The 144,179-nt window shown below is 39.9% G+C and overlaps 2 protein-coding genes and 1 long non-coding RNA gene across 4 annotated transcripts in view; 2 read left to right on the top strand and 1 right to left on the bottom strand.

The window, feature by feature from the left end:
* C6 (complement C6) overlaps positions 1–35,954 on the top strand; it is a 79,813-nt gene extending 43,859 nt beyond the window's left edge. Inside the window, exons 11-16 of the mRNA XM_082379623.1 lie at positions 1–92; positions 3,259–3,391; positions 4,299–4,487; positions 9,529–9,619; positions 18,562–18,803; positions 35,522–35,954. The exon at positions 1–92 is cut by the window's left edge and continues 20 nt beyond it. Of these exons, the coding sequence (XP_082235749.1) occupies positions 1–92; positions 3,259–3,391; positions 4,299–4,487; positions 9,529–9,619; positions 18,562–18,803; positions 35,522–35,697 (923 nt within the window). The 3' untranslated portion in view covers positions 35,698–35,954. The remainder of the gene's footprint in view (positions 93–3,258; positions 3,392–4,298; positions 4,488–9,528; positions 9,620–18,561; positions 18,804–35,521) is intronic.
* A 43,210-nt stretch (positions 35,955–79,164) lies between these two features.
* MROH2B (maestro heat like repeat family member 2B) lies at positions 79,165–143,541 on the top strand. The gene is made up of 41 exons (XM_082382582.1): positions 79,165–81,629; positions 83,186–83,296; positions 84,628–84,787; positions 85,428–85,526; positions 88,200–88,354; positions 91,329–91,469; positions 91,848–91,940; positions 92,030–92,099; positions 93,762–93,875; positions 94,860–94,933; positions 96,543–96,665; positions 97,396–97,509; positions 99,569–99,725; positions 99,872–99,912; positions 100,532–100,673; positions 101,238–101,281; positions 104,076–104,183; positions 107,372–107,488; positions 110,434–110,541; positions 111,092–111,244; positions 113,550–113,576; positions 114,301–114,420; positions 114,631–114,710; positions 119,606–119,741; positions 119,837–119,932; positions 120,192–120,281; positions 120,604–120,724; positions 123,104–123,201; positions 126,011–126,163; positions 128,316–128,473; positions 129,024–129,150; positions 129,624–129,811; positions 130,868–131,008; positions 131,410–131,524; positions 132,155–132,301; positions 132,553–132,735; positions 136,699–136,854; positions 137,192–137,326; positions 138,003–138,105; positions 139,140–139,205; positions 139,678–143,541. Exons 1-41 carry the CDS (start codon positions 81,534–81,536, stop codon positions 139,782–139,784), a joined length of 4,767 nt encoding a protein of 1,588 aa, XP_082238708.1. The 5' UTR covers positions 79,165–81,533; the 3' UTR covers positions 139,785–143,541.
* Positions 120,757–138,173, bottom strand: LOC309624432. Of its 2 annotated transcripts, none has more exons than XR_014241916.1 (3): positions 138,053–138,173; positions 136,674–136,752; positions 120,757–121,491 (listed from the first exon to the last, which is right to left on the bottom strand). It is a non-coding gene; the product is annotated as an uncharacterized lncRNA (long non-coding RNA). The 2 variants fall into 2 exon arrangements; XR_014241917.1 differs by lacking the exon at positions 120,757–121,491 and adding an exon at positions 130,919–131,049.
* Positions 143,542–144,179: the final 638 nt, after the last annotated feature.

Below are 144,179 nucleotides of genomic sequence, written 5' to 3'. Positions count from 1 at the left end.
ATGATGAGGAAGTGAAAGAAATAGACCTCCCTGAATTAGAATCAGATTCAGGGTGTCCTCAACCAGTCCCTCCAGAAAATGCATTTATCCGGGTAAGCATCCTGACCTTTACTTTAGGTTTGGAATCCAAAAAAATAGAACTTAAGAAACATGCACTTTCTTTTATTTAGAGTTTTTTTTTTCTTAGTTTAGTAACCTGTTGACTTAAAAAGTAAAAAAGGAATATTTAGAAAGGCTCCATCGCTTTTCCCTGTGAATTCCCTGGAGGTGTCCTCATAGCTGGTTGTTAGACCAAACTAACACACACACTATTGTGTGCCTTGGCACTACGAACTCATGTGGCGGTACATTTATGTGAGCGGAGAATGGTTTGGATGACTTCTGTAGGAATCTGCAACTAAGATCTGACTGTTTATTTCTGAATCTGAGCCAACTAACCCCCTATCTAAGGCACGTTATCAGAGAAACAAACTAGTCTTGACTGTAACATAGGAGGTGTTGAGTCTGTAATGGCTTTTTAGGTTAAAACCTATAGAATTCTTAAGCAGTCAGTACAGTTTTAATACCTTTTAATTTTATCTTTTTTCATTAAATCACTATATGTTTCTATGATTAAAAACAACTAAATACTTTTTGTTTGACAGTTCTGTGGCTTTAGATATAAACTTTCAGGAGATAAATAATATTTAAAATTGATCACAGGAGGCATGTGTCCTAATCAATTTTACCTTTTTTAAAAAAAGTTTACCTTTCTTAAACCCAGTAAAGCCTTTAATTTGTTTCCAACTGTATCATATTTATGATCAAAAATCAATAACCCTCGATTCTCCAGGGCCAGCGAATAAATATCCATGGAGCATAGTCTGGGCTAGTGTATCTTCCCTGTTCATTCACCTTCTGTTCATGTATAAGGTACCAGGCCTAAAGGTGTGAGGGGGAGGAAATAATTTGGAGGGGGAGTAATGTCGATTAGTCTTTACTCTAGAACCAGAGATTCTCATACTCCAGATGCACTAGAGGCTAGTCTTGAGCAGGGCCCAGAAACTTCCATAACTAACAAGATCCCTGGTAATACTGATGCTGCTAGGTCAGAAGTCACACTTTGGGAACAAATCCTTTAGAATAAGAGTTAGCAAACTATGGCCCACAGACCAAATCTGGCCTGCCCTCTGTATTCTTTTCTTTTCTTTTTTTAATGAAATTTATTGGAACACAACCACATTCCTTTGTTTACATAATGACCATAGCTGTTTTGTGCAACTGTGACACAAGGTGACAGACACTGCCTGACCTGCAATTGATGATCAAGGCCCTTTATAGAAAAAGTTTTCCAGTTCCTGCCCTACAACAGTATCCTCAGAATTACATTTTGTCAGATCCAGATACCTAAATAATTTTTAATCCGTTTGTGCCAGCTGCTTAAATAAAGTATTAAAATGATTGACATTCTAATTTTAAAAACACACAAAGGGTTTAAACAGTGATTCATTCTTCTAATGACTCTTTACAAAATTAGATTGTATGTTTCCATTTCCATGAATAAGTTCACTCCTTGTTTTAATTTGCTCTTTATTAAAGGCCTAATTCCTACCTGACGATAGTTTTTGCTCAAAAGTAATACAATTTTAACTTTTCCTAATAAGTACCTTCTAGATTCCTAGTAGCAAAATGCCCCTATATGGAGTCAAACAGAGGCAGGTATGCCTCATTCCAGGCTAGAGCAATCATGTCATTGCACGTGAAGATATCTTTTTAGTGACCAAGACACATGTCCTCATTGGCAAGTGACAGTGACTTTGGGTAAGGGTCCTTGTTTAGTCAGTCTAGCAGATATGTCAGACAAAGCTTGATGGTTGCAACATACACTTATACGTTATAGCTTCATAAAAGAAATGGAAGCAGAAGTTTATGACAATAATTTATTTCAGGGTGAATGTGCAGGAAAAATGTGCAGCCTTTGAATAAAACATCTAAATCATTAATACTAGTCACCATGCCATTTCCCTTGGAAACACAGCCATACCCATAATAACCAAAGATGGAATGCTCTTTTTTGTATTCAGGAAATTAATCATCTTCTAGGAGAAAAGTTGAATCACGTGGCCAAGTAATAACAGATGTTGACGATTGAGCCTTCACCTCCCTCAAAATTCCCAACTTCGATTCTCAGAGAACAATTTCCTAGTCAATTCTTTGTACTTGTCTCCCACTCAGTAAGGAAAGAGTTACATTGCTTTTACATTACTGTCTTCCTAAGAAGGAGAGTGTTTTGCATTTTTTCCAGCAAAAGAGTTATTAAGCCCCGTATAAAGGTTTGTGAGGGGAGACCTGGTAATAGAAGTGCCACTCAAGTGTAGGGGCGGGGATGATAAATGTGATAAACATAAATTAGAGCTTTGTACAAGTTTCCCCCCAAAACTGAAAGGATGGTACACCCGATGAAGCTGGGGAAATGAAAGAGATTTTCCACAGAGGAAGTTCTATTTGAGTTGGGTCTTGAGAGAATGGAAGAGAGAAGATGTTGAGGATAGAGGGAACAGCCAGGTAAAGACAGGGAGGCATGAAAGAGAGTATTATGTGCAAAGAATAGTAGATGGCTTTGTTTTGCTAGAGCATAGGTTCTATGGGAGGAAATGGCAAGAGGTGAGGATGGGAAAGTGGGTTAAATCTCATATTCCAAGCTAAGAATATAAAACCCATCTTAACTTTAAAATCGTTCAGTCAACCCCAAATGCCAGGAGTTGTACTTTAATTACACATTAACTGGGAAAGCATATGATGACCAATAGGTTATTAGTAACACTTTCAAATGATTTGTAGTCAATGTGTTACCATAGCATCTGCATATATTTTCTGCGTATGCAGGATACATTTTTTATTCCATTTATAGCCACTACAGGATACATATATAGTTTTCTTTTTCTTGCAATAGTAAGCCATCTCATCTACAGAGGGGAGCAAGTTATTAATTAAAATAAATATATATATTCTAATCAATTTAAGCAGCAATATGGAAGACGGATTAGAAGAGGGACCAATTAGATAGTTGTCTTGGTAAGAGACAATACATGCTGTGAGCAAAGACAATGATGATGGCAAAGGAAAGGAGAGAATTTTGAGAGATATTTAGAAGTAGAAATTGAGTAGACTCTGAGTAGATACAGGATTGAAGGAACAGAAAGAATCCAGGAGGACCCCAAGGTGTTTGAAGGTATTATTCATAACTTAGTAATGTGCTGATTTCTGTTTTAATTCTAGAATGAAAAGAAACTGTACTCTGTTGGGGAAGAAGTGGAAATCATATGCCTTACTGGTTTCAAACCTGTTGGATACCAGTACTTCAGCTGCTTACCAGACAGAACCTGGAGGCGAGGAGATGTGGAATGCCGACGTGAGAACTGGGCAGGCCTTCCACATGACTCCTCTAGAGAATGGATGTGCCCCAAATAAATAGAGCAAAGTCACACCCTTAGATTAGTACACTTTAATATTTTTTAGTAACTCTGGTGAAAAGGTTTAGTAAGGCAGAAAGTAGGATTCATCTGCTCAAATTAGATTTCAAACTATCTTCATAGTTTAGTTTTCCTGCCCCTGCGTATTAGCAGGACCATGAGGCATGTGTTTGAGAAGAAATCTGGGAAGTCTGCTAACTGCATCTAACCACAGGCATCTGCCTCGCCCGATGTACAAAGAGATGCGAAATAATGAGTCCCAGGAAGCTGATATTTACACTCTTTTTGTATCAGAGATGGGATTTTTTGTGAAATGCAATTTTCTCCTTGGAGCACACCCAAATCCTTTGCCCAAAGAGAGAGGAGGAGTTTGCAGGCTCCCCACATACCCGTGCTTCAGGAAAGTCAAAATGTGATTCACACAAGGCTCAGATGGGGACTCCAAAGAGTTATTCTGGAACATCATGACACAGAGTTGAGACCAGTGTCAATTAGAACATCCTGTTTCTGTGTCACACACAATATGGTGACTTGCTTTTGGGAAAACTCACTGGGGAGGAGAGTGGAAAAGATTATTTCTTGAAAAGGTCCCAATGATGTAATGAAAGTTAGGAGTATCTGAAGCCAGTTCCTTAGCAAGTTCTTCAGTTAATGGAACTAAAGACAGTTTCCCAGTTTCTCAACTGGGATCCTCAACCCCCAGTTTTTCTCATCAAAAGGCAGCATTAAAGCTGAACCAATGCGGTAAATCACATTAAAATCACTTCTTGGATTGCACAAAATCTGCCTGTATCCATTGAGTATTCTGCTCCACCAAATACATCTGAAATATTTCTCTCTCTGCAGGGACAGAGTGCCTCAAGCCAGTGGTGCAGGAAGTACTGACACTGTCACCATTTCAGACATTATATAAAATTGGTGAATCCATTGAGCTAACCTGCCCCAGAGGCTTTGTTGTTGCTGGGCCATCAAGGTACACATGCAGTGGGGATTCCTGGACACCTCCCATTTCAAGCTCACTCGCCTGTGAAAAAGGTGAGTAGCTGCTCAGGATACTGGGGTCTGCTAAGGTGGTGTCCTTTGTGGTTGGTCGTGTAGCATCTACAGAGGAGCTATTTCTTAAGAAGATTCCACTGACGGGCTGGGTTGTATTTCACCCCATGTCGATGATGAGGTCAGGCAGCACATAAGCAACTATTGGTCAAGTAGATATCTTCCAATCTTAGACAGTGAGGTCAGTTTTCTTTTCCAATTTAATACTTCACTATTTTGAGGGAGTGCAAGTGCTCTCATATGAAAAAATCAGAATTGATGTTTAACTGAAAATTTAGTTCAAGTGGAGAGCCATAGAAAAGTAGTCCACACTAGTTTTTAATTAAACATTTTATTTTAACTTAGAACATAGAAATACACAAATATTCACGAATTTTCTGACATAGGACCAACCTCTTAGTTCCTAAAGGGTCTCCTGATTTGAGTTCCAAGATTTCCTTCTCAAATAAAACAAATACATAATTCATCATCTATGTTATCTCATATCAGTTTCTCTAAGACAGTGGGTTTTTTAACTCCAAGTGGGGCACTTCTTTAAGAAACACCTCTGCTTAAGTCCCATCCCCTGGTTCTGATGCCATTGAGCTGGGAGGACCCAATATTTCGTGTTTGTATAAAATCTCTCCGAGTTAATCCAGATACAGACAAAGTTGAGAATCATCTCTCTTTTGAAGAGAGATGAAAGCTTAAAGGCAACTTTTGCAGCAAATTTGACTACAAAATGCTTTTATTTTTCCTTAATCTTTTATAGTAGTCTCATCCACATTAATTCAAAGCAAAATTTTTGCAAACCACTTTCAATTATTCAGCATTTTCACCTTAGTTTTTATAAAAACAACTCTTTTTCCTCCTTTATCAGTTGATATGTTTAATCAACTTACACAATTACAATAGTAAATGGCATAAATAGACTTGGAAACAAACCAAACTGACTCTTGGTAAGTGTATAGCTGGACTGCCGAGGGCAGAAGTGTGAAGCTGTGGCAGAGAGGAGCCTGTAAAGCTTGCAGTTCAGTGTTAGACAGGCAGCTGGCATGGAGCAGCTGAACACCCTGGTTAGTCTGGCCTGTTGGTTACTTGGAGGACAGTTAAGGGAGCTTCTACTAATTCATATCTTCCAAAGTTCTCAACATGCTTTTTCAAGTAATGTCTCATTTTTAATCAGAGAATCCTTGATGATCTTTCTGAGCTCAGATATGATTGAGCCTATTTTGTCAATGAAAAACCAGGGCTTCCCTGGTGGCGCACTGGTTGAGATCCTGCCTGCCAATGCAGAGGACACGGGTTCGAGCCCTGGTCTGGGAAGATCCCACATGCCGCGGAGCAACTAGGCCCGTGACCCACAACTACTGAGCCTGCGTGTCTGGAGCCTGTGCTCCGCAACAAGAGAGGTCGCGAGAGTGAGAGGCCAGCGCACCGCGATGAAGAGTGGTCCCCGCTTGCCGCAACTCGAGAAGGCCCTCACACAGAAACGAAGACTCAACACAGCCATAAATAAATAAAATTAAAAAAAAAAAAAAACCAAAGGCACAGAGAGGCTAAATTAGACCCAAAGTCAGACAGTTTGGGTCAAACAAGAACTGTGCAGCAGCTCTGATAATTCCTCAAGCTCTCTGCCATCTTACCTTCTTTATCCTCTTCTGGGCTTTTACCATGTGTGAAGGAAAAGGGGAAACTTAACCGATTATATAACCTTAAAACTATTGATAGAGAGACCACATGGAAATTTGTGAGAACTTCAGGTTAGTATTGTGGCTTGGTTTCACTTGACTCCTGATCATATATCTCAGAGGTATGAATGCATTTGGGGACCACAGAGTTTAGAGAGTTAAGATCCTCTGGGCATCTTAGGTAGCATCCTCCTCTTTATAAAAAATAACAGCATATGTACACACACACACACACACACACACACACACATACACAAATGCACGCATGTCTCCGTGTTTGGAAAAGAAATTAAAATTATAATCCAAACTGGGAGTTAATGAAATGTTCTACATCGAGATAAAGGAAAGTAATATCCCATCTCATATACTTTCTCTCAACAACGTTGGCAGGAAGATCAATGAAGGGAGTCACAGAAAAAGAAAGAAAATCATCAATAAAACTGAACAGTCTTTCCTGTCAATGTGGAAGGAGCTGTGTGATAAACAGACTTCAGGTCATTGGTTGGCCAGGAAGACTTTTAATTCTTTCAACGTGAAAAAGAATTTTGCTTCCTGAAGAAATGAGATGCTGCACACCTCCACTGTTAGTTTTTTCCCTTCCTCTAAGAAATCAACACCTCCGGAAGATCCCCTTGCCCTCAGCACTTAAAAATCACAATGTTCTCATTTCTGTGTTACTCACAAACTGTGCAGGCCAGGCAGCATGGGCAGCTGAGGGCCAGTTTGGGCTTCCACCTGACCCTTAGTGAGGGAGCAAAGAGTCCTTGCAGGTGATCATTGATAATGTCAAATTGGTAGGGAGGGAACAATGCTCTGTGTGCTTGAAAGTTGACGCTCTTTGGAAACAATGTATAGCTTAGGGTCCTTCCTTGACCTAAGCGTGGATTTATTTACAAAAGCCAAAGAGGCGTAGCCACATAGAAACCAAAGAAAAACAAGCCCATGTCAATAGAAATCTTAGTATCTGAGACCTTACCAGCAGCTATAGGTCTCCATGTTCATGAAAGTTCTGAGCCAAATTTCACCAGATGGAATGAGGGTCCTAACAGAGGGTAATAATAGGGAATGGAAATGCATAGCAGTAAAGAAGAAAACCTACCAATTTTCTAAATCTTTATTTTTGCCTCTAACATAAACCTCCTTCCCTACCAAACCTCCTGCCTGATATACCTGCCTACAGCCCTCCTTTGACGATTACTTGCTTCCAGAGGCCACTGTGGTTCTGCGGATGCCTGGTTAGTCAGATCCAGTCCAGGGACTAGACTCTGTTTCATCCAGGAGGCTCAGGATGTCAGCTCCAGGTTTAATTCAACCAGTCTAAAGCTTCTCTGGATGAGCCTGAACATAAGCAAAGATAACCAAGATTTCCCCTTCCGTATAATATATTCAAGTGTTCTTCCTTCTACTTTAATCTCCCTTCCTCTCATACACACTATTCAATTGCTCATCTTAGGTCAAGCATCATTTCCTTATAGATCTTACTTATATTTCTCAGTTGGATTTTTTTGGTGATATGATCTCCTGTAACTGTATTTCTTTAAAATACCTATCTCTGTCTTTAATTATAAACCCATCACTATGATTGTTTGATTAATGTCTGTTTTCCCACTATTAGGGGACTACTGCTGTTTTCATTCTTTTTTTTTTTTTTCCACATAACATCCTAATGTCTAGAATATCATGCAGGGATAAATAGCTACATTTGGGAGCTGCATTTCTTCATTGATTATTCTTATAAGAAAAATCTGACTTTCAAGCCATTATCCCCCCAAATCCATTCACACAATTGTTGTCACTGACATCCATATTGCTAAACAGAATAGGTAATATTTTAGTTCTCATCTGCCTTGCCCTCTCAGCAGCATTCAACAGTGTTGACCTTCTTCTGCACATTTGTTCTTTCCCTGGCTTCCAAGACACAACGCTGTCTGGTTTAGATTCTACCTCTCTGGCTGCTGCCCTCTATTTTTGGCAGGCTCCTGCCTTTGCATGGACTTTAAATGTTGGAGTTCCTCAAGGCTCAGATCTGTCCCCTCACCTCATGCTACACTCTCCTGCTGGGGAATCTCACCCATACCCATAGCATCAATGATTCCCCCATAGGCTAATAACAAATTTAAATCTTTATCACAGACTTCTCCACTGAGTTTTAGACTTGAATATTCAAATTCCTATGTGTCTATTTTGTTTGGCTGTCTTAAAGAGACTATAAATTCAACATATGCAGAGAGGAATTCTTGAGTCATCACCATAGCTTCCCTACAACTAACATCTTCTAGTATTTTCTATTTCAGTTAAGGCACCAATATCTATTCTCTTATGCAAACTATAAACCTAAGAATTATACTTGACAGTTCTCATAACGTACCCACAATATGCAATATCATCCATTTTATGTGCTTAAAATGTCTCAAGTTCATCCACTTCTCTCCATTTCTACCTCTAGCACTTTGGTCCAAATTACCATTCTCTTTCACCCAAACTACTATAATAACCTCATAAATTGTCTACGCCCTTGACCACCATGCCTCTCCAAATTCATTCTCCACAGATAAGCCAAAATTAATTTCTTTTCCAAATCCAGACCTGATTTTGTCACACCACCCCCTGCTAAAACCTATCAAAGACTTGCCACTGCTTATAAAATAAGACAAAAATCCTTTGAAAGCCCTTTATGACCCTACACAGTCTGTCACACAGCCATCTCTCTGGCTGTACATTTTCCATGCCCTTGTTTCCCTGGCTTTCTTACAGTTCCAAGAAAGTCACACATTATCTCTCTTTTGAGGACGTTTATGCCTGCTATTGCCTTTGCTTTAAACACACTCCCTTTTCTCTTCCCATTGTACCGTTCATAACCTTCCTGGCTACATCAATTTTCTTGATTATATGCTTTCTCTTTAATAGCACTAATAACAGCAGCAATTCTATGTGTACAGTGTGGTTTTTTGATTAATGTCTGTCTGCTCCACAAGACTAGAAGCTCTGAGAGCATGGGATCTGGGTCAAATTTTTCTCAACCCACTATCCCCAGAACCTATGGCACTGCTGGGAAATCATAGTCGCTCAATAAATGTTTGAAAAACAAATGAGCAAAAATTTCACCAATTCCATTTTCTTTAGTTCTCTGAACTTAGTAGCAGTTCTAGGTTGGAAAACGACAGCTCCTAGAGCTAGAAAGGACCTTTCCGATGGACTATTTCATGACAACATATTTGGACAAGCCAAAATGAATGCTCTAACTCCAAAAGATAAATGAGAACATTTCACCACTGCCTTTTCTCCTAAATTCAAACTTATCACTTGAAATCCATGCTGTGCATTGTTCTTATCTTCATTTTCTTTTGTTTCAGATACCTTGGCACGCTTAAAAGGTCACTGTCAACCAGGACAAAAACAGTTGGGATCTGAATGCGTTTGCATGTCTCCAGAAGAAGACTGTGGGTAAGAGATACCCTATGGACTCTGTTTAGAAACGGAAAACCAGTCTAGTGTAACCAACTTAATGGAGGAGCTGGGCTTCTTGAACGATGAACACAAAGCATATTAATTCTTCATATAACCGATACCCCCTGTGCTCTGTTGAATTCCTCATTCCCCACTTGGTAGAAAGCTTTCTTAATTGTCTCTCACCCTTGTCCACTAAGTTTGCATGGCTTTTGTTACTAAAACAGTCTCATTCTGTGGGCGCGAGATGCAGCTATCAGCGCAGACTCCAGAGACGGGCATAAAGCGCTAAGGCTGCTACTGCAGCCACCAAGAATCCTATGTGCAAGCACAGGTCACCATCCACACTTCCCGCCCTGGGAGCCTGTGCAGCCCACCACTGCCAGGGGCCCATGATCGAGGGACAACTTTCCCAGGAGAACACAAGGTGCACCTTGTGCTAGTGCAACATCATGCCAGCCTCTGCCACCACAGGCTCACCCCTCATTCTGTACCCCTCCGTTGCCCCAGCCTGAGTGAGCCAGAGCCCCATAATCAGCCACTCTTTAACCCCCTCCTGTCTGGGTGAAGAACAGATGCCAGAAGGCAACCTACATGAAGAGGCGGGGCCAAATCCAAAGCTGAACCCCAGGAGCTGTGCAAACAAACAAGAGAAAGGGAAATTTCTTCCAGCAGCCTCAGGAGCAGCGGATTAAATCTCCACAATCAACTTGATGTACCCTGCATCTATGGAATACCTGAATAGACAAGGAATCATCCCAAAATTGAGGAGGTGGACTTTGGGACCAACTGTAGACATGGGGATTGCTGTATGTGACTGACTAGTTTCTGATTTTTATGTTTATCTTAGTATAATTTTTAGTACTTTTTATCATTGGTGGATTTGTTTATCGGTTTGGTTGCTCCCTGCTTTTTTTTTATTACTTTTTTAATTTTAATAATATTTTTTAATTTAAAAACCTTTTTTATATTATTTTATTTTATTTTTTCTTTATTTCCTTTTTTTCTTGCTTTTCTTCTGAGCCATGTGGCTGACAGGGTCTTGCTGCTCCAGCTGGGGGTCAGGCCTGAGCCTCGGAGGTGGGAGAGTCGAGTTCAGGACATTGAACCACCAGACACCTCCCAGCACCATGTAATATCAATAGGCGAGAGCTCTCCCAGAGACCTCCATCTCAATCCTAAGACCCAGCTCCACCCAACGGCCAGCAAGCTCCAGTGCTGGACACCTCATGCCAAACAACTAGCAAGACAGGAACACAACCCCACCCATTAGCAGAGAGGCTGCCTAAAATCATACTAAGTTCACAGACACAGTAAAACACACTGCCGGAAGCAGCCCTGCCCACCAGAAAAACAAGATCCAGCCTCATCCACCAGAACACAGGCACCAGTCCCCTCCACCAGGAAGCCTACACAACCCACTGAACCAACCTCACCCACTGGTGGCAGACACCAAAAAGAACAGGAACTACAAACCTGCAGCCTGGGAAAAGGAGACCCCAACCACAGTAAGTTAAACAAAATAAGAAGACACAGAAATATGCAGCAGATGAAGGAGCAAGGTAAAAACCCACCAGACCAAACAAATGAAGAGGACATAGACAGTCTACCTGAAAAAGAATTCAGAGTAATAATAGTAAAGATGATCCAAAATCTAGGAAATATAATGGAGAAAATACAAAACATTTAACAAAGACCTAGAAAAATTAAAGAGCAAACAAACAATGATGAACAACACAATAAATGAAATTAAAAATACTCTAGAAGGGATCAATAGCAGAATAACTGAGATTAACAAACGGATAAGTGACCTGGAAGATAAAATAGTGGAAATAACTACCACAGAGCAGAATAAAGAAAAAAGAATGAAAAGAACTGAGGACAGTCTCAGAGACCTCTGGGAAAACAATAAATGCACCAACATTTGAATTATAGGTGTCCCAGAAGAAGAAGAGAAAAAGAAAGAGCCTAAGAAAGTATTTGAAGAGATTATAGTTGAAAACTTCCCTAACATGGGAAAGGAAATAAAGTCCAGGAAGTGCAGAGAGTCCCATACAGGATAAATCCAAGGAGAAACAGACCAAGACACATATTAACAAACTATCGAAAATTAAATACAAAGAAAAAATAATAAAAGCAGCAAAGGAAAAACAACAAATAACATACAAGGGTATCCCCATAAGATTAAGAGCTGATCTTTCAGCAGAAACTCTGCAAGCCAGAAGTGGCAGGACATATTTAAAGTGATGAAAGGGAAAAACCTACAACCAAGATTACTCTACCACGCAAGGATCTCATTCAGATTCGATGGAGAAATTAAAACCTTTATAGACAAGCAAAAGTTAAGAGAATTCAACACCACCAAACCAGCTTTACAACAAGTGCTAAAGGAACTTCTCTGGGCAGTAAACACAAGAGAAGGAAAAGACCTACAATAACAAACCCAAAACAATTAAGAAAATGGTAATAGGAACATACATATCAATAATTACCTTAAATGTAAATGGATTAAATGCTCCAACCAAAAGACATAGATTGGCTGAATGGATACAAAAACAAGATCCATATATATGCTGTCTACGAGAGACCCACTTCAGACCTCTGGACACATACAGACAAAGTGAGGGGATGGAAAAAGATATTCCATGCAAATGGAAATCAAAAGAAAGCTGGAGTACCAATTCTCATACCACACAAAATACACTTTAAAATAAAGACTATTACAAGAGACAAAGAAGGACACTACATAATGATCAAGGGATCACTCCAAGAAGAAGATATAACAATTGTAAAGATTTATGCACCCAACAGAGGAACACCTCAATACATAAAGCAAATGCTAATAGCCATAAAAGGGGAAATCAACAGTAGCACAATCATAGTAGGGGACTTTAACACCCCACTTTGACCAATGGACAGATGATCCAAAATGAAAATAAATAAGGAAACACAAGCTTTAAATGACACATTAAACAAAATGCACTTAATTGATATTTATAGGGTATTCCTTCCAAAAACAATAGAATACACTTTCTTCTCAAGTGCTTATGGAACATTCTCCAGGATAGACCACACCTTGGGTCACAAATCATGCCTTGGTAAATTTAAGAAAATTAAAATCATATCAAGTATCTTTTCAAACCACAATGCTATGAGACTAGATATCAATTACAGGAAAAAAACTGCAAAAAATACAAACACATGGAGGCTAAACAATACACTACTAAATAACCAAGAGATCACTGAAGAAATCAAAGAGGAAATCAAAAAATACTTAGAAACAAATGACGTTGAAAACATGACGACCCAAAACCTATGGGATGCAGCGAAAGCAGTTCTAAGCGGGAAGTTTACAGCAGTACAGTCCTACCTCAAGAAACAAGAAACAACTCAATTAAACAACATAACCTTACACCTAAAGCAATTAGAGAAAGAAGAACAAAAAAACCCAAAGTTAGCAGAAGGAAAGAAATCATAAAGATGACATCAGAAATAAATGAAAGAGAAATGAAGGAAACAATAGCAAAGATCAATAAAACTAAAAGCTGGTTATTTGAGAAGATAAACAAAAGTGATAAACCATTAGTCAGATTTATCAAGAAAAAAAGGGAGGAGACTCAAGTCAAAAGAATTAGAAATGAAAAAGGAGAGGTAACAACTGACACTGCAGAAATACAAAGGATCATGAGAGATTACAACAAGCAGCTCTATGTCTATAAAATGGGCAACCTGGAAGAAATGGACAAATTCTTAGAAAAGCACAACGTTCCAAAACTGAACAAGGAAGAAATAGAAAATATAAACAGACCAATCACAAGTGCTGAAACTGAAACTATGATTAAAAATCTTTCAACAAACAAAAGCCCAGGACCAGATGGCTTCACAGGTTAATTCTATCAAACATTTACAGAAGAGCTAACACTTATCCTTCTCAAACTCGTCCAAAATATAGCAGAGGGAGGAATATTCCCAAATTCATTCTACAAGGCCACCATCACCCTGATACCAAAACCAGACAAAGATGTCACAAAAAAAGAAAACTACAGGGCAATATCACTGATGAACATAGATGCAAAAGTCCTCAACAAAATACTAGCAAACAGAATCCAACAGCACATTAAAAGGATCATACCCCATGATCAAGTGGGGTTTATCCCAGGAATGCAAGGATTCTTCAATATATGCATATTAGTCAATGTGATACACCATATTAACAAATTGAAAGATAAAAACCACACGATAATCTTAATAAATGCAGAAAAGCTTTCAACAAAATTCAACACCCATTTATGATAAAAAAAACCCTACAGAAAGTAGGCATAGAAGGAACTTACCTCAACATAAAAAAGGTCATATATGACAAATCCATAGCCAATATCGTTCTCAATCATGAAAAACTGAAACTATTTCCTCTAAGATCAGGAACAAGTCAAGGCTGCTCACTCTCACTGCTATTATTCAACATAGTTTTGGACGTTTTAGCCACAGCAATCAGAGAAGAAAAAGAAATAAAAGGAATCCAAATCAGAAAAGAAGAAGCAAAGCTGTCACTGTTTGCAGATGAAATGATACTATACATAGAGAATCCTAAAGATGCTACCAGAAAACTACTAGAGCTAATCAATGAATTTGGTAAAGTAGCAGGATACAAAATTAATGCACAGAAATCTCTTGCATTCTTATACACTAATGATGAAAAATCTGAAAGAGAAATTATGGAAACACTCTCATTTACCATTGCAACAAAAAGAATAAAATACCTAGGAATAAACCTACCTAAGGAGACAAAACACCTGTATGCAGAAAACTATAAGACACTGATGAAAGAAATTAAAGATGATACAAACATATGGAGAGATATACCGTGTTCTTGGCTTGGAAGAATCAACATTGTGAAAATGACTATACTACCCAAAGCAATCTACAGATTCAATGCAATCCCTATCAAACTACCAATGGCATTTTTCACAGAACTAGAACAAAAAATTTCACAATTTGTATGAAAACACAAAAGACCTCGAATAGACAAAGCAACCTTGAGAAAGAAAAACGGAGCTGGAGGAATCAGACTCCCTGACTTCAGACTATACTACAAAGTTACAGTAATCAAGAGAGTATAGTACTGGCACAAAAACAGAAATATAGATCAATGGAACAGAATAGAAAGCCCAGAGATAAACCCACACACATATGGTCACCTTATCTTTGGTAAAGGAGGCAAGAATATACAGTGGAGAAAAGACAGCCTCTTCAATAAGTGGTGCTGGGAAAACTGGACAGCTACATGTAAAAGAATGAAATTAGAACACTCCCTAACACCATACACAAAAATAAACTCAAAATGGATTAAAGACCTAAATGTAAGGCCATACACTATTAAACTCTTAGAGGAAAACATAGGCAGAACACTCTATGACATAAATCACGGCAAGATCCTTTTTGACCCACCTCCTAGAGAAATGGAAATAAAAACAAAAATAAACAAACGGGACCTAATGAAACTTCAAAGCTTTTTCACAGCAAAGGAAACCATAAACAAGATGAAAAGACAACCATCAGAACTGGAGAAAATATTTGCAAATGAAGCAACTGACAAAGGATTAATCTCCAGAATTTACAAGCATCTCATGCAGCTCAATATCAAAAAAACAAACAAACCAATCCAAAAATGGGCAGAAGACCTAAATAGACATTTCTCCAAAGAAGATATACAGATTGCCAACAAGCACATGAAGGATGCTCAACATCACTGATCATCAGAGAAATGCAAATCAAAACTGCAATGAGGCATTACCTCACACGGGTCAGAATGGTCATCATCAAGAAATCTACAAACAATAAATGCTGGAGAGGGTGTGGAGAAAAGGGAACCATCCTGCACTCTTGGTGGGAATGTAAATTGATACAGCCACTATGGAGAACAGTATAGAGGGTCCTAGAAAATCTAAAAATAGAACTACCATATGACCCAGCAATACCACTGCTGAGCATATACCCTGAGAAAACCACAGTTCAAAAAGAGCCATGTACCACAATGTTCATTGCAGCTCTATTTACAATAGCCAGGACAAGGAAGCAACCTAAGTGTCCATCAACAGATGAATGGATAAAGAAGATGTGGCACATATATACAATGGAATGTTGCTCAGCCATAAAAAGAAATGAAATTGAGTTATTTATAGTGAGGTGGATGGACCTAGAGTCTGTCATACAGAATGAAGTAAGTCAGAAAGAGAAAAATTCCTCATACTAACACATATATATGGAATCTAAAAAAAAGAAAAAAAAAAGGTTCTGAAGAACCTAGGGACAGAACAGGAATAAAGACACAGACGTAGAGAATGTACTTGAGGACATGGGGAAGGGGAAGGGGAAGCTGGGACGAAGTGAGAGAGTGGTATGGACATATATACACTACCAAATGTAAAGTAGGTGGTTAGTGGGAAGCAGCTGCATAGCCCAGGGAGATCAGCTTGGTGCTTTGTGACCATCTAGAAGGGTGGGATAGGGAGGGTGAGAGGGAGACGCAAGAGGGAGGGGATATGGGGATATACGTATACGTATAGCTGATTCACTCTGTTATACGGCGGAAACTAACACAACATTGTAACGCAATTATACTCCAATAAGGATGTTTTAAAAAAGAATAGTCTCATTCTGATGATAAAGACTCATTCCTGTCCAGTTTAAAATCAGACTCATGTATATCAAAGGCTTTCTCTTCTCCCTAAATATAGGGCTAGTTTGTGCCTCCAAAAGCTTGGAGTAGAGAAAGAGGTGTGCACATGGACTTCACACACACACACACACACACACACACACACATCCCTTTGTGAGATTATTCTTTCATGTGGTGGCAGAGAGCTTGAAGAAAAATGATATATCCTTATATGGCTGCCACGACTCTCTTCTGTTATAACTGCCTTTTTTTACACGAACTAACCCTGGCATGTCGAGGGTGCTTATTAATTTAAGAGCTACTTTCAGGGGAATTTAATCCGAAATAACATTAGCTTAAGGTAAAGTTTTGTTTCTCTATCTCACAAAATAAATGCAGGGGAAGGCAGTCTAGGGATGGTCTGGTGATTCTCTCATTTCAGATAGGACTGGTGCTCCTTCCTGCTTTCTGTTCTGCCATTCATTTTTTTTAATCTAATATTCATAATTTATTTTTTATTGAAGTATAACTGATACTTTACTTATTTATTTATTTTTATCAAAGTAAAGTTTTCTCTTCTGACATTCTTAAATTTATTTCATGATCCAAGACTTCCCTGCTGGAGTACAAAGGAAGGAAGACCAGAAATGGAAACAGTCTCTCTTTTTAATGAGAGTTCCTGGGAAACTTATCATGGCGTCCATCTCATTACCCTTCTCTTATTCACATGGCCCCGTGGACCTGCAAGAGAGGCTATGAAATGCAGCTCTTTGGCTAGAAGCAAAAGTGTTTTTGAATAAAATTAGAGTTAAATGTCTGAGGGAGAGAATGAATGATGGAGTAGGAAGCCAACAGACTGTGCTTTTTTTTACTTTGAAATATATATTTTAAACAATGCAGACTGTTCTAAGGCAATTTTCATTTTTAAAACCGTGTGTCCATAATTGTTACTTTAAAATTTTTCTTCTATTTCTTTGCACCAACTTTTTTTTTTTTCACTTTTAACACTGATTCGCTCTCACATTCCTCTGAGCTACAAGTGAACAAACACTTGTAGGGACACATTAATTTGTTTGTTTATTTATTTATGAGAACACTACAGGGTCTTTTTCTGTAACATTCCACTGATAGAATTCAACCCAAAGATGGCTCTATCTACCCTCCTCAGTATTAACCACAAGTAGTCCACTTTGTATGAGCTTCTTGCAGCTGGGGTCCCCTCACCCAGCAGATGGCCTTCTAGGGAGTACTTAAAATGTTCCCATTGTCCATTTAACCCAGAGGAAACTTCTATCTTTATCTTTGCAATACCCAACCATGAGAATACAGACTGTCCTCTGGAACTGTCTGAATTTCAGCTCAGTCCTACCTCTCTAGCCCCTTTCTATACTCCTCAGTCCTCTTTTATATGGCATTGAAAATGTTTGTGAGAGTAGCTGGCCCTACAGCTTAAGTTTTCAGAAAGTGGCCTTTTGTTCTCAGCTATGGGCTTCAGTTCCTGGAAACAATTTTACACACTGGTGCACTGATTGTTAACTCTAAAGTTGACATTAGAGAAGAAACTTATATTTGGAATAATCAAGGGGTTCTTGTCCTCTCAGCAAGAGAAGGACTATGGCTAACCTTTTGTTAGCAGGAGCCATCCATTTACTTAGATTTAGCAAGTTACCCAGGGATTAATTGACTTAAAAGCTCATGCTCTTAACCACAATACAAATACACTTACAAAGCTATATAATTATATACGACTCTTGTATTACAATTAATAACTGTTAAAAACGTGTTCAGAGGACGTACAGGCTACCATCAGCTAGGTCGATCAGGATTAGCTTCAAAATATAGCCAGGAATTGATCTGGATGCAGATAGGCAGAGAGGAGAGACAATGCAACATTGATTGAGTAGGGCTTGGCATGGTAGCAAAGGAACAATAATCTTATTAGTTTAGAAAATTGTCAATTTTTCAGATGATAAAGAGGGATTAAGGAGGATGGAAAAATGATTCTAGAAAGAAAAGTTGATTGGATCAAAATATGGAAGATTTTGATCATCAGAATTTAATAATTCAGACTTTAATTTGAAGGCAATTGGGAGTAGTACCATGCTTAAAATGAAATTTTAGAAAGAGGAATCCCAGAGCATGCCAGACAAAATGAGAGTCTAAAAGGAGAGAAATTGGGGGAAAGAATAACTGGGTGGTAAGTTAACATATGAGTTGGCTACATGCCATCTCTTCTTTTCTATTCTTCATATATAAATGCTTGCTTTCCTCTCTTGGACAGCTTTTATTCAGAAGATATCTGTGTGCTTGATACAAGCTCCAGTCATCACTTTACTTCAACCGCTTGTAAGTTTTTGGCCGAGAAATGTTTGAACAATCAGCAATTCCATTTTCTACATGTTGGTTCATGCCAAGAAGGTCCACAACTAGAATGGGGTCTTGAAAGGACAAAACTTTCATCCAGTAGCACAAAGAAAGAATCCTGTGGCTATGACACCTGCTACGACTGGGAAAAATGTTCAGGTAAGCTCCAACAGTGACCCATACTAGAAAAGCTCTCACTTAACCTTCATCTCAGCTAATATATCTTACTTGCATTTATACATTCTTTCTTTAAAATAACCTTTCCTTAATCAAAAATAATTCTTTTCATTGTAAAAAAAAACTTATGAATTGATTGAAATAGAAGGGAAAAGTAGAACCCAACCCACCCACACTTTTGGTGTAAATCTCTCCAATCTTTTTCTGCACATACATAATCAGTCCCACCCTTAGACCCCAGTAAGAAGAACACCCATCCTGATCTATGCTTTAGGTACCCTTCTTCCCCATCCCCAGCTTTGGAGGGTCTTTATCAAAATTGTCTAAGTTTCCTGTGGCAGTTGGAACCAGCTGAGGCCAGCATAGGTAGAGTGCCCTGAGCCTGGACGTGGATACCAATTACCAGAAGCATTTGCCTCAAATGTTTTGAAGTCCTCTTGCAGTGCCTGGAATCAGCCCAGGCTGGCAGGGTTATATAGGCAGGATGTCTTGAGCCCACACATAGTCCCTCATGGGCCCAGGCCCTGTTTCTTCCTTGTGGGACATTCTCCTACCCTCTACTGCTTCTCTCCCCCACCAGGCATGGGGTCAACCAGATGCTCCAAGGAGCTCTGGGACTCCACCTATAGAGTCATCCCTCGCTCACAGCTAGACCTCATTCCCAGAGAGCAGCCTGGTGAGCCACTGGCCAGCAAGGTAGTCTTTCTCCAAATTGCTTGAGATCAGACAGCTAGTATGTTGCTGACACTAATTTGGAGTGACTTTAATCATTTATATAAAGAGGCACCCCATTAAAAAAATGTCCCTGGGGCCTCACACACCTCAGGGGTGGCATTGATTATGTTACAAGATTTTTAAAAAATAGGATCATATACTACATCTTATTTTATATATTGTTCTTTTTTACTAAATATATCATGAAACTATTTCCATGTCATCATATGTTATTCTGCCACATAATTTTCTTTTTCTTAATTTAATTTTAATTATTTTTTTATACAGCAGGTTCTTATTAGTGATCCATTTCATACATATTAGTGTATATAAGTCAATCCCAATCTCCCAATTCATCACATCACCACCACCACCACCCCCACCGCTTTCCCCCCTTGGTGTCCATAAGTTTGGTCACTACATCTGTGTCTCAATTTCTGCCCTGCAAACCGGTTCATCTGTACCATTTTTCTAGGTTCCACATATATGCGTTAACATACGACATTTGTTTTTCTTTTTCTGACTTACTTCACTCTGTATGACAGTCTCTAGATTCATCCACGTCTCTACAAATAACCCAATTTCATTCCTTTTTATGGCTCAGTAATATTCCATTGCATATATGTACCACTTGTCTTTATCCATTCGTCTGTCGATGGACATTTAGGTTGCTTCCATGACCTGGCTATTGTAAACAGTGCTGCAATGAACATTGGGGTGCATGTGTCTTTTTGAATTATGGTTTTCTCTAGGTATATGCCCAGTAGTGGGATTGCTGGGTCATATGGTAATTCTGTTTTTAGTTTTTTAAGGAACCTCCATACTGTTCTCCATAATGGCTGTAATTTACATTCCCACCAACAATGCAAGAGGGTTCCCTTTTCTCCACACCCTCTCCAGCATTTATTGTTTGTAGATTTTCTGATGGTGCCCATTCTAACTGGTGCGAGGTGATACCTCATTGTAGTTTTGATTTGCATTTCTCTAATAATTAGTGATGCTGAGCAGCTTTTCATGTGCTTCTTGGCCATCTGCAGGTCTTCTTCGCAGAAATGTCTATTTAGCTCTTTTGCCCATTTTTGGATTGTGTTGTTTGTTTTTTTAATATTGAGCTGCATGAGCTGTTGATATATTTTGGAGATTAATCCTTTGTCCGTTGATTCATTTGCAAATATTTTCTCCCATTCTGAGGGTTGTCGTTTCATCTTGTTTGTAGTTTGCTTTGCAAAACTTTTAAGTTTCATTAGGTCCCATTTATTTTTCTTTTTATGCCATTACTCTAGGAGGTGGATCAAAAAAGATCTTGCGGTGATTTATGTCAAAGAGTGTTCTGCTTATGTTTTCATCTAAGAGTTTTATAGTGTCTGGCCTTACACTTAGGTTTTAATCCATTTTGAGTTTATTTTTGTGTATGGTGTTAGGGAGTGTTCTAATTTTATTCTTTTACATGTAGCTGTCCAGTTTTCACAGCACCATTTATTGAAGAGGCTTTCCTTACTCCATTGTATATCCTTGCCTCCTTTTTCATAGATTAGTTGACCATAGGTGTGTGGGTTTATTTCTGGACTTTCTATCCTGCTCCATTGATCTATATTTCTGTTTTTGTGACAGCACCATATTGTCTTGATTACTGTAGCTTTGTAGTATAGTCTGAAGTCAGGGAGTCTGATTCCTCCAGATTTTCCCTCAAGATTGCTTTGGTTATTCAGGGGCTTTTGTGTCTCCATACAAATTTTAAGATATTTTTTTCTAGTTCTGTAAAAAATGCCATTGGTAATTTGATAGGGATTGCATTGAATCTGTAGATTGCTTTGGGTAGTATAGTCATTTTCACAAAATTGATTCTTCCAATACAAGAACATGGTATATCTCTCCATCTGTTTGTATCATCTTTAATTTCTTTCATCAGCGTCTTATAGTTTTCTGTATACAGGTGTTTTGTCTTGCTAGGTAGATTTATTCCTAGGTATTTTATTCTTTTTGTTGCAATGGTAAATGGAAGTGTTTCCTTAATTTCTCTTTTACATTTTTCATCATTAGTGTATAGGAATGTAAGAGACTTCTGTGCATTAATTTTGTATCCTGCGACTTTACCAGACTCATTGATTAGCTCTAGAAGTTTTCTGGTGGCATCTTTAGGATTCTCTATGTATACTATCATGTCATATGCAAACAGTGACAGTGTTACTTCTTTTTTTACAATTTGGATTCATTGTATTTCTTTTTCTTCTCTGATTGCCGTGCCTAAGACTTCCAAAACTATTTTGAATAATAGTGGCAACACTGGACATCCTTGTCTTGTTCCTGACCTTAGAGGAAATGCTTTCAGTTTTTCACCATTGAGAATGACATTTCCTGTGGGTTTGTCATATATAGCCTTTATTATGTTCAGGTAGGTTCCCTCTATGCCCACTTTCTGGAGAGTTTTTATCATAAATTGATGTTGAATTTTGTCATTAGCTTTTTCTGCATCTATTAAGATGATCATATGGTTTTTATTCTTCAGTTTTTTACTATGGTGTATCACAGTGGTTGATTTCTGTATATTGAAGAATCCTTGCATCCCTTGGATAAATCCCACTTGAATGGTGTTTGATCCTTTTAATGTGTTGTCGGATCCTGTGTGCTAGTATTTTGTTGAGGATTTTTGCATCTATATTCATCAGTGATATTGGTCTGTAATTTTCTTTTTTTCTACTACCTGTGTCTGGTTTTGGTATCAGGGTGATGGTGGCCTCATAGAATGAGTTTGGGAGTGTTCCTTCTTCCAAAATTTTTTGGAAGAGTTTGAGAAGGATGGGTGTTAGCTCTTCTCTAAATGTTTGATAGAATTCACCTGTGAAGCCATCTGGTCCTGGACTTTTGTTTGTTGGAATATTTTTAATCAGAGTTTCAATTTCATTACTTGTGATTGTCTGTTCATATTTCCTATTTCTTCCTGGTTAAGTCTTCAAAGGCTATACTTTCTAAGAATTTGTCCATTTCTTCCAGGTTGTCCACTTTATTGGCATAGAGTTGCTTGTAATAGTCTCTTCGGATGCTTTGTATTTCTGCTGTGTCTGTTGTAACTTCTCTTTTGTCATTTCTAATTTTACTGATTTGAGTCCTCTCCCTCTTCTTCTTAATGAGTCTGGCTAATGGTTTATCAATTTTGTTTATCTTCTCAAAGAACCAGCTTTTAGTTTTTTGATCTTTGCTATTGTTTCCTTTGTTTCTATTTCATTTATTTCTGCTCTGATCTTTATGATTTCTTTCCTTCTGCTAACTTTGGGTTATGTTTGTTCTTCTTTCTCTAGTTCCTTTAGGTGTAACGTTAGATTATTTATTTGAGATTTCTCTTGTTTCTTGAGGTAGGCTTGTATTGCTATAAACTTCCCTCTTAGAAGTGCTTTTGCTGCATCCCATAGGTTTTGGATCATTGTGTTCTCATTGTCATTTGTCTCTAGGTATTTTCTGATTTCCTCTTTGATTTCTTCAGTGATCTCTTGGTTATTTAGTAACGTATTGTTCAGCCTCCGTGTGTTTGTGTTTTTTACGTTTTTTTCCCTGTAATTGATTTCTAATCTCATAGCATTGTGGTCAGAAAAGATGCTTGATATTATTTCAATTTTCTTAAATTTACTGAGGCTTGATTTGTGACCCAAGATGTGATCTATCCTGGAGAATGTTCCATGCACACTTGAGAAGAAGGTGTAATCAACTTTTTTTGGGTGGAATGTCCTATAAATATCAATTAAATCTATCTGGTCTATTGTGTCATTTAAAGCTTGTGTTTTCTTATTAATTTTCTGTTTGGATGATCTGTCCATTGGTGTAAGTGAGGTGTTAAAGTCCCCCACAATTATTGTGTTACTGTTGATTTCCTCTTTTATAGCTGTTAGCAATTGCCTTATGTGTTGAGGTGTTCCTATGTTGGGTGCATATATATTTAAAATTGTTATATCTTCTTGAATTGATCCCTTGATCATTATGTAGTGTCCTTCCTTGTCTCTTGTAACATTCTTTATTTTAAAGTCTATTTTATCTGATAGGAGTATTGCTACTCCAGCTTTCTTTTGATTTCCATTTTCATGGAATATCTTTTTCCATCCCCTCACTTTCACCCTGTATGTGTCCCTAGGTCTGAAGTGGGTCTCTTGTAGACAGCATATATATGGGTCTTGTGTTTGTATCCATTCAGCGAGCCTGTGTCTTTTGGTTGGAGCATTTAATCCATTCACGTTTAAGGTAAATATCGATATGTACATTCCTATGACCATTTTCTTAATTGTTTTGGGTTTGTGTTTGTAGGTCTTTTCTTCTCTTGTGTTTCCCACTTAGACAAGTTCCTTTAGCATTTGTTGTAGAGCTGGTTTGGTGGTGCTGAATTCTCTTAGCTTTTGCTTGTCTGTAAAGCTTTTGATTTCTCAATCAAATCTGAATGAGATCCTTGCCGGGTAGAGTAATGTTGGTTGTAGGTTCTTCCCTTTCATCACTTTAAGTATATCATTCCAGTCCCTTCTGGCTTGTAGAGTTTCTGCTGAGAAATCAGCTGTTAACCTTATGGGAGTTTCCTTGTATGTTATTTGTCGTTTTTCCCTTGCTGCTTTCAATAATTTTTCTTTGTCTTTAATTTTTGTCAATTTGATTACTATGTGTCTCGGCATGTTACTCCTTGGGTTTATGCTGTATGGACTCTCTGCACTTCGTGGACTTGGGTGGCTAGTTCCTTTCCCAAGTTAGGGAAGTTTTCAACTATTATCTCTTCAAATATTTTCTCGGTTCCTTTCTCTCTCTCTTCTCCATCTGGGACCCTATAATGTGAATATTGTTGCGTTTAATGTTGCCCCAGAAGTCTCTTAGGCTGTCTTCATTTCTTTTCATTATTTTTTTTATTCTGTTCCGCAGCTGTGAATCCCACCATTCTGTCTTCCAGGTCACTTACCCATTCTTCTGCTTCAGTTATTCTGCTATTGATTCCTTCTAGTGTAGTTTTCATTTCAGTTATTGTATTGTTCATCTCTGTTTGTTTGTTCTTTAATTCTTCTAGGTCATTGTTAAACATTTCTTGCATCTTCCCAGTCTTTGCCTCCATTCTTTTTTGGAGGTCATGGATCATGTTCACTATCATTATTCTGAATTCTTTTTCTGGAAGGTTGCCTATCTCCACTTCATTTAGTTGTTTTTCTGGGGTTTTATCTTATTCTTTCATCTGGTACATAGCCCTCTGCCTTTTCATATTGTCTATCTTTCTGTGAATGTGGTTTTTGTTCCACAAGCCTCAGGATTGTAGTTCTTCTTGCTTCTGCTGTCTGCCCTCTGGTGGATGAGGCTATCTAAGAGGCTTGTGGAAGAATCCTGATGGGAGGGACTGTAGATGGGTAGAGCTCGCTGTTGCTCTGTTTGGCAGAGCTCAGTAAAACTTTAATCCGCTTGTATGCTGATGGGTTGGGCTGGGTTCCCTCCCTGTTAGTTGTTTGGCCTAAGGTAACCCAACACTGCAGCCTACCCGGGCTCTTTGTTGGTGCTAATGGTGGACTCTGGGAGGGCTCATGCCAAGGAGTACTTCCCAGAATTCCTGCTGCCAGTGTCCTTGTCCTTACGGTGAGACACAGCCACCCTCCGCCTCTGCAGGAGACCCTCCAACACTAGCAGGTAGGTCTGCTTCAGTTTCCTATGGAGTCACTGCTCCTTCTTCTGGGTCCCAATGTGCACATTACTTTGTGTGTGTCCTCCAAAAGTGGAGTCTCTGTTTCCCCCAGTCCTGTCAAAGTCCTGAAATCAAATCCTGCTAGCCTTCAAAGTCTGATTCTCTAGGAGTTCCTCCTCTTTTCCTAGGTTGGAAAGACTGACGTGGGGCTCAGAACCTTCAATCCAGTGGGTGGATTTCTGTGGTATAAGTATTCTCCAGTTTGTGAGTCACCCACCAGCAGTTATGGGATTTGATTTTATTGTGATTGTGCCCCTCCTACCATCTCATTGTGGCTTCTCCTTTTGTCTTTGGATATGGGGTATCTTTTTTGGTGAGTTCCAGTGTCTTCCTGTCGAAGACTGTTCAGCAGTTAGTTGTGATTCCAGTGCTCTCACAAGAGGGAGTGAGAGCACGTCCTTCTACTTAACCATCTTGAACAAATCTGTGACTGGTGTCTTTCCACATAATGTTCAATGTCTGCAAAAGCCTATATGGACATTCTGTGATTTATTTAATCAATCTTCTGTTAGTCCTTCAGATTTTTCCCAAGGTTTTGCTATTATAAGCAATGCTATAATAGACAAGTCTATCACAGATAGATCTATACTCTAAGACCATTTCCTTAGACTATACCTTAGAAAATGGAATTTCTAGATAAATATTATTTTAAAATATAAAGTCTTTCTTGGTACAATGTATCAACTTGCTTTCCAGAAACGTTTTTATCATATTATATTCATATTGACAATGAGTGATAAAGACTGCTTTCCACACCCTCACCAAAACTTGGAGCTGTTATCCCTTTATAGCTCTGCCTATTTGATACTTAAGAGGTAACATTACCTTTCCACTTTCTGTAAGTGTATTGCCTATTGGCATTTCAGTTGTGAATTGCTTAGAAGCAGAAACTTCACAGCAGTACATTTGCTCTAAGATGAAATTGGAACCCGAAATGGTTCAACTAAGCTTCATATAATACATAAATACGGGTTGAAGATTAGTATTTAACAGAACTCAAATAGGCAGCTAGATTTCCCTTATGGCACATCTTCAAAAAATCATCTGAAATCGTGGCATAAAGTAAGCAATGGAAACTTATTGAATTGCTAACATCCAACTTTTGCCAAAACCACGTTACTTCTCAAAAACAAAGACAAAAACCTTATTATTACCCTTAGCTTCTCTTTAACTTTTCAACCCAATATTCTTCAACTCAGTCCTTGAAAAGGGGAGAGACCTTATAACCCACATCCAGGTTCTTCCTGATCCACTTAAAACTGATTATCAAGACCCAGCTCCCTTGACAGGTGGTGGGATTGAATCCATGATAGAGGGTCACCATGGGTGGCACAGTCAGCAGGCCATCTGATGGTGGCAACTCAGCAGGTCAGTGTCTGGGGCTTCTGACCTTCATGCCGTATCGAAACAATGCAATTTCACATAAGAGACTGCAAACTAGGGCTGGATACGTACAGTGCCCAACTCTAATCATTTTTAAATCACCATGTAGGTAAACATTACTATTCATTTTTTTGCTGCCTGACCAACACCATTACCCAACTGACATCTCTCTCAGAGAAAATAATTTGCGGTAGACAAGAGTTGAAAATACTATGCAACTACGTATTTATTTAAATAATGTAATTAAAATATAACTTCTCTAAAAATTATAATGTACAAACATTATTGTCAAAAATATATACAGAAAATAAAAGGGATTTGGACAGCAGGGAGGATAAATGGTTCCTGTCTGTACCACAATAGGTAGCGCAGGTATTTGGGGATGTGTTTAGTGTTAGCATCTGTTTTCCTTACTTATCATGGAGAAAGAACTTCATGGAACTCTTCTATTGCAAAGAGTATTTTTTTTTTCCTTTCCTTTTCCCACAAATTATTCTTTCCAAACCTGTCTAACAATATGTGGCTTATGATTTAGTCAAAATCTATCTTTACTATTAGCCCTTTGCTGTACGTATATCTAAATACCACAATTCCTAGAAATCTGTTTGCCTTTAAAAAAGAACATAAAGACGGCTTCCCTGGTGGCACAGTGGTTGAGAGTCTGCCTGCCAATGCAGGGGACACGGTTCGAGCCCTGGTCTGGGAAGATCCCACATGCTGCGGAGCGACTAGGCCCGTGAGCCACAACTACTGAGCCTGTGCGTCTGGAGCCAGTGCTCCACAACAAGAGAGGCCACAATAGTGAGAGGCCCACGCACCACAATGAGGAGTGGACCCCGCTCGCCACAACTGGAGAAAGCCCTCACACAGAAATGAAGACCCAACACAGCCAAAAATAAATAAATAAATTTATTAAAAAAAAAAAAAAAGAACATAAAGAGAGCAACACTCAGCTCTACCCACCACCAGTCCCTCCCATCAGGAAACCTGCACAAGCCTCTTAGATAGCCTCATCCACCAAGAGGGCAGACAGCAGAAGCAAGAAGAACAAGAATCCTGCAGCCTGTGGAACAAAAACCACATTCGCAGAAAGATAGACAAGTTGAAAAGGCAGAGGGCTATGTACCAGAAGAAGGAACAAGATAAAACCCTAGAAAAACAACTAAATGAAGTGGAGGTAGGCAACCTTCCAGAAAAAGAATTCAGAATAATGATAGTGAAGATGATCCAGGACCTCGGAAAAAGAATGGAGGCAAAGATCGAGAAGATGCAAGAAATGTTTAACAAAGACCTAGAAGAATTAAAGAACAAACATCTAGAAGAATTAAAGAAGAAACAAACAGAGATGAACAATACAATAACTGAAATGAAAACTACACTAGAAGGAATCAATAGCAGAATAACTGAGGCAGAAGAACGGATAAATGACCTGGAAGACAGAATGGTGGAATTCACTGTTGCAGAACAAAATAAAGAAAAAAGAATGAAAAGAAATGAAGACAGCCTAAGAGACTTCTGGGACAACATTAAACACAACAACATTCGCATTATATGGGTCCCAGAAGGAGAAGAGAAAGAGAAAGGACCAGAGAAAATATTTGAAGAGATTATAATCGAAAACTTCCCTAACATGGGAAAGGAAATAGCCACCCAAGTCCAGGAAGCACAGAGAGTCCCATACAGGATAAACCCAAGGAGAAACACACTGAGACACATACTAATCAAATTGGCAAAAATTAAAGACAAAGAAAAATTATTGAAAGCAGCAAGGGAAAAATGACAAATAACATACAAGGAAACTCCCATAAGGTTAACAGCTGATTTCTCAGCAGAAACTCTACAAGCCAGAAGGGACTGGCATGATATACTGAAAGTGATGAAAGGGAAGAACCTACAACCAACATTACTCTACCTGGCAAGGATCTCATTCAGATTTGATTGAGAAATCAAAAGCTTTACAGACAAGCAAAAGCTAACAGAATTCAGCACCACCAAACCAGTTCTACAACAAACGCTAAAGGAACTTCTCTAAGTGGGAAACACAAGAGAAGAACAGACCTACAAACACAAACCCAAAACAATTAAGAAAATGGTCATAGGAACATACGTATCGATATTCACCTTAAATGTGAATGGATTAAATGCTCCAACCAAAAGACACAGGCTCGCTGAATGGATACAAACACAAGACCCATATATATGCTCTCTACAAGAGACCCACTTCAGACCTAAGGACACATACAGACTGAAAGTGAGGGGATGGAAAAAGATATTCCATGAAAATGGAAATCAAAAGAAAGCTGGAGTAGCAATACTCCTATCAGATAAAATAGACTTTAAAATAAAGAATGTTACAAGAGACAAGAAAGGACACTACATAATGATCAAGGGGTCAATTCAAGAAGAAGATATAACAATTATAAATATATATGCACCCAACATAGGAGCACCTCAATACATAAGGCAACTGCTAACAGCTGTAAAATAGGAAATCGACAGTAACACAATAATTGTGGGGCACTTTAACACCTCACTTACACCAATGGACAGATCATCCTAAATGAAAATAAATAAGGAAACACAAGCTTTAAATGACACAATAGACCAGATAGATTTAATTGATATTTATAGGACATTCCATCCAAAAACAGCAGATTACACTTTCTTCTCAAGTGTGCATGGAACATTCTCCAGGATAGATCACATCTTCGGTCACAAATCAAGCCTCAGTAAATTTAAGAAAATTAAAATCATATCAAGCATCTTTTCTGACCACAACGCTATGATATTAGAAATCAATTACAGGGAAAAAAACGTAAAAAACACAAACACACGGAGGCTGAACAATACGTTACTAAATAACCAAGAGATCACTGAAGAAATCAAAGAGGAAATCAAAAAATACCTAGAGACAAATGACAATGAAAACACGATGATCCAAAACCTATGGGATGCAGCAAAAACAGTTCTAAGAGGGAAGTTTATAGCTATACAAGCCTGCCTCAAGAAACTAGAGAAATCTCAAATACGCAATCTAACCTTACACCTAAAGGAACTAGAGAAAGAAGAACAAACATAACCCAAAGTTAGCAGAAGGAAAGAAATCATAAAGATCAGAGCAGAAATAAACGAAATAGAAACAAAAGAAACAATAGCAAAGATCAATAAAACTAAAAGCTGGTTCTTTGAGAAGATAAACAAAATTGATAAACCATTAGCCAGACTCATTAAGAAGAAGAGGGAGAGGACTCAAATCACTAAAATTAGAAACGAAAAAGGAGAAGTTACAACAGACACAGCAGAAATACAAAGCATCCTAAGAGACTACTACAAGCAACTCTATGCCAATAAAATGGACAACCTGGAAGAAATGGACAAATTCTTAGAAAGGTATAACCTTCCAAGCTTGAACCAGGAAGAAATAGAAAATAGGAACAGACCAATCACAAGTAATGAAATTGAAACTGTGGTTAAAAATCTTCCAACAAACAAAAGTCCAGGACCAGATGGCTTCACAGGTGGATTCTATCAAACATTAAGAGAAGAGCTAACACCCATCTTTCTCAAACTCTTCCAAAAAATTGCAGAAGAAGGAACACTCCCAAACTCATTCTATGAGCCACCATCACCCTGATACCAAAACCAGACAAAGATACTACAAAAAAAGAAAATTACAGACCAATATCACTGATGAATATAGATGCAAAAATCCTCAACAAAATACTAGCAAACAGAATCCAACAACACATTAAAAGTATCATACACCATGATCAAGTGGGACTTATCTGAGAGATGCAAGGATTCTTCAATATATGCAAATCAATCAATGTGATACACCATAGTAACAAATTGAAGAATAAAAACCACATGATCATCTCAATAGATGTAGAAAAAGCTAACGACAAAATTCAACACCAATTTATGATAAAAACTCTCCAGAAAGTGGGCATAGAGGAAACCTACCTCAACATAATAAAGGCCATATACGACAAACCCTCAGCAAACATCATTCTCAATGGTGAAAAACTGAAAACATTTCCTCTAAGATCAGGAACAAGACAAGGTTGTCCACTCTCACCACTATTATTCAACATAGGTTTGGAAGTCCTAGCCTTGGCAGTCAGAGAAGAAAAAGATATAAAAGGAATACAAATTGGAAAAGAACAAGTAAAACTGTCACTGTTTGCAGATGACATGATACTATACATAGAGAATGCTAAGGATGCCACCAGAAAACTACTAGAGCTAATCAATGAATTTGGTAATGTTGAAGGATACAAAATTATTGCACAGAAATCTCTTGCATTCCTATACACTAATGATGAAAAATCTGAAAGAGAATTTAAGGAAACAGTCCCATTTACCATTGCAACAAAAAGAATAAAACACCTAGGAATAAACCTACCTAAGGAGACAAAACACCTGTATGCAGAAAACTATAAGACACTGATGAAAGAAATTAAGGATGATACAAACAGATGGAGAGATATACCATGTTCTTGGATTGGAAGAATCAATATTGTGAAAATGCCTATACTATCCAAAGCAATCTACAGATTCAATGCAATCCCTATCAAATTACCAATGGCATTTTTTACAGAACTAGAAAAAAAAATCTTAACGTTTGTATGGAGACACAAAAGAGCCCGAATAGCCAAGGCAGTCTTGAGGGAAAAAGACGGAGCTGGGGTAATCAGACTCCCTGACTTCAGACTATACTACAAAGCTACAGTAATCAAGACAATATGGTACTGGCACAAAAACAGAAACATAGATCAATGGAAAAAGATAGAAAGCCCAGAGGTAAACCCACGAACCTATGGTCAACTAATCTATGACAAAGGAGGCAAGGATATACAATGGAGAAAAGACATTCTCTTCAATAAGTGGTTCTGGGAAAACTGGACTGCTGCATGTAAAAGAATGAAATTAGAACACTCCCTAACACCATACACAAAAATAAACTCAAAATGGATTAGAGATCTAAATGTAAGACCAGACAGTATAAAACTCTTAGAGGAAAACACAGGAAGAACACTCTTTGACATAAATCACAGCAAGATCTTTTTTGATCCACCTCCTAGAGTAATGGAAAGAAAAACAAAAATAAACAAATGGGACCTAATGAAACTTCAAAGCTTTTGCACAGCGAAGGAAACCATAAACAAGAAAAAGACAACCCTCAGAATAGGAGAAAATATTTGTAGACGAATCAATGGACAAAGGATTAATCTCCAAAATATATAAATAGCTCATGCAGCTCAATATTAAAAAAACAGACAACCCAATCCAAAAATGGGCAGAAGATCTAAATAGACATTTCTCCAAAGAAGACATACAGATGGCCAAGAAGCACATGAAAAGCTGCTCAACATCAATAATTATTAGAGAAATGCAAATCAAAACTACAGTGAGGTATCACCTCACACCAGTTAGAATGGGCTTCATCAGAAAATCTACAAACAACAAATCCTGGAAAGGGTGTGGAGAAAAGGGAACCCTCTTGCACTGTTGGTGGGAATGTAAATTGATACAGCTATTATGGAGAACAGTATGGAGGTTCCTTGAAAAACTAAAAATAGAATTACCATATGATTCAGCAATCCCACTACTGGGCATATACCCAGAGAAAACCACAATTCAAAAAGACACATGCACCCCAATATTCATTGCGGCACTATTTACAATAGCCAGGTCATGGAAGCAACCTAAATGCCCATCGATAGACAAATGGATAAAGAAGAAGTGGTACATATATACAGTGGAATATTACTCAGCCATAAAAAGGAACGAAATTGGGTCATTTGTTGAGACGTGGATGGATCTAGAGACTGTCATACAGAGTGAAGTAAGTCAGAAAGAGAAAAACAAATATCATATAATAACGCATATATGTGGAACCTAGAAATATGGTACAGATGAACTGGTTTGCAGGGTGGAAATTGAGACATAGATGTAGAGAACAAACGTATGGACACCAAGGGGGGAAAGCGGTGGGGGGGGAGGGGGTGGTGTGATGAACTGGGCTATTGGGGTTGACGTGTATACACTGATATGTATAAAATTGATGACTAATTAGAACCTCCTGTATAAAAAAAAATAGAAAAACCTATTTATTAGGTTTATAGACATGTGTGCAATTTTTAAAAAAACAAAAAACACTACTGTTACCTTGAAAAAAAAAAAGAACATAAAAAGTTTGAATACTTACCAATACTGGTCAAGTTAGCAGAATGTCTTAGGGTAGTCCTACTAAAACATGAACGTTTCTTAATAAGAGATTTAAGTCATTTAAAATATCCTTTGATCCTACACACAGTTAGAAAACTGAAAGCCTTTTTCCCCCTAAAGATATGGTCTGCCTGTGCCAGCCTTCTTAGTTGGTGAGCAAAAGTCAGTGTCACAGAGATTTCTGTTCCTGTAGCACTACAGAACAGCGTCAATGTACAAACCACAGCATTTATAAAGAGAGGAACCTGAAAATGTATTTTATACCCAACCCACTCATGGCAAGTTGGGATATTACTAACCTTGAGTTGAATTGAATGTTACCTTGATTAAATTGTGTTCTTGATTACATTGTGTACTTTGTTGCTCTTTTCCTTCTCCATCAAAAATGAAATGAGAAAAAGTTTAAAATGGAACTTCAAAGTAACATGAAGTTCACTTTGCAAAACTTAGAACACAGAAGCCTTCCCAAGGAGCCTATTTTTATAGCTATGAAATGTTTTATCTAAATTTCAAAAATATCCAGCATAACCAACAGGAGGGGAAAATGTATTCAATAAACATCCATTTAGTATCCAATATGCCAAAGTCACTGTACACCATAAGGTGAGAGGTGTGATGATAAAGGAGCTTTGTACCCTCAAATTGTTCAGTTTGGGGAGTTAATTTTCACAGTTTTCCCAAATAATTACATGAATAACTTTAATACAAGACAGTATGTGACAAGAGCGGTAAGAGAGATAAATACCTTCTGGCCAGGAAGGGTTTCATAAGGATGGAAACATGAATTAGTGGAGGTGGCAGGAAGGGCCTTTTCATGCTAATAATCTGAAAATCATCTTGCTAAGAGTATTTAAGCTATAACCATACTACAAGAGTGGTGACCATGGCCTTTCCACAAGCCTGGGGAACTGACCTCCTCTCTAGAGGTAGAAGTCTCCTGTCCTTCACCAAACCCTATAGTTTCCAACAACAAACAAGACTCTCCCCAACTAGAATTTCTCTAGCTGGTTGGCAAAGGCATAAAAGGGAAATTCACGCCTTTTCATGAACTATTTCCTACTGAGGACAGGAAGCTTATACGCTTAATGATCATCTCCCCATTCCCTTTCCCTATTTTCTCCCATCAGTTGAGACACATGGGAAAGAACTGATACCTGCCTCAAAGAGACTACAGCCTGATTCTCAGGCTGACTCAGATATTTTGGCAACATAAATTATCACAGATCCACCAAATACATTTCTTTTTGAATACTTATACCTGCACCCTCAAATTCAGAATTGAAATCAATTGATGAAGCAGAATTAATTGAGCACCTTGTTAACAACTGAATGGGATAAACAGATGGAGGAACCATAGTTACTGCTCTCTAACAAAGCACTTATAACTGTCTTGGGAGAAAGACATATGGAAAGCTAACTAACAAGAAAGTATAAAAACATCAGAGGTAGTGCTGACAAATTTACACCATTAAAGTTTATTTAAAGGAAACATCAGTGGGGGTACGTGGCTATAAAATGCTTCGTGAAAGAGGTGAGGCTTGTAGACATCGGACATGTGGGGAACTGGAAAAAGCACATCAGTCCGGCAAAAGAAGGGGCTAGTGTGGGCAAAAGACAAAACCTGGAACACCTTCGGGGTCTTGCTTGGGAAAGAGAGAGGGAGTCACTCTACCTGGGATGGAGAAAGCAGAAAAGATAATGTTGCGAAGGGATGTTGAGACCATCTGTGGAGGATCTTGAACTTTGACTAAAACATGAGTGTATATAAATGAGCCTATATCCATTTACTTAAAACTGATTTAATATGCTTGGCTTTGGTAAGTTTACCCCTAAATGATCATTTTAAAACTCTTTCATGAACACAAGATTTATATGAATTATGAAGTGTTAGGGTGGTTTTGAAACCAGGCCTTATAAAAGTATCACCCAATTTAACTGCTTATTAAAAATCCAGATTCCTTGGTTAAGACTACACCCTCCCAATGCAGCGGGCACAGGTTTGATCCCTAGTCAGGGAACTAAGATCCCGCATGCTGCAAGACGTGGCCAAAAAAAAAAAAAAAATCCAGATTCCTAGTCATAACCCAGGAATATTCTAGAAATAAATTAAAAATGTGACACAGAGTTATGTTAAAAGAGTTCAGGCTTGCGAGTCATTCATGATTTAAAATATGCCTCTACCACTTACTAATTGTGGGATCATGGGCAAATCACTTAACCTCTCTGAGCCGAGTTTCTTCATCTGTAGAATTAGTATAATGCCATATAGTTCTTATGTTTATTGTGAGAATTAAATGAAATAAAGCACACAAAGCCCTTGGCATAGTGTGTGGTTTCATGGTGCAGGCTCAATAAATGATACCTTATATAAGTGTTCCCAGGTGGTGCCAATGAGAAAAGAACATGAAGGACAGACTGAAGACATTGTGGAAATGGATTGATTGGATGTGGGCAGTGAGTGAAAGGGAGGTGTCAGAGGTAGCCCAGCTCTTGCATCTTACTGACTTACCAGTGCCCTCTCCTCTCTTATTCCCAGATCACTCCATTCAGCCACAGTTGGGTCATTGCCTTTGTTCCAGCATTCTCACTCATTGCCACCAAAGTGCTCACTGCTCTGGGGACAAGTTAGGTAAAATCAAACCCTAAAGCACTATGGTGAGTCACACTGTCTCTCTCATTGCAGCTGCCACCTCCAAGTGTGTCTGCCTATTGCCCTCCCAGTGCTTCAGGAGTGGAAACCAGCTCTTCTGCGTCAAAATGGGATCATCAATGAGCGGGAGAACAGTGAACATCTGTGAAGTAGGAGCTGTCAGGTGTGCCAACAGGAAAGTGGAAATACTGCATCCTGGGAGGTGTTAGACCTAACACAGTTACTGACAAAAAGATTTACTGCCCCAAAATAATCCCTACAAAAGGACACTCTTGAACCAACAGCAGACTGTCATATCCAGGAGTTACCAACATAAATCCTTTTGTGTTCGTTTCACATTATTGTTCTCCCTGCCTCCCGTGTCTTCTCCCCTGTCCAGTTCCCATCCATGATGCTCTGTAGAATACCCCTAGGTAATAACTTCCACATCAATCTAATAAATTCTTCTGTTCATGTTGCACTAAAATGATGGGACTTCTGAGGACCTTATGAAGCCTGTGGTATTAAGCATCCTGACAAGTAGAAATCAGAACAAAAACTGTAATTTTCTTCAATGAATCAATAAGCATAGAAATCTACAACAACTTGCATAACACATTCTTGAAACCCAACCTTCATGCATTCACTCAACAAATAATTGTGAATGTCTACAATGTTCCCAGTACTGCTTAAGGTGCTGGGGAATCAGCAGTGACTAAAACATACAAAAGCCCTTGCCTTCAGAAAGCTCACATTCATGTGGAGGAAGACATACAGAACATAAAATAAGCATATAAAATATATAGTACGTTTGATGGTGATAATTGCTATGGAGAAGATAATGCAGCGAAAGGTGAGTCCCATCCTTAATCCTCGTCTTACACAAGGAGATATTCTATAGTTAATAAGCATCACAGTAAGGATGATTGGACTCAAGTGGAAGTTGCCTTGTTTAAAGTAGTTAATAAACTTCTGGGGTTTTCTCCTTAGGAGACTCTCTTTGCCTCAGCTAAAGTGCATTAGAAAGCTTTTAAGCTAAAGTGTGTGATGGATGGAAAATCATAAGAGAATTTCAAAGGAATAATTTTTAAGGTAAGGCATATCTTTCGTATTAGGCCATACCATGTAGACACCCACTTCTTAGAGTATCATTTTGAATTGGGGAAGAGAAACATCTTTGGAACAGCAGTTCTCAAACATGAGTGCGCATTGGAATCACTTGGAGTACTTGTTAATACAGATGCCTGCGACCTACCCCCAGTTTCTGGTTCAATAGTTCTGGGGTGGGGCCTGAGAATCTGTATTTCTAACAACTTTCCATGTGGGACTGCTCATGATGATCAGGGGTGTCGCATTTTGAGAACACTTAGCCTAGAAATGGAGTCATCAAACGGCTAATACAACTACTAAAATAATGATCTCAAAACTTTAGCCAGCCAATCTCCAAGCAGGTGAGTGGAAGCAGATTCCCTTCCTCTAAAACTCACTGGGATGCCCACCTAATGGAAGGGGTCTATGAGTCACAGCCATCTGGCAGCACCGTCTTTAGGCCTTATACATTAAATCTCACTCCTCCATCTCATTAATCATAAGATCTTGGCAAAAATATAAAACATCTTGGAATATCAAAGGCTAAGTATGAGGAAGGGAAAAACCAAGAAAGAGAGAACACATTTTCCTGGTATAACGGCAATTGAGTGGGAATTGATCTTTGCCCAGGAGTCAGTGATGCATCTTTTCCCCAGTCATGCTACCCTACACCCTTCTCACTACAAATATGGTGCAGGCCACTCTTGTAAGCTTCGCGCCCTCAGCACTCCCAAGACGCCAAAGTGAGGGCAAAGTTTAGGCATTAAATATTCCCACATTCAAAGGAGAACCACCACCAACTGAGTCAAGACACTTTGCTCAGGACTGACGACTCTCACACCAGCTCCACACCTTTCCAGGCTGTACAGCAGGACTAGGGGTGGGAGGGGAGCCATAGGGATCTGCAGGCACAGGGAGGCAGTGTTCATAGTAAGAGTCCTGTTATCTCCCTCAAGTCCTTTTCTTCTCCTTGGTGAGGAGGAGGAGGATGCTGTAAGTATCCACTGAAGCCAGGCAACCAAAGCCTTGAAAGAATCATTTGTTAGGGCACCTACATCCAGGATATACAGTGCTGCCCTCGATGGCTGGAGGCTGTGGAATCTTAGAGCTGCCACTGGTGAGCAGGTTGCTGGAGGAGTTTCTGGGAGGCATGGATTCACACCGGGAGAGTTCTCTCTTACAGGAGCACAAGACCACTTCCTGCCTAGGGCGTGCTGAAGGCAGGATGCTGACAGAGTGGTCTGCACCATTTCCATAGTGACAAGGGAGTGCTGTGGCATGACTGGGAAAAAGATGGGTGCAGCCCTTTCTCCATCTCAGTCCCAGGGTGTAAGGAAAGAATGGAGAAATTTGGTGGTTCCCATGGCTCCATAGGAAGGAGCAGAGAGAAGAGGAAAAGCAGGTGTTCTGAGGCCACCTTGCATCTTGGACACGAACCTATGGAAAGCACCAAATGGAGACTTAGCTGCCTCTCTCACAGGAAGTTCTGGGGGACGGTGTTGGTAGGAGAAAAGCAAACACCACCCCAGGGAAACACAGGGGCCACCAATAACATAGAACCAGATTTACTGAGAACAAGACCAAAGGGGACACCCCATCACTGACTCCTGCCATCTCTCTGAGTCCACTTCCTTCCAACACCAGACCCAGCAGATGCAGGGGACAAGGTGTCCTAGAATGAGACATGCCTCTCCATCACTTCTATGAGGGGTAGGAAATTTGCGAGAACAATCCGCATCCCTCCCCTACCCCAAGTCCTCTGACCCAGAAGCCTGGCTGACACTGGAGGTGGGGAAAGAGATGAGATGTAAACTGGATATAAGATTAGAGACTTAAACTGGACTGACTTTTGAAAATAGTGACTGACCAGAAATCCATGTGATCTGTCTCAGACTTAACTGAGGCAAGAGAAGACAGGGATTTGGCAGAACCTAGAGAAAACCATGACTATTATTAGCTTGCTGGGGCTACCATAACAAAGTACCACAACCTGGGTGGCTTAAAATAACAGAAACATATTGTCTCACAGTTCTGGAGGCCAGAAATCTGAAATCAATCTGTCCACCAGGCCACGTTCCTTCTGAAGATTCTAGGAGAGGATTCTTCCCCGCCTCCTCTGGCTTTTGGTGTTTGCCAGAAATCCTTGCCATTCCTTGGTTTGTAGATGCATCACTCCAGTCTTTGCCTCCATCACCTCATGGCCACCTTCATTGCCTTCCTTCTGTGCATGTCTGTCTGCCCAAATGTGCATTATCTTATGAGGAGAGCAGCCTTGTTGGATTAGGGTCCACTCTAATGACCTCATCATAACTGGATTACATCTGCAAAGACCCTATTTCTAAATAGGTTTACAATCGCAGGTACCAGGGGTTTGGACTTCTAACTTATCTTTTACTGCAGACACAATTCAACCCACAGCACTGTGATTGGGAAAAAAATGTTTCCTGTTTACACCCCATAATATAATCAAAGGTTTATACCAGCTATTGCATTCATATTGTTTGATTAAAATCAGTCAAGCTTGCTTGTTTGCTTTAAAGTATTTTATTCTTTAACTTGTAGCAATCTTCCCTTTTAATGGTCATTGGTTGGTCTTTTTTACCACTTTAGTTACCTTTGTTTCAAAGGATTTTTTGAGCGCAGGAATCCATTTAAGTTTGCATTAGGCTAATTTGCATACCATTTACCAGTTGAATTTTTCACACTTTGACATTAATATTTTTTTAACATCTTTATTGGAGTATAATTGCTTTACAACCTTGTGTTAGTTTTTGCTGTATAACAAAGTGAATCAGCTATATGACATTAATATTAATATAGCAATTTAGTACAATAAGTGTTAAGAGCTAGTTGATAAAATTGTCATCATGAAGCAGAGATCAAAACTGAAACAAATTAAATACCTGGAATTTGGACCTAGAATCTCCTGCACTGTCCTAGAAGATTAAACAAATTCTAGATCAAAGGTAAAACCTTCATCCTCTTAGGCTATTAGAGATGAATGCTAAGCTTTGGTGCCTGTAGCTTAAATAACTGGAAACCAATTCAGGTCCTTCTTTTTAATATGGATTTTAATTTTTGTTGATTCTGCAAGATATTGACAAAATAAATGAGACCCCAGTTTAAAGAACTTTATAAATAGACGCGCTATATATCTCAGATGTCCTAGAAGCACAGAGTTCTAAGACTGTGCTTTTTTCCAGTCCTCTGGTGAGGTGACATTCAAGTTTAAATGAAGATTTCCTCTTTTTGGTGGTCTTCAGTAGAGCTCACTAAATTTTAGACTCTTTCTACAAAAGCCTGCCACTCCCACAACCAACATTCCTTAGAGTTAAAGACTGAGATCTTCTGTTGTTTCCAGAAGAGCACCCACAAGCTAAACCGAACCTACATCCCTTCCTAAATTCTGAGTAACAAGAATCTGACAGATCATGATGGCTGTGGTTGGTGTTGGGAACCAAATATCCTGAGGCTTGATTAATTGGATTCTGAATGGCTGGCTGTCTCCAAGGTCACCTTCATTCTTTTGGGATATGTTGTGTGTGGAATCAATGAGGCATCCAGTTTTTAACCAAATAAATGGCCTGCAAAATTATAGTTGTATCCATTTTATTTTATGAGCATGAGACAGGCCACTGCTACACTATTTGTCTTCTTAACAAGTTCTAGCGACACAGCTTCAGCCCCATGTGTCAAATATCAGTTAGCAGAGGTACGTGTCACCAATCAAGGGACTCCAAAGGACGGACGGTACATTGAAAATCATGCTCACAAAGATTTATATAGAAAGATGTTCATCACAACATTATTTATAATAGCAAAAAATGACAGAGCCTAAACGTCCAATAATAAATTATGCCCCCTTTATATGATGGAACAGTATGAGACCACTGACAAGCATCTTTTAAAAAAGATTTTAAAGGACATAATAAAGTGAAAAACTAGGCTGCAATACTATGTATGCTGAGAGTTGTGTAAATTGTGTGTATACCCATGCCTTTAAAAACAATGATTGGGAGAACAAATCTCTGGAATTTGGAGTTATTTTTATTTTCTTATTTATGTTTTTCTGCATTTGCTAGATTTTCTACAATCAGCATGCATTTTTTAAAAAATCTTTTTTGTTTTTATTCCAGTCATGAAGGTAACACAAGCTTATTGCAAAAACTTTAGAAAATACAGTACAGAATTTATACTTTAATAAGTTATTTTCATTTTGATTTGTTCTCACGCTCACACATTTGTTATTATTTGTTGATGTTTGTTGTTAAATATATTATTCAGCATGCATTTTTTAATATAATCAGTCATGAAAATCATTCTTAAATCTTCTCTTCTACTTAGGTAGAAAAAGCACATAGCTAATTCTGTTTGTTTAGAAAACTGATAGCAAATAGGCCTTGGAGTTCAAGCCAGCTCAACTGGTCTGGATTTGTGTGCGTAAAGCAGGTAGTAGATTTCAGCCAGACATGTGAACCTCACACGGATGCATTCATTCATTCAAAGCATTGTCTGAATACCTGCTAAGTTACAGAGTTAGACCTATAATTGTGCAAAGATTTTGGATGTACTTACAGTACACTGGGAAGATTTTAAAGATATAATTAAATCAGTATTATACAAAATAGAAAGCTATTTAAAAATTACAGGTACAAATAACATCTTTAGGGAATTAAAAGAAAACTGGACAGTTAATAAAATAAAATCATGCCTAAATTCTCAAAGTTTTATTACAGTTGGAGACACTGAGTAGCTGTTTGAACTTGGACAAACATCTGAGACTGTTTCCTCATACGAAAACCGGACGATACCAGCCAACTCACTCTATTTGTGCTGACGATTGGCTAGAGTGTACTATATATTTGTATATATATATATATATATACGCACACACATACATACACACAGCAACTACTAAAGAGCCTAGAATGAAATGTTCATTCAACTATTCAAGTACTATTATAATTATTACTATTATTATTTAACACCAATGGAGAAGAGTGGCTGGACTTCTCCCTTTATTTCCTGTCACATGAGACACTTCCTCTATTGCCATTCTTGCCATTGAAGCATGATTTATTAAAGAGTCCATGGACTGACTTAGATTGTTCAGGGGCGAGAAATGGCTGGAGTAGTCAGACTAAATATTCAGACAAAGTTTTCAGACTAAGTTGATTAAATGGACTTGTTCACTGTGCTTGCACAGGCATGACCACAATGATCAAAATCAGCAATAAAGGTTTTAAGTTCTCTTTAGAATGAATCACCCTTTATACCAAATAAATGGAGATGGCCCAACATTTACAATCAAAAACCTAACAATCTATGATATCAAGCAATGTGGACAGAAGACCCATGATTAGAAAGTGAAGAGGAAATTAGACTGGGCAGCTGGAAATACACTCCAAGGATTACTCGCTTGATACCACCCTGCCAGTATGCAGTGACACAATAGATTTGAAAAAGGCTACATTTTTACCTAAAATATGACCCTTAACATGAGGGAAAAGCCATACCACAGTTCAAGTCATGAGATGAGATTTTTTTGTCCTTGCTGAAGCTGTGTTTGTAGTCACACCAGGGTATAGAGCCCCACCCTAACTGAAGCATTTCCATTTTGGTTATAACCACTGAGGACTAATTGCTCCTTAGGGCATGTCTCCCCTTCCCTTGAAAGACAGTGATACACACTGGTACATTGTTGCAGTTGTCAAAAATACTGCCCACCCGTGTTGCTGGCTCTCCGTCTCCCAGGGACTTGGCAGGAACATACTTCTTGGCCCCCATGGGTTAGGGTGTCATGTAATTGGTTCTGACCAATAAAATGACTAGAAGTACATGTGTAGCTTCTGGACAAAACGTGTAATTGCTGGCGTGAAGGTTCCCCCAAACCCCCTTTTCTCTGTGGCACATTTGAAATGCTGGCTCCCCCATCAACCTGAGTCCCTGAGTCAGTAACATGAGCAGAGTTCTCTATACTCCATTGAACTTCTATGGGTATATGGCATGAGCAAAATATAAACGTTTCTGATATTGGGGGGGGGGTGTATATTTGTTACATTGTTACCTAGCCTATTTGTCTGATATTAACTGTAACAGATGACATGATGACCTTGGAAGCTGATCTTTTTCACTTGCACAAATTGTATCCCAGGACACTCGGTTTCCTATGGGCACTACTGAGTAAATAGGAATTGTACTGCTGTGAACATGACCTGTAATCACTAGTATGCTTGGGACAAAAATAGAGAACAAATTAAAATTAGGAAAAGGGAGTGATTATACTTAGTTCTTAAATACATTCTTAATTGCATCCATCATTTTATAGAGAAATTGATTTGTGGAAAATTAAAGTTAAAAGAAAATAAATCCTTACATAGAGAGTTTACCTGCTAGGACTATAAAGAAACATAAATGCAAAAATGGTGAACACACTTTTAACAAACTCCTTATTATACTTGAGAGATTTTTTAGACTCTTAGAAACACTTATTATTTTAAAAAGCCTTTCAAAGTTAATTAAATCTACTTCATATTTCTTGATTACCAAATCATTACTATTATGTTTCATGCCAATTGCTTATCAAAACTACATTCTAAAGAACTTCAGGCATTTGCTAATGATGCAGATATACAAAAATGGATTTTTCATTCTAATTTCTAATGCTTGGATATAACAAAATCTAACTAGTATACTGTAGCACAGGGGTCCCCAACCAGTCCGCAGCCTGCTAGGAACCGGGCCACACAGCAGGAGGTGAGCAATGGGCAACGGAGCGAAGCTTCACCTGCCGCTCCCCATGGCTCCCCAGTGCTCGCATTACTGCCTGAACCATCACTCACGTTACCACCTGAACCATTCCCCGCCCCCCAACCCCGTGGAAAAATTGCCTTCCATGAAACCAGTCCCTGGTGTCAAAAAGGTTGGGGACCGCTGCTGTAGCAGGTAGTATTTATTGCCCCTCCTCCCACATTTTTTCAGCTCCCGGCCAATGGCCAGTATTTCAGGAGAGGCTGGTACCAGTCCCAACACCAGACCCAAGAAGTTAACCACAATTGGTTTAAGTCAGTTAATGGGGTTCCATTTCCCTTCCACAGGTGGTTTGGACATGGGCAAGTAATGCAAATCTGACGAATGAGAGGTGAGGAGCATCTTCTGGAGGGCTTCTTAGAAGGAGTTTCTCACTCTCCAAGAGTTCACAGGAAGAGATGGTCTCTTCTGAATGTTGCCATGTCTGAATGTGATGCTTGAAACTACTGCAGCCATCTTGCCACCATGAGGAGGTTTCCATCTGTGGTCTAGGCCAACATATGGAAGAGGCTCCAATAGAGACCTTTGTGGTCTCTTAGACCAAAACCTTTGTGGACCCTTGTGAGATCACTGAGCCACTGAATTACCCAACTCCAGAGCATCCATCCTTCTGGTCTTCCTGTTATAAAATAATACAATTTCTCTATAGCTTAAGCTATTTTTGACTTGGGTGTTCTGCTACTTGTAGCCAAAGGTATCCTGATTCAGAAATTAGGTTTGTACCTTCATGATGTTGGTAGATTGATAATACATTTTTCTTTTAAATGACTATAACTTGTTTTTAAAAAATGGAGAATGCTCTCTCTCGGTTGATGACACTTAACCTGCATCTAACAAAAAGAAGATGAACCTTCAGAAATGGGAACTCATAAGGCAACAATTTAAGTGTATAATAAATTTCTTCATTATTTCTTAGAAAACCAAAGTGGCCTCTAAAGCTTCCCAACCAACCAGTAATTAATTGTAGGCCTATTGAGCACTCAGTGACATGTTTAATTCTCTGAGGTGAAAAGGAGACCTAAAGCTTACTAAGCCACTACTGGGTGCCAGAACCATCACGTAAGTATTTTATTAGGCCTCACAGCCACCCTAAGACATAGGTATTATTGGCCTCATTTAGAGATGAGGAGACTAAAGATCAGAGGACAGAGCTACTTGCCAAAAGTCTATACCTCATAAAAAGCAGAGACAGACTCCAAACCTGGCCAGTCTAACTCAAGAACTCAGGGGCCAATGGTACTGTATCAGTGCTAAATGTATTGATTTTATAATTATGCTGTGGTTATTGTAGTGGTTATAGAGATTGCTGCAAATCTTTGACACTCTTCCAATAAGATATGGATTCTACAATTGTCCATCAGCAGATGAGTGGATGAACAAACTATAGTATATACTACATACAATGGAATATTATTCAGCTTTTAAAAGGAAAGAAATTTTGATTCTATGCTACAACATGAATTAACCTTGAAGACATTATGCTAAGTGAAATAAAACAAACATTGTATGATTCTGCTTATATGAGTTTCTTCAAATAGTCAAATTCATTGAGACAGAAAGTAAAATAGTGGATGCCAAGGGCTGGGAAGAGGAAGGAATAAGGAGTTATTTGTTTTACAGGTACATAGTTTGAGTTGGGAAGATGGAAAATTTCTGGAGATGGATGGTGGTGATGGTTGCACAAAAATGTAAATGTATTTAATGCCACTAAACCATACACTTAAAAATAGTTAAAATGGTAAATTGTATGTTTTGCATATCTTACCCAAAAAATTAATAAATAAACATAAATAAAGAGGATGTGGGTTCTAATCTCCCTACCCTTGAATTTTCGCAGACTTCTGACTACTTTCATTAAGGAAGTAGAGCAAAAGTGACGTTATGTGACTCTGAGGCTGTCCAAAAAAGGCCTTGACGCTTTCACATTGTTCACAGAAACACTCATTCTTAGTGCCCTGACCTGCCATAGCAGACGCCCAACAGCATTGAGGCAACCCAAGTAAGGAAACCCAGTGAGGAAACCAAGACACAAAGAGGCCACATGTAGGGGTCCTGGTCAGCAGTCACAACTTAACCCAGATGTTGAGATAACCAGTCCAGACACCAGACATGTGAATGAAGAAAGTTCTAGGTAGTTCCAGATTCCAGTGTTTAAGACATCTCCAGAGGTTTGAGTCTTCCCACTTGAGGCTCCAGACAGCATAAAGCAGAGGCAAGCCATCTCCACTGTTCTCACTCCAAATTCCTGACCCACAGAATCCATAAGCAATACAAAATAGCTGTTGTTTTACACCATGAAGTTGGAACTGGTTTGTTATATAGCAGTAGATAACCAGAATAATTATGTAAGAGAATGTCTCTGTCTCAGGAAATATACATTGAAGTACATAAGAATAAAGGATATAATGTCCACATCTTACTTTCAAATGGTTCGGGGGTGCGAAATATGTAAATGAATATAGAATATATGTATTCTCTCATATATATATTAAAGAATTATAAAAGTGGCAAAATGTTAACAATTGGTGAATCTGGTTGGTGAAATGTGTATCGAGTTCTTAGTGCTATTCCTGAGATTTTCTGTAAGTTTGAAACTGTTTAAAAATAAATTTAAAAAGAGAGAAGCCATGGGCTTCCCACCATTACATGTATGAGACATCATACCTTATAAACTCATAGTAAAAACCCAAAGCAATATCTAATTTTTTGTTGTCACATGATACACACCACTTCATTCCATTTCTGCACATCAATCTCAGTCTGGAAGGGAGATATTCAGAAGTAAAACAGAGCTTCTTTTTCACCTCAGAGTAAGAGACAACCACGTAAGCAGAACACAGTATTGTGGTCTGATCTGGAACATAGGACATATTTTAACATGTACCCATTTTCTATCCAAAATATGGCTTTGTAAAACTGCAACATGCAATTATGGTGTGCTCTCCAAAATGTTTGTTTGAATAAGTGTTTAAAAGATAATAGGCACCTAAGAAACTGAGTAGGGTCTCCCACTCTCCAAAGGAGAGTTGGATGCTCTTATAAAACCAAAAACCTAGGTGAGAGCAGATTTAAAAAACAAACAACAAAAAAAGCTGGATTCTATTTAACTATAAACAAGAATCAGTTAGTACTCTTTGCCTGGCTGCACTTAAGGGCTGATGGCAGCTGATTATTCCACACTGAGCATTAGCGATCACAGCCCTGATTGCTCACAAGACTCTCATTATGGGGCCTGAGTAGACAGAGGGAAACAGCAGAGCTCTGGGGTTGAATTTCTCTTTGTGGGCGGCTGTCTCCTTCACCCGATCAATATGCCCATTTTACTCAAGACCAGAGATCTCATTTTTCAGATTGTTGTGACTTTCTGCTCTTCCGTCGAAACGATGGCTTTAGTCTTTGGAGGACTTTACTGCTTGCCTCCCTTCCCAAAGAGAGTGGCTGGGCAGGAACAAAGAAGGAGGACCGGGTCCAAGCCCAGTATCTTCTGTCTGTTAATGCAAGGGCACCAGAATCAATGACCATAAGACATGTTTTCGTGGAGCTATGGGCAACTGAACTGAGAGTAACTCAGGAGTGTGGCTTCTGGGTCCTCAGTCACTGGAAACTATCCCCTTAGCACCACAGGATTGGCCAATAACACTAAGAAAGTCTCAATTGTGCCTTTGTTTTCACCGGGTGCTGCCTCTATAACAAATTAGCATAAACTTGGTGGCTTAAAATAACATACATTTATTATTTTATGGTCATGTGGCTACATTCATCACGTGAGCATATTCCACATGGATCAAGTTTCCCCTCCTTTGCTAGAAGTACTCCTCTGTTCTTGCCTTCTTCTGATAGTAGAACAAAGCAGCACCCTCACTGGCTGCCCCTCTTGGGCAGATGGTCTTAATGAATGGAGTGTCCTCTGGGTCCACCTATGCAATGCAATCTTCTGGTGGATCTCCTGACCTCACATAATACATCTCCTCCAGCATGCATAACTCCCTCAGCCTTTTTGCTTCCTCTGCAATCTGCCTCAGCAACTCAAGCATTTCAGTTTCACTCAGCGTGAGCTACTACTTTCTCCAGGCTTCTAATAACCAATCCAGCAATTAACTTGCCCCATTTTCTGGGGTCCTTAGCAGGGTGTTAAATCCCACGTTTGAGAAAGTGTTCCTAAAACATTGAATTCTTGCTTGTGTTGTCTTACATTCCAAAAACTAGATCAAAAACCCTAAGGGATAACACTTTAAAACCTTTAAAAAGATATCAGATACAAAATAAAGTACTTACAACTGAAATGGTTTGACACCTGTGAATTTTTTTTAAACACTCAATAGAAAAGTAAATGAAATAAAATGCGTGTGTGGAAAGTGATAGATGAAATTAGAATACCAAAATGTTGATAAGTACTGAAGCTGGTTGATAGACTTATGAAGGCTTATGTGTGGTCCTTATTACATGTTTTCTTTTTTTGTGAGTATGTTTGAAATTTTCAATCATAAAAAGATAAACAGCAAAAAGGAATTTGAGAGCTTCAGATTTTTTATTTTCCTATGGAGTTTCAAGGTGAAAACATTTTTGGATTTTTTTATAGAAGGCAGGAAGAAAGGCTTAAATATAATGGAAGTGGGCAACATAAGAGAGAAGGAGAAAGCCAAGGATGAGAAGAGGAGAAGGAAGAGACAGAGAGGGAGGAGAGAGGGAGGAAGGGAAACCTGACATATAATAGGGGATGGAGATCCAAAACTTAAATATAACTTAAACACTGCCCATTGGACATTCCTTTTCCACAAAGCTGCAGCCTCTGGGAATTATATGCCTTGAGAAGATGCTGGTGTGTGAGGGCTCTTCTCAACCTCTTAGGTGACCACATGGCCTTTGGAAGATGAGAGACAGGTGTTCTGAAATCTCCAAGAGCCTCAGGCATGCTACCTTGAGGTACTATGCCTGTGTTTAACGTGCGAAATAGCTTGCTTTGCATAAGGGATTCTAATATGGAGTCAGGGTTGAGAACCACTGGATTAAGGGATAAAGGTGTAGGCACTGCCCTTCACAGGGAGGCTATGTTGAATAATGATTAGGAGCATTATTTTGGAGTCAGACAGGCTTGTGTTTGGATGTAATCCTGCTGTTCTTAGGCATGTAACTTCTCTGGGCCTCACTTTTCTTGGCTGTCAGGTATAAATAGCGATACCTACTTCATAAAGTTGTGAGCAGTATTTATAATACGATGTGCTATTGTTTGAAAAACATCTAACTCTCTACTTCCTAGATAAGTGTCCAATAAAGGGTAGCATTGTTACTTTACAAAAGGTTTGTGAAGCCAGAAAAGCCTTCAGATTTCCAGAGGAAAAAGTCTCTAATTATGAGATAGCATTACAGATGAGTAGGGGAGATTTTGGGTTGTTTTTTTTTTTTAAATAAATCTATTTGTTTATTTATTTTTGGCTGAGTTGGGTCTTCATTGCTGCACGCGGGCTTTCTCTAGTTGTGGCGAGCAGGGGCTACTCCTCGTTGCTGTGCGAGGGCTTCTCATTGTAGTGGCTTCTCTTGTTGCGGAGAATGGGCTCTAGGTGCGTGGGCTTCAGTGTTTGTGGCTCACGGGCTCTAGAGCGCAGGTTCAGTAGTTGTGGTGCACGGGTTTAGTTGCTCCGCAGCATCTGGTATCTTCCCAGACCAGGGCTCGAATCCATGTCCCCTGCATTGGCAGGCGGATTCTTAACCACTGCGCCAGCAGGGAAGTCCTTTGGGGGTTTTCATAGGAACCCTCAAATTACACAGGAGGCAGCATTAATCCCCATGGTTCTAAGTCTGACATCCTCCTCTTTCCACAGTTGCCTATATAAGGTTACAGAAAGGGGCATTTCAAAAATGTATGAGAGGGACTTCCCTGGTGGTGCAGTAGTTAAGAATCCGCCTGCCAATGCAGGGGACACGGGTTCAAGCCCTGGTCCGGGAAGATCCCACATGCCGTGGGGCAACTAAGCCCGTGCGCCACAACTACTGAGCCTGCGTGCCACAGCTACTGAAGTCTGTGTGCCTAGAGCCCGTGCTCTGCAACAAGAGAAGCCACTGCAATGAGAAGCCCGCGCACCACAGCGAAGAGTAGCCCCCGCTCGCCACAACTAGAGAAAGCCTGCATGCAGCAACAAAGACCCAACACAGCCAAAAATAAATAAAATTTTAAAAAAATGTATGAGAAAATGCAAATCAAGAGCAAAATGAAAAACAAGTGTACCTCATATTGTTAGGAAAAATTAATCTGACAATACTGAATGTGAGAGAATAGCTATATCATTGGGATTGTTTATCTACTGCTGATGGGGTATAATTGTGACACTTGGGAAAGTACATTGGTATTATATTGGATAGCTGAGCAGCCATACACCTTACTATCTAGCAATTCCACTCCTAGGGTTGTAACCAGGAGAAATTCCTGCACATTTTACCTAAAGACATGAAAAAAGTTCATATCATTTCTAGGTTGTAATTTAAAAAAAAAAAACAAAAACTGGAAATAGCCAGAGTGCTAAAAAAAAAAAAACTCATTGTAAAAAATTTAGAAAATATGGGCAAAAATAAAGAAAAAACATAATTACATTGTCTTCAGTATTTTTCCTATGTATAAATACAATTTAATGGGATAATACTACACATAGTTTTACATCCTGTCCTTTTGAGTTCACATATGAGTTGATATTAAGCTGGAACGCACAGTACAACCATTTCAGTTACTAAAATATTGAAATATTTCCATAGTGGTTGGAAATAGTTGCTACCCCAAGGCTTCCATATGCCCCTCTTGAATTTGGTGTGGCTCCACCCCAGAACCTACTCAGACTCCCTCACATTTCAGAAACTAGAGGAATGTGTCTGACACTGTCAGAGAGTTCCAGAACTCTACTGCAGCACCAATACATTAGTACTTGTGCCATACCAGTAGCATTTGTGCCATACTATGCTTCTACCATGCCATGTAGAATTTTTAAATTTAAAAAATGTTTATAATGTCCATGCTGTGGCCATGCCATAATTTATTCAATTTTTCCCTTATTTTTTAACAATTTTTTAATATTTTTATTTTGTAAATATTACCGCGATAAGCATCTTTGTTTCATTGCTTCTTTGGGAGATTGTGACTAGGTCACACAAGGATGAACAATGCTGAAGCCCTTGGTATATGCTTTCTAACCTTGGTGATGTTATTTAAATATGGCACTGGGTTGACTTGAAAAGAAACCTATATAACAAAGGAACCTCAAAGGCTAAAAGATCCTGAAAATGTGAGACTCCCGAATGAGGGTTTTCATGACATAGATACAGCACTTTAACTTTTAAAAAGAACTTTCTCATTATATATTGTTTCATTTCATACTCAAAACAATTCTGTAGAAGATATTACCATTGGTAACATGTTCCAAACCTATCAGTTAATAATCTATATAGCTGAGATTAAAACAGGCCTTGTGAATGCGTGTGCACTCTCCTTATTCCACAGCTTTCAACTTGATATAATATTGTATATATATGTGGATCAATACTAACCCTTTTTAAATGAATGTTGCCAAAGTTTTACTCTCACACTTGTGCTTAAGTTTGATATTACCCAAAAAAAAGCCACTAAGAACAAGTTCTGACTTTAACCAGATAATGGCCTTACCATCCTTAAAGTCAGATGACTTTTCTTCCATACACATAAATAATTTCCAAGTGCTGATGAGTTTAGACAAAATGTCATGGATAATTTTCACCTCTAATATAATAAAAGTGATTGTATTACTCCTACTCAGCACTGGAATAAAAATTGCAGTGCTCCAGGAAAGGAAAATATGATAACAGATCTAATGATTCTAGTAGAGAGGATGTATGTCCCCAGAGTTATTTTTTCACTTTGAGCAGAACTTTCATTTGGGCTCATCCTTCCATTCTGCCTCAACTCTACAAACTGGCATCCTTTCATAGCCAAAGCCCATTTTCCTAGCACTGAAAATATTCCTTCTGGAAACTAATATATTTTTTTGTTTGTTTGTTTCTTTGATGGGAATTTGATATGGCCCGTGACAATTCTGCCATGACAACAAATTTGATTCCATCCAGTTCTGTAATGTCAGTTTGGTTGCAAGCATACCACCTCATGCACTCCCAGCATGCAGCATCTCTCTGTTATTTCAGTCTGCTGCAGGATCAGAGAACACTGTGGTGTGTCTGTAATTCATGTTTATTTTTAGAGTTATATGGCTTTCATTAGAAATCACAAATCTATCTTAACCCAGTTGAGACTTGAGTTCTGACAAAAAAATGTTCGTGTCAGGAGAGTTTTCAGTGAGCAGGCTTTGAAAAATAATTGAAGGAATTATTCCTGGGGAGATATGATGATGGTAGAATATGTTCATCTGCATCCCTCTTGTAAGATTAAAAGAGTCCTTCTAGGTAGTTAATTCATGCCACCAAACAATATCAGGTGAGGGTTTCATTAAAGATAGAGATTATAAAATGACTCTGATAAATAAACCACAGCTCCATAAAGCAAGATGAAGAGATATTTGAAAGAAAGCATGTTTGAAGAGGGAGGAACTGGCACTTATTAAGTGCCTACCAGGTTCCAAGCACTTTCTGCAGCATGAGTAGATACTGTTACATCCCCATTTTAAAGTTAACAAAACTGAGCATATAAAGGGCAGAGCCAAGGTGTGAATCCAAGTCTGTTTAAATTCCAAAACCATTTATTTTTTCAGCCTTGAGTACTGTAGTGCACCTGTTGAATGAGAATGTGATCTATCTCTTAGTGATAGATTGCCTTAATGCTCCCAAATTTTCACCGCTTCCTGTACAATCACCTTTTGCCATGTAGCTCCCAGTTTTTTACTACTTCCTGCATATACACCCTCTGCCAGGTAACTTTATAAGGCCCTCTCACTATAGATGGAGAGTAAACTCCACATCTCAAGTCTGGTCTCAGCCATGTGACTTGCTTTGGCCCATGGGATATTACTAGACATAATGCAAGCAGGCGCTTTAAAGCATTTGCAAGATTGGGTTTGCCTTCTTGTACCTCTGCTAGAACCATGAGAAAGACTCACTGGTCCAGAAGGAGGATGAGAAAAACATGAAACAAATCCACCCAGCCTGGATCAGGTGAACCCAGCAAACTGCAGACACATGAGTAAATGGAGCCAAGACAAGCAGAACCATCCAGTCATACTCTGCCTAACTCAGCCACACTCAGCCAACCTATAGACCTGTGAAAATAAATCCCATTGTTTTAAACCACTGAGCTTTGGGGTGATTTGTTACACAGCAGTTTTGTGGCAATAGCTGACTAATCTACCCCCAAAACCTGTCCCAACATGGCACAGGAATTGGCTTGTATTTTTCTTTTTAATCCTGCAGGTTGCAAAACCTACAAAAGAGTGAATGTTGCTTCTATGCACAATGAAGGAAAATCCTTCAAACAATTATTCCTAGAAATATTCCCTAAGAGTTCTTAAAATATTAAAATGTTAGCCACACTACACAGTTAAGCAACTATGAAATAATAAGTATCAAGATCAGCAGTCGTTTGACTTCACAGAATGTAATCAACATTCCAGGGATAAGGGTGATGTGTTTCTAAGAGACCCTGGCCAGCTATGACTCTGAAAGCAGGGGGTATGTAAAAATTTCAACCTATGAAAATCACACTTTAAATACAACAACTGTATGGAAAGTTTAACTAGTTTTTATCTTTTATTCATACAGTTTCATAGAGTCTCTCTTCCTCCAAAGAACTTACTTAATTCTCCTTTATGTAAGAGAAAAATGACTATGTGAAGATAAACAGATTAGTTATATTTTCTCTTTTTGCTTATTATTGCCGCTTATACTAACACCCAGGGCATGCTTTTATTTTGCATATTCTTTAGTGTCTGAAGGCCACTTATTAGTATAAGACTTTTTACCCATGATTTGAGACTCAACTCCAATTTTTGCTCTTTAATAAAGAGTTCCGGGAAGAGAGAAGATGGCGGAAGAGTAAGACGCGGAGATCACCTTCCTTCCCACAGATACATTAGAAATACATCTGCACGTGGAACTGCTCCTACAGAACACCCACTGAACGCTGGCAGAAAACGTCAGACCTCCCAAAAGGCAAGAAACTCCCCACGTACTTGGGTAGGGCAAAAGAAAAAAGAAATAACGGAGACAAAAGAATAGGGACGGGACCTGCACCTGTGGGAGGGAGCCGTGAAGGAGGAAAGGTTTCCACACACTAGGAGCCCCTTCGCGGGCGGAGACTGCGGGTGGCGGAGAGGGCAGCTTCGGAGCCATGGAGGAGAGCGCAGCCACAGGGGTGCGGAGGGCAAAGCGGAGAGACTCCCGCACAGAGGCTCGGCGCCGAGCAGCATTCACCAGCCCGAGAGGCTTGTCTGCTCCCCCGCCGGGGCGGGCGGGGCTGGGAGCTGAGGCTCGGGCTTCGGTCGGATCCCAGGGAGAGGACTGGGGTTGGCGGCATGAACACAGCCTGAAGGGGCTAGTGCGCCACGGCTAGCCGGGAGGGAGTCCGGGAAAAGGTCTGGAGCTGCCGAACAGGCAAGAGACTATTTCTTACCTCTTTGTTTCCTGGTGCGTGAGGAGAGGGGATTCAGAGCGCCGCCTAAACGAACTCCAGAGACGGGCGCAAGCCACAGCAATCAGCGCGGATCCCACAGCAACAGGGGCGCAGAGGGAAAAGCGGAGAGATTTCCACACAGAGGCTCGACGCCGAGCAGCACTCAGCAGCCCGGGAGGCTTGTCTGCTCACCCGCCGGGGCGGGCGGGGCTGGGAGCTGAGGCTCGGGCTTCAGTTGGATTGCAGGGAGAGGACTGGGGCTGGCGGCGTGAACACAGCCTGAAGGGATTAGCGCACCACAGCTGGCTGGGAGGGAGTCCAGGAAAAAGTCTGCAGCTGCCGAAGAGGCAAGAGACTTTTTCTTGCCTCTTTGTTTCCTGGTGCGCAAGGAGAGGGGATTCAGAGCGCCGCCTAAACGAACTCCAGAGACGGGCGCAAGCCGCAGCTATCAGCACGGACCCCAGAGACGGGCATGAGACGCTAAGGCTGCTGCTGCCGCCACCAAAAAGCCTGTGTGCGAGCACAGGTCACTCTCCACACCGCCCCTCCCGGGAGCCGGTGCAGCCCGCCACTGCCAGCTTCCCGTGATCTGGGGACAACTTCCCCGGGAGAACGCACGGCGCGCCTCACGCTGGTGCAACGTCACGCCGGGCTCTGCCGCCGCAGGCTCGCCCCACCCCCTCCGTACCCCTCCCTCCCCCCAGCCTGAGTGAGCCAGAGCCCCCGAAGCAGCTGCTCCTTTAACCCTGTTCTGTCTGGGTGGGGAACAGACGCCCTCAGGCGACCTACACGCAGAGGCGGGTCCAAATCCAAAGCTGAACCCCGGGAGCTGTGTGAACAAAGAAGAGAAAGGGAAATCTCTCCCAGCAGCCTCAGAAGCAGCGGATTAAAACTCCACAAACAACTTGATGTGCCTGCATCTGTTGAATACCTGAATAGACAACGAATCATCCCAAATTCAGGAGGTGGACTTTGGGAGCAGGATATATTAATTTTTCCCCTTTTCCTTTTTTTGTGAGTGTATATGTATATGCTTCTGGGTGAGATTTTTGTCTGTATAGTTTTGCTTTATAATAGCTTTATTTTACTTCACTATATTATATCCTCTTTCTTTCTTTCTTTCTTTCTATTTTTTCTCCCTTTTACTCTGAGCCATGTGGATGAAAGGCTCTTGGTGCTCCAGCCAGGCATCAGGGCTGTGCCTCTGAGGTGGGAGAGCCAACTTCAGGACACTGGTCCACAAGAGACCTCCCAGCTCCATGTAATACCAAACGGCGAAAATCTCTCAGAGATCTCCATCTCAACATCAAGACCCAGCTTCACTCAATGACCAGCAAGCTACAGTGCTGGACACCCTATGCCAAACAACTAGCAAGACAGGAACACAGCCCCATCCATTAGCAGAGTGGCTGCCTAAAATCATAATAAGGCCACCAACACCCCAAAATACACCACCAGACGTGGACGTGCCCACCAGAAAGACAAGATCCAGCCGCATCCACCAGAACATAGGCACTAGTTCCCTCCACCAGGAAGCCTACACAACCCACTGAACCAACCTTAGCCACTGGGGACAGATACCAAAAACAACGGGAACTACGAACCTGCAGCCTGTGAAAAGGAGACCCCAAACACAGTAAGATAAGCAAAACGAGACGACAGAAAAACACACAGCAGATGAAGGAGCAGGGTCAAAACACACCAGACCTAACAAATGAAGAGGAAATAGGTAGTCTACCTGAAAAAGAATTCAGAATAATGATAGTAAAGATGATCCAAAACCTTGGAAATAGAATAGACAAAATGCAAGAAACATTTAACAAGGATGTAGAAGAACTAAAGAGGAACCAAGCAATTATGAAAAACACAATAAATGAAATTAAAAATACTCTAGATGGGATCAATAGCAGAATAACTGAGGCAGAAGAACGGATAAGTGACCTGGAAGGTAAAATGGTGGAAATAACTACTGCAGAGCAGGATAAAGGAAAAAGAATGAAAAGAACTGAGGACAGTCTCAGAGACCTCTGGGACAACACTAAACGCACCAACATTCGAATTATAGGGGTCCCAGAAGAAGAAGAGAAAAAGAAAGGCACTGAGAAAATATTTGAAGAGATTATAGTTGAAAACTTCCCTAATATGGGAAAGGAAATAGTTAATCAAGTCCTGGAAGCACAGAGAGTCCCATACAGGATAAATCCAAGGAGAAACACGCCAAGACACATATTAATCAAACTGTCAAAAATTAAATATAAAGAAAACATATTAAAAGCAGCAAGGGAAAAACAACAAATAACACATAAGGGAATCCCCATAAGGTTAACATCTGATCTTTCAGCAGAAACTCTGCAAGCCAGAAGGGAGTGGAAGGATATACTTAAAGTGATGACGGAGAAAAACCTACAACCAAGATTAATTTACCCAGCTAGGATCTCATTCAGATTTGATGGAGAAATTAAAACCTTTACAGACAAGCAAAAGCTGAGAGAGTTCAGCACCACCAAACCAGCTTTACAACAAATGCTAAAGGAACTTCTCTAGGCAAGAAACACAAGAGAAGGAAAAGACGTCCAAACACAAACCCAAAACAATTAAGAAAATGGGAATAGGAACATACATATCGATAATTACCTTAAATGTAAATGGATTAAATGCTCCCACCAAAAGACACAGACTGGCTGAATGGATACAAAAACAAGACCCATATATATGCTGTCTACAAGAGACCCACTTCAGACCTAGAGACACATACAGATTGAAAGTGAGGGAATGGAAAAAGATATTCCACGCAAATGGAAATCAAAAGAAAGCTGGAGTAGCAATTCTCATACCAGACAAAATAGACTTTAAAATAAAGACTATTACAAGAGACAAAGAAGGACAATATATAATGATCAAGGGATCGATCCAAGAAGAAGGTATAACAATTGTAAATATTTATGCACCCAACATAGGAGCACCTCAATACATAAGGCAAATACTAACAGCCATAAAAGGGGAAATTGACAGCAACACAATCATAGTAGGGGACTTTAACACCCCACTTTCACCAATGGACAGATCATCCAAAATGAAAATAAATAAGGAAACACAAGCTTTAAATGATACATTAAACAAGATGGACTTAATTGATATTTATAGGACATTCCACCCAAAAACAACAGAATACACATTTTTCTCAAGTGCTCATGGAACATTCTCCAGGATAGATCATATCTTCGGTCACAAATCAATCCTTGGTAAATTTAAGAAAATTGAAATCGTATCAAGTATCTATTCCGAGCACAACGCTATGAGACTAGATATCAATTACAGGAAAAGATCTGTAAAAAATACAAACACATGGAGGCTACACAATACACTACTTAATAACGAAGTGATCACTGAAGAAATCAAAGGGGAAATCAAAAAATATCTAGAAACAAATGACAATGGAGAAACGACGACCCAAAACCTATGGGACGCAGCAAAAGCAGTGCTAAGAGGGAAGTTTATAGCAACACAAGCCTACCTCAAGAAACAGGAAACATCTCAAATAAACAACCTAACCTTGCACCTGAAACAATTAGAGAAAGAAGAACAAAAAAACCCCAAAGCTAGCAGAAGGAAAGAAATCATAAAGATCAGGTCAGAAATAAATGAAAAAGAAATGAAGGAAACAATAGAAAAAATCAATGAAACTAAAAGCTGGTTCTTTGAGAAGATAAACAAAATTGATAAACCATTAGCCAGACTCATCAAGAGACAAAGGGAGAAGACTCAAATCAATAGAATTAGAAATGAAAAAGGAGAAGTAACCACTGACACTGCAGAAATACAAAAGATCATGAGAGATTACTACAAGCAACTGTATGCCAATAATATGGACAACCTGGAAGAAATGGACAGATTCTTAGAAATGCACAACCCGCCGAGACTGAACCAGGAAGAAATAGAAAATATGAACAGACCAATCACAAGCACTGAAATTGAAACTGTGATTAAAAACCTTCCAACAAACAAAAGCCCAGGACCAGATGGCTTCACAGGTGAATTCTATCAAACATTTAGAGAAGAGCTAACACCTATCCTTCTCAAACTCTTCCAAAATATTGCAGAGGGAGGAACACTCCCAAACTCATTCTACAAGGCCACCATCACCCTGATACCAAAACCAGACAAAGATGTCACAAAGAAAGAAAACTACAGGCCAATATCACTGATGAACATAGATACAAAAATCCTTAACAAAATACTAGCAAACAAAATCCAACAGCACATTAAAAGGATCATACACCATGATCAAGTGGGGTTTATCCCAGGAATGGAAGGATTCTTCAATATACACAAATCAATCAACGTGATACACCATATTAACAAATTGAAGGAGAAAAACCATATGATCATCTCAATAGATGCAGAGAAAGCTTTCAACAAAATTCAACACCCATTTATGATAAAAACCCTGCAGAAAGTAGGCATAGAGGGAACTTTCCTCAACATAATAAAGGCCATATATGACAAACCCACAGCCAACAATGTCCTCAATGGTGAAAAACTGAAACCATTTCCACTAAGATCAGGAACAATACAAGGTTGCCCACTCTCACCACTATTATTCAACATAGTTTTGGAAGTGTTAGCCACAGCACTCAGAGAAGAAAAAGAAATAAAAGCAATCCAAATCGGAAAAGAAGAAGTAAAGCTGTCTCACTGTTTGCAGATGACATGATACTATACATACAGAATCCTAAAGATGCTACCAGAAAACTACTAGAGCTAATCAATGAATTTGGTAAAGTAGCAGGATACAAAATTAATGCACAGAAATCTCTTGCATTTCTATACACTAATGACGAAAAATCTGAAAGTGAAATTAAGAAAACACTCCCATTTACCATTGCACCAAAAAGAATAAAATATCTAGGAATAAACCTACCTAAGGAGACAAAAGACCTGTATGCAGAAAATTATAGGACACTGATGAAAGAAATTAAAGATGATACAAATAGATGGAGAGATATACCATGTTCTTGGATTGGAAGAATCAACATTATGAAAATGACTCTACTACCCAAAGCAATCTACAGATTCAATGCAATCCCTATCAAACTACCACTGGCATTTTTCACAGAACTAGAACAAAAAATTTCACAATTTGTATGGAAACACAAAAGACCCCGAATAGTCAAAGCAATCTTGAGAACGAAAAATGGAGCTGGGGGAATCAGGCTCCCTGACTTCAGACTATATTACAAAGCTACAGTAATCAAGACAGTATGGTACTGGCACAAAAACAGAAATATAGATCAATGGAACAGGATAGAAAGCCCAGAGATAAACCCACGCACATATGGTCACCTTATCTTTGATAAAGGAGGCAAGCATATACAGTGGAGAAGAGACAGCCTCTTCAATAAGTGGTGCTGGGAAAATTGGACAGATACATGTAAAAGTATGAAATTAGAACACTCCCTGACACCATGCACAAAAATAAACTCAAAATGGATTAAAGACCTGAGTGTAAGGCCAGACACTATAAAACTCTTAGAGGAAAACATAGGCAGAACACTCTATGACATAAATCACAGCAAGATCCTTTTTGACCCAGCTCCTAGAGAAATGGAAATAAAAACACAAATAAACAAATGGGACCTAATGAAACTTAAAAGCTTTTGCACAGCAAAGGAAACCATAAACAAGACCAAAAGACAACCATCAGAATGGGAGAAAATATTTGCAAATGAAGCAACTGACAAAGGATTAATCTCCAAGATTTACAAGCAGCTCATGCAGCTCAATAACAAAAAAACAAACAACCCAATCCAAAAATGGGCAGAAGACCTAAATAGACATTTCTCCAAAGAAGATATACAGATGGCCAACAGACACATGAAAGAATGCTCAACATCATTAATCATTAGAGAAATGCAAATCAAAACTACAATGAGATATCATCTCACACCGTTCAGAATGGCCATCATCAAAAATTCTGGAAACAATAAATGCTGGAGAGGGTGTGGAGGAAAGGGAACACTCTTGCACTGTTGGTGGGAATGTAAATTGATACAGCCACTATGGAGAACAGTATGGAGGTTCCGTAAAAAACTACAAATAGAACTACCATACGACCCAGCAATCCCACTACTGGGCATATACCCTGAGAAAACCATAGTTCAAAAAGAGTCATGTACCAAAATGTTCATTGCAGCTCTATTTACAATAGCCAAGATATGGAAGCATCCTAAGTGTCCATCATTGGATGAATGGATAAAGAAGATGTGGCACATATACACAATGGAATATTACTCAGCCATAAAATGAAATGAAATGGAGGTATTTGTAATGAGGTGGATGGAGTTAGAGTCTGTCATACAGAGTGAAGTAAGTCAGAAAGAGAAAAGCAAATACAGTATGCTAACACATATATATGGAATCTAAGGGGGAAAAAAAAAAAGGCCATGAAGAACCTAGTGGCAAGACGGGAATAAAGACACAGACCTACTAGAGAATGGACTTGAGGATATGGGGAGGGGGATGGGGGAGATGTGACAGGGTGAGAGAGTGTCATGGACATATATACACTACCAAATGTAAAATAGATAGCTAGTGGGAAGCAGCCGCATAGCACAGGGAGATCAGCTCGGTGCTTTGTGACCACCTAGAGGGGTGGGATGGGGAGGGTGGGAGGGAGGGAGATGCAAGAGGGAAGAGATATGGGAACATATGTATATGTATAACTGATTCACTTTGTTATAAAGCAGAAACGAACATACCATTATAAAGCAATTATACTCCAATAAAGATGTTAAAAAAAAAAAAAGAGTTCCATTGATTGTTCTCTCTTTCTATCCTAATGACTTGCCAACTAGCCAAAAATAATCTCTATCCCAGAGTTCTCCTCTGGAAATGTATTTGCATTTTTTTTAGTAGTTTTTTGATACTTTCCAGTTGGATTTTGAGGTATTTTTGTGCATTTTGACCCATGTGCAATACAACAGGTCATAAACTGAATTGCCTCCAAACACCAGAAGGGTAATGATGAGTAAAGAGAGTTGACAAATGGCAATTGTGGGTGGTGGAGTTCCTGGGTAACTGAAAGAGCACATCTCTTCTGATGGGTGGAAGCTATAGTCGGGTCCACCTAATTTTTGCCAATAGGGGAATATAGGCTCAGAAGAAAAATCTATCAAATTTAAGATTTGAGAATCCAGATTTTTCTGTAAATTTGTCCACTTTTATGTGAAAATCACTAACTTTAAATGTTGTGGTAGAGATTTCATTATTGTTCTGAATTACACACCCACTGCCTTGTGGTGTAGTGTAATTCCTATCCCCACTGAGGAAGGGCTTGGCTATGTGACTTGCTCCAATTAGTGACAATTGTATTCCATGTCTAATCAGAGCTGTAAACATGCCACTGTAGCCCCTGATCTTAAAATGAAAGACACATGGAAGAAATCCCTGACCTGCAACATAAAGCAGAACCACCCCAGCTGACCTGCAGACTCAGGAGCAGGAAACATAGATGCTTGTGGTTGCATGCCCATGAGATTTCCAGGTTGTATTTTACCCAACATTATTGTACCTGAAATATCACTAAAACATTTGGCCATAAATTTAAAGAACACAAAAAGCTTCTCCTTTAACACTCAAGCACCAACCCTAGCTCTCTTTGTGTACCTTTTGTTTTGAGGAAAAAACGAAGGGATTTCCGAAGAATATGCCACTCAGAAATGTAGCTTATTAGCTTCCTGGCACCACAGTTATGACTTTTAGGTATGCTCTATTAATATAGCTATTAATTTTTACACCAGTCTAGCTCTCTACCAAGAAAGCTGTGTAGTCCATATGAATAGAAAATAGCTCAGGGCTGTGTTTGTCCCAAGCCATACTCTCTGCTTCTTTCATGGAAGACTTGTTGAGTTGCCAAAATGATAAGAGACCTCATTAAGAGCACCCCAACAGTCAGTGCTCAGCAGAAATTGAACAGGAGGATGCTGGGAAATTACCACTGCTGTGCCAAGATGCTGGGTGTAAATTAAAAGGAGTAGGTTTCTCCTGAAGGAGAGTAAGGTCCAAAATAAAGTAACACTTCTGGATTATACATGATCCAAGATATTTTAGTGAACTACGGCTTCTATTTTTAGGGTTTCCATTCTGAACACTAATTTTTTTCTTATTTTATTATTAATATCTTATGGCTATTGCTCTCACAACACTTCACTCAGTCCCCTGCCTCCTGGGCTAGTTGCTCCCTTCCTACACTGCTGCCTCCTCCATGACACCCAGATGCTACCAAGAGGACATTAACTTAACTCTCAGCTCGGCCTTTAAGCCCCTTGAAGTGCCCTCATCCTGTTCTGCACCTCAGTGTTCAGCAAAATAACAAAATTTTTATTTTTATATTTTTTTAACATCTTTATTGGAGTATAATTGCTTTACAAAGTGTGTTAGTTTCTGCTGTATAACAAAGTGAATCAGCTATACATATACATGTATTCCCATATCTCCTCCCTCTTGCGTCTCCCTCGCACCCTCCCTATCCCACCGCTCTAGGTGGTCACAAAGCACCGAGCTGATCTCCCTGTGCTATACGGCTGCTTCCCACTAGCTATCTATTTTACATTTGGCAGGGTATATATGTCCATGTCACTCTCACTTCGTCCCAGCTTACCCTTCCCCATCCCCGTGTCCTCCTTTCTCTATGTTTGCGTCCTTACTCCTGTCCTGCCCCTAGGTTCTTCAGAACCTTTTTTTTTTTTTTAGATTCCCTATATATGTGTTAGCATACGGTATTTGTTTTTCTCTTTCTGACTTACTTCACTCTGTATGACAGTCTCTAGGTCCATCCACCTCAAAACGAACTCAACTTCCTTTCTTCCATTGTATATATGTGCCACATCTTCTTTATCCATTCATCTGTCAATGGACAATTAGGTTGCTTCCATGTCCTGATTATTGTAAATAGAGTTGCAATGAATATTGTGGTACGTGACTCTTTTTGAATTATGGTTTTCTCAGGGTATATGCCCAGTACTGGGATTGCTGGGTCATATGGTAGTTCCACGTTTAGTTTTTTAAGGAACCTCCACACTGTTCTCCATAGTGGCTGTATCAATTTACATTCCCACCAACAGTGCAAGAGGGTTCCCTTTTCTCCACACCCTCTCCAGCATTTATTGTTTTGTAGATTTTTTGATGATGGCCATTCTGACCGGAGTGAAGTGAAACCTCATTGTAGTTTTGATTTGCATTTCTCTAATGATTAGTGATGTTGAGCATCCTTTCATGTGTTTGTTGAAAATCTGTATATCTTCTTTGGAGACATGTCTATTTAGGTCTTCTGCCCATTTTTTGATTAGGTTTTTTGTTTTTTTGTTATTGAGCTGCATGAGCTGCTTGCATATTTTGGAGATTAATCCTTTGTCTGTTGCTTCATCTGCAAATATTTTCTCCCATTCTGAGGGTTGTCTTTTTGTCTTGTTTATGGATTCCTTTGTTGTGCAAAAGCTTAGAAGTTTCATTAGGCCCCATTTGTTTATTTGTGTTTTTATTTCCATTTCTCTAGGAGGTGGGTCAAAAAGGATTTTGCTGTGATTTATGTCATGGAGTGTTCTGCCAATGTTTTCCTCTAACAGTTTTATAGTGTCTGGTCTTACATTTAGGTCTTTAATCCATTTTGAGTTTATTTTTGTGTATGGTGTGAGGGAGTGTTCTAACTTCATTCTTTTACATGTAGCTGTCCAGTTTTCCCAGCACCACTTATTGAAGAGGCTGTCTTTTCTCCATTGTATATTCTTGCCTCCTTTAACAAAAATAAGGTGACCATATATGCGTGGGTTTATCTCTGGGCTTTCTATCCTGTTCCATTGATCTATATTTCTGTTTTTGTGCCAGTACCATACTGTCTTGATTACCATAGCTTTGTAGTATAGTCTGAAGTCCAGGAACCTGATTCCTCCAGCTCCGTTTTTCTTTCTCAAGATTGCTTGGCTTTTTGGGGTCTTTTATGTTTCCATACAAATTGTGAACTTTTTTGTTCTAGTTCTGTAAAAAATGCCAGTGGTAGTTTGAGAAGGATTGCATTGAATCTGTAGATTGCTTTGAGTAGTATAGTCATTTTCACAATGTTGATTCTTCCAATCCAAGAACATGGTATATCTCTCCATCTGTTTGTATCATCTTTCATTTCTTTCATCAGTGTCTTATAGTTTTCTGCATACAGGTCTCCTGTCTCCTTAGGTAGGTTTATTCCTAGGTATTTTATTCTTTTTGTTGCAATGGTAAATGGAAGTGTTTCCTTAATTTCTCTTTCAGAATTTTCATCATTAGTGTATAGGAATGCAAGAGATTTCTTTGTATTAATTTTGTATCCTGCAACTTTATTAAATTCATTGATTAGCTCTAGTAGTTTTCTGGTAGCAGCTTTAGGATTCTCTATGTATAGTATCATGTCATCTGCAAACAATGACAGTTTTACTTCTTCCTTTCCGATTTGGATTCCTTTTATTTCTTTTTCTTCTCTGATTGCTCTGGCTAAAACTTCCAAAACTATGTTGAATAATAGTGGTGAGAGTGGGCAACCTTGTCTTGTTCCTGATCTTAGTGGAAATGGTTTCAGTTTTTCACCATTGAGAATGATGTTGCCTGTGCATTTGTCATATATGGCCTTTATTATGTTGAGGTAAATTCCCTCTATGCCTACTTTCTGCAGGGTTTTTATCATAAATGAGTGTTGAATTTTGTTGTTAGCTTTTTCTGCATCTATTGAGATGATCATATGGTTTTTCTCCTTCAATTGTTAACATGGTTTATCATATTGATTGAGTTGTGTATATTGAAGAATCCTTGCATTCCTGGGATAAACCTCACTTGATCATGGTGTATGATCCTTTTAATGTGCTGTTGGATTCTGTTTGCTAGTATTTTGTTGAGGATTTTTGCATCTCTGTTCATCAGTGATATTAGCCTGTAGTTTTCTTTTTTTGTGACATCTTGTCTGGTTTTGGTATCAGGGTGATGGTGGCCTTGTAGAATGGGTTTGGGAGTGTTCCTCCCTCTGCTATATTTTGGAAGAGTTTGAGAAGGATAGGTGTTAGCTCTTCTCTAAATGTTTGATAGAATCCACCTGTGAAGCCATCTGGTCCCAGGCTTTTGTTTTTTGGAAGATTTTTAATCACAGTTTCAATTTCAGTGCTTGTGATTGGTCTGTTTATATTTTCTATTTCTTCCTAGTTCAGTCTCGGAAGGTTGTACTTTTCTAAGAATTTGTCCATTTCTTCCAGGTTGTCCTTTTTATTGGCATAGAGTTGCTTGTAGTAATCTCTCTTGATCCGTTTTATTTCTGCAGTGTTTGTTGTTACTTCTCCTTTTTCATTTCTAGTTCAGTTGATTTTAGTCCTCTCCCTTTTTCCTTGATGAGTCTGGCTAATAGTTTCACAATTTTGTTTATCTTCTCAGAGAACCAGCTTTTAGTTTTATTGATCTTTGCTATTGTTTCCTGCATTTCTTTTTCATTTATTTCTGATCTGATCTTTATGATTTCTTTCCTTTGGCTAAATCTCAGGTGGTTTTTTTCTTCTTTCTCTAATTGCTTTAGGTGTAAGGTTACGTTGTTTATTTGAGATGTTTCTTGTTTCTTGAGGTAGGATTGTATTGCTATAAACTTCCCTCTTAGAACTGTTTTTGCTGCATCCCATTGGTTTTGGGTCATCGTGTTGTCATTGTCATTTGTTTCTAGGTATTTTGTGATTTCCTCTTTGATTTCTTCAGTGATCTCTTGGTTATTTAGTAGTGTACTGTTTAGCCTCCATGTGTTTGTATTTTTTATAGATTTTTTCCTGTAATTGATATCTAGCCTCATAGCGTTGTGCTTGGAAAAGATACTTGATATGATTTCAATTTTCTTAAATTTACCAAGGCTTGATTTGTGACCCAAGATATGATCTATCCTGGAAAATGTTACATGAGCCCTTGAGAAGAAAATGTAATCTGCTTCTTTTGGATGGAATGTCCTATAAATATCAATTAAGTCCATCTTGTTTAATGTATCATTTAAAGTTTGTGTTTCCTTTTTATTTTAATTTTGGATGATTTCTCCATTGGTGAAAGTGGTATGTTAAAGTCCCCTACTATTATTGTGTTACTGTCAATTTCCCCTTTTATGTCTGTTAGCATTTGCCTTATGTATTGAGGTGCTCCTCTGTTGGGTGCATTAATATTTACAATTGTTATATCTTCTTCTTGGATTGATCCCTTGATCATTGTGTAGTGTCCTTCTTTGTCTCTTGTAATAGTCTTTATTTTCATCTATTTTTTCTGATAGTAACGAGAATTGCTACTCCACCTTTCTTTTGATTTCCATTTGCATGGAATATCTTTTTCCATCCCCTCACTTTCAGTCTGTATGTGTCTCTAGGTCTGAAGTAGGTCTCTTGTAGACAGCATATATACGGGTCTTGTTTTTGTATCCATTCAGCCAGTCTATGTCTTTTGGTGGGAGCATTTAATCCATTTACATTTAAGGTAATTATCGATATGTATGTTCCTATGACCATTTTCTTAATTGTTTTGGGTTTGTTATTGTACGTCTTTTCCTTCTCTTGTGTTTCCTGCCTAGAGAAGTTTCTTTAGCATTTGTTGTAAAGCTGGTTTGGTGGTGCTGAATTTTCTTAGCTTTCGCTTGTCTGTTTTAATTTCTCTGTAGAATCTGAAGGAGATCCTTGCTGGGTAGAATAATGTTGGTTGTAGGTTTTTCCCTTTCATCACTCTAAATATGTCCTGCCACTCCCTTCTGGCTTGCAGAGTTTCTGCTGAAAGATCAGCTGTTAACCTTATAGGGATTCCCTTGTATGTTATTTGTTGTTTTTCCCTTGCTGCTTTTAATATTTTTTCTTTGTACTTAATTTTTGATACTTTGATTAATATGTGTCTTGGCATGTTTCTCCTTGGATTTTGCTGTATGGGACTCTCTGTGCTTCCTGGACTTGATTGACTATTTCCTTACCCATATTAGGGAAGTTTTCAACTATAATCTCTTCAAATATTTTCTCAGTCTGCTTTTTTTCCTCTTCTTCTTTTGGGACCCCTATAATGCGAATGTTGTTGCATTTAATGTTGTCCCAGAGGTCTCTGAGATTCTCCTCAGTTCTATTCATTCTTTTCTTTATTTGCTCTGTGGTAGTTATTTCCACTATTTTATCTTCCAGGTCATTTTTCCATTCTTCTGTCTCTGTTATTCTGCTATTGATTCCTTCTAGAGAATTTTTAATTTCATTTATTGTGTTGCTCATCATTGTTTGTTTTCTCTTTAGTTCTTCTAGGTCTTTGTTATATGTTTCTTGTATTTTCTCTATTCTATATCCAAGATTTTGGATCATCTTTACTATCATTACTCTTAATTCTTTTCCAGGTAGACTGCCCATTTCCTCTTCATTTCTTTGGTCTGGTGGGTTTTTACCTTGCTCCTTCATCTGCTGCATATTTCTCTGTCTTCTCATTTTGCTTAACTTACTGTGTTTGGGGTCTCCTTTTCACAGGCTGTAGGTTCATAGTTCCCGTTGTTTTTGGTGTCTGCTCCTATGGGTAAGGTTGGTTCAGTGGGTTGTGTAGGCTTCCTGGTGGAGGGGACTGGTGCCTGTTTTCTGGTGGATGAGGCTGGATCTTGTCTTTCTCGTGCACAGGACTATGTCTGATGATGTGTTTTGGGGTGTCTGTGAAATTATTATGATTTTAGGCAGCCTATCTGCTAATGGGTGGGATTGTATTCCTGTCTTGCTAGTTGTTTGGCATGGGGTGTCCAGCACTGTAGCTTGCTGGTCATTGAGTGTAGCTGGATCTTAGCATTGGGATGAAATCTCTGGGAGAGCTTATATGTATATAAAAAGGAAGAGAGCATCCAAATCAATAAACAAATCTACCAATGATAATAAGCTCTAAATACTAAACTAAGATAAACATAAAACCAGAAACAAATTAGATGCAGAAAGCAAACCCCAATTCTACAGTTGCTCCCAAAGTCCGCCGCCTCACTTTTGGGATGATTTGTTGTCTAGTCAGGTATTCCAGAGATGCAGGGTACATCAAGTTAATTGTGGAGATTTAATCTGCTGCTCCTGAGACTGCTGGGAGAAATTTCCCTTTCTCTTCTTTGTTCGCACAGCTCCTGGGGTTCAGGTTTGGATTTGGCCCTGCCTCTGCGTGTAGCTCGCCTGAGGGTGTCTGTTCTTTGTTTAGACGGGACAGGGTTAAAGTAGCAGCTGATTAGGGGGTTCTGGCTCACTCAGGCCGGGGAAGGGAGGGGTATGAAACGCGGGGCGATCCGGCAGCAGAGGCCAGCGTGACGTTGCAACAGCCTGAGGCGCACCGTGTGTTCTCCCAGGGAAGTTGTCCCTGGATCCCGGGACCCTGGCAGTGGCAGGCTGCACAGGTTCTCGGGAGGGGAGGTGTGGATAGTGACCTGTGCTTGCACACAGGCTTCTTGGTGGCTGCAGCAGCAGCCTTAGCATCTCATGCGGTCTCTGGGGTGCACACTGATAGCCGCAGCTTGCGCCCATCTCTGGAGCTCGTTTAGACGGTGCTCTGAATCCTCTCCCCTCGCGCACCCCAAAACAATGGTCTCTTGCCTCTTAGGCAGTTCCAGACATTTTTCCCAAACTCCCTCCCGGCTAGCTGTGGTGCACTAGCCCCCTTCAAGCTGTGCTCACACAGCCAACACCAGTCCTCTCCCTGGGACCTGACCTCCAAAACTAGAGCCTCAACTCCCAGCCCCCACCTGCACCAGTGGATGAGCATACAAGCCTCTCAGGCTGGTGAGTGCTGGTTGGCACCCATCCTCTGTGAGGGAATCTCTCCCCTTTGCCCTGCGCACCCCTGTTGCTGCGCTCTCCTCCGTGGCTCTGAAGCTTCACCCCCACCCACCTGCCATCTCTGCCAGTGAAGGGGCTTCCTAGTTTGTGGAAACTCTTCCTCCTTCACAGCTCCCTCCCAGAGGTGCAAGTCCCATCCATATTCTTTTGTCTCTGTTTTTCCTTCTTTCTTTTACCCTGCCCAGGTACTTGGGGAGTTTCTTGCCTTTTGGGAAGTCTGAGGTCTTCTGCCAACATTCAAGAGGTGTTCTGTAGGAGTTGTTCCACATGTAGATGTAGTTTTGATGTATTTGTGTGTAGGAAGGTGATCTCCACGTCTTACTCCTCCACCATCTTGAAGGCGCCCAGTCAACAAAATTTTTAAACACTCAATCAATCCATTTTCCAACTCATGTTGAGCACCTGCTGGTTTCACTAAAGAAATTAGGGAAGGGGAGTATTCCTGAAGTCAGGAGATGTGAGCAAGTTGCCATGTCAGTGGAAGCCTTGGTCTCCTCAACAGTAAAATGTAGTTAAAAATAGATGCCCTTCTTTACCTTGTGGGGCTTTGATGAGATGAAGTATGTGTAAGCATTGTAAAGATGACAATGTACACTATATAAGCCAAAGACATGAGAATCAAGGTATCCCCTGAACACACTGGGTGTGGGATGTTTTAAAGACTCTGAAAATCTTGCTGTCTTCATGACTTCACTCCTGCCTCAAATCTCAGAATAATCCAGCTTATCATGATACCTGAAATTTGCACACTTGTCATTTTCAGGGGTCTCAAGAAGTCCCCCTGAAAATACACAGATCTACCCTGTATCGGTAACAGCTAAACCTCGAGGGCAGATGCAGAGAGAAATTTATTGGATTATTCCATTCTGATCTTGTCAAGTGGATGATATACCTTAGAGAATGGGATATGACATAAGTAAATTTGGACTGAATCCAAGCTTGAACTACTTATGTGCTTGGATAGGACACAAGGAGGATAGACATTAGAATCGGTCCCAAAAGGAAAATGTGAAGGCAGTACTATAGAGAAACTTCCTCTACTTAACCACTTGACTCAATTCTAGATCATAAAGACCAAGTTTGCCTTTGAAATTTAATTATCTTTCTTTCCAAGCCCCTTTCATTATATCCTCTGTCAGCCTTGGTTTCCTCATTTGTGAAATAAGAATAGTAATGCCCACTTTATAGTTTTGTTGGAGGATTAGACATTAAAATAATTAAATGCACCAAGATATTGTATCTAGCATCTAGTATGTGCTCAATAAATCTATTTTCCTCCCCTTGTACTCTCTGTGAAATTTTACTGTCTGATGTTGTGATTAGGGGTGCAGAAGGAAGAATGAGCATAAAGGGGAAAAGAAAAAGTGAAAGTGAGAACTAGGCTCATAGAGAATCACTTTGGTAGATATGGACAGTCATAAATAAATGTACAATCTTTATAAAACAAAACAAAAGCATTAGGAGTGCCTTAAAGAGCATAGTTTTATTTCAACTGAGCAATTAACAAAAACTCTCACAACCATAGAGTCAAGAGAGAAAACTGTGATGGATACATACAGGGAGAAAAATTCATAGAATTATTGAGAATCAATCCTCAAATAGATGGTTCATCAATGTCAATAAAGACAGAATAATCTAGGGTCCAGCCTCACATTTCAATTCCTGCATGATTTTCCTTTCTCCATCTGTCCCATTTCTAGAAAGTGACTCTCCAAATTCTCCCTATAGGCAGTCCAGAACCAGACCCCTTTCCCAAGCCAATCTTGACAGCAGAATATACACCAGCTTCTTGTTGTAACCTCACATGGCAGAAAGAGACCTCTCTGGGGTCTCCTTTATAAGGGCCCTTATACCATTCATGAGGGCTCCACCCTCATGACCTAATTGCCTCCCAAAGGTTCCACCACCTAATACTACCACATTGGGGCTTAGAATTTCAACATATGAATTTTTAAAATTTATTTTACTGAAGTATAGTTGATTTACAATGTTGTGTTAATTTCTGCTGTACAGCAAAGTGATTCAGATAGATAGATATATAGATAGATATAGATATAGATATTCTTTTTCATATTCTTTTCCATTATGGTTTACCACAGGATATTGAATATAGTTCCCTGTGCTATACAGTAAGACCTTGTTGTTTATCCATTCTATATATAATAGTTTGCATCTTAATCCCAAACTCCCAATCCATCTTCCTCCCATCCCCCTCCCCCTTGGCAACCACAAGTCTGTTCTCTATTTCTGCTTTGTAAATAAGTTCATTTGTGTCATATTCTAGATTCCACACATAAGTGATATCATACAGTATTTTTCTTTCTCTTTCTGACTTACTTCACTTAGTAAGATAATCTCTAGGTCCACCCTCAACATATGAATTTTGAAGGAACACAATATTCAGTCCATAACACTGACACTCTTATCCCTCAAGGTCTTCTTCCAATTAGACCCAGATCTCAAGAACTAGGAGTAAATCTTGGGCACCAGGGTAGCTGTCCTCAAAATGCAGTGCTAGCCCCACTCCCTTCCCCATGCAGTCCATCTTTAAACCTATATGATCCTGTTTTCCATTAATTATTATTCTGCTCTGTTCCTTCTAGTAGCTGAGTTTTGTCCATTGGGTTGGGGTTGTTGAGGCCTCCAGGCTCCTGCTGTGCTCCTCTCTGGGAGTCTCTGGTCCTCACAAACTCAGTTCTCCTTCCTGCTGACAAGTATGTCTCTCCTCGTGTCATGTGTAGCTATGATTTGTTCTATATTTGTATGCCACCTGAAATCCCAGGATCCAGAAGTTGGCTCACCTACCTGAGTAAGTGTAAGCTTATTTTCTTAGTTCTTTAAAAATATTTATCCTTCATCTCAATAAACATGTCTCTGGTCCCTTAATATTCTCTCCCTACTGGCTGGCCAGTGTTATCAATTCCTAAATATTCTTGTGGGGGAGATGATACCCAATTTATAGGCTCTAAAATATTTTTAAATGTTTATTTTTAATTTATTCATTCAACAAATATTTATTGAGCACTTATTATATGCCTAGCACTATTCTAGGAACTAGAAACAGAGAAATGAATAAGCAAGTAGAATTCCTTGCCCTCATTTAAGGTAGATATATTTAATTTAATTTTTTTCTAAAAACTAGGAGGTATATTCAGTAAGTTAGGAGACAAAATGATCAAAGTAAATTATAATGATAAACCAAAATAAATAAGAATATATTTAACAAAGTAATACATTTGGGGATTGGCTTTTAAAATTCTTTTGCACAAATGTAAGTTGGGGAAGATCTGGTATGCTGGCAGTTCAAGTGAAAAAGCTTCTGTGAGTTAATTACAGCATAGAAACCCAATGTAATAGAGCTGCTAACAACTACCAAAAAACAAAACCAAACAAAAAATCCTTAAATCTTATGCTGAAGTAAGAGAAATTCAATGTCCACATCAATATGAAATATTGTTATCAGTTACAGACAGTAAAGAGGGGCTTTTAAACACTAGAGAGTATTCAGAAGAAAATGAGAAGGATGGTAAGAGACGTGGAAACCATGTTATTGGAAGAACTATTTAAGAGATCATTTAGAGAATTTCCTAGAAAACAGAAAATCTGTGAGGTGTAGAATGGTTCTGGAAACCTTTCCAAATATTTGAAGTACTATCATATGGAAGCAAGAACAGAATTTTCCTACTACAAAGGACAGATCTGCAGCAAACATAGGCTTTCCAAAACCAAAGAAATTGACTCGTCAGCTGGGCTTTCTAATAATTTAGAGTTGTGTCAAAATGGTATAGTCTAGCTGTGTGGAAGCAGTAAAGTTCCTGTTCCTGGTCGTTTTCCAGCAGAGGCCAAGTTGCCACCCGCTAAGAACTGAAAGAGTGCGGAGGAGAGTAGGAGTCCTGCAGTAGATATAGGTGAGCCTGTACGACCACCTAACATCCTTTCCAATTTTAAGGTCCTCTCATACATACATGCTATTCCACCATATGCCAAAGGAAGGAGAGGTATTCCCAGACATTAGCAAAATACTCAGAGAAGCCTGATGATCCTCCTGCAGTGGAGAAAGCTATATCTAACAACAATGCAGTCAGCACAAATTGAGGTAAAATGGCCCTTGTGAGAATTTCTAGTTCAGTCACTTAAATTGTCTAAATTTAGATGTGCATATGGTACTCATTTAATAAATCTTCTAAGTGACATTTCTTGACAAGCAAGGGAAATATTTAAGTTCCAACTTCAGAGCAACAAATCTGTCTAAATACTATAACTTGTGAATGAGATACTTTGCCAATTTTTAATGCAAATAAGATATATACATACACACACAGACACAGACACAAACACATAGACACACACACATGCTTTTAAAAGTTTGGCTTCTTATGTTGTATAGTTTATCTTTATAAAGCAAATGTTTATAGTTTAAATTGTACAGTGTTGCTGTCTTTAAGCTTATTTTCTCTTCTTTTCCTTAGTATTGTCTTTTCTACTGCACTAATGTTTTGTAAATTGGGAAAAACAATTATCCTGATATAGCCCACATGTTGTTAAGTCACAGTAGGCAGTAGCATATTTTGATTCATGTTGGCCTTAAAATCATATGCAATATTGTTATATATAAAAATATATTTTTTTATCATTCAGATGACCAAAACATATTTGTCATATATATCTGGTTTCCACCCACGTTCCTGGCTCAGGGCTCCTAAAACCCTTGGAATTTCCTAAGTATTAAGAGTGATAAAGAAGTTTTTGTTATATTAATGAGGTGACTTTTGGAAAGCATCAAAGGATGGGACTAGTTGCCATTGGAGCCAGCTTAAGACGATTGGAACTTTCAGTCCATGACCTCTGCAGATGGGAGAGGGGTTGGAGATTGAATTCAGTCACCATTGGTCAACAATTTAATCAATTAAGCCCAAGCTTAAATAAAGCCTCCATAAAAACCCAAGAGGACAGGGTTCAGTGAGTTTCCAGGTTGGTGAACACTGGGAGATGTGGGCAGAATGATGCACTTGGGGAGGGCATGGAAGTTCTGTGCCCTTTCCCCATACCTTGCCCTATGCATCTCTTTCATATGGCTGTTCCTGAGTTATAGCTTTTTATAATAAACTGGTGATCCAGTAATAAAATGTTTCACTAAGTTTCCGTGAGCTACTCTAGTAAATTAGTGGAACCCTAGGAGGGGTTCATGGGAAACTCCAATCTATAGCTGGTAGGTCAGAAGCACAGGTGATAACCTGGGCTTGTGACTGGCATGTAAAGTGAGGAGTGGGGTGTGGGGCAGTCTTTTGGGACTGAACCCTTTACCTGTGGAATCTGATGCTATCTTTGGGTAGGTATTGTTAGAGGTGGATTGAACTCTTGAACAGAGAATCCAGCCAAAGTGGAAAACTTCATAATTCATGGGACTCAGTACTGACAAAGGCATCACCTCAGTAATGGGGCCAAATTAGACCTATATTAAGGTTGCCTGGTCCCCACACCTTATAAAACTTAAAAGCAAGCTCGGAAAGGATCAAATTGTTTCCAAGTAACTTAGCTGTGTCACAGAACAAAGTTCAAAAATATTCAACACTTGACAAGAAAAAAATTAATAATGCCCATCATCTAATGGGAAAAAAATGACATTCAAAGAAGCAGGAAAATATGACCAATAAGAGAAATAAAAATAATCAATAAAGAGAAACAGACTTAGAAATCACATAGTTTAGTTTGTAAAATGATCTGTATGTTTGCTTTTGTTGAATTAATATACTATCAGGAAGCAGTGAGGAGTTAAGGAATATTATTTGACAAAATATAATATAAATGAGAAATGCTTAAGAAGTAACTACTATTGAGTAACAATTAGATTGATTATATCATGAGTATGATTATTTCATAAAAAGTCCTGGAAAAACACGTTTTCTTAAAATCAGAAACCATACTCTTAAAACTTCAATAAGCATAATGCTGCTGGAATGATGTGGCCTGATTAGTCTGTTTTCTGTTTATGTTATAAATTCAACAAGAACAAGAACAACACAAGCAAAATAACAGATTACAATAACTTAATGAAAACTTGGTGCCATGTCTTTCCCTTGCATTACCCATTTAATCTTCTCACCTAACCATTTTATAGAAGATAAAAGTGAACCTTGGGTAGATCAAGTAACTTTACTGTTAAACATCTCTAATATTTATTAATGAATATATCTACTTTTCTATTTTAGTCAGCACAAAATGCTGTCATGGGCTCCAGTTTCCTCTACTTGAACTTGCGTGTTCATCTCTGTGCACTACAGAAGCAGAGGAAGAATTACATACATCAACGCAAGGACCAGCCATGAAAGTTATGTTTGTTTCTCAATCCTGGATCCAGAGTATGGTCTTGTGATTTGCCTTCTTTCCAGCAAAAATTCCTACTCATATTTGAGTGTGACTTGTAACCAGAAATTTTATTATTTGAAATTTTACCTAATAGTTTACTATCACTTGATTAAAATGTTTTGAACAGCTTTATTTAATAAGTTGTTTTTACAAAATTAATTGAACAACTGTAGAATTTTAAAAGTTTCTAAGTTTAATGTGAAGATATCCACATTTTTGAGAGAGTAGCATTGACACATATACGCTACCAAATGTAAAATGGATGGCTAGTGGGAAGCTGCTGCATGGCACAGGGAGATCAGCTCGGTGCTTTGTGACCACCTAGAGGGGTGGGATAGGGAGGGTGGGATGGAGGCTCAAGGGGGAGGGGAAATGGGGATATATGTATACATATAGCTGATTCACTTTGTTGTACAGCAGAAGCTAATACAACATTGTAAAGCAATTATACTCCAATAAAGATATAAAAAAAAAGATATCCACATTTTTACAGCATACCTAGAAGCCACTGAAACCATCAAAATCATGAATTAGAAATGTGTTTTTAATCTTATAAAAATAATAAGATTACTTATTACAAAAAACAACAGAAACGTGATTGTTTCTTCAAAAACAAAAGTAAAAGATTTTTCTTTCTAAATATAAGATAATCACCCATAGGCAATGGAATTGTCTCTTTTTTATAGTATTTTTAATTTATTTTCTCTGAAGTAAAAAATAATCATTACAAAACTTAATACAGCAAAACTTAGAAATATTTGTTGGAGTTATAAGAGCACAATGAATGAAACAGCTGAAAAGAATATTGTATTTCTGGAACTATTTTTCTATTCCTTAAAAATATACTGATGATTGTTTCTTCTAAGATTTGTATACTTATGCAGTTACAGGACCCAAGTAATTCATTCTGAAACGCTGTGGTAATGAAAGAATCTTACTTTGAATTATCTAGAAACCATTAAAGGTGAATTCCTCAGCCAAAAAGATGATGTTTCATTTCTCACTAATGCAACCTGAGGGTCCAAGAGGTCACCGAGACAGTTAAGACCTAGTCCTTCTAAAATCTCTGACTAGGGTTGAATAAGCTTCAGAAAGCAGAAAACCAACTCTCATGATGTCAGGCCACCAGGCATGGTGTTCAGAGGTACAAAGGTCTCCTGTCGCTTCTCTCACTACTCCAAATTACAAAGTCAGGCTGTGTTCTTCTCCTGACACCTGTTAGTAATGAAGCTAGAAATGCTTAATATGAGAGGCTTTGGGGAAACAATTTACTAGAAAATTACTTACTCATCTGTAGAGGCTTGAATTATTTATCACTTGAGAGTGAAACCACTTTATAAATCCATCAGCAAGTTCCCTTGTCAAGACTAAATTCTTAAGCTTCTTCTGAATTCCTGAGGGATGACTTTAAAACCATAGCCTCAATTTTAAAATGCAGCATGCTTAATAATATACAGGAGAGTAAGTGCTGTTTATACATGTTTCAGATTAGCAATTCATAGCTCATGTCTCTTGAGGATTATTAATCAAGAATCATTAACTGAGGCTCAAGTCATTTTATGAGGCTTTGTGAAAGTACATTCATGTGTCTTCCTTTGCTGTCCACAGTTGCCTTGGTTCAATCCCTAGATGCTCCTCCAAATTCCTCTCCCTACATCACTGGCCCCTGCTATCAGTGCAAGGACGAAGGAAGTCTCCGTGCTGGGTTTATGTGGGGAAGAGTATCAGAAATTCCCTATCCACAAAAGGGCACAGTCCAAACAATTCATTTATAAGTTTGTTGTTTAGGGATTAAAAATAACAGTATACCTGGTTTTGGTATCACTGTGAAAGTGAAAACAAAGTTGCTTCATGCAGGGAATGACTTTTATGTTAACTAACCTGATTGTTTCATCTTTGCAACTGAAAACTCAAACTCCGTCCAGAGAGACTGATTTTTCCCAGAGTAATACAACTAGTTTGTAGCAGAATTTAGACACAATCCAAGTTTCTGAACTCCAAATCTCATACTGTTTCTTCATTTTATTTTTGTTTCCTACATGAATTCTGCTCTGAAGAAAAAAAAGTATTTTGAATATATGTTTTATCATAGTATCATGGCTGAACACTGTACATTTGCTTTGAATAGCAGTCTAAATTTTGGTAAATAAATAGAAAAAAATCAAGAAAATGAGATTATTTATGTTCACTATTCATATTGATGAAGGAATAGGTTAATTAGAGGGTCTGCTGTCTTCTACTTAGAGAAAGAAGATGAGTTTTTCTGTATGTTATTCAGAGGGCTCATCTCTACTTTCAAAGACCATCTCAAGCACTACCCTTGTGCTCTGTGGACAGAATTCACAATTCGTTATGCTCTTGGTTTATGCCTTAGCATAATTATTACTGCTCTGGATCATTTGTCAGTTAGTTGTGTCAGTGGACTGGCTTCTCCCCATAGATTGCAAATTCCTTGAGGTTAGGACGTGACCTCTCATGATGGTACCTCCACACACCTCCATCACGGGGCTTTTTGCCCAACAAGTAGTCAGTAAATGTGTGTTGAATTGAACCACACTTAACTATACTGGACGTCATTCTTTTGTTGTTATTGTTTACTACAAGAAGAAAAAGCAAAGAAAGAAGAAGAGAAACAGGAAGAGAGGAAGAGAGACCAGAGAGGAGGAGAGAAACAAAGAGAAGACAGGAGAGAGAGGAGAGGGAGGAGGGAGCAAGGAAAGAGGAAGGGAAAATCAAAAGAGGAAAATGGGAGCCCACTTATAACAGAGACATATTTAATCTACTTCTGTATGAAACTGCCATGTCATATTTATTGCCCGTTTATGTACTAGAGTACAAGGAATTAGGCTTATATCCTGAAACAAACCCCAAAATATCAGAGCTTAATTTCATTTTTAATATCTTTTATAAAATCCAACACTTCTTTTAAAGAATAAAAAGATTCATGTTAAGGTTTAAATGAACTGTACTCTATGATGAAACCATTAAAACCACAAAAATTTAAAATTTTATTTTCACAAAATTAAAATTTCTATAATATTTTGATATTATTTTCATATATCTATTCTCCCAAAGCTTTATATTTTTCCTTTACTGCCTTATTAATATTCTTGTCCGATAACACTGCATTTGGGAACATAGTACTCCTAGGGCTGGGTAGTATCGTTGGACAAGTCACACTGAAAGGAAGTGGTTACACTATACCCAGGGAGACACCTCAGTTCTTTAGCAAGTTGAATATCAACTCCCCTGCAATCATATATCTAGAAACAATACTTCATTAGTTAGCACCTGCCATCTTATTAGCTTTGAGAATTAGGGTTTAGCACGCTTCTAGGGCTTCAGAGAAATCAAACTCATATTGTGCTAGCTTAGCATAAAGAGTAGGAAATAATGGGAAAATGACTTTTTAAAAATCTATCTGCAATATTACCTTATGAAAAGAGAGGTTGATGGGTAAATTGCTTTATCTGAAAGAATATTTAGCAAAAAAGATCTTTTGATTGCCCTGATGAATAAATTACAAAGTCAGTATAAATCAATCATCTCCTAGCTTCCCAAATCTCTATGAAATTGAGAAAATCTTTATGTACAGACACTCGAAAAAATTATTTGTCACAATTCACGAAAAGAGTAAGAAATTGATTACAACAATCACCTAAATGGCTGGCTTTCTTAGTATTGATGCTACTGTACATTGTTCTTTAAGATTCTAAGGGTACATCATTTTCAACATTTTTATTTCCCTATAAGACATTAAGAGATTCGGGTTGCCTCTCATCACCTCGTTACCTCTCTGACACGAATTTGTGGTCTATTCTCCAGTGGGTGAGTGAGTCACGGTTCTGGAGATGAACAGCTGCTGTTCTCGCCCAAACACAATGAACACCCTTCAAGTAAGTGCTAAATTTTCAGTTATCCACTAGTGGGTGATTGCACAAGGATCTTGGCCAGTGTCTCTCAGACGTTAGTGAACCCAAGGATCACTAGGGGTACGCATTAAAAATACAGATTCCAAACCTCGTTGTAATTTACCAGGTGTGAGGTATCCCTGGGAATGGATATTTTAAATAAGGACACCAGATTAAATAAGGACAACTGTTACAAGACACTTGTGGACCACACTCTGAGAAACAGTGATGCTGACTTGGGAAGCTGAAAATGTTTTTAACCACCAGCTTACTGAAGAACCCTGTAATAGATCCAGAGCAAAGTATCTATGCAAAGGAAGATGAGTCCGAAGGTTTAGTTGGAAGCAGTTAACCTTTGCATCGGAAATATCCTTAATGAAGGGAAGATGAGAGCTGGAGAAGAAGCAGCAGCTGAGGACAGTTGTGAGCCCCTCTCCTTGGCACCTTTCACACCCAGACCTATAGATTGCTGGTACCCAGTTCCTACTCTCTCTGACATCTGCCACCTTAACTTACAATCTGGACATACATTAGAAATTGTATATAGATTTAGGATTGGGGTGGGGGGGGAGTTGAGAACAGATTGAAGTACTAGTAAAGTTGAAAGCATTATAGCCAAGAGGTCTAGGTAAAGAATGATTTGAAAACAAGAAAAGAGAATGGAGTCAGAGAAAAAAGCCTGAGCCTGGAGTGAGGGCAGTATCCAGATCAAGTCAGTGATAGGAGACATAGCGAGGGAGGCTGAGAAGGTCTTGCTTTGCTGCTGTCAGTTGGAGGTTCCATTCAACTGCCCCTGACGGGCATTCCGGTCCACTGAGCATGCCCAGTTTGTGGACTGACTTTCACCAAGTAGAACAATCAACAAGATCACCATAAAGGCTTGACCAACACCAGGCCAGTAAAGTGACCACTGAAAACCATTCCCAAATCTGTGATCAATGGACCCAGGTTTAGGGAGAAGAACTCCTTTGGTCTACCAAAATTGTTTGAGTTTCAGTCTCTAATTTCTTCCTTCTCAGATACTCTGGTCTCCACCAAAAGGACACTATTCAGTGAGATGAAGCCATTTTGTTGGTCAGCAGGAGCTCAGAAGCAAGAAAATGTCCTAGTGGTAGAATACAGCATCATCTTTCTCAGCAGCAGCCCATCACTGGAAGCTTCCAGATCATTGTGCCAATCAAGTGGTGGAGGGACTTCCATTTAGAGACCCTTATGTGAACCTTATGTGAGAAACTTGCCAACCTGCTTCTTCGATTTGTTAGCCTTATTATTTCTGATACTTAGGTGCCGTCTCTTAGAGAGCCTGAAACAGCCAAGACATGGCCAAGGACACAGAGGAATCTGCAGGTGAGCATCGTCGGATCCTGAGGAATTAGGTGTTTTGTGTCTGTGTCACGATATACATATGTGAGGTGAGGAATGGTGTACATCATTGAGGGTGATCTGTACACCTTAAAAGGTTTTATGAAAAGCTATGCTAAAGTAAGATTGTTTCTCTCTACTCTCCCTTTATTCCAAAATAATAAAATCACATGGATTGTAAAGGACCAATGATAGACTAGGAGCCTGAGAGATAATTGTGTCCTACCTTCTTTAAAAATGTATCGTCTACTTGAGGAGAAAGTGGGGCTACAACACAAAGAAAGGCAGTTTCTTATTTAATCTTCAATACTGGCAGAGTCTTTTGGAAATATTCTGCTTTGCCAAAAAAGACTGTTCTAAAGGGTTATGTTGTTTGATTTGGAGGCTTGTGGAAAATCACTACATCGAGAAATATCCCTTCTACCAACTTGCCATGTGGTGTGAAATTGCTCAATTCCCTGGACTCAAATATGTGTTTTCAGTTTTCCAACAAGCTTTATTCAAATAATTCCTGGAAGGTACAAGTCAAAAGTATTTAGATCATTATCAGAAAAGAACAAGGTTGCATGAGCATGATACCAGAAGAGGGACCTGAGAGGGCCAGAAGGGAAGTCAGAGAGAAAGAGTATGTGAATAAATAAGTTGGGGGGCGGGCAGTGGGGGCAATGAGGAAGGAGGTGGAAAATAACAAGCTCTATTACACTCTTGCCCTCCCCTACTCAAGTCAGGTGTAAGGGATTCAGTTCATGGAATCTGAGAGCTGAGCCTTGCTAAAGAGGATATAGGGTGATGCCTACATGACTGGAGAGATAAACAGGGATCTAGCATCTTTTATCTTCCCCTCCACGTTTAATTCAGGTTTTGAAAAATACTAAGCATCTTCTATTTTCAAGTATGTCAATTATAAGAAATATGAATAAGACACAGTTCCTGCCATCAAAGAGGTGGCAGTCAAGAGGAAGAGAAGAGTAGGAGAAAGGGAGGAGGTGAGAGAGGAAAGAAGGAGAGAGAAGGAAAGAAGAGAGAGGAGAGAGAGAGAAGGAGAGAATGAGAAGGAGAGAGAGGTAACCATCGCATAATAATTCACAGGAGGGCATTTCAGCATGTTCTTATTTCTTCTTTTCCTGTCCATTTTAGGGATTTTTGGAGAGATTAACCTCACTCTCGGCATGCTGAACAAGGAAGATAATATTAGCAAGGTAAGGAAAATAGAGAAAAGTCTCTTCCCCATTCACTTTTTCTAATCCAGTTAATGCAACATTTCATCTACATCGTTCTTTGCTTCAACTTCCCCTTTTCTCTCCTGCTTCTTAAGTGGCATTCAGTTTTTCAGAAAATGCAGTTTTAATGGAAGTCATTGTAATGTTTAAACAATGATATTTGGCATTTGAGGATTCAGAGTATCCAACTGTAGAAGCTAGCAAAAGACTGCCCCCTTACATAACCTTACACAGATAGATGTGGAAAAAGGGAGATGTCAGACTTACAACCATGTGGATTAGAGACTCCTCCTGTGGAATTTGAGGGTTAGCAGACATTTGGTCCTGTACAAAACATGTCAAGGACTTTTTGTGGGGACCAAATGTCTTATGAATGTTTTGGACAGGACCAAATGTCCTGTAAGGAATTTGAGGGCTCCTATGAAAATCCCCAAAGATCCCCCCCTACTCATCTGTAATGCTGTTTCACAATTAGAGATTTATTTCTCTGAGATTTGAAGGCTTTTCTGGCTTCAACAACCTTTTGTAAAATAACAACAGTTACTGTTCATTGAACATTTACCTAAGGCTGGAGAGAGCTAGATGCTTTCTAAACAATAGTGCATTGTATTATGTTCACTCCTCACAAATTTATGATGTAGGTATTGTTATTTCCATTTGACAACTAAGAAAAGTGAGGCCCAGAGAAGTTACCTGCCTAAGAACAGCAGGATTACATCCAAACACAAGCCTGTCTGACTCCAAAATAATGCTCCTAATCATTATTCAACATAGCCTCCCTGTGAAGGGCAGTGCCTACACCTTTATCCCTTAATCCAGTGGTTCTCAACCCTGACTCCATATTAGAATCCCTTATGCAAAGCGAGCTATTTCGCACGTTAAACACAGGCATAGTACCTCAAGGTAGCATGCCTGAGGCTCTTGGAGATTTCAGAACACCTGTCTCTCATCTTCCAAAGGCCATGTGGTCACCTAAGAGATTGAGAAGAGCCCTCACACACCAGCATCTGCCAAGCCATATCAGTCCCAGAGGCTGCAGCTCTGTGGAAAAGGATTTACAACTTCTTCTCCACAAAGGCATGAATGAAGTAAGGGCCTATAAATCCCCTTTAGGAACAAGTTTCATAACTTAGCAGCCTCTTTGGGAATCGCATTGTATTCCTTAATGCCATAGTCACTCTCTGGTAGTAAGAGCAACAATTAGGTTGATAGGCATTTCCATTGCCCTGAGTGCCCAACAACAGTGAATTTCAAGAGACTTTAGTATGTTGGGTAGCCCACCCCTACCTTCAGTTAGATTTTGCCATAGAAATGTAGTCAAATTAAAATAGGTTTTAGAATGAACTTTGCTTTACCTATAAGCCTTTGATTCCTAAAGATAAATATTATGTTAAGGAAGTCCCACTTAGGATATATAAAATCCATTGTGTAGTAGAGATATGTTGCTTAGTTTAATGGTGTTATTCATTTGGACTTTATCTGACTCCTTTAGTTTTGCAACTCAAATTTCTGTGTGTAACCTTGTATGTTCACAGGAAGATATTTATGGTCATCTCACTTCCGTTATTCAGAATACTGACATCTTGGATGATGCAATTGTCCAAAGGTTGATTTATTACGCTTCTAAGGACATGAGAGATGACAATGTAAGTTTGATCCTTGATGATGAGTCAGTGTCAGGACCAGCAGCAGGTCTTTACCTAACCCAACTGCACCCATACAGACATCCATAAAGTTTTCTACATCACTGCCAGGACCACAGGTCACTTTTATTAGTTCTTCATGGTAACCTGGATACAGTTACAGCACATATTATTTACCCCAACACAGATGAGGAAACCGAGGTAGAGCTAAGAAAGTCTTTAGGAGTAATATCCCATCCACTTGTAGATGAGGAAGTTGGTGCTTAGAGAGATTGTTTGCAAAGTAATACAGCTATCTATTGACAGAACAAATAACTAGAACCGAAGTTTCTTGGCTCCCATATGAATTCTTATCTCTTCACCTGCCTACTTATCTATATCTACTAGACACTGTATCTGAAAAATTATTTGTAGAAATAATTTGAGTCTTAAAATAATGTTATTTCCTTCCAGAAAGAATTTTTACTTGTTTACTTGCCAAGGGCACAAACAATCTATGATTAATTTCAGGGCTTGAGATTTTTCTGGGCAACTTCTGTGACTCAATGTTGCACTACAGTCTGTGGAGAGCCTATTTAACCTTTCATATCAATGCAGCCCTTTGAGGTCTTAGCCCAAAAGATAAGAGGTGAGATGACCAGGATCTCACTATTGGTTGGCCCTGAGTTCTGACTATTGTCCCAAAATGCTACAAAGCAGCCTCAAAAGCAGGGCTTATCTCTCTGGATTTCCAGTCTTGTACAGATCTCAATTCAGTAATTCATTCCACCTTATATTGTGATCTCTTTGATGTTTCTATGAGTATATTTTGAATATCTTGCCCAGCACTTTTTATTTTCCTGAGCAGGAAAGTTGATCAAATTGACCTCGTTCACTATTACCAAAAGCAGAAGTCCCTCCAAATATCTCCAACATCAAGGATAATTAGATCAGGACAATACTAAAACCCAAATCTCTAGCTAGCTTTGGGTTTTTCTAGCCCAAATCCTAGCCCATTTTTTGTTCTCCATTCCCTTCAGTAATTCATATCACTTCAACATAAAATGTAAATCTTATGTTCATGGTACCTGATTAATTAACAAGAAAACATGTATTGCCCCAAGTTTACAAGAATCCTATTAAAACCCGGCTTTGAGGTGCTTTTGAATTACCTCTGCTTTCCCAGCTACTGACACCTACCCTAGAGTCTTACACGCTGGGTTTGTAACAGCCTGTTCTCCCTCTATTGAAAAGGTAAGGAACTTATAAATATTATGTAAACTATCAATATTTCCCCCCTGCTGACTCATTACGCTCTTCCTAGTTGTTATTGTTATTTTCCTTTTCTTCCTCAGATCCTCAGAGAAATCAGGATGCTAGCTGGAGAGGTATTGGTGTCTCTCGCTGCACATGATTTCAACTCTGTGATGTATGAAGTACAAAATAACTTCAGGATCCTGGAGCTACCAAATGAATTCGTTGTGCTTGCCCTGGCTGAACTGTCAACGAGCTACGGTACGGAGGGAGTAGTGTCCACATTTTCCCTGGGAAACTATCATTCTAATTGTGTAAACCCAAATGGGAGCAAACAGCAGAAAGGAGAGGATGTCTCCCTTCTTTTATACTAAAGAACATTGATAGCGGCATTTGGGCTGTTGTTTATGAGCATAGATGAGCCTGCTGGCCAGTCACGGGTCCACACTGCTCTGAATTTGTCTGGACTCTCTCCCACCCTCATTTTCCCTTTCACCTGGTTTTGTGTTTGCAGAAGCACATTATCCACAAGCCGTATTCTGCAAACCACTCAACTCTTAACATGAAGTAAGGGTTTCCTAGGATGTTTTTTTCTAAACCACTTTATTTAACAGATATTTATTGAGCACCTATCACCTGTGCTAGGCCCTGGGGATACAGGCAAGTTCTGGTGGGAGGGACGAACATAAATAAAATCATCATTCCAGTAAGTAATTGCTACTAAGCAACAGGTACAGATGGTCGTATAGCCAGTACCTTATTTTAAGGGACTCTAACTACAGATTGATTCTCTAACTAGAGCCTGGCATTACAGTGGGGGAGGGATAGAGAACAACTTCCCGCTGCACCTCATCTGCCTCCCCTATGAAGCCTTGAAATGCTTATTGATTCCTCACTGCAGTGTCCCAGAGCATTCCCTTCATGATGATGACCTTGCTCACCATGCAAACCATGCTCAGGCTGGCCGAGGAGGAAGGGATGAAGGGAGCTTTCTGTATCGGTGGGTATCCCTGTGGTTTCCTCTTTGTTAAGACCAGACTATGAATGGAGCAAATGTCTTGTTTTTCCTTTTATTTCATTCTTGTCCTTTCTAGTAATAGTAGCTACCATTTACTGAGTGCCTACCACATGGAAGGCCTTCTTCAGGAGTTATCTCTGTCAATCCTCACAGCAGTTCTGCAAAGTACTATTCGCCCATTTTACAGATGAGAAACTGAGGGTCATGGGGGTTAAGCGATTTTCTCAGAGTGGTGACAGTCAGTGAGATGGAGAGGTGGCATCCAGGCCTACATGACTACCCAGTCCATATCCTTCCCACTGTCTTACACCAGGTCGATTTATACTAGCCTCCTTCTTCAGTTGGATCATGCTTTTAAACAGTGATTATGAGAGCTTATGAGCTCTTAGCCATAGGCTAAATTTTGGCATCCCTTTGTAATGCAATATTGTGAAAGTGATAAGTAAACAATCTAATCAAAATACAAGCAATTATACAATCAAGGAAAATGGGTAAACAAGCTATGGTCACAAATCCCTCTACCCCAAAACTGAAATATATCTACAGTAATCAACAATCTACAGAGAAAAGCATGTCCTTGAGTTCCTGGAAAAAGCATTTTCAGCACAGTGAGAGACTTCTTGGATGAGTCTGAAGACCAGGACTCTTTTTTCTGATCAGTCACTGAGCCATCAGATGATTCTGCCCTTCTCTCAACCTCAATTTCACCTCTAACAACAACAAATGAAGTGATTGCTAAGACCCTTTCCACCTCTGACATCCCCAGCACTACTATTTTATAATGTTTTAAAGCCTATACTGTTAGGAATATCTTCTTTACCTACCAACCAAGTCTTTTCTATTCTATTTTACCCATTTCCTCTTGTCTGTCCTCAATAAAGGGAATATTTGTATCTGATAAATATTGAGAATTTACTATGTGCCTGGGCACTGCCTCGGGTATTTTAAGATTATTATTTCATTTAACCCTCATAGCAACCCCATTAGGTGGCTAACATTTTCTGTTCATTTTACAGATGAGGAATTGAGGCTTAGAAAGGTTAAACAGCTTGCCTGCAATCACACAGCTGGTACGTGGTAGAGACACGTACAGTCTGACTCAAGGACTCAAACTACTATATTAGATTAGCCCACTTTTCAATATTTTTTACTTTCCCTACTTACTATCACAGCTAACATTGTGTCCCAGCAAAAAAACGCTGGTGCCACTAAGTGCATTTCTACCTCCAATATTAATAACCAAGAAGGTAAAAGAAAAGAAAATCAGAAATCATCGTGGCAATGAATAAGGGAATTCTCATCTGTGTGTTATAAATTTATCTAAGTGCGCTTTAGTCTTAAGCAACTTTGCCTGACTGCCAGTAAAGAAAAGGTGTAAAATTTAATAGCCGTCCATCTAGCTATGCATTCAATCAATCAGCAAATAAACAGACATTGTGCTTGTTGTTTCAGATACCATCAACAAACCCGGCACCATCCCTTCTCATTATAGGGCAGTGCAAGACACACACACACACACACACACACACACACACACACACACACACACGCAAAATGGATTTGACAAAATGTGACATGAGATTATCAGAGAGAGTTTGGAGGGGATAGGAATAAACCAAAACTGACCAGCTCTAAAGCTAAGATACTTGGGATCTTTTCCATAGAGTTATTTGTAGATGAGGTATCCTTGAGAGAGTAAACTACAGTTTTTTTACTATCTAATGAAAGGGATTGCATGAGGGGCTGAAGGAAAAAGTATTATTTAACGCATTTGATGCAAATATATATGTGATATATATGATATTTTTGCAGGCCCAAGATTTTTTAATTTTATTAAAGTAAAACATACATGGAGAAAAACATAAAAATCAGAAATATACAGGTTGATGAATTGTCACAAAGTAGCTCATCCATTTGACCACAACTCAGGAAAAAATTTGGACATTACTAATTCCCAAGAAGCCCCCATCTTTTCTCCCAGTCATCACCTCTCCATCCTCTCCAAGGGTAACCACAATCCTGAATTCTAACACCGTAGATTAGCTTTGCCTATTCGTGAGACTCATACATGTTTTGTGTACCTGTAGTCCATTTTCATTTCTGTATACTATTACATGTCTATACTACAATTTTTCCATTCTACCTGTTGGCAAATATTTGGATCATTTTTTTTTTGTTTGAGGCTATTACAAAAATAATTGAATAGGAACATTCTTGTACAAGTTTTTTAGTGCCCATATGTATGCATATCTAGTGCACATAAGTATACCTTGGAGTGGAATTTCTGGGTCATAGATAAAGCATATTTAAATTTGGTTGATAATGCCAAACAGTTTTCTAAAGTGTTTGTAATCATTCACACTCTCACCAGCAGAATGTAAAAATATCAGCTGCCCCTTAGTCCTGCCAACACTTGACATTGACTATCTGAAATTTTAGCAATTCCAGATGGTATGTTGTAGTATTTCATTATGGTTTTAATTTACATTTCACTAAACTGGCTTGAACACTTTTTATATATTTACTTGATGCAGTCAAAAGATTTTATGGAAACTATTACACATTTGCTAATCATCAGTACACTCTTCTCAAATTATATTATGGTCCTACCTACCTTGATATTTTTCTCAGTCTGTGGTTGTTTTTAAAATGCAGCCCTTGAGAAGTTCAGCAGAGCCATTTACAAGTATGTCAACCACTGGAGAGACTTCCCCTACCCCAGATTGGATGCCAATCGCCTCTCTGACAAAATCTTCATGCTGTTCCGGTATATCATGGACAAGTGGGCCGCCACGACCTCGCCCACACAAGTGAGTGGGGTTCAGCATGCCTCCAGCTAGCTCTCCTGGCATGCTGGTTGAACTTCCTCTTCTATTTTTGACATGATAATTCATCTTAGCTCTCTTGGAAAGCTGTGGGTTGTATCTTATCAGGTTTATAAAATCTTTTGTTTTTCCTGTTTCAAATCACTATTTACTCATTATTTCAACTAATATTTATTGAGTCCCCATGACATGCCAGACATCATTCCCATACTGTGGATACAGCAGAGATTAAACAGACCCAAATCCCCACTCTCATGCCAAAGTGTGCAGAGAACAATAAATAACTAAAATGAGCAAAATATATGGAATTCTGGCTATATCATAACCCATATTTGGGCTGTCACTGATTAGGAAAGACACCAGTCCACAGAAATTTCCTGTGTCTGTGAATATCACAATGAATTAAAATGATATCTAAAGAAGGAGTGTGCCTGCTTCAAAATACTGTAATGACTTATAAAGAATAGATTACAAAGTGCATTCACATATATAATCCCATCCTTATCTTGCTTAATTGCTATAATTTTTTAAAGTAGGCTAACTTACATTCTATTTCAATCTCTTTATTGCTATATTATAAAAGATTTAACACTTAGCTACCTTCTCTAGTTCAGTTTCTTTTCTATATTTTGAGCTTTAAAAGCATTTATTTTTTAACATGCTGGGATAGTTAAATCATTAGCAAACACGAAATTTTTAAAATATTCTGTAGAAGTCTTTTCTTCAAGCCACTTGAAAAACAAAATTCAATGCAAATTTGCTGACTACTTTCCTAGCCTCCCACAGGAAGAGTTAGGCAAGTAACAAGAAGGTGCACAAAGTAATAAGGGAGCACAGGGAGAGAAGCACTTGATCCCTGGTGAGCACTGGAAAGGCCATGACACTGGAACTGAGCTTGCAACCCATGAAGTCATCACTACAGGAGACATGCAGTCCCTAAAGAGGGGATAAAACCCACTGAAGCATACATTAGAGATGGGATAACGTGATACTTGAGTGAGTCCAGTGGGAGAAGGGGAAGTGGGGAGAGGAAAGGGGATATAAAGAGGCAGAAATAAAAGAAACCCAGAAGGTGGTCTTGGCCACATAATAAAGAATGCTACACAGGACTTTTTTTTAAGAAATAAGAAACCTTGGGGAACTTCCCTGGTGGTCCAGTGATTAAGACTTCACTTTCCAATGCAGGGGGTGCGAGTTTGATTCCTGGTCAGGGAGCTAAGATCCCACATGCCTCGTGACCAAAAAACCAAAACATAAAACAGAAGTAATATTTAACAAATTCCATAAAGACTTTAAAAATGGTCCACATCAAAAAAATCTTTAAAAAACCAAAAGAAAAGAAACCTCGGAAGGGCTTAAGCAAGAAGAATGAGATCTTAGAAACTAAGAAAGGAGTGATTTTCAAGAAGCAGAGACAGATCTACAGACGACATTGCTGTGGTGCTCAAGAAAGAAAAATCTTGAAACGTGTCTACTGCATGGAAATGTGGTAGAAGAACCTTCCAGCTGACACACAGTGTTGAGTGAAATAAATGGTTATTGTTATTAGCCACTAAGTTTTGACGTGGTTTGCTGTATAGCAAAATTTAGCTAATAGGAAAAAAAGCATTTATTAGGTAGAAAAAGCAGAATATAGAACTATAGATTAAAGAATGGTGTCAATTTTTAAGGAATTAAAATACATAGAGGGGCTTCCCTGGTGGTGCAGTGGTTGAGAATCTGCCTGCCAATGCAGGGCACACGGGTTCGAGCCCTGGTCTGGGAAGATCCCACATGCCGTGGAGCAGCTAGGCCCATGAGCCACAACTACTGAGCCTGCGCATCTGGAGCTTGTACTCTGCAACAAGAGAGGCCGCGACAGTGAGAGGCCCGCGCACCGCGATGAAGAGTGGCCCCCGCTCAACGCAACTAGAGAAAGCCCTCGCACAGAAACGAAGCCCCAACACAGCCAAAAATAAATAAATAAATAGCGTTCCCTTTAAAAAAAATAAAATAAAATAGAGAAAAAGATAGGAAAGAATAGGTCAAATAAAGAAATAACTTATTAAAAATACACCAGACAGTACTTATCTATGAGTACTGTGGGTACTGTGTTTTCTGCTTCCTCCTAATTTTTGTGATTTCTACATTTTTTAAAATAAATTTATTTATTTATTTATTTTATTTATTTTCGGCTGCGTTGGGTCTTCATTGCCGCGCATGGGCTTTCTCTAGTTGCGACGAGTGGGGGCTTCTCTTGTTGTGGAGCACAGGCTCTAGGCACGTGGGCTTCAGTAGTTGAGGCACGTGGGCTCAGCAGTTGTGGCTCACAGGCTCAGTAGTTGTGGTGCACAGGCTTAGTTGCTCTGCGGCATGTGGGATCTTCCTGGTCCAGGGATCGAACCCTGCATTGGCAGGCAGATTCTTAACCACTGTGCTACCAGGGAAGCCCATGATTTCTACATTTTTATCATCAATATATTGCATTTATATTTTGTACTGGTTCATTTTTCGTACCAGATGACAGTGGATTCAGAAATAAAGGGGAGGTGGGGAGTGGAGGTAAAAAAGGTAGACCACTCCTTCCAAAAGCTTTGCTCTGCAAGAAAGGAAAGAGAAACAGAATTGGATGAGGATAACAGTGGGGCTAAAATGATATGGAATCAAAGAATTTTTTTAATATAAGGGAAATTTTAAATTTGTTAATATAGTAAAAGAAAGTGACCATTAGAGAGAGGTTAAAGAAATAGAAGAGCAGGGCAAATATTGAAATGAGCATCAATATAGATATAGATGTAGATACAAATATAACTCTCCTTCATACAATGATCTTAACCTAAACATTTTTTGAAGAAACCTTGCTCGGTTGAAAGCAGTGAGGAAAGTTTTTTGGGGGGTATCTAAAGCTTCTGGTATACTGAGAAATGTACAGAAAGCATAATGAAGTGTGAGAAACAGTATTTGTTTGCTGACTCTGCAGATTTTGGCCATCATTAAGGCTCACGGCCCCACAGTGAGCTTGCTGCTCTGTCGGGAAGACCTCTGTGAATACGCCCTGGGCCAGGTCCCTTGGCTCCTGAAGCAGTATAAAGACAAAGAGATTGATTTCCACGTCACTCAGGTGAGAGCCACACCCTAAAGAAACCGATTCTGATAGTTGACCAGCAATCATCCTGGAGGATGTTAATTTCCAAGAGGGGTCAAGGAACTCAAACCCGTGTTTGGGCAGCTGAACTTAAATATCTCTTGGGAAATATGAGGTAGAGAAGCAGTCGGTGGCATAGCTGGATGGTGGAAACTCCAGAAAGGAATTTCTGTTCAAGCTGCTGGGGAACTAGACAAGGTAGAGGAGCAGAATCACTAAAGACAACTGGTAACCACAGAAAGGTTATGGGTTTGTTCTCATCACAAAACGTAATGAGTAATGATTTGCTTTCCACATCCTGTGCCGCTGCTCCGTAGGCAGCCTCCAACTAACCTTCCAGAGCTTTTATTCCAGAGCCTAAGACAGATATTGACCGCGGCAGTCCTTTATGACGTTAGCCTTCCAAAGGCCTTGAAGAAGACCATCTTTATCAATTTACTCCACCAGGTAAGACCATGTTGTCAGATCTGATTGTTTCATTTTCAACAGCTTTCTCTTTTTAACATCTACCACCTGATTTTTTTCTTCTCATTCAGGTGTGCAGAGTTCTAGATCCTCCAGTAAAGGAAAATGAAATTGAAGCTTCAGATTGTTTCCTCATTCTAGGTAGGACCCAGCATCCAGAGGGTTTTTAATTAAAATGTCTCCAGGTGATGATGACGACAAGGATGAAGTGCGTGCAAGCTGTCACATTTGTTACTTTCACACATACACACAAAATGTTTCTTCAACTCACAGTATTCTGTGCATTTCCCTATCCTCCCTGCTCCCAAGAAAAGTGCAGCTGGTAGGGTGATCAATCATCCGGATCTGCCTGGGACTAAAGGACTTCCAGGAAAATAGAACTTTCAGTTCTAAAACCAGAAAAGTCTCAGACATATTTTGGATGTTAACTCCTTACTGGATATAAGGTTGGCAAATATTTTTCCCCATTCCATATGTTGTCATTTCATTTTGTTGGTGGTTTCCTTGTCTGAGAAGAAGCCTTTTGGTTTGATGTAGTCCCACTTGTTTATTTTTGCTTTTGTTGCCTCTGCTTTGGGTATCAAATTCAAAAAAAAGCATTGCCAAGACCAATGTCAAAGAGCTTCTCCCTATGTTTTGTTCTAGGAGTTTTACAGTTTCAGGTCTTATGTTCAAGTCTTAAATCCATTTTGATTTAATTTGCATGTTTGGTGTAAGGTAAGAATTCGATTTCAGTCTTTGGCATGCAGCTGTCCAGTTTTCCCAACACCATTTATTGAAGAGACTATTCTTTCCCCATTGTTTATTCTTGGCTCCTTTGTTGAAAATTAATTGACTATATATGCATGGGTTTATTTCCAGGCAAACTTGTGAGAGTTGGCAACCCTAAGGCTAGGAAATGCTTTTTTCTTGGCATTTGAGATTATTTGAAACTCTATCAAACCAGAGTCATCTTTTTTCTTCCTTGTCATTTCTTAGTATCTATCCCTTGTCTCTCTCTCCCTCCTTCACTCTCTCTCTTTTGTTCTTGCTTTCATGTCACAATCCCACCCATCACCTGGTTAGAATACCGGACACAGGTAGTCGAGGAAGCACCAAGTTCCCAGGGTCAGGATACAAAACTATACTCTAATATAGTCCCTCAGGGCAAGAGACAAGAGCAATCCTAGACCTCCCACACCTGCACCCTCCCAAAATATGTCATTTCCTCTACTTCATTGCATACCTTTCTAGTATGGTCTAGTTCTCTCCTAACTGACCACCTCTGTTTCTGTAGTTTCCACTTCTCTATGCCCCAACCTAATTAAGTTCTTCACTTTATCTCTAACATTTCCAACCCAAACCTCTCTACTCCATCCAGGTCTTTCTTCGCTCTTCCCTGCTTCCTTCTTACCCTTGCAAGTCTCCAGCAGCACAGCTGGTGAAGCATCACTTTGATCTCTGCCTCCATGTTCACACGGCTTCCCTCTGTGTCTCTGTCTGTATCTTCTATCCATTTATTATAAAGACACCAGTCATATTGATTTAAGACAACCTCATCTTAACTTGATTTCATCTACAAAGAACCTAATTTCCAAATAAGGTTACATTCACAGGTATGAATAGAAGTGGGTCTAGCTCTCTTAGTGACCAAACTGTTTAATTAATTCTGTGATGCTAAAGAAGTATGGACATAATAAAATCTGGTTACCAACCAGAGAGTGACTTTGACAATCCTCATGGAATGATCCTCTTTCCATTCACAAGTATTTTACCTAAGGTGAAAATGAGTTCTTATGACTCCAGTATTTCTTAAACCCACAGCCCATTCCAGCCCTGCAGACCTGATAGAATTTTTTGATGAACAAATGAGAAGTAATAATGAAGCCACTCGAATGGGAATCTTGACTTTGTTAAGATCGGCTATCAGTGCTGAAGGTAAGCAGTAAAGATGACAGCAGAGTGGTTTATTTTGTACCAAAAAGCAAACTGAAACTTGTGCACTGTCTCTGATTCTATCCCATGTCTTTGGGAAGTTTATAGAGCATCATATTCAGGTGAAGCTTGGTTTTCTTAGTTATCTACAATCTACTACTTTTAAACAGGCATTTCTAGTTACCTCTCTTCTTTCATGATATTTATGGATGCACCCACTAAATGAGTAGAATATTTGAGAATTGAATCTAGAATTTAAAAGAGCTAGTAAACTGGTTAAGTAGCCTGATAAACAGGGAGTGGGTGGGAAGAATGTACAATATTCTAAAAATTAGTACATTTAGAAAAGAGGAGAATTTAATAAATTTTCATATTTCATTAATTCCAAAAAGCACATATTTTCACAGTATCAGAATGCATCTTATAATTGATAGCATCTTTAATTATCATCAGCCGCTAGAGTTTTTCACTCGGCACAATATAAGATAATGATGCCTCATAAAATTATATCTTGGCTTCAATAAAATATGACAATTCATTTTTGCACAGCATTGTAATAGTTTTTTAACACCTTTATTAGAGTATAATTGCTTTACAATGGTGTGTTAGTTTCTGCTTTATAACAAAGTGAATCATTATAATAGTTTTATAAAATTCAGTTTACCCTGGGATTTACTGAAGACTTGGCAGAAGAAACATGAAGTAGTCTATGAAATTTAAAGCTGATCCATTAGGCATGATGTATTGAATCCACTTAAGAATCTAAATTTTAAACAAGGTGAAACAAAATGTAATAGAGAACAAAAAAAGCAATCAACGTGTAAAGAGCTGGAAAAGGAGAAGGTAGGAGGGAACTGAATAACATAAAATATTAAGGACCAGAGACTTTGCAACTATGTACCATAACTCTAATGGGTTTTCATCAATTCTAGAACATACTGTAGTCCTTCTGAAGCGGGTCTGTCAATTTCTCCCTCTATCTTTCAGAGCCCAAGTTGAGGGATCACATCACTTCAATTGAAAAAACAGTCAAAGTCGTCATGGGCGACCTCAGTATTAAAGTAAGAGAATTAATGGGGACTTTTATTTGGATAATGATAGTTTTAGGAGTAAATGAAATGGTTTTGACTGGCTAAGAATCTGCTTATGAGACTGCTTTATAAAGAATTCAATGATCAATTCTACTTTTAAAAGAACTCCATCTTTCCCCAAAAGATAAACTCTATCGAAGTAAAGTTCTAAAGAACATTCAGTTCAAGGGCTTCTCAGTTGGAAAAAAAAGATTTTTGCCCAGAGCATCACTCTGCCATGCTCTTCAAAAAGTTTTAAATTTAATTAGTTGAAAAATTAATTGTTAATTATAAAGATAATACTTCTTCCTCCAAAAAATAATAACCCCTGAACCCTGTTCTGAGCAGAGACATCCTGTTTTCCAATCAGGGAGCACCTAGAGCAAATCTTGCACACAATAGATTTGTCATTATTTCCTGATTATTTGATTAAAGTATTCCACGTTGGAAAAGACATAGAACTTAAATGGGAACAATTTTTAAAATTAGCAGTTGTAGTATTATTTGTATGAAAACCATATTTTGTTTGGATCAAAGCCCTACACAGAGGCCAATGAAGAGGAAAAAATTCCCCTAAGAGGCTCTGGTCACCAATAACTATGTTTAAAATAACCAAAGCTATGCAATAAGTAACAATGGAGTGATTATATATAAAAACCTGACCCAGTAACTGACCAAGCCAATCAAAGAATTGCTAGGATTTAGGGTAGAATAAAAGAGCACAGAAACTTTAAGGAAGGCCAGCTAATCGGGCAAAAATAAAGAGAAAATATACCTCTTTCTCCTTAATTAGGGAGATTACTGAGTCCCTGTATGCTAATTGTTAATTGCCACCTTGTGGCCCTTCCTCCTTGTGCAAAATTATTTTCTTCCCACCCTCCATTAAAAGACCCGTTCACTAAGGAATTAGATCTGAGATTTCTAACCCCCAGGGAAGCAATCCAATAAATTAATTGAAGCCAAATTAATAAAAGCTTGTGACACAGGTTCATAACTCGTTATTGAAATCCATAGAGCCAGACATATTTCAGAATTCACAACTTTCCAGATTTCAGAAAAACATTACTGTGACAGTAGCCCACAATCAAACCTATTAATATTTTTTCAAGAAAATGTATGCATATCACACTACATAAAAGAGGTAAAGACTACAAATAGCTTTAAAACAGTTCAGTTTGGGTTTTGCTACCAATGAGTTGGCACCAAATTTAAGAAACAAAATCCCAGTTTTCAGAGTCATTTAGAGTTTGAATTTGTGGATAAGGAATTGTGGAACTTTATTTCAGTGTGGTATCTTTCACTGAGGATTTTTAAAGCGAGGCCATGTTTTAGCCCAAAGTTACTAATGTTTCATAATATATAGTAATAGAGAATATGTCTTGGGAACTAGGAAGAAAGATTTTGGTTAAAGAGAGCTTTGCCAGTGTCACTTAAATCATAACCTGTAGATTACTTCCTGCTCCATATATTACAGTAAGATCATTCAATTTATACTCTTTTTTGGAAAGATTCCACTGAATGATCCATGAAGGTTACAGAATAGGAGAATCTAAATTTCCATTCAGAGTAAAATGTTGTGAATGCATTTTCCTTACTCTAGGTGAGGAATTCCGCCCTCCTCCTCATCCAAACCATGTGTGGAAAATGCTACATTGAAGCCCAGGAAGGCTGGCCACTGATTGACTACATCTTCTCCCAGTTTGCAACGTCCAACAAGAATCTGGTATGAAGAGGGCGCCATTTTGATTGCTGCCCTGTAGCAAGTTCAGTTGACTCAACTGGATTTTAAAAAAATATCTGTGGTCCAAGTTAGAAACTGACTTAGAGGTTATATTTCAGCCTTATCACTTTCATTAATAAATTTTTCAGCTTCTAGTGTTCTCGGTTTTCTTTCAGTGATATCCTTCTTAACTTATAATAAACCCAAGTTAGGTTAAATCAGTTTTTCCTAAAAAGGAGGCAACCTGGCCTCAAAAGCTTGGGGGTGGTTTGGAGAGAGGCAGAGAAAGTGAATTGTTTCTAGAACACAAGAAACATCCATACTTGTTACACCGGTTCCTTTGGATGAAGAGCCTGAAAAACATGTGCTTAAGATCTCAGTAGTCTTAGCAAATTCATTGCAACTGAAATTACAGTCCCCTCCACTAGGAAGCAGTGTCCTTGGAAATTTTTGCCCCAGAGAAAAAGGGGAAAGGCCTGAGGGAGAAAAGGAGTAATTGCAGTCCAAGGATCCTCACAATGTTTGCTTTTCTGCTTCAGCCAGGGGTGTTTTTTTCTAACCCATTCCTCCAAAGAGCACTTTAAAACAGGATTAGACACTGGAGACCAAGATTGCTGGATTCCACAAGCCCTTTAAGTTGAGTGACTGCATCCTCCACCCCAGAGGCTAAGAACACCTCCAAGTAAGGTCAGCAGGGATTATGAACAAGTCACCTATTTCATCTTTCTTAAAGGAGAAACCAATAAAACCTAACTCCCAGGAGACCGAAAAGGGAGAGAAATGTATCCAAGAAACAAGCCTGGAGGTCTTAAAAACCCTGGACCCTCTGATCATTGGAATGCCTCAGGTAAGGGGTCTTTTGTCACCACTCATAGTTAATTTGATCACCTTTCTAAAGCTCCGTCCATTTCAGAGTAAAGATACGAGTTGGTACTCCATGTGTCATCAGCTTTTTGATGCTCTGACTAGAGGAAATATGTTGGGATGCTCAGTGCCAGCGCATAATAGTTCCTCAAAAACAGGTGTAAAATTAGCTAAATAATCTTTTATATCTGGATGGTAAATGGCAGTTTATAAGCATCTTAAAATATTATTTTTCTTCTTCCCCTGACATACTTAGACACGTATTGTAAGTGGTGATTCTAATGCAGTGAAAGCTAAACTTTCCCCATTTATCTGGGAAGGTGTTAAAAGCACACGTTCTCAGACCTCACTTGAGGCCTAATATAACCTGAACCTCAAGGGGAGGAGCCTTAGAATCTGCATTTTGCTTAAGCAAAACAACCTGGAAAAGGATTTAATGGCCAGAAATACATGGCACAGCCAGGAGACAATCAAAGGTCCAGTTTAAGGGAATCAGAGGCTTTATCTGGGATGGTTTTTTAAGGTGTGGGTTTTGGATTACTGGGGCTATTTATTTAAAATGCAGATTTTCAGGCCACATGCCAGACCTAAATGAATCAGCATATCTGGGCATGGGGCACATAAATCTGCATGCAAATAAATTCCAACATTTCTGATGCATATTAAAGTTTGGGAAATTCTGATCTAGTAGTAAATGATGAAAGAGTAGTCTAAGGCCTGACTTTAAAGGCTCTGAAATGCCAAATTCCTTCCTTGTCCTTGATAAGCCAATGAAAATTTTAAGCAAAGGCTAAACATTTTAAATGATAACTGTAGGAAATCAGTGTATTGACACTGATTTAAGAGTAGACACTGATTTAAGAGTAGACTAAGCACAAAGAGTCTATATATGAGATGAGATTCATAGGGGCTGGAACTGGGTCATAATAGTAGGAAGGTCAATATGGAAGGGTGTGAGAAATCTTACAGTTTAAAAAAGACTAGGCTTGGGACTTCCCTGGTGGCACAGTGGTTGAGCATCCGCCTGCCAATGCAGGGGACACGGGTTCGAGCCCTGGTCCTGGAAGATCCCACATGCCTCAGAGCAATTAAGCCCGTGCGCCACGACTACTGAGCCTGCGCTCTAGAGCCCATGCTCCGCAACAAGAGAAGCCATTGCAATGAGAAGCCCACACACCGCAACAAAGACCTAACACAGCCAAAAAATAAATAAGTAAGTAATAAAATAAAAAAGTAAAATTGTTTTTTTAAAAAAAGAAAAGGATTAGGCTTAGGCTTGGTGATTAAATACAGATGCCAAGACAAAGGGAGGAGTCCAAGTTGACACCTAAGTTTCCATTAGGACGTGAACCATAGTTTTTCAGGGGACGTGAAACATACAGACTACAGAAATCAGGTGTTGCAGATTTCCAGAGCAAGAAGATCAGCACCTGGGGAATTCCCTGGTGATCCAGTGGTTAGGACTCGGCGCTTTCACTGCAGGGGCCCTGTGTTCAATCCCTGGTCGAGGAACTAAGATCCTACAAGCCATGTGGTGTGGCCAAAAATAAATAAATTAATTAATTAAAGAAGAAGAAGAAGAAGACGAAGAAGATCAGCACCTGGAGCACAGACAGCAACAGCAGCCCAATCGCCATCCCTTCCCCATCCTTCTCACTTTGGACAGTTCGGCTCCAGTCTTGGAGTTTGGAGAAATATTTGGGGCATTTTTGGTTGTCATATTGACAAGGGGTTTAACGGCACTTGGTGAGTGGAGCCCCGCCCTTCCTGCAGTGACCCACAATGACGACTTGTCCTGTCCCAAATTCCAGCAGCAACCTCACGGAGAAACACTGACCAACACTCACTGCAAGTAGCACCTGAAAGTGAATGTACTGTGCAGAGACTGTGTTTCACGATTTCATTTTGATTTGGCCTGAAGAGCAAAATAATAACACGTGAGAGAAAGTTTTCTAGATTAGAGGGAAACACACAGAGAGGACCAAAGAGGAATAATGAAAAAGAATAAGCAATCCTTGCATCTTGCCTTATGTTTTCCACAGGTGCTTTGGCCAAGAATCCTGACTTTTGTGGTACCTGCAGAATATACGGGAACGCTGAAATACCTGTTTAATATCATCAGAATTCTGTTTATGGCAGAGGAGAGGAAGAAGAATAATGCCAAGGAGTCAACAGCACTTGTCCTCTCTACAGGAGCTGGTTTGTACATTCAAAAACAAAGCAAAACATTTCTCTTATGAGAGACTAGTTTCCAGAAAGGCTACAGGGCTTTGCTTGTAAACCCAAGCCCCATCTGATTTTTTCTAGGCCCCATAGCAGTAATGAAAATTGCTTTCTCTTTCTAGTGAAACTTCCTTCACCACAACAGCTACTGGCCAGACTTCTGGTGAGTGAGTTATGAAAAACCAATGTGGTATGAATTTAAACCAATATAGACAATTCAGCTCCAAATAAATGATAATAAAAATTACATAGATATTCCAAAACAAAAGAAACACTAAAATGGCATAATAAATGTTCTGCTATACACTGATGAAGATTTATTATTCGCAAGATTATCTTCTCACTCTGAAATGTTTGTTAAACTTCATTTATGATTTTTTAAATAAACATAGACTGAATCTGATCCATAAGAACCATTCAAACAAATTCCACATCTGTTGTTTAGATTTCTCTCTCTCTTTTTGGCCACGTATGTGCTTGAGCACTATTTCCACATGCCCTTATTTAATTAATAGATATATCTAAGTGTTGGTATGTTTCATTTATTTTTGGTTGATGGTTTCCATATATTTTTACACCTTTATCCTCAGAAGAAAATTGGGCAGATGGATTGTCTAAGTATTAGCTTTGCTCTAGAATAAGTAAGAATAGACTGTGATGGTTTGTTAAAAGATTATCTAATGAAGGATTCAAGAGAATTCAGAACAGTGATAAAAAGGAAAAGGTAGGCGAGCCTTTTAAATATCCCTGAGTTGATTAGAAATTTTTCTTCCTTCCTCCAGGTAATATCTATGCTCGCCAGCTTAGGGAAATTACATGGGGTCGGTGCAATAGGACTTTTGAAGATATTGCCTGAGATAATTCACCCAAATTTGGTAGAGCTATGGAAAACACGCATACCTGAGCTCCTGCAGCCTCTGGAAGGTACCAGAGAGTGGGATCAGGTCTTTATCCAAGGAGGCAAGAACACAAGGAAATGAGGCACCACTTCTATATCTTAAGCCATTAATGTTCATATTAGGCAATAAAAACAATGAACTTGACCTGCAAGGTAGACAGCTCTATTTTGTCCTGGACTCATGTTCTATTTCTCTATCAAATACTTATATTGATATTATAAGAGGACCAGGTGTGTTACCTATTTAGCAGGAACCTTTACTTTTGCTCTGGTCTTTTTTTTTTTTTTGTATTTAGAGAAGCTCTCTTTTGGTATTGTTCTAAAAAGTTATTATTCATCCATGCTAGAATATTAAGATATGGTAATTCAGTAGTTACTGTTGAAATTGGCAAAAAGCCTGGATTTTTATCATGGATTGAAGATCCTCTGTCCAGCTGACTAGCAATTTAGAATTGCCAACATAGTAAATTTAATCTGAAATAACCATCCTGCATAGGGAGAAACTTGAAATGGAACAGTAGCAGCCAGTGCTGACCTGGATACTGGGGTGGGTATTTTTTGGCACTTATTGCATCAATTTCTATTTCTAGGAAAGAACACTAATATCGTGCTGTGGGAGACCATGCTGCTTCAGGTAAAGATGGCTCCTAGACTAATGGTTGATGATGGGGTGATGAAATCACCTAAAGTTACCCATCTTAACTAAAAAGAATTAGATTCCAAAGGACAGGAAACAACATTTCCTTTTCTTGAGAAAATCACTAGACTGTTAGACATGATCACGTAAGAATTTTATGCTCTTTAAATCACCACAATTTGGACAACAATCTTTAGTCTTCAGTTTGATTCAGAATTTAAGACAGTTTTGAAGATATCACTTACTAATATTTTTCTTACTAATATTTTTCTCCATCTTTCTTAAATCTTCTCTAATTTTCAGTTTTTTTCCTCTCCTTGCAATTGTATTCTTTCACCATTCATAAAAAGAAACAGAGATTAACATAATTTCCACTTCTTTGCTCCTAAATACAACTCCATTTCCTCCTCTATCCGCTTCTCACTATCTTCTGATGTCTAAACACCAAAAGGCCATGTTGTACCCCTTCTCCAGAAAAGAATCTTTCTCTCATCCATAACTTTTTGGACCTTGACAACCAAACAGTGCCACAGACAATGTCAAATCCCCAAAACAGTAAATTGCAGACAGGAGTTGGACATTGGCTTTACAGAGAGCATTTTGATTTCAGGAGCCCACAGGAGATCAAGGAACCCATGGGCAGGGAGCTTTTAATCCAGCAGAGTTTTGGTTCATAAGCCACCTATATAGGAATTAACTATGGTTTCTTTCTTTCTTTTTTTTTTATTGAAGTATAGTTGATTTACAATGTTATGTTAATTACTGCTGCACAGCAAAGTGATTCAGTTATACATATATATACACTCTTTTTTTTAACGTTCTTTTCTGTTACGGTTTATCATAGGATATTGACTATAGTTCCCTGTGCTGTACAGTAGGGCCTTGTTGTTTATCCATTCTGTATATAAAAGCTTCCATCTGCCCACCCCGACCTCCCACTCCATCCCTCCCCCAAGCCCCACCCACTTGGCAACAGCCAGTCTGTCCTCTCTGTCCGTGATTCTGTTTCTGTTTCATAGATAGGTTCACTTGTGTCCTATTTTAGATTCCATACATAAGTGATATCATATGATATTTGTCTTTCTCTTTCTGACTTACTTCACTTAGTATGATCATCTCTAGTTGCATCCATGTTGCTGCAAATGGCATTATTTTGTTCCTTTTTATGGCTGAGTAATATTCCATTGTATATATGTACCACAACTTCTTTATCCATTTCTCTGTTGATGGACATTTAGGGTTGATTTGTATTTCTCTAATAATTAGCAGTGTTGAGCATCTTTTCATGTGAACTATGGCTTCTTTAAAATATCAGATTTCAATGACCTCTCCACAGCACCCCACCCCCAACACCCCCCTTCCAGAATCAGAATCTCTAAGTGGGGTACCTGCGAGCTCATAGGTCTCAATGATACCCACAGTGAATCTTATCCCATATGAGGTTTGAAAGCAATGGCTCTATGCTTCCTGGTCCTTAACTCTGGGATCCACCTCTCCTCCTATATTCAGGCTTCTTTTATCTTCCCCTCCCTCTCTCAAAATTTTTATCTTATTTTCCCCTGCTACCTTTTTTTTTTTTTCTTTTCTTTTTTTTTATTTTTAGCTGCATTGGGTCTTTGTTGCTGGGCATGGGCTTTCTCTAGTTGTGGCGAGCAGGGGCTAGTCTTTGTTGCGGTGCACGGGCTTCTCATTGCAGTGGCTTCTCTTGTTGTGGAGCATTGGCTTTAGGCTCACGGGTTTCAGTAATTGTGGCACATGGCCTCAGTAGTTGTGGCCCACAGGCTCTAGAGCACAGGTTCAGTAGTTGTGGCGCACGGGCTTAGTTGCTCCGTGGCATGTGGGATCTTCCCTGACCAGGGCTTGAACCCATGTCCCCTGCATTGGCAGGCGGATTCTTAACCACTGAGCCACCAGGGAAGCCCCCCTGCTACCATTTTAAAATAACTGTTCTTACTAGGAAGGAAGGTTCTTTCTCGAGAAGCCTTGAGAACAGTTCTTTTCCTTCCTCCAATCTTGAGTATACTTCTTGGCTTCTTTTTCCAAACTGTCTGCATTTGCCTTCTTCCCGTATACTGCCAAGGTTGTACAATTTTTTCTCTTCAAAGGATCCACTGAACGAGTTCTTATTAAGAAAATGAATACAAATCTTTTCATTGGTTTTGACATTGTGTTCTTTCTAAGCTTAAGGTAGAGAAAACACAGGAGAAATTGTAGATTTTAGAAATTGCAAATGGATTTTGTCCTCCAAAAAGACAAAAACACCTTTTTATGTATTGTTCAATGAAGAGGGACATGGGTTCAGACAACTGATTGTGGCCCTGACTCAAAATAATTGATGAAATTAGGAATATTTCATTACTCGAGTTGAAGTTGGCAACTTGTGCTTATATATCTAATTGGTTCTTCAAGGCATTTAATTCACTATTCCAAAAATGTCCCTTTTTCTTAGTATGGTGTAAAGCAAACTAACTTTGACAAATGGAGTTTTTTCCAAATCTACCCAAACCTTGAAAGATGTTAAGTTCAATTTTAAGTTTCAGATTGGATGAGTTTCTATTTTAAGTTTTTCGGCAATTTTTATTTAAAAGGAAAAAGGAAGGCACTTACACGGAGTTACTTGCCCTTCCTGCGCATCAAATTCTTAATGGGAATTCGGAACAGGTTGTTATGGGAAAAGGAATAATCCCATGTAATATATACGTTATACTTTTAGAATACATTGTAACAAAAAAGCACCAAGAAAGCACATTAAACCATCACATTAGTATCTGACTTTCACCTCCTACAACAGTTGCTCAAAGAGTCATTATGGAAGATCAATGACGTAGCCTGGACCATTCAACTGAGTCGGGATTTCAACCAGCAAATGGACAGTTATGGCAACACCTCTGTTGAGAAGGTTGGTTTTTCAGCTCAGAGACCTTAGCTTCTACTTTATGACCAAAAGGAGGGAGAAATGGTTAGAAAAATGCTCCCTTCTCTTCACCTTACATTTGACCAAAAGTTACAGGGCCACATCTATCTGCAAGGAAAACGGCCGAGTATAGTGTCTTCAAGGTAAATACATGCCTAACTAAAATTTGGGGGTTCTATTCTAGAGAAGGAAGAAAAATGGATACTGGAAGGCAAATAGCAGCCCCTACCATAGCACTAGTTTAATGCAGCTTATGCCTTGGTTTCCATTGGGCCAGTCTTGTGAGGCTGGCTACGAGAAATAATCTACTACAATTTTTTAAAAACTTGAAAAAAAAGAAAGCTCAAAGGCCACTTCTTTCATTCCTCTCTCTCCACATGACCTCTACCAAACCCTCCACATTGTAACCATCCATTCCAAATGGGGTTTGAATCCAGCTTCTGCTACTTACTGCTTATGTAGCTTTAGGTAAATTTTTTAACCTCTCTGGAGCCTCAGTATACTCATCAACAAAATGGAAATTTTATCTACCTCTGAGGATTGTAGTGTTACGAGGATTCAATGAGATAAAGTATATAAAGTCCCAAGTGAAGTGCCTGGCACGTGGCGTGTGTTCAATAAAAAGTAGATGGTGGTTATCATTGTGGTTATATTATTCCTAAATTCTTTTTTTCCTGAAAAAACATTTCCTAAGTCATTAAGTGTTCCTAGTATTAAGTGTCTCTTCCCACAAATTCTTTATTAGCAACCTCCAACTCTTCTATGTAATTTTCAAAACTCCCCTCACTGATTGACTCTCTAATTTGGTACAGAATACTGATTCTCCAAATTGGTCTATCCAACCTGCAGACACACCCATCAGGAAGATTTGGTGAGCAATGACTCATCTTCTTATACACGAACTAGCCTTGTGCATCTCATGTAGTACCATTCATCCAACAGCTTCCAAACCCACAAGATTAGTCCAAGATGATGGTTGTATGAGTAGGCAGAGCAATTCAAGCAATGAGCTGCTTAGATAGCTCTCAACCTTTACACTTAACACCAGAAAAGTAAGTGTACCAACTAGCTTTAGAAGCATAACAAACTACCCCTGGTGGCTTAAAATATCAGGCACCTAGTAAGCTTACAATTTTGCAAGTTGACAGTTTGAGTCGGGCTCAACTGGGCAGTCTTCTGATCTCAACTAACTTCACCGCAGTGTACTGGGGATTGGCTGGTCTGGGATGATCTTAACTAGGACAGCTTTTTTCTGCCCCTTGCAGTCCCTCATCCTCCAGCAGGCTAGCCCAGGCTTGCTCTCATGGTGGGGGTGATGAAGTATGCAATGTCTCCTGAGGTCTAAGCTCAGAAGGGGCATGCTATTGCTTCTACCAATTCCATTGACAAAAGCAAGTCACAAGACCAGCCCAGATGCAAGGAATGGAGAAATAGACTCATCTTGATAAGAGCTGCAAACTCCCATAGCAGGGAGGCATGGATAGATGTGGGATAGAAAGGTTATGGCTATTTTTGCAATCAATGACATTTTTTTCCCCAATTCTGGGTTTCTGATTTCTGGGATTCCTAGCCAAGGCCCCAAGTAAGAATGCGCTATACATTGAATCTGACCAAATTCAGCAGAGAAACAACAGATCAGCAGTACTGGGGGCCACTGAGGCTAGCTAGCCCTTCACATGTAAGTCATATTTCCCCCTGATCAAATCAATTTTTTCTCAGCACAAGACTTTTCCAGACTCTTTCCTGTCCTTCTCCCAAGATGGAGTTAAATAGACTCTAGCAGCTTTGACCCTAATTAATATTTACTCCAGTGCTGTAAACAGTTTTCCTCATTATGATTCCATGATCATGGGGGTCTTTTGCCTGGACAACCAAGAGTGAAGTGGCTGCTACCTTGTCAGATTCTTACTCTGATTTTACTCTTACTCTGGTAGTTCTTCCACCTGTTTTATCACCTTAGGTCCCCTTCTCATCCCAAGTCAGACTAATGCATACAATTTCTCCTGAATGTACTAATTTAACTTCATTTGTTACTACTAGATTTTCCTTTCCTCCTGTGCCATACATCCTTTCTGATCAATAATGACCACTCCATAGCTACAATCCTTGGAACTCTGCAGGGTCCTTAGAGTGGACTTCCAACTTGCCACTTTACTCTCCTGTGTGTAACAAGATGGACAGTCTAAATAAAGAGATGCCAATCTGGTATTATATAGCTGTATATACACACATGTTCATATACCTATTTACATCCAGGCGTGTGCTATACTGTTCAAACACAAGCCACTGAGGGGCTGCCCCACACCTCAAGGCATAGCTCTACATCATACGTGGCCTCTAACAGAAGATAACAGGAAGACACGACTTACCTACTTGCCTTTTCTCCATCCCGACACTGCAGAAGTAACCAGGGTAGGGCTGGCATAATGAATCCAACATTCTCACCACCTGTAAGGGAAGTGGAAGCCACAGAATGATTCCCCACATGCTCCGCCTCCAGTGTTCCTCCATGGGGTGCTTTCCCTCCCCAGTTTAGAGTTCCTTACTAAAGACACAATGCGTATGTAAAAGTTCTTATGTGAGTTTTCTTCTTCACTCCTAATACCATTCTGGCAGCACTTCTGGACAACTCACTCTACTCCTGGGAGAGAGATAGTAGTAGAGCATACGAAGTATTATTTTCAAAATTACTGTACGCTAAATCTCCTAAACTATAAACTAAGTCAATATACTGTGGAGTTTGAGGATATCTGATGACATTATCTTCAAAATAACCCAATTTTATTGAGCGTGTTAATGCAATGAGCACTTATTAGCTACCAGTAACTGCCCACTGGAAGTAATCAATAAGACCCTCTGCAGCCAAGAACTGAAATTCTGAGCATAGCGACAAATAAGAAAATTAAAAATTACAGTAGAGAGTGAAATGTATTATGATGGTGGAGCACATGGCATAGAGGAGGACAGAAGAACACAGGTAGAGGACAGAGCCTTGGCGGGGGGGGGGGGGGGGGAACGCTTTGAAGAAGAGATAATATAGGAAAGTACATGGTTACTAAGCAGCCGTAAGTTACCTCAATGTCTTTTCTTCAAATGACTGTTTTAACTCTTTCCATTTTTCATCAGTCTTGCTTTCCAACCTTTAACTGTGTTGCTTGTCCTTTGTTTTCCAGAAATTTCTTTGGAAAGCCTTGGGAACCACCTTAGCATCCTGCCAAGACACAGACTTTGTAAGCTCACAGATTAAGGAATCTCTGGTTGCTCCCAACCACCTGGGAGATCAACGCCAGGTGGGACCCCTTTCTCTCAATTTCCTCTCATGACAACGATAATGAATTCCCTCTGGAAAACCTCTGACAGTCCTTATGTTAATGTCTTACTTATTCAGAATTATCCATGCATACATTCAAGAGAGTCCAACAGAATTTTTCAGAAAAATGAAACTTCCTTATTTAAATATCAATGCTTCATTATCTAACCAGATTTGTGAAAATATTGGAAAATGAATTTTAATCACTCTTACTTAACGAGAGTATTTTAAATATATTTTGACCTTGGCTTTATAACTTAAGAGTATGATTGTAAGTATCAAAATCATTAAACTTGTAAGCTGAAAGTAAGCTTATATACCATTGGTTTTCCACCTAGAGAAATTATAAGTATAACCTGGAGAGCTTTTGCAGAGTGTTTTTGCCTCTTCCCTACCCTAGCCTAAGCTGGAGAGCATATGTGAATGTGGGAGAAAAAAGAGGATGTCTGTTTAAAAAAAAAAAACAAACTCTCCAAGGCTAATAAAGACCAGCTAGTAAAAAATAAATTTTCATAGTCTGTCTTGTTATATACTCTTCTCAGAAATTCTCAGATGTTTAGGGTCCTTTCCCCATCGTAAATGGCTAGAAACCACTAGACTTACTGAACTTTTGAAACTGTTTTTATATTGCTATTTTAGTTCTTTTTTCCTTCTCAGATATTCAGTCTTCACATTTCTCATTGGCATTATTCCTAGCACCATTTTTCCCATCCTAATTGCCCTTTTAGTTCTGCTCTGGGCTAGGAAACAATGTCAGTTTATTTCAGATATAAGCATACAATATGGCCGTCATTCAAGGTCTGAGGGGTTCACAAACTTTAAAAGATGAACTTTGTGACATCCATTTGAGCTTCTCAAATTCCTCTTTTACTTAACTTTACTTCAAGTTCTTGAGTGTGTCCCACACACTCAAGTCACTTAGTGAATGACCTCTGGATGAGTCAGGTGTTAGCACGTAACTTTCTTAGTCTCACTGAGCCTGCTGGCCGTCCATCTCCTGAGCATAACTCTCTCCCTCAGGTGACACCTGAGCTCTGATTCTGATGTCAGACTAGCTGGATTCAAATCTTGCCTCTACAACATGCTACCTACATCCCTCAGGTTCTTCCAAGTAAAATAAGGGAAAACAGAACCCTTCTCAAAGTTCTTATTCATGGATAGTGCTTAGTGAACAGTTTCAGGAGAAAAGAGCTGAGGGGCTGCCCTGGTGGCGCAGTGGTTGAGAGTCTGCCTGCCAATGCAGGGCACACGGGTTCGAGCCCTGGTCTGGGAAGATCCCACATGCCGCGGAGCAGCTGGGCCCGTGAGCCACAACTACTGAGCCTGCGTGTCTGGAGCCTGTGCTCCGCAACAAGAGAGGCCGCGACAGTGAGAGGCCCGTGCACCGTGATGAAGAGTGGCCCCCACTCGCCGCAACTGGAGAAAGCCCTCGCACAGAAACGAAGACCCAGCACAGCCATAAATAAATAAATAAATAAATAAATAAATTTAAAATGCCTGGAACTAAAACTGAAATCTAGTAAAGCAAGTTTAAATGCCTTGAAAGAAAGCTGCAACTTAAAAAAAAAAAAAAAAAAAAAAAAGAAAAGAGCTGAGGTTGCAACTGTGAGGAACTGGAGAGAGAAAATGGACTCAGGGAAAGATGTAGGACATCTGTGCAGATTTGAGGGCCCCGCTGGGGGTTGAAATCATCTTCTACTGCCACCTATTTTCTCAGTGGGGTCACTTTTTTTTTCCAGTAGCCTCCTGCAGATGAGGTGTAGGGATAGGTGATCGTCAAGATGGGGAGTCAGATTTATCCAGGGCTTGGGTTTTGCCAGACTTACATGATAGAAAGACAGTGGGACATAGGTGGAAAAGTAGGGGAGGGAGTTAAGACGTTAGGTAGATGGGTTGGGAGAGGAGAAACACAGAGCACTGTGGGGTGACAGGACCCAGAGGCTGAAAGACACAGAGAGGTTTATATCTTAGGCCATGACCAAGGAACACAGAGACATCAGGCCACAAGCCTTTAAAGATCTCTTCCAGGCATCTTCTGATAATGGAGAGTATGTGGCCTAGTATCTGAGGACTAAGAACAGTGCTGGTTGAGACCTTGGTGACAGTGGTCATGGTGGTTCTAGCAGGGTTGTGCAATCAGATGAAATATAACAGGACTCATAAACAAACTGCCATGAAGGTACAGTAGTGAAGTGAGCCTCGAGCAAGACAGGTGGGAAGAATGTGGGCAAGGGGGGAAATATGACCATAGAGCGTGAAACAGGAGCTACCAGCTTTCAACATTTTAGCCACTTGAGATACAGTAAGGGTTCAGCAGGAGAGAGATTCTATAGAAACGACAGTCAACTCTAGCTCAAAAAAACCTCCACTGGCTTCCCACTAGTCTAAGATTAGAAATCCAAATTACTGGCTGTGGCCCGAAAGGCCCTACTCAGACCAACCCCCACTTCCTCTCTCACCTCATCCTGCCATCAGGGCCTTTGCACTTACTCCGTTTAGAACTCTGCTTCCCAGGTAGTCCAATGGCTCAGTCTCTTGCTTATTTCAGGACTCTTCTCCATGTCACCCTGTATTGAGGCCTTCTCTGGGCACCCTATTTATATTGCCAACTCCCCCCAATGTGCAGCTTCTACTCTTTTTTTTTTTTTTTGCTTTTCTTATCTCCATAGCACTTATCACCTTCTGACATACTATACATTTACATTTACATGCCTATCAAATTTATGTGTTCACTTTATGTCACTTCTCTGTCACTTCCCCATGACTTCCCCTGGTTGTACACTCAAAAGGATGGGGAGTTTGATGTGTTTTGTTCAATCCTGTATCCCCTGCACCTAGAAGAGTTCCTGACACATAATAGGTGCTCAATAAATATTTGTTGAATAGATGAATAAACTCAAAATGTCCTATCTTTTCCGATTTTAGGGAATAACATCTATCTTAGGATACTGTGCCGAGAACCACTTTGAAATTGTTTTAAAAGTTCTTAAAGCATTCCAAGATCGGGAAAAGTTTTTCATGAACCGATGCAAGGTAAAAAGAAGAATCTTTTCCTCCAAAGCCCTTGGTCATTGCAAAGGCAAATGACACTGACTCCTTCAGTGAATATCCTTTCTCCGTATTATACTTGCTCCCATCCCCAGGTCTTTATTCCAGGTCAGAACTGTCCAAACACAAGCCCTGAAGAATGACCAGCTGGTAACAAGTCTCCTCCACTTTCTGTCACTAATGCTGACCTGGGAGGCCCTAAGGAGCTCCGTGTGTGCCTAGGTTTGTCCCAGCTGCTCAGGCCTCATGGACAGTTTCCATTGTGTACACTCTGCTTCCCCTAAAGGAGAAGGATTTAATGAGTAAAAAGTAATGAAAGCCTTCTCACAGGTACCTCTCTCAACGCCTGATAGATCCACAACACCTTCCTGTGTGTTTAAATTTATATCAGCAAGAGTATCAGCTTTAGACTAATTGTAATAATCTCAATCCCATTTCTTAACCCCCGTAGTGGCCCATAGAATTAGGAAAGAATATGAGAGAAAAAGAAACTCCTTCAGTCATATTTTTTATGTCTCTCTTTCCTCCTCTTCAGGGTATTTTCTCTGGGAAAAAGAGCCTGACCAAGACTGACATCGTGCTAATCTATGGAGCCGTGGCCCTCCATGCTCCCAAGAGGCAGCTCCTCACCAGGCTTGATCAAGACATTGTATCCCAAGTCCTGTTTCTTTATGGCCAGTGCTCTCAGGTAACGACCAACACAGGGCCACCTCGATTTCCAAGGCTGGGGTTCCCAAAACTTGGAGGGACTCAGCTCTTGGAAATCTTCATGCTCAAAGGATACAGACCAAAGGAAAGATAGGGTATGGTATAGTACGTTTGGAGGATGAGAACCTATGGAAAGAGAACATTTTATTATGAAACAGAGTTGAGTGATTTGTTTCTTTCTTAAGACCTTGGGCAGTTCACATCCCACCACTCCCGTGTTGCCTTCCTAGACCAGTTGTACCCACCATGATCTCACCCTCGTTTAAACTTAAAGCAATGACTCCTGTACTACTTTAGGGCAGCTGGCTTATTATTTCCCTGTAATAGTCTCTGATGTGTTGCTAATGGTAGCTGTTTAACCTTTTATAGGGTAATACTTATAAGCCATCTAAAAGAGTACCTCACAAATAGTAAGAGCCATTTATGTATTTTTAAGTGAGTAAAATGCATCACTTGTCAATCTACTCAATCTACCTCAAGTTGTACTAATTTCCCCCTCCACCTTCATCCCAGCCACGCTGACCATCCTTGATGCCCCTCAAACATGCCAAGGATGCTTCTGCCTCAGAACCACAGAACTGAATTCATCCAATCGTTTCTGTCCGCCATAGCACTTTTTGTGTCTTTAATAAAATGCTTTCTACATGTTGTCAGTTCAGCCATTTTGCTGATTAGTACCAAGTTAGCCACCTAAGACCCACCTAGCAATCAAGTTTAAAATATGGCTTCCCAGATTCATTATCCAGGGAGGTTGCCTCAGTAAGTCTGGGGTGGGATCTGCCATTTGTATTTTTTAAAGGTTTATGAATGATTCTTATTCACAGCCAGGTTTAGGGGTTTTTGCTGATTACCTGCACATCTGCTTCTCCCATTAGATTGACAGCACCTTGATGTTAGGGACTGTACTTTATGTTCCTTTATCTTATCTTCTGTGTCCTCCACAAACCACCTGTTTGATAAATCTGTGCCCTTGACATTTATTCATGTGTGTATGTGAGAAGAATGGACTCATAGGGAGCTCACGGTATTGTAGGTATAGGTACCTGCTAGTGGAAGGATGTAGGGCAGTGATCCCCACACCTCAGCTGCATGACAATTACCTGGAAAGCCTGTTAAAAATAGAGATCCCTAATGAATCAGTCTTCAAGGATGGATCACTGAATCTGTAATTTTAACACCTGCCTCAAAAAGTGATTCTGACATACCCAAAATTTGATAAGCAATGATGAGAACTGAAAACACAATTTTCAAAGACGTTTTATGTTACATTAATATTTAGTCCATCATTGAGGAAAATTATTATAAAAATAAAAAAGGAAAGAGACAAAGATGTTTCAGATAAAGATCACTGGACACTTTGAGGTCAGTTCTGCTATAAGGCAACATTTGCACAAGACAGTACCAGAAAAACCACAGGGATTATGGGGGAAATGGGGTGAGGGGAACAACATTCAAAAAACCCCATCAATGACACATTAAAAAAAAAAACAGAATTAAATTTTCAAAAGTAATTTAAAGAACATTTAGGAAATATATAGATACTGCCAAAAAATGATGGCACGTTTCCTTGAAAAACACCTGAAGTCAGCTGTGCAATTTATGAGCTACTATGAAATGGTGGTGGGAAAGAGGGTTATCTGAAATCTGACAAACAGCTGTAATGCCAGATTTGAATGACAGCAGCTCACCACACACAGTCAACGAAGGCAGCTGATGGATATTCGAGGTATGTGCACAAGTCTTCCTATGCGGCTCAGTTCAACTGTTGCACCTTTTTGCTCTCACGGAAAAAACTGTGCATAAGGAAACTCAAAATTCAGAATATGCTAAAAGTATTCCCTCATGTATCAGTTTCGTTGGAACAAATTTGCATTTTCAACAAAGGTGTTGTCGCAGAACTAACTATATCTCAATTCCAAAGTCAGCTGCCCTATTAACTTTCATTTTATAACTTTTCACCACTCTTTCTGCCAAGAGCCTTAATACCCTTTTTCTTACCAAAGTCTGATAGAGCCTCTTTAAAATGAGAAGCCTGAAGCCCAAAGGCTTGACACCTTTATGCTGCTTTCTGTAGTTTAGTCATGATTCACCCAGGGCAAAGAATCTACCAGTGTACAGGGTCTCCCTTTGAAACTGGGGGAGGGAGGCAACAGCTCCCACCAGCTGGAAAGACTCGGCATCCTGCTTCACTGTTGTCCTTCAGGTTGATGGGTGGGTCTTTTTGTTGGGATGAGGGAACTCTAACTGCTGCTCTAGTGTCTGCTTCTGCTTTTGATTTTTTTCAGGTTCTGGGCATGGCTGTGATGAACAAGGTATGCAGCATATGTGATATATTTGAATACCTGTGTTTGAGTATAAATATATTTGAATACAAATCATGCTCCCTGGAAGTACAGTAAGCATAACTGTTCTCTTGATTTGATTCCACAGGAAAGGATCCCAAAATATAACTAATTAATCCAGTTCTGAAGCCAGGAACCCTGAGTCTAAGTTAAGACAGAACAAGGAGCTGTATTTGCTTCTAGGTGGTTTGGAAGTTAGACTGTAAACTAGAACAGTGTTCTTAGAACTGTGGGTTGTAAACCACCGGTAGATCATGAAATCAATTTAATATATCTAATAGATCAAAAACAGCAAAATGTTTGTAATGAAATAAAAGAGAAATAGAAGAGTATAATGCATATAGCAATAATAAATATCATAAAACTTTTATTTCAGTTATGTATTTTATATATATATATTCACTATATTGTGCATGTAAGTACTGGGTAGAATTGTAAACTGTTCCCTATTTTGATTTCTGATCAAAAATATTTGAAAGCCACTGATCTAGAGAAACCTCAATTTAGGTGGGAGCTGGAGGGGTTGGAGATTGACCTTAGTTTCTCAACTTCCCTGCAACTTGGATCCGAGACTAAGGTGGAGATGGCAAAAGGAGCAGTTTCACTCCTGTCTGGGCACATATTTCAACCCTATTTGTAGAACCGGGTGTGGTGCCTAAGACCCTGGCTTGCACTGTGAGTCATTTTGCTTTAGGACATGGATCTGCAGATGAGTTTTATAAGAAGTATCACGGAAATTGCCATTGCTGTCCAAGATGCTGAGGATGAGAAGTTCAAGTTTTCCTACAAGGAGGTGCTGCTGGGTTACATGCTGGTGAGTGTGCAGGGAGGACATGGGCAAGACCCTGAGAAGTTCATTACCGAGAGTGTAGGTAATGGGTAAAACTCGCCAATCCCGAAGAACAGACCTTGACCATATTTCTGCCTGAGGGTGCCCAACGGTCCAATGAGGTTTCCACCTCTTTGCATCTAGAAACTCCCCTGGTCCTTCCTGAGACAGCTCACCTCCTTGTCTGTGTTGTAGGACTTCATCAGGGATGAGCCCCTGGATTCCTTGGCTAGCCCTGTTAGGTGGAAAGCCTTAATCGCCATCAGATACCTCAGGTAGAGAATTTTTTGTTTGTTCTCCTTGAAAAAATATTTCCTCCCCCATCTCCTCATTCTGATCAACTGACTTATCGATCGGTACAGACTCTAGTGCACCGATCAAACATGAACACAGTTCATCAATAGGTTATTTCAAATGGGGGCTTTTTCTCTTTCCAGAGTGACAGAATTGACTGACAGCCTGATCATTTGTTGACTCACAGGGACTAGCGGAGCTGCTTATAAGAGTCAGACTTATTGATATATGAGGACTGAAATTTCTGTGCAAAAATAATTTATCTTGGCCTGTAGGCAAATTTTAATCTTCCCATTAGAAATATATGAAACCCTTAATCACACCCTAGTTTGGTTAGCAGCAATAAGCCTGGAGAAGATAATAATTTTAAGCACGTTTTTAAAATAATATTTTTCCCCTGCAGTAAAAGAAATAGAAGTTCAATGTTAAAACTTGGAAACTATAGAAAGTTTTTAAAAATAATAAAAATCATCCCAGTCTTCCCCCCCCCCTTATTATCAACATTTTGGTATATTTCCAGGTCTTTATTTCTAGTCTTCCATGTTGGTTACAGAGTTGAGATTCTACTCTGCATATGATTTTTTATCCTGTTTTTTTTTCTCACTTCATCTTACATATTCCCATGTTATTACCAACTCTTCACAGACATCAGTCATTTTTTATTAAATTTTTTAATTTTTGATTGTGGTAAAATATACATGTTTATCATCTGAGCCATTTTTAAGTGTACAGTTCAGTGTGTTAAGTACTTTTACATTGTTGTGCAAAGCAATCTCCAGAACTCTTTTCATCTTGCAAAACTGAAGCTCTGTACCCGTTAAACAACTCTTCATTCCCTCCTTCCACCAGCCCTGGCAACTACCATTCTACTTTCTGTCTCTGTGAATTTTATACTTTAGGTAACTCATGTAAGTGGCATCATACAGTATTTATCTTTTGATACCTGGCTTATTTCCCTTAGAACAATGTCTTCAAGGTCCATCCATGTTGTAGCATGAATCAGAATTTCATTCCTTTTTTAAGGCTGAACAATATTCCATTCTATGTGTATACCGTATTTTGTTAATCCATTCATCTGTTGGACATTCATCTGATGGGTGTTTTTCACATTTTGGCTATTGTAAATAATGCTGCTATGAACATGGGTGCACAGATATTTCTTCCAGACCCTGCTTTTAATTATTTTGGGTATATACCCATAAGTAGGCCTGTTGGATCATATGGCAAACTTATTTTTATCTTTAGAGGAACCACCATACTGTTTTCTCTGGCAGTGACACTATTTTACATTCCCACCAGCAGTGCACAAGGGTTCTAATTTTTCTGTATCCTTGCCATCACTTTGTTATTTTCTGTTTGTTTTTACAGTAGCCATCCTAATGGGTGTGAGGTGGTATCTCATTGTGGCTTTGAGTTGCAGCTCCCTAATGATTAATGACTTTGAGCATCTTTTCATAGCCTTATTGCCTCTTTGTATATCTTCTTTGGAAAAATGTCTTTTCAATCCTTTGTCCCTTTTTTTTTTGGTTCTTTCTTTTTGTTGTTGTTGAGTTATAGAAGTTCTTTATATATTTTATATTCTGTCTATTCTCTATAAGGTTATTAACCCCTTATTAGATATATGATTTGCAAATATTTTCTCTCATTCCATAGGTTGTCTTTTACTCTAAATTGTGTTCTTGATGCACAGAAGTTTTTAATTTTGATGTAGGTCCATTTGTCTATTTGTACTTTCATCATCTGTGCTTTTAATGTCATATCCAAGAAATCATTGTCAAATCCAATATCATTCCCCTCTGAATGGTCTTGGAACCCTTGTTGGAAATCATCTGACCATATATACTAGAGTTTATTTCTGGGCTCTCTATTGTATTCCATTGGTCTGTATGTCTGTTTATTTATGCCAGTACTATACTGGTTTGATTGCTGTGGTTGTGTAATAAGTTTTGAAACCAGGAAGTGTGAGATCTCCAACTTTGTTCTTTTTCAAGATTGTTTTGGCTACTTGGGGTCACTTGAGATTCCATGTGAGTTTTAGGATGGATTTTTCTACTTCTTCAAAAAGTGTCATTGGGATTCTGATAGGAATTCCATTAAATCTGTAGACTGCTTTGTATGGACATCTTAACAATAATAAATACTCAAATCCAAGGACATGGAATGTCTTTCTCTTTATTTGTGTCTTCTTTAATTTCCTTCAGCAACATTTTGTGGTTTTCAGAGTACAAGTCTTTCACCTTCTTGGTTATTTCTAAGTATTTTATTCTTTCTGATGCTATTGTAAATGGAATTGTTAATTTCTTTTTTTGATGGTTCGTTGTTTAAGTGTATAAAAATGCAACTGATTTTTGTGTGTTGATTTTGTATTCTGCAATTTTTTTTTTTTTTTTTTTTTGTGGCTGTGTTGGGTCTTTGTTGCTGTGCGTGGGCTTTCTCTAGTTGCGGCAAGCGGCGGCTATTCTTCATTGCAGTGTATGGGTTTCTCACTGCGGTGGCTTCTCTTGTTGCGGAGAATGGGCTCTAGGCATGTAGGCTTCAATAGTTGCAGCACGTGGGCTCAGTAGTTATGGCGCTCAGGCCCTAAAGCACAGGCTCAGTAGTTGTGGCACACAGGCTTAGTTGCTCCACGGCATGTGGGATCTTCCCGGACCTGGGATTGAACCCGTGTCCCCTGCATTGGCAGGCGGATTCTTAACCACTGAGCCACCAGGGAAGTCCCTGTATTCGGCAACTCTGATGAATTTGCTTATTAGTTTTAATATTTTTTGTAGATTCTTTAGGATTGTCTATGTATAAGATCATGTCATCTGCAAACAGAGATAATTTACTTCACCTTTCCAATCTGGATGCCTTTTATTTATTTTTCTTATTTAATTGCTCTGGCTGGAACTTCCAGTATTATGTTAAATAGAAGTGGCGTCTTTGTCTTGTTCCTGATCTTAGAGGAACAGTTTTCAGTCTTTCACCATTGTGCATGATGTCAGCTGTAGGCTTTTCATATGTGGCATTTATTATGTTGAGGTAACAAACATCATTTTTAATGGCTGCCTAATATCTTGGTGCATAGATATGCCTCATATTGTTACATTTAATTATTAATCAACCTCCTATTGCTACATTTAATTATTTATTGTTTTTAAAAACTATAAGTAATACTTTGGTGAACACCCTTGTGCAAAAAGTGTTCTCTGAACTTCTAATTATAAAAGTTGACAATTTGTTTCAATAAATATTATTGAGCTGCATCCATGTATCAGACACTGAGCTAGGTTTTAAAAGGACAATGTTGAACAAAATACGGCCTTGCTCTGAAGGAGTTTTAGTCAACTAGGGGAAATAAATGCGAAACACATTCACATAATTTCTCTAAAACTCGATAAGAAGCAAAATAAGGGAAGGCACAAGTTGCCATGTTTACAAAGATGAGGGAAGTTTAAAGAAAGTGCAAATAAATCTTGAAGATAAATTAAGAATTAACCAGCCTCCAGAACAGTATTGTCAAGTAGAAATAAAGTATAATACAAGTTACATATGTCATTTAAAATTTTCTAGTAGCCACTTTTAAACGTGTAAAAAGAAACAAGTTAAATTAATTTTAATAATTAATTTTAATCTAATATATTCAGTATATTATTTCAAGTATTTAAAATAAAGAAGTAATAAGATAATTTACATGATTTTCATACTAAATCTTCAAAATCCAGTGTGTTTTACAATTACAGCATATTTTAAATCAAACCAGCCACAACTCAAGTGTTCAATAGCCACATGTTGCTAATGGCTATCCTCACATGGACAGGACACCTGTAGAACTTACAAACTAATCTCTAATGGCAGAAAGCAAATCAGTGGTTGCCTTGGGCCAGGGTAGAGGAAGAGACGAACTGCAAAGAAGCATGAGGAAAAATTGGGGGATGATAGCAATGTTCTATATTGATTATAGTGGTGGTTCCATGAGTATGAAACTCATTTGATTGCACACTTTAATGGATGCAGCTGGTTGTGCATAAATTATAGCTCAATAAGTTGAGTTTTTTAAACAGCCAGCCAGACAGTAAGGATGAGAAGATTGTTCAGCATCTATCAACACATTTAACACTTTCAATAGAGCTGTCCCAGCTGTTACTGACTTTTACTCTCCAGTGAGAGAACCAATTTCACCTTTCTCTGACAGTGTCATCATTTTTAACTTCTTTGTTAATTTGGTTGCTGAGAAGTGGTATTGTATTGTCTTAATTTACACTTATTTAATAACAAATGGAGTTTTTCATGTTTATTGAACATTTGCATTTTTCCAAGTTATGTCCAGGTTTGTTTATATCCTCATAATGTCTATAGTATACGTCAGAAAGAAAGAAAGAGAGAGAGAGAGGAAGGAAAGAAAGGAAGAAAAGAAGGAAGATTCCATTATCATTTATTAACTTGTGCATTTATAAGAACCTATAGTATGTGTGACACTACATATAACATGAGAGGACATATGAAATTTATAAAACTCACTGTTCCAAACTTAGAATCTCTCTCTCTCTCTCTCTATGACACACACACCCACGCACACACAATCGAGTGCTGAAGAAAATAAGTAGATTAATGTTAGATCATATAATAAAGGGTAAAGTAATGCAAAGCAAGTGATGGTTTGTTTATCACTCTAATAAATTAGACCTGAAGCGTGTGGACTATGCCCATCGCTACAGTCTGGTTCTATGTCCCCAATCTCTCTCTACTTCCATCACCACCTCCCTCAACATCCCAACCCATCAGAAACGTACCTGACCCCTTCAGTCCCTTCAGACTGGCAGTTCTTGGGAATTCTACTGGGTTATGTTTTGTTTGTCAACCTAATATCCACTCCTCCACGTGGTTCTCGTTTCAGTAAACTGAAACCTCAGCTCTCACTGAATGACCATCTTAATATTCTCGAGGAGAACATTCGGAAGCTGCTGCCCCTTCCACCTCTGGAAAAACCCAAAAATGAGGGCGAGACAGACAAGGACAAGGAGCACATTCATGTATGAGGAGGCGAGGCCCGAGGGGAGTGAAGCGTGGAGTAGAATGAATGAACTTGCTCCCCTCGGCCTGACCCTCGCACTCACTCTGATTTCAGTTTCTCTACGAGCGATCCATGGATGCTCTGGGGAAGCTGCTGAGGGCCATGATGTGGGAAAACGCGAAAGCAGAGGACTGTCAAGAAATGTTCAACGTGAGTAGGGCCGCTGCTCAAACTGACTCCCATGGTCCCTAATCGGTGCTCCAAGGCACCCTCCAAACTCTGCCTCATCCTCGTCTCAGGGACTCCTCCAGCCCGACCCACGTAGCCCACCACATAGGGCCAGCCCACGTAAAAAGGGTTTGTGGGGAGGCCAGCACCCTGTTCCAGAGGAGGCAGAGCGAGAGCGAGAGAACGAGAGCGAATGAATACGAGGATACTAAGGAAAGGACTTTTACTTTTTGACCAACAGCTTCTCCGAATGTGGCTTGTTTCACAAAAAGAGTGGGAAAGGGAAAGAGCCTTCCAGATCACCGCGAAAGTGCTGACAAATGATATTGAGGTAAGGAAGCCCCTAAAACGGAGGGATGGCATTGCTTGCTAACAGCAGGGACCTCTGAGGCCGCTGGAATGCAAAACTCGTGCGGGATGGATCTCCAGTCCCAGGTGGAGTCTTTCCGGAGAACCACCAGCAAGGTCTGTCCTAACCCAGAGCGTCTTTGCTCACCTGCTCGCTTACTTGACCAACGGCCTTAAAGTCCGAGATTCCATTTTATTCCAAGGGCCTGCACGGAAGGAACAAGGGACTTAATATCCAGTGTTGGGACTATCCTGGGACATCGTCAAGCCACCCCATCACCTTGGGGTCCCCCTTTGTCCTGCAGGCACCAGAGAACTTTAAAATCGGCTCACTCCTCGGCCTCCTGGCTCCTCACTCCTGTGACACCCTGCCCTCCATCCGCCAGGCGGCTGCAAGCTCGGCTATTGGTCTGTTCTGCATAAAAGGTGAGGGAAGGATGTGAAACCCACAGATGCAGAGAAGATACATGTTTTCTTTTGTTCTCAGCTTTTCTCCTCATCCATCTATATCGCTCTCCTTCCTCCTCTCTCTCTCTCTTTCTCTCTTTCTCTTTTTCCTCCCCCAGTTCAGCCATTTCTGAGTTCTGATACCTTAATTATGTCACACAATTTGTCTCTCTTTTAGATCCTTTTTCCTCAGTGGCTCTGCCTTCTGGTTTTTTTAAATAAAGATAATAACACCAGAGCATGATAAAGAGTCATTAAAGCAGGTAAAATGTTTTGAGAGTCTGATTTAAATCACACAGCAACTGGGCATATTAGCAAAGCTTTCTCTATCACACAGCTTTCTTCCGGAGGAAATTGCACTATTATTATGGTGCTAAAGTGCCTTTCAGAGTTTTCTAAGAGAGATAACTTTGTGGAGGTTTTTCCAGCTTGCATAGCAGGACCTCTGTCTGCTCTGCCAGGACATGTGAATAACTGCCAATGTCAGGAAATATAAGGAATTTTAAAACATCAGTCTCAGGCTGAAACCAACACTCAGGGCTTCCTGATTAAATCCAGGTGAAATCAGCAGGTGTTTCGCCGAGGTGGGCCCTGCATCGTATACACAGTTCTCTGCAGACCAGGTGCAGCCAGGAACACTCAGCCAGGTTGACTGCAGCTCATGCCCACGCTCGGCTCTTCCTTCTCTTAGGTACTCGGTGAGCATTTCTTGAGTGACTTTTCATGTGTCAGGCACTGTTCTGATGCTGGAAGCACAAAGATATTATAATTCTAAGATTCGCATAAGAAAAGTATGTGAGATTTGCTGTGCAAAAGCTTTTGAGCCAAAAGATGGGATTTGGTTGGGGGCAGAGGGTAGAGTCAGTCAAAAAGGACAAACTATTCAACAGAGCCCAAATAGGTCTCTTGGGATATGGGACAGTCAAGGGACAGTCCCTTGGGATATGGGAAGATAATTCATGAAGGGTCTATGCTTTTACCAAAGCTAGGGGGGGAAAATGCATTAAGGAAGTGAGAACTAAAAGACCATTTTTATTTTTTTTTTATTTTTATTTTTTTTTAGATTTATTGATTGATAGATTGATTGCTATGTTGGGTCTTCATTTCTGTGCTAGGGCTTTCTCTAATTGCGGCAAGCGGGGGCCACTCTTCATCGCGGTGCGTGGGCCTCTCACTATCGTGGCCTCTCTTCTTGCGGAGCACAGGCTCCAGACGCGCAGGCTCAGTAGTTGTGGCTCACGGGCCCAGTTGCTCCGCGGCATGTGGGATCTTCCCAGACCAGGGCTCGAACCCGTGTCCCCTGCATTGGCAGGCAGACTCTCAACCACTGCGCCACCAGGAAAGCCCCTAAAAGACCATTTTAATAAGAGAAGAAATGTGCCAGAGAGGGACCTCATAGAAAGAAAGGAATTAGAATTCTATTATTGTTCTACCTATTCTCCCTTTAGTGTCCTTTATTTTCCTGAAACATGCAAAGTTCAGGTCCTTAAATATTCTTTCTTAACAAGAAATCCCATACTTCATTATTCACGTTAACTATTTTTCTTGGTTGACCAAATAAATATGGTAGAGAGAGAGAAAAATGATGATTATTTTTTTACTAGATACAAGTAACTAGTGTGATACTAAATTAAATACCCATTTAATACTCATGGATGTTGTTCAGTCAGTTGTTAAAGCAGATGAGGGATGTGAGGTTAAGAAATGTACCAGTTGCTTGGACAATTGAAAGCAGTGGAGCTGGACTTTGAGCCCAGGTCGTCTTCCCATTGGCTAGGCTGCCTTCCAGAGTGGTTCAGGTGTGAGTTTCCACAATTACTATACTCCATTCAAACAACAATCAGAATATCACTAGCGTTTAGGTCTGCATTTACAAATTGATACCAACAGTCACTTACACAGTTGCTGATGTTCCTATTACAATGGTTGCCTTACCATTTCCTCCAAAGTGGCTCAGTGCAGAACGGAACTCCAACAGAGACAGCAGTATAGCAGAGGAGTGAGAGCCTGGGCATTGGTGTCAGACCAGGGTTCAGGTTCCAGCTCTCCTATCTTTACTAACTGCGTGATCTGGCCAAATGGCTTTACACCTCTCTGCCTCAGCTTTCTCAACTGCAAATAACCTCAGATCATTTTTAGGAGCAATGAGATCATTACGTGCGGAGTATTTAGCATGCTGCTGGCATGCAGAAACTACTCAATCAGTGTTTGCTCTTATGCTCACCATCTAATCAGACAGGCTATAGTGGGTTTGTTAAAGGCATCCAACAGCTGAATTAGTGTCACATCAAAATACAGACAGCCTCTTCAACCCCTATCAGCTCTTTGAACTCCTATGTTGCCCTTTGTTGATTGTAGGCATTCGCCTGGAAGTGGAAAGACTACAGGATTTGCAGGAAGGGCTGCAATGTGATGATGTGCAGGTCCAGATCAAGATTTCCTCAAAAATAGCAAAGGTAATAGATATGGAGGACTGGCCAAGGGATGTAAGGATGATTCCGGGTTGATTTCCAAATGAGTCAGCTGTGTACACCCCGCTACTCAGGAGGGCAACAGCCAAGCCATTCTAGCTGAATGAAAGACCTTTGTCTACTCACTTATTAACTCCGGGTCCATGTGCACAGGCAACACCTGCTACTCATCATTTCACACTCTGGGAAACCTGGGGAAGCAAGTGGCCCTCTCCAGGGTGAGGGAGGCAGTGGGGTGAAATGGAAGGAACAGGACTTTGGGGTCGATCAGACGCACTCTGTGTGCACTGCTTGAAGTGTGTGTGCTGGGTGATCAGTCTCCGCATCTTAAAAAAAAAAAAAAATGCATAACCTCCCTCTCGGAGCTGTTGTGAGGCCTGGTCGATCAAGTCATTCATTTATTCATTTGCCTAATATGCCCTGTGCACCTACCACATGCCACACTTTTTTCTAGGCTCTAAGGATAGAAACGCCTGCCCTCATTGAGCTTGCATCCTAGTAGATGGAGCAGCCAGATAAATATGATGTCAGGTAGTGACAATTGAGAAAAATAAAATCAAGGAAGGGAATAAAGAGTATGGGAGGGGTGATCCCCTAGGAAGACCCCTCTGAAAGGGAGAACCATGGAGACATCTAGAAAAGAACATTCCAGGCAGAGTGGAAACAGCATGTGCAAAGGCCCTGAGGTGGAGAAAGAAGTGGGTCATGAGATCTAAGAGATAGCCCAGAGCTGATTGAAGTGCCTTCCAGGACTTGTTAAGGATCTTGGCTTTTATTCCAATTGAAATCAAAAGCCAGCAGAGGGTTTTGAACAGAAGAGTCAAGACCACTAGGTACAATGTGGCAGTTGTGAAATGTACAAGGGCACCCCTGAGTGAGGCAGCATCATTCCTAACGTGGACATTATAGGTTTATATGTGTATTATGGCAGTTATCCACAGAGGGCAGTAAAGGGTCCAACAAGCTCAGTCACTGTGACAATAACAGAGAACTCTCTTGAGAACAGGGCACTTTTCCTAATTTGCAAAAGCTCCTTATGGGCTAGTGGTGGTTCTGTGAGGAGGAACGTGATTGGACTTATATTTTCTGAAGGGTCATCGGGCTGCCATGTTGAGACTAGACTATAGGCTGGCAAGAGTGAAACTAGTGAGGTTAGTTTGAAGGAAACCATAAGAATCTACATATGAGATTAGGTGGCCTGGACTAAGGAGGCAGCAGTGGGGATGAGAAGGTGATGAGAACATAGGAGACAAGCCCGTGGGGGACAGGGAGGGAACATACGTCAAATGCCTAAGAAAGCGTCTGATGCATGAGAGGTGCTCCGAAAACATGAATTCCCTTTCTTCCTTTCTTCCTAAACCAATATCCATCCCAATATGAAAAAAACAAAACAAACACATAACTGTTGAGCTTGGACCCAGGCAGGCATTTCGTGTTATACAGAACAGAGGCACGAGTCTAGGCCTTGATCTTGGAGCCATGGTAACTCAGAAACCGGCTGGGATATGCAACTACTCGTGAAAAGGAACTCATTTCCTCTCAAAGATGGTTCTACCAAACATCATCGGGCCATTTAATACTGGAGGAAGTCGGTTGTGAATAGGAATGTTTTCATACCCACAAACTCATAATCATGACCATCTTGCTTGGCTAAAGCCCCAGATAATGCTCCTGGACTTTATTCAAACTTCTAACTTTTCACCTCCCCTGCCTGCCTTTTCATTCATACACACGGAGAGACATATACAACCAAACAGTGTGTATAGTTCTTGTTTAGAGACCAAGGTTGCCAAGTTTTTATTTTCTTCACTTTTTATTGACTACTCTTGATCTTGAAACATGCAAAAGCAAAAGACAGCGTTCATAATAATTCACCCTCTGTGTGAAGTAAGTCAGAAAGAGAAAAACAAATACCATATGCTAACACATATATATGGAATATAAAAAAAAAAAATGGTTCTGAAGAACCTAGGGGCAGGACAGGAATAAAGACACAGACGTAGAGAATGGACTTAAGGACACGGGGAGGGGGAAGGGTAAGCTGGGACGAAGTGAGAGAGTGGCATGGACATATATACACTACCAAACGTAAAATAGATAGCTAGTGGGAAGCAGCTGCATAGCACAGGGAGATCAGCTCCATGCTTTGTGACCACCTAGAGGGGTGGGATAGGGAGGGTGGGAGGGAGACGCAAGAGGAAGGAGATATGGGGATATATGTATATGTATAGCTGCTGATTCACTTTGTTATACAGCAGAAACACAGCATTGTAAAGCAATTATACTCCAATAAAGATGTTAAAAAAAATAATAATTCACCCTCTGTATGGATACTGTGAGGCACTGGGTATTTAGCACAGCACTTAGTACACGGTGATAGATTTCCTGAATTTTCAAGCCTAGCTATTCTTTGGCAGACACAAGACTTATTTCTATGATACATGAAATGTATGTGAAAGTACTTTACAACATATAAAATGGCATATAAACAGTATGCATTATTTTTCCTTTATGGGGTATGATGTAACTTCAGGTTTGGAGAGGAAATTGCCTTGGCAGGCCTGGAATTTAATAAATAATGAAATGATCAAGAGATAACTTCAAGGAAAGTTTACTTAAAGTTGACAGGTCATGTCTATGTCCTATTTTAGTATTCTCTCTGGTTTCTATGGCCCCAGTCATATGCTAACTTTTTGGAAAGCCCAGTGGTTTCTAATATCCTAAAACAAAGAATAGGTGTCCAGATACAAAGTGAGGTGGTTGATGACATGAGTCTTTCCGGGTTCATTCTCAGATCGTCAGTAGACTCATCCCAAGTGAAGAAATGCTCATGTTCCTGGGGGAAACCCTGGACGGTCTTGAGAGCCTCAACCCCACGTGTACAAAGGCATGTGGCGTCTGGATGATCGCTGCCCTGAAGGAGCAGGGAGCTGCTTTAGAAGATCAGGTGAACCAAGAGCCAATCTGACAACTGAGCAGAATTCTAACACTTCTGAAATGCCAATACCAGAAGTAGGTCGCCACTTCGCAGCTGGTCCTCTGATGGGCCACAGGCGGGAGTGCGCACGGCCTCGAGAGGCCTCAACAGAGACCCAAGCTGCGTGTGGACAGCCAGGCCCACACTCAGTGCCTGTCTAGCCTGACTCAACTGCTTCTCTAGTCTGTGCTGATAAGAACTTTACAGACTGCCACTCTCTGGTCAGAGGCATGTGGGTCATGGAAAACTGGGTTGTGAGGTCTGCAAGATGAGCGTGACCTTGTGAACGAATGCCTGTAAGATGGCCACTGAGGGCCAAGAGAGTTTTCTAATCCCACTGCCACTCTGCGAGCTGCTCTTGCACACCCCCTAGGTATTTTCTGGTAAAGAAAGCTGTCATTGGGGAATTGACTGAAAGAAAAGTCTCAGTCCTTCCTCCCAACTGGGAAGTTAAGCAGAGAGAACAGGATTTAAATTCAGGAAGCCTGGTTAAGAGCTCCACATGGAGATACTCTACACTCTCTCCTAAAGTCAGAAACAGAATACCAGCAATTCAGAGATTGAGGAGGAAAAGAATCTTTAACTCAATAAAGGCTTTCCAAGGGGAACAGGAGGAGGAAGTTATGGTCCCCATAGCCCAGAATCAACCACCCTAAATTTAAAATTTTTCCAAAGCATGACTTTTAGAAATGACCTCTGTGCTAATTACTGTCCAATCAGCTTTTTTCAAAATCATTCATTGAGTACATACTATGTGGCAGGCCCTGGGCCAGTCATGAGAGAATCAAAGGTTAATAAATTTGCAATGTCCATGTATTTGTGTGTTTAGCATAAAAGGGGAAGTTGTTCACACACTAAGTAAAGGCTTACAATAGGGACCTAAATCCTCTCCAAGAATCATTGAAATGGGACTGTGTGGTATTCATGTTTGCAGGATATTTATGATTAAGGAATTATAATTCTGAGAAAATATTATATTTACCTAAAAGTGTCTATCCAAAGTAATCGGGAAAAATTTCCACTAGAAGCAAAGGTTCTTTAGCATGGAAACATGCCGTTATCCATGTCAAAAGCCAGATGTGTAATATCATTCCCTACTGCACACAGATTAACACCCAAACTCAGAAAGGTGGCCCTAAATGCCCTTTAGCATCTGGCTTCATCTTTCCTATCAAGTTATCTTCCTTTTATCACCTTCATTCTTTCTTTGCTCCAAACTGGACCATTCTCCTATTCCATAAACTTTTTCCACATTTGCCTCTACCATGCTCTCATGCCATTTTTCTATACAGATTTTATGCTTTTACAGCCATCATGTTCACAGCAAAATGGAGCTGAAGGTACAGAGTTCCCGTATACCTCCTGTCTCCACACTACCCACATCCCAAATCACAGTGGTACATTGCTACAATCGATGAATGCACATTGACACATCATATAACCACCCAAAAGCCTTAGTTTACATTAGGGTTTAGTCTTGGTGTTGACAAATGTATAATGACACATGTTCACCACTGTAGTATCATACAGATTAGTTTCACTGCTCTCTAAACCCTCTGTGCTCTATTCTCATGGTGTCTGACTTTACATCTTTACCTGTGCTCTTCCTTCTGATGAGGATGACCTTCCCCACCATCTCCACCTTGCCTTTTGGAATTGCTATATATCCTTTGAGACCCAGACCAGATGTCCCTCTACAGTGACCTCAGTTACTTCTGGATTCCCCTATCAGTCCTGTACACCTCTTGTACACCATTTGCCATACAGAGCCTTGTGGACAGCCCTTGGGTATATGGCTGATGTCCTTTATGAGACCACCCATTCCTTTTGAGAAAGGGCTACATCTTATTCATCCCTGGTAAATGCCCCACAGTGCCCAACATAGCACCTGGCATAATGCAGCCTTTCGCTAAATGTTTGCTAAATTGATTTAAGAATAAATGCCCAATTTATCGATAATCGTCCTGAGCAAGAGATAGGCCATGTGTAGAATCAATTACTTTTTTAACATTATTTCTAATTCATCAACCACCACACACAATACGCTGACCGTACATGACCTAAGCCATCCATGTAGAGGGAAAATGGCAACTCAGTGTTTGATTTGGCTTTTTCTTTTTAGCTGTTGGAAATCTTGGGCATAATTTACCATCACATGCCGGTCCTCAGACAAAAGGAGGAAAGTTTTCAGTTTATGCTGGAAGCCATCTCCCAAATAGCCAGCTTTCACATGGATGGAGTTGTTGCCAACCTTTTACAGAAGCCTCTGCCCTTTGACAGGTAGATTCTAACTGAGCTGGTCCCTTTGCCTAGGGAAGGCCACTCTGTAAGGTATTGGGGAAGAATCTGTGCTTTGAGAGAAAGATAGCAAACAAAAGTTGAAAACACCTCACCTGAATAATTTCAAAAATGGTGTTTGAATCACAGGTAATGGTTTTCCAAGTATTTTTCAAATATATGTCCTCATTGGATGATGAGAGTTTTAGATGTGTGTGTGTGTGTGTGTGTGTGTCTGTGTGTCTGTGTGTATGTGCGTGTGTTTATTTAATAGGAATAAGTATTAGAAAGTGAGTATTTCTCCCCTTTCTGGTTGCCTAAAATGAATCTGTATGAGAGGTTTCTGTCTTGATGAACATTAACAAACCTCAGCAACCCAAGGCCAGAATGCTAGATTGTTAAACAAAACATCCTTATTATCCCCAGGCATGTTGGCATGTCCATCCGTCCTTGCAACTGTGATTAGTCATAATGTGGTTTTAGAGTGGATCAGATGAAAAAGCTCACATCCCAAGGAGTAGAGCCTTATCGGCTTCCTGCCGTGCTTCCCTAGGGACACAAAGACACTGTGGAAGGCCCTGGCTGAGAACCCAGCCTCCAGTGGCAAACTCTTGCGAGCCTTAATAGACAAACTGGAGAATGAGTTAGAAGATGACCTCGCGGGGACAGAGGCGATCTCCGTGAGTTGGACAACCTGCCACCCGCCCGGGATGCTGTCCCACTCCATCCCACCTGGCACTGGGTGATGTAGCATTAATCACACTTCTCCCCCTCTCATACCCTGGTTTTAAATCAATTCCAGTTTATTTTGGACAAATATGGCAGTGATTTTGTCTGCAGCTGATCATGTTTAGAAGCAAATTTCTCATCAGCCCAAAGAAAATCTGTTTCTCTGTATTTCCAAATTAGTCTTCAAGATATCTACTCATTATTGAAAGACCCCAGTACTGGTGCCCCCTGGAGTTTGGAGTCGCCCCACATGGCAGCCCTGAGAGAGAAACACAGCAGGAGTTAAGAAGTTTCCAGACAAATAAACCCTCCCTTTTCTATGTGCTTTTACCACAAGTGTGGTCAACCTGGAAAGCAATCCTTTGTAGAGAAAACAAACTGGAAGATCAGCCCTGCCTGACCACAGGGTCCTTTCTCCCCTCAGGTGGCCTGTGCAATTTATGAAGTGGTGTCAACAGGCACCCCTGTCGCAGGCCTGTACCCAAAGCTGTTCGCCCTTTTCCTGAAGCTGGTCAGCTGCACACTGGGCCAGAAGATGCCCCCTTCGACCCTAAACCGCCGCCGGCGGGTGATGCAGCAGGGGGAACGGCAGCAGATCGCAGACCCCTGCAGGTGAACAGCCAGGCGGAGAGGGGCTTCCAGAGTCCTGACCGCAGACGCCAGGAGGGGCCGGCATGGCCTCAGCTACCTGTGAAGAGACAAGGCCCCTGCATCCTTGAGCCTCGTAGCTCTTCTTCCCTGGGTACCCGGCATAGTTGCCCAGAACGGTCATATAACGAATAAGCAGTTATGTCCTCTTCCCTAGAGGGCCCAATCCACTTCCTTTGTTTTCTTTCATTGAGACCTTTCAAGGAAAGTTGGAATTCTGTGATTTTCAAGGCCACCGAGGAAAGAATATAAAATAAAAATAAATACCACATTTCCTCAAATCTAAGACTTCTCCAGTTGAAGGAAGCAACATTATTTCGCGTAACATTGAGAAAGGGAAAAAAAAAAAAGAGTCCCAATTAAGTCATGAATCAGTGCTTTCTTATACTATTAAATTTGCATTTTATATTGATCCAAAAAGCTCTTTGAGGATTATTAGGTATAGATTTTTTATCCTTTATCACACTGCTCTGCTTTCCTGTTCTTTTGCATTAACTTTTTGTTCCGATGTCAAATCAACCTTTTTAAAGACATTTTAAGTAGCAGTTAGGCTCAGCACACGTAGTTCCAATAATACATGTAACTTTACTAAAATGCCCACAGCTCAAAGAGCCATACCTAAATCCATGCATGTACACGCACTGTATACACAGGCAATAGCAACTGCATCACAACTACCGTCTGGCCAACAATTGCGACGCACTATCCGCTGCGAGAGGCATCCTGATTTCCAAGGTGCTGTTCTGTTTTAGAACCAGTGAAACAACCTCCCTTCATCCAGGAGTGAGGGAGCCTTGTAGGGAACATTTTTTTTAAAAAGAAACACAATGTGCTATATTTATTCTGTAGAATACAGTGGTTACAAGTAACCAGATCCACACATATCAATATAGGGCCCCAAGATATAATAAGTGAAAATACAGAATACAGACAGCTTGATGATCTTTATTGAGGACTTGGGGATTCACAATTCCTTGCGTGGCATTGACTTACTTTTGTGATGCCAACTGTCTCCTTCAGGCTCTCGACTACAACTCTGAAGTGTGTGCAGGCCCAGGCCATGAAAGAAGGGCTGGCCAAAGAATCTGACGAGGGGGACAACATGTGGACCCTCCTCAGTAGTCCCAGTAGGCACCACATAGGAGTCTGTGCACTGGCCAGGTAATGTGCAGATATTCCAGAACTGGATACGAAGGAAAAAACTGAAAACAAAGTAAAAATGCAATGCAGGCAACTTCACTGACAGCAACTGATTCAGTAAGGACTTATAGTCCAGGAGAAAAAAACAGGGAAGAAAGAGCAAAGCGGTTGGGAAGAGACAGTAGGATCAGCCCCAAACTCACCAACCCCGCAAAAAATAGTGATACAATGCACAGTTTTAGGCAAACTACACTTCAGTCGGGCACTTGGATAGGCTATTCTAAAGTTAAGCCTCGGTGCTCTTTCCTTTTTAACATTCCTTTTTGGATAATTTATTTTCCTGATAGAGAAATAGACTAAAGTGTCTTCCACTGTTTAGAAAGAAAAAAGTCTCTGCTACAATGGGAGCCTTGGTTTTCTAGGAGCATGGCAGTGTGGCAACACAGAGTCATACTGGACATCACGGAACAACTCTTCCCATCCCTGACCTCCTCCTCGGAGAACTACCGGATAACGGGCGCAGCTTTCTTCTCTGAGGCAAGGGAACACAGCCATCCCAGCAGGCTCGTTGGGTCCCAGTGGGGTATTTCTCTCAGGAGTTCAGTGGGAATTTGAGCCATGGAAGAGGGACCCTCTCTGGGATCTCTGGAAATGGAGAGATCCAGCTATTGCCAGAGACACAGTACCTGAGCAGAGAGAGGGAGAGAGAGGAAAAAGAACCCAGCCTCATCCTCTTCCTGCCCTCTGGTCTGCAGACATCAACTCCCAAGACAGAGAAGGGTAGAGAATCAACCTGGAAGGGACAAAACAAAATGCAACCAACAAATATATTATGGTCCTTTCAAACTCTGGGATAAAGGCTGACCCAGCCAATGCAAAGAAGGAAATTGTCAGTAACTCCTGTTTTCCCTGCTCCATGTTTCCATTTAGATTAGAAATACCTTCTTAACTAGGTATTTTGGTTCTCATCACCACATAACCTTGACCTGTGGGGCGCTCACTTCTAGAGCTTAGTTCCTGCCAGACATTTGAATTCACCCGAGGGCTCCCTCCTCTGCCCCACAAGCAGCTGAGGCCCTACTCTTTAATCACAGCTATAATGCCTTTGGAACTCTCCTGAAGGGAGGCCCTTCCCTGAACTAAAGGGGAGGAGTGTTTCATTTTCAGCTCATGAAGGAGCCACTCCTTTGGAAGCACGGGAATCTACGGGATGTGCTGATCTTGATGGGTCAGAGTGCCTGGGACTCCAACGCCATTCTGAGGCAAATGGCCATCCAAGGGCTCGGCAATACCGCTTCTGGAGCCCCTCACAAGGTAAAAGGAGTTTGGGGGGGGACACAAAATAGTTCATCTAAGTAGAGTTTTAAAATAATTATTTACTAACCCACACCCTGTGGTTGCATAGAAATTAAGTGAAAATCCAAATAAGTTGCTGAAGTGGTGGCTCTTGGGTTGAAGGACACGTGACCCTATAAGAATGTCAATCCCCTTGTCTGGGGTCTCCTACCCTATTCCAGATACACATAGAACAATTTTCGAGATTAAGAGACCTTATTTCAAAATAGGTAAAGAAGCACAAGCAGATAATGTTAGAATCTATCGTCAGAGGCCTCTATCACCTGGCCCGCACCGAGGTCGTCTGTGAAAGCTTGAAGGCTCTAAAAAAGATCCTGGAGCTGCTCACAGACCGAGATGTAAGCTTCTACTTCAAAGAAATAGTGCTGCAAACAAGAACCTTCTTTGAAGACGTAAGTGAGCCTGTTCAGGAATCTTCCCTCCCCAGAAGTGAGTGAACAGAAAGAGGTTCAGGTAGTGCTTGTAGCAGACCAGTTTGGTGTCCATTTGCATGCCTTGGCCTGCCCTAGAGATCACCTGCCCCAGAGGTCACCTGTCCCAGGGATCACCTGTCCCACAGATCACCTGCCCCAGAGGTCACCTGCCCCAGAGGTCACCTGCCCTAGAAATCACCTGCCCTAGAGATCACCTGCCCTGGAGATCACCTGCCCCAGAAGTCACCTGTTCGATTCCTGTGCAGCCTGTTGGCTTCCTGTGTGTCTGCCTGAGGGTATTCTCTGGCCCAGGAATCATGATTGGTTTGAGCAAGGTGGGCCGGATGTGTTGGGAAAGGACCCTCAAACAACAAGAAAAGAGAGTTTGTAGATAAACTCCCTGGCTTCCTCACCCCTCAGAAGTACGGTGCTCCACTTGCCCATAAAGGTACCACACTCACTAATGTTCCCTTTCGTAGCTTTCCTCTCTTGCCTATCATGCTTCCTGGGCCCACCTCCCAGATAAGTGACTTACACCTAAATCCTCATCTCAAAGTCTACTGTTGGGAGGAACTGGTTTGCAGGGTACAAATAGAGACACAGATGTAGAGAACAAACGTATGGACACCAAGGGGGGAAACAGGGGTTGGGGGGGATGAACTGGGAGATTGGGATGGACATATATACACTAATATGTATAAAATAGAGAACTAATAAGAAGCTGCTGTATAAAAAATAAATAAAGTTCAAAAATTCAAAAAAAAAGAAAAAGAAAGTCTGCTGTTGGGGGCACACAGCTTATGACAGTACTCCCTACAGGGCTAGATGTTATTGCCTCCAACAATACCTTTTCCACATGCAAGATTTCAGACTCAAAATGCTTGCGCGGTTCATTTCATCCAGGAGTCAGTAAACTGCCCCATGGCTCATCCCAAATTCGATCCGGAGCATCTTTTTGTAAATGAAGTGTTATTGGCACACAGCCATGCTCATTGGTTACATATTATCTATGGCAGCTTTCACCTTCATCCCACAGAGCTGATTAGTTGTTACAGAAACCGTGTGGCCCGCAACGTCTAAATTATTCACTGTTTGGCCTTTTATGGAAAAATTTTGTCAACCCCTGACATGGTTTATAGCTCTCATTTCAAAAAAGATCAGTCAACAACAATCCTAGGCAAAGGAAGGTCATTTTTCTTTATACCTTCTGGGAAACCAGATTTTATTATTTCATTTTGGTTTATTCACTGACATCAATGTAAAAATCTATTTCACGTCTAACTTAAACCGATTTTTTGTGATCTACCTGCCTGCTCCTGTTATGTGGTCAGAGGAGATGGAAATTTCTGGCTGCCTCCTCCAATGCATCCTTCTTAGACATTAAGGCTTTATTAAATTACCTTTTCACCTGATAGTCTCCAGACTGAAAAGTCCTTATTTCCTTCATTATTTACCATAAACCTAATTTTTCAGCTCCTTAAATATTTTACAAGCCAGTGACTGTGTTGTATCCCTAAATGAGACCTGAGAAGTACTGAATAGAATCTAAAGAAAAATTGCCTCTCAAATCCAATCTTTTCCTATTTATTCACTCCAAATTTTTTTAATCTTGCCCTTTCTTCCTGACTCTTTAGCAATTTATTAACCACACCAACCTCCAGACTGCAGTCTGCAACACATGCCCTCAGTCAATCATCCTCCAGTGTTGTATTTTTCAGTTTCTCTTGTTTGTGTACTAGCCTAAACCTGGCCTTAGAGAGCAGTTTTCTGCTGGTTTCCAACTATTTTCTCCAGTGTACCAATATTTACTTTTAATTCTCATCTTGTCCCCAAAAATACTTACTGGGCTCTCACTCAATTTAGTATCTTCTGTAAAATAATGAAGATGTTCTTTTTTTCATTACACAGGTAACTGATGACAATCTTTAACAACAAAGGGCTAAAGTCAGCCCTACAGAGCCCCACCTGTTAGGTTTCCCTGGACTGTTGTTGATCCAATGATAGTAACTCTCTTGGATCCGAGCCTCCAATAATCACAAGTCCATCTACGAGTTTTGTGGTCAAGAGAATATTTCTCAGTCTTAATGCATAAGAAAAAAAAAAAAAAAGCTAAAGTCTATCTGGTTGTTAGGTTAGACCTTTCGCATTCCTAATAGGTATCAATTTCATCACATTTGCATAAACGTAAAGTTTGACAAAAATTGAGTCTTAGTCATGACATGCTATTTACAGTCCTATAACGCTCTCTTTCTGCAAATATATTCAACTATGATACTTTGCCCCTATATTTTTCTGTAGATTAAGCATACAATTCTGTAATCTCTAAGTTTTCCCTTTCTTCTCTTCAATATTTAAGTACTTTCTTGAAAATCGAAAAATATGGCTACACTTTGAAAAAGTGGTAGAACAGAAAACATGGCTGCTGTCCCATGCTCCAGGACCTGCTCACTGCTATTTCCCACGCTGGCACCTGAGTAAAACTTTAAGATCTCTCCCAGCACCCAAAACACTTTACCCCTTCTCTTTTCTGGTTTTTCATCATCCCAACTGGTTGATTCTTGCTTGACCTATCATTAGGTCTTTGATTTTAGAAAATTCAGAGGACTCTTTTAAGTAAATATCTCTCTACCTTTTAGATACTTTGTTACTGGTTTGCTTTCTTTTTCGAAAAAGAGATCTTTTAAAAATATACCTTGACCTTACTCCTAGTACATTTAAAGAACATTTCTACTTACATTTCCCTTCTATGAGGTCACATCTCATGTTATTCAATTAACTTTTCTAGCCTTTTCCTAACAAGCCATCTTGATTTTTTTATGGAAGATCTTTGTTAACTTCCTTTTTCATGGCATTTTTGTGTATGTGCCCACTTCTCACACATTTTATTTTGCCATCAAAATAAACTCCTGTATCTTCTCCCCCTCATATTCATAGGAGTGCTTTTTTATTGGCCCTTGTTTGTTGCTAACCTAAATAATATTCTGGGGAATTCCTTGGTGGTCCAGTGGTTAGGGCTCTGTGCTTCCACTGCAGTGGGCATGGGTTCGATCCCTGGTCAGAGAACTAAGATCCTGCATGACGCGAGGCACAGCCAAAAATTTTTTTTTTAATTTTTTAAATACATAAATAAAATAAATAATATTCTGCTACTCAGAATGGCTTTTCCCCTCATCCCTCTGCCTTTCTATGGGTATTTTAAACTAGTTTTCTAGATACCCCCCCAAAAAAAAGAACACTTCCAGAAAATTCACCAGAACTCTGAACCATACCAACAAAGTGTCTGAGATAATAGAAGGCCATCTTTCTCCACCACCTTACCCTTTGGCTCTGAAAAGCACTGCCATACTCTGGCTTCTCTTCAGATCGCATACATCCTTCATCTTTTACTAAAAAGCACTGCCCACCCTCCTGGACGACAAGCAAGGCAGTTCCATGACTTCACATACAAGAGTAGGGCTAAGCACTTGTTTGTTTATCTTCTCTCTCTGAGACACAAGGCCCAAATTTCTGAGCTTCCTGTAATCCCTCTGCAAAGTATTTGGGATCTTGGAGAAGAGTCCTAGGCCTTGGGCAATTTAGATCAGAGGCCCCATAACTCCAGGCTAATGATGCAATCAGGCTAATTTGTACAATATACAGAATAAACAAGAACCCTCCCTGGCCTTCTGCTGCCAGCACTCGCTGTTTATTATTCCTGTGGTCACATTTCCCCATTAGCTCCTCAGAGTCAGAAACCAAGTCTCCAGCTCTAAATTCATGCCGTGTGGGTAGAGAGCTGCTGGGAAACGAAAGGCATCCTTGGGACACCCAGGGGCTATGCCAAAGGTGCGCCAGGGCTCCAGCCTGCCTTCACGGAAGTGGGAAAGGGCGGGTGGGGTAGGGGTACCAGCTGGGAACGGCCTGCGTGGAGGACTCACCCACAACACGCATCTGTCACCACAGGAGCAGGATGATGTGAGGCTGACGGCCGTCCTCTTATTTGAGAATCTGGCATCCCTAACAGGAAGAAGGTGGAAGATTTTTTTTGCTGAAGAAATTAAAAAGAGCCTGATTTCATTCCTTCTCCACCTCTGGGATCCCAATCCCAAGATCAGAACTGTAAGTGGCCCTTGCACAGACACCTGCACTTCCTCCTCTCCCCACAGCCGAGAGGGTGCCGGGAAGCCTGGTCTAGCCGGACCGGAAGCCAGGTCTGAAGGCACCACTCTCAAACGAACCTGAAAGCCAATTTTCCCATCCTGGGTGCTTTTTTGCCATCGCTTCCCGAGCTTGTGCTTCCATCTTTGAAACTGGGAAGGTGGCAGCACTGACTGTAAAGCCCTCACATCACTGACTTTTACTGCTCCTTTCCCCACACACAACCAGTCAGTGTGTCTTCCCTTCTGGAAGGGGAGCCAGCATTACGGACTGTGATGCAGGAAACTCTGTTTTTCAGGCTTGCCGTGATGTCCTGATCATCTGCATTCCTTTTCTGGGCCTCCAGGAACTCTGTGGGGTATTAGATCATCTCCCTGATGGTCAGGATCTCCCAAGGGCCAGGGATTTCTACAGGCAATTCTGTGCAAAGCTGGTGAGTGTGCAGGAGGTGCTGCTTCCAAAAAAATGCAGGCCAAGAGTCCAGGCAAATCCCAGAAGGCAAACAGCATAGCAAGGAATCCCAGCCAGAGCCAGAACCATCTGGGAAGGACAGCAGTGATTCTGGGTATCTTGTCGCATCACCTTCTGCTCTGTCCCCAAGTCCCAACTGGGATCTGTTCTCGATTCCTGAAACTCATCTGTTGATTAGCCCTATAAGCCCCAGTGCCACCCTGATTAAATTTAGAATGAACTAGCCATAACACACCTTCCAACAGAACAATTAATGGCTGTATGCGTGCTCACTCCTTTAGATGTCCCTTCTTAGGGCCTATGGGATGCTGAATTTCGTAAAGTGTCGCTTCTCAGTTGCCCTCTTTTTTTTTTTTTAATTTTATTGAAGTATACAACTATATTTAACAATATTGTGTTAATTTCTGCTGTACAGCAAAGTGACTCAATTATACACATATATATTCTTTTCATATTCTTTTCTATTATGGTTTATCACAGGATATTGGATATAGTTCCCTGTGCTATACAGTAGGACCTTGTTGTTTATCCATCCTATATATAATAGTTTGCATCAGCTACCCCAAACTTCCAGTCCTTCCCTCCCCTACCCCCCTCCCCCTTTCAGTTGCCCTCTCTGTAACACACATCTCTTCCAGGCAAAGAAAAACCAAGAAATCCTGTGGATCCTCCACACACACTCACTCACCTTCTTCAGCAGCAGCTGGGAGATGATCAGGAGCGCGGCCACCAAACTCACAGGTGAGGGCATGTCCACGCTCTCCACTCACAGGTCTGCTCTTTGCCAGCCAGTTTTGCTTTGCCTGGAAGCTACCCCAGCGTGAATGCCGATATGACTGGGAAGACCAAAAAAAAAAAGAAAAACAAGAAAGCCAGAAAGAATTCATTTTACGTCTTACAACATCTTCCCTCAAAAGAACCTGTTCTCTTTGCAAACTTACAGTAACAGCTTCTGAATTGCCAACACTCACTTTCTTTCCATCAGACCATTCTCCCTACTGGGTCCTTCATGCTTCTTCTGGTTCCAAGTCATTGCTCCTTCTTTTCCCCAAGTCTTTGATCCAAGCCTGCTGCCCCTGCCTAAGTGTTTTCCTTTGCATCATCCCTTAATATAAACCATAGTCAACCTTCTAAGCTCAGTTCGAGCTGAGGGCTTTAGCAGCGATGTGATACTAGTGGAAAGTGTGTGGGCATGGGGACCAGCAGACCTTGGCTCTGCTGTGTGATTCTGGACAAGTCACTTAATTTCTCTGTGTTGCCTCTTTGCCTGATCTATAAAATAAAAGAGGAAAGTAAGTGAGTCTCTGAGGATCCTTCTGTTAGGAAATTCTAAGTCTTATCACGAAACCCGTTCCAACTAATCCAGCCCCCAGCAAATAGGCCCACTTGGTTGGCCACATTTAAGATTGAGTTAAAACCTAAGGATTCCTTATTGGATCATGTAGAGGATCCCCCTTACTACACTGTAACTTTTTGGAAGACAGGGACCATAGCTTACTCACGTTTGAAACCCTGAAAACTGGCGCCCCCTGGAGGACACGGTGTGAGTTTTCCCAAATACATAGTGGGTGAGTGACCACTTCCAGACGTGGCACTCAAGACCCCGTAGACATCACCCTCACATCATCCTGGGGGTGCAAAGGGAGTCTATAGCTTGTGAATTCACTAGCTAGATCACTTAACCTCTTACCAGGTGCAGACTGTGCCCCGATCTGCTTTCCGTGGCCTGTTGCTCTACAGTGAAATCAGTTAACTTTCTCTCCTGTTGATTTTAGATGCCATTGTTCTCAATTTGACCTACCAATATATGGAGTTAATAGACAGAGAACAGCTGACCACACGTGAGTACCAACCCTAGTTTCTGCCCAGAGCACTGTTATATTCTTAGAGAAAGAGAAACTAATGCTGCTCCAAGTCCCATGTCAGCTGTAAAATTGTAGTGTAAAATCGTAGTGTAAAATCGTAGTGCACCCCATTATCAATCGTCTCTGGTGCTCCCCAGATACTGGAATTTCTCCAGAGTGTAAGGTGACCCCCAGCTCCATCCCATTGCAGGCATCATTCCCAACATACTTCGATTTTCCAATTGTTTATAAACCTACTGCTCACAAGGTCAGGATCTTCTCTTCCCTTATTTCAGTGTTAAAATAGATGCTCAATTTGTGGATCCAAATCCTACCTCTCAGGGTAAAACGTGAGCATGGGGGCCTGAGCCCCGCCCAGCACTGACCCTCAGTGGTAGCCCTCCTGTGCTGCACAGCTTGGGCCTTGGCTTTCTTCATTCACTGGACATTGCTATTCTCTCCATTTCAGGGCTCCAAGCACTTCGACAAGACCCCTGCATCAGTGTCCAGAGAGCAGCCGAAGCTGCCTTGCAGACCCTCTTGAGAAGGTGCAAAGAGATGAGCATCCATCCGTAAACCATCAGGAAATAAACCGCTAGGCCTTTTCTATAACTGACTCCTGTCTTCATCCTCATAACTCACAAACTTGCAACATCTTGAGGAAAGAGATGGCACCTAGCGTGGGGATGTTGAAGTGGTGGTATCTTCCTTACCCGCCAGGCTCTTCCTGGTGGCTTCTGTTAGCAAAAACCACGCCCACCAATTCACTTGAGGAATAACTTGTGATTTGAGTGGTGACAGCCCCATGGCTTTGCATAGGACAGCCCTCTATCTTGGGAAGCTTACATCCCAGCAGATATCAAAAACTGACAGAACATGAAACAATTCTGTCACCATTAAGAAGAGAACCACTGCTATTCTCCACACGGAGCCCTTTTGTCTCATATCTTTGCCAGCTTTGGCTTACTACTCACACTCTTTTCTCTCTAAAAAATAGTCTTACGACAAACTTTAACCTGTCTGTTCTTAAGTTGTAATTTATGTGTCGAGACTGTGCCAGGTACTTTTCTACAAAAGCCCCTTTCTGACATTCTACTAAATCTCATAGTTTCCTTTCCATTTTTATCCTAGAACATTGATCCCTTTGAACTGTGTGTATGCAGGGGCGCATGTGTTGACCTTCGTAGCATCTGAATAATAACTCTTCACTCTTTTTTCACAATGCACACCTGAAAGGTTACATACAGGAAATCATGTACAGACAAAGAAGTTTCTAACACAGAGCCTGGGACTCATTTAACACCACCGCTATCAGGATCATTCATGAGCAACATTATTTTTTTGCTATTATTTTTATCTTATTGACATTTAAATTTCAAACACTGAACTCAAGTATATGCTGGCCCTTTGTTCAGATTTTCGAAATAAAGATAAATGGACAGACAGCTTTAAGGGTGCAATGTATTTAACATTGCACGTTAAATAATCAGAGAAAATCTAAGGGGTGGCATAACTATATACCTTTATACATTTAGTAGCACAAGTATAGGGACAAGCCACGCAACTGGAGGAAAAAAACCTGTTCAGGACCAAACAGAGAGGTCCTTGGCTGCTGACAGAATCTCCCCTTAACTTCAGACTTGAGAAAAACCAGGAGTCTGTCAGTATACAAAAACCACTGAATTCAGGACAAACAGTAACAGGATATTAAGGAGTTGGCTCTGGCCAGTTGGGATTGTGGAGGCCAGTCTGAAGTAAGCAGGGTTGGCTGCAGGCTGAAAATGTTGCAGCTCAAGTCCAGGATCTGTAGATTAGAACAGCAGTCTAGAGACAGAATGGTTAGTGCATTCTTCAAAGATCCCCAGTTTTCCAAACAAGTTCTAGGATGCTTTACTCAAACAGTGGCAACTTATTAAACTGATGTTCCTCTTTATAAATCCCTATCACCTGTATTCTAACCCCTTCATCCCCAAGCTCTTTGGGAAAGCATCTTTTGTTTCTACAAAACATTTTAAGAACCAAAGGAATCTTTTAGGTCAGAGATTTTAGGCCAGAGTCCCATTTATTCATTCACTTAACAAATATTTGTTGACTGCCTATAATTTACAAGGCACTGTTACAGCCACTGGGGCTACAACTGTGAGGAAAAAAATAGAAAAATTCTACCCTCATGGAGCTTATACTCTATGACATCTGTGTAGAAATTCCAGAGGATGGAGCCATCCTCCAAGATGGCTCCATGATTCCTTCCTCCTGATGGTTATGTACCCCCCTCCCACAGTGAACAGAAATGCCCTGTGCAATCAATACAATAGTTCAGAAATAACAGTATGACTTCCAAGCCAAGGTCATAAATCGTATTGCACTCTCTTGAATCACTCACTCTGGGGGAAGCCAGCTGCCAACATAAGGACACTCAAGCGACCCAAAAAGAGGTCCACGTGGCCAAGAATTGATGCCTGCTGCAAACAACCAGAGTTAACTTACTAGGCTCGTTAATGAGCCATCTTGGAAATGGATCCATGAGTCCCGGGTAAAGCCTTCAGATGATTGAAGCCCCAGTTGACACATTGACTGGACTATGGGATAAAAGACAGACTACCCAATTAAATTTGAATTTCAGGTGAACGATGAGTAATTTTTTTAGTAAAAGTATGTCCTGATTATTGCATGGGACACACTTCTACTAATGAATTATTTATCATTTTTCTAAAATTCAATTTTAACTGAGCATCTTATATTTTTATTTGCTAAATCAAGCAACCCCAGTGCAATCTAACGGGAGTCCTGAGCCGGAATCACTAAGCTAAACCACTCCTGAATTCCTGAACCACAAAACTGTATGAGATAATAAATCCATGTTGTCTTAAGGCACTAAGCTTTAAGGTAATTTGCTACGCACCAGTGGATAACTATTACACAGAAAGTCTGTGATTCCACTCAAAGTCGTATGCAAATTTCTGTGCATAATTGCATAGGTGTATTTTCTGGGTAATGGCTTTGATTAAATTCTTAATGGAGTCAGAAGCTATTCCCAAGCATAATATACATGAAACAGAGCAAGAAAAAGAAGGCAAGAGACGCGGGTTTAGTTGACCTCTTTGGCGGGTTAAGTCAAATGACATTTCCAATAGAACTTTCTGCAATGACGGAAATGTTCTATATCTGCACTGGCCAATATGGTGGCCACTAGCCACGTGTGGCAACTGAACACTTGAAATGTGGCTAGTCCATCGGAGGAATTAAGCTTTTAATTTTAAGTTTAAGTAGCCATATGTAGCTAGTAGCTACAGTATTGCACAAGACGATATCAGAACATGGGGCAAAGAGTCGTAACAGAATTTGGGCTGAGCCACCCAGAACTATAGGACGTTCTCAAAAAGTATAAATTCACTGACACAAGACCTTGTCTGATACTTCTTTATATATCCATCCCCACTATTACTCTCCACCCATCCTAGAACCAGCAGGGCCTTCCTTATCATTGATTGGTGGAAATTAGGTAGAATGGCCCCAAAAAACGCGCATCACAGCTAAATCTTTGTCTAAACCCTAATCTTAGAAGGATTCACCCTGACAAGAATTTCCGAGACTCTTTTTATCATATTCCAGCTTCACGCCTTACTAGCTGTGTGACTTGGGAAAATCATTTTACCTCTCTGTACTTCAATTTCCACATCGGTAAATTGGGATCATAATTATCTACCTCAAGGTGCTATTGTGAAGATTAAATGTATTAACGTGCAAGTAAAGCACTTAGGAACCTCGCACAGAATCATTTTTACGCAAATGTTAACTATACAATGTAAATATTAATATAGTAACAAATTTATTATTAGAATCACAAATTTTAACATAAACTCAGCGACTGGCATATAAAGCCAGCTGATTATCCTACCCCACGTGGCCACGTACCTGGCTCAGCGAACGTTACTGCCCTTCTGGAGAGGATGTAGACAAGGCGGTCCCTCTAGTCAGAGGATCCCAGCTCAGCTGCTCTGGCGGCCGCTTACTGACTGCAATTCCCCATCGCAGCCTTCTTACTTGCTGTCTTATCATACAGAATAAGCCACAGTCAGGCTGTGTGACAGGGGAAATTTAGACCTATTTGCTCTCCCCAACAATTATTTCTCGTAATCCCTCCCAACCACTACCATCCGCTCTCAAAGAGTTGCCCCCGCCCCCCTTGATGCCTCTCTTTCCGTCAGTCCTCCACTGGCCTCCGTGGTTCATCTCTATGGTTCAAACACAGCCATGTTACCTGGGGCAGAGAGACTTACTGAGGGTCTTAGGGAAGGAGAGTTCTAGAGAAAAATTATGTTCAAGAACTCGTGAAGAAATTACAGATTTGTTTTTCATTGTTACTCCTGCTGCTTGCCTCACTATTATTTGCACATGTAATCGTTTTTCAACTTGTGTTTACTTTAGGATAGAGATTCAACGATGTTCACAGACTGCTTAATGGGCCAGCGCTACTTTGAAGCGCTCTGAATCACATTATTTTGCAATTCAGCGCTCTGCCCTTTAACCCAACAATGAGAGCCAGTGTTCTGCTGGTAAATCAGGGACGTTTAGCTTGGCTGACCTTGCTAAGAAGACAGTTTTACCAGAAAACAGGAAAACAAAAAATCACAGATGGGAAGAAAGAAATAGGCTTCCAAAGAAAGAAGCCAGGGGGATTGCTTCATTGGAATTGTCCCCTTACCGCCATAGTTTTAAAAGTTAAAATCAAGACCAGGCACTTCTTCTGGAGCCCTCAAGAGACTCCAAGATTGCAGCAAAGTATTTTCTAAAAGTGTTTTATTATCACTTGATTTAGTCCCCAACCCTGCCACTCTCCTTCAGATTACCTAAGTATAAAACTAGAGAATGCGTGTCAGTCACACATGGTAGCATCCTGTGAGCTAATCAGGAACTTTGATCTACACCCCTGACAGAAAGCAACTCTCTGACAAGCAATCTTCTATAGCT

The sequence above is a fragment of the Balaenoptera borealis genome (genome assembly GCF_965194805.1).
Source record: "Balaenoptera borealis genome assembly, chromosome: 2".
Classification (NCBI taxonomy): domain Eukaryota; kingdom Metazoa; phylum Chordata; class Mammalia; order Artiodactyla; family Balaenopteridae; genus Balaenoptera; species Balaenoptera borealis.
Note: the sequence above shows the minus strand (reverse complement) of the source record. Positions and strands in the feature narration are given on the sequence as shown.

Bases quoted from the DNA above. Each gene is read 5' to 3' on its own strand.
- MROH2B (XM_082382582.1), top strand. From the start codon at position 81,534: ATGTTCTTATTTCTTCTTTTCCTGTCCATTTTAGGGATTTTTGGAGAG. The intron at 101,282-104,075 runs GTAAAGATGGCT...CTCCTACAACAG, and splicing joins GGGAGACCATGCTGCTTCAG to TTGCTCAAAGAGTCATTATG. The intron at 114,421-114,630 runs GTGAGTGTGCAG...TCTGTGTTGTAG, and splicing joins TGCTGCTGGGTTACATGCTG to GACTTCATCAGGGATGAGCC.